This window comes from Ixodes scapularis, unplaced genomic scaffold (genome assembly GCF_016920785.2).
Source record: "Ixodes scapularis isolate PalLabHiFi unplaced genomic scaffold, ASM1692078v2 PGA_scaffold13__105_contigs__length_92229423, whole genome shotgun sequence".
In the NCBI taxonomy this organism is placed as follows: domain Eukaryota; kingdom Metazoa; phylum Arthropoda; class Arachnida; order Ixodida; family Ixodidae; genus Ixodes; species Ixodes scapularis.
This window is the reverse complement of record NW_024609839.1, coordinates 4241190-4385368: the sequence shown is the minus strand read 5'-3', so window position 1 is coordinate 4385368 and position 144179 is coordinate 4241190. Positions and strand designations below refer to the sequence as shown.

At 46.0% G+C, this 144179-nt stretch overlaps 1 protein-coding gene and 1 pseudogene across 1 annotated transcript; one reads left to right on the top strand and one right to left on the bottom strand.

Moving 5' to 3' along the window:
- Nucleotides 1-37590: 37590 nt before the first annotated feature.
- On the bottom strand, nucleotides 37591-90602 carry LOC8037386 (ficolin-1-like). Its single transcript, XM_040211874.1, has 6 exons — nucleotides 90458-90602; nucleotides 68427-68560; nucleotides 58820-58925; nucleotides 39792-39965; nucleotides 38683-38688; nucleotides 37591-37895 (listed from the first exon to the last, which is right to left on the bottom strand). The coding sequence occupies exons 1-6, from the start codon at nucleotides 90600-90602 to the stop codon at nucleotides 37591-37593; spliced, it is 870 nt and encodes a 289-aa protein (XP_040067808.1).
- Nucleotides 90603-117714: 27112 nt separating this feature from the next.
- On the top strand, nucleotides 117715-143859 carry LOC115328856 (annotated as a pseudogene).
- Nucleotides 143860-144179: the final 320 nt, after the last annotated feature.

The following is a 144179-nucleotide window of genomic DNA, read 5'->3' as shown; positions in this document are numbered from 1 at the left end:
ATCGATGCACTCAGTTTCTTTTTTTATGTGTGTGTTTAGCTTGTACCTTGTTTGCCGGCCTGGCAAGCACGTGCCGCTGGACTATTCTTTGTCGTATGCTTCACAGTTACATTTTACAGGCAATTCTGCGATTCAATGGGCGACGGAGTGGAGATGGCATGGTTTCAATTTCGATCGAACAGCCGTTGTCTCCGCTCGCGCGACGAAGCACGCGCAACTGCAAGCCTGCCAAAGTTGCTCTCACGTACATGCGAACATGATTGCACGACAGAGGCACCAGCCGGGACGCTTGCAATCCATTGTTTTACGTTTGCTTACTTTTGACGAAAATCTGGCACCTCGGGAACCAGTAAAACGGTGGCAAATGGCTTTTCGGAATTGCTCGGCGATGTTTACAGCACTGTATACACTAGTGGGATGTCTCAGTAGTAAAAACACATGCAGCGAGTTCCTTGACAACACGTCACATCAGAACACTACACAAACTGTCCCTGTTTGTACTGCACTTAGAACGAATATGTTTATTTTTCTGAGAATATCTGCTCCAAACGCCACTTTTGCTGCTCCGAAACACTGTCTTCGGTGCTCCAAAAGCCTCTTTTGCTGCTCCAAAACATTGTTTTGGTTGCTCCGAAAGGTGCTCCGAAATTGCATAGGCCAATCACATCACTGCACTTGCAGTGATAAGGATACCATGCATCATTTTAGAACAGAGATCTCAAAACCCCGGCGCCCGCGGAGGTGTTCTGGCCGGCTCGCAGATAGCCGCGGTTTTTCCACTGATGCACAACCCGCAGCCCGTTGCTACATACGCCAAAAAAATTAATAAAAAATAAAAGAATAAAATGTTGCGAGGCGCACCAAAAGCTCAAATGAATGAGAACTGCATGAAAACGTGGGTTCTCTCGCCATACTATTTAGTGTACAATGTCATCACCGACAATATTACTCGCAGTTCCCTGCTTCATGTCAGCGCATGCTATGGCAAACTTCCTTTTGCGTTCTCATGTATATCGTGCTTAATGTCTTCCGTCATAACGCTCGCATGAATTGTCGTCATCACAGCTACTATTCTCGTTAGTCTTCTGGCGTGTGTGAATATCCAATTATTTTGTAATCTCAAAATTAGCAACATATTACAATAGAAACGATACTATACATAATCATCTACCATAGTTTGTTTTGATTATTGCATCTTGTCTCAATTTTTGTAGCTAAAAAGTTGTTTAGGCTTATTTATTGGGTATTTCCTCGTTTATATTGTATACGTATATTCCCGCCCTCGAGACTGCGACAGGTACCCAATGCGGCCCGTTAGCCAAGACGTTTAGAGATCCCTGTTCTAGAACAGCACTAAAACTAGCAGTTTGAGAATACCATAAAATAAAGTGGCAAAGCGATACACAGATGTATGTTTTCTTTACAAAAACAAAACAAAAACGCTTTCACATATTTCCCACGAATGTTGTCAAAGAAATGCAAGAATCAGGTATACAAGCACTCGAAATCATGAAGGCATGGGAGGGAATTTGAAATAAAAAGTGTGAGGGGAATCTGAAAAAACAGTGTTTTTGTGCGACAGAACTGCCTCTTTTCATGGGTTCAGAAATTTGCGAGTTGCGATTTCTTTAATTTCATTTCGTTTCATTTATTATCCCTCAAAGGCCCCGCCAGGGGCAATACATAAGGGGGGGGGGGGGGGAATGCAAAGAAGCACACAAGTAGAACTTTTATACAATAAAAACAAAAAACAAAACATAGAAACAAGATGTTTCTGAGCACTGGCCATAGGTAGGAGCATCGCACTGATTACATAATAAATATAGACGATACAGCATGTCTGAAGAGGTCGGGGTCACTGATGAGCACTACATGGTCCGGTAGATTGTTCCACTCTATTATGGCAAGGGGAAGGAATGAGCTGTTAAAGGTGACAGTGGAACCATGGATGCGACGTACCCTAAGGGAGCTAAAAAGTCGTCGGGATGAACGATGCGGTTCTAACAGTAGAGACTGTCTGAGTAGAGGGTGGTAATAAAAAATCTTCTGGAAAAGACAGATGCGTAATAATTTTCGGCGAGAAATGAGAGTGGGGAGGCATAAGGAAGCCTTCGTGGCCGCCACACTGGCAGTGCGTTCATAATTAGAAAGAATCAGGGATGGGCAGTATTTGAAATGCAAGTCTTTGAAATACGTATTTCAAATACTTTGTGTATTTTGGATTTGTATTTAATTACAAATTGGGTAATGTATTTGACGTGTGTATTTAAATACTAAAACGTGGGTATTTCAAATACACTTGTAATTAAATAAAATTTTTTGGGCGAAAATACATCCCTCAAATTTATTGCGACTGTCCAGAGCAGGAAGAAAACTACGTTCTGCACCGAACGCAGTGTCTCTCAATCAAGCACAAGTGTTTAGTGACTTTGTGGTTGCGGCGCTAGTCCAGGCCCGGGCAAAAATAGTGACGGAACCGACGTTGACAGGCAGACTGGTTAAATAAGTGCTTGTGACAACTTATGATGCTTTTCAGCCTGATTTCCATCCATATTTTTGCCTGGAACATTTTAAATGCGCGGGTCGTCCAGATTTACGTAACTGGTGCGAGTTGCAACAATAAAAAATTCTCTAGCTAGGGCTGGGCGTCTTGGTCGTCTCGGTTCTTTGTTGTTCTATACCAAAATGTAATCGACAAAACAAACTGCTTGAAGCTCTGTACTTTTTTCACCTATTGCGTTCAAGCCGATTACATTTTTATTATTATATTTTTTATTACGTTACTAGAGCCTCACACACTAACTCCCGAGTGTGCGATGCAAAATTTAAATGAGATACCCAGAAACCCGTTGCAGGTGCCCTGAAGTCGCTGACGCAAATTGTGACGAATGTATTTGGAAAAGTATTTGGAGGAGACCAAATACATTTGGTTGTATTTGTATCTTGTACATAAATGCTTTTTTGGAAATGTAATTAGATTTGTAATTAAATACATTTTTGACGAAGAATTTTGTATTTGTATTTTGATACATATTTTCATGTATTTTGCCCATCCCTGGAAAAAATGAATCGTGTAGCACGATTTTGAATAGATTCTAAGGAGTTAGTGAGGTAAATCTGGTGTGGGCACCAAATGGCAGCAGCATACTCAATTTTCGGACGCACAAAAGTTTCGTAGGCCAGCTGGCGCAAAGCTGGAGGGGCTGAGTGCAGACAACGTCGAATGTAACCAAGCGTTCTGGAAGCTTCGGCATGTATGGAGTCAATGTGGAGGGTCCAAGACATATGGGAAGAAAAATGAACGCCAAGGTATTTGTACGATTGAACACACTCAATTGTTGATGAGCCTAGAGAATATTTGAAAAGAGATGGGGAATGTTTTCGAGAAAAACAGACAAACTTACATTTAGAGTGGTTTAGTAACATTAGCCATTGATCACACCATTTGGTTATATTGTCGAGGTCTTTCTGAAGAAGAAGGAGATCGGAGGAGCAATTTATTTGGCGATAAATGACACAATCATCAGCAAATAAACGTATGTTAGAGGTGATAGAATTTGGAAGGTCGTTAATAAAGATCAAGAAAAGAAGCGGACCTAGGACACTGCCTTGTGGGACCCCAGACAAAACATCGGTAAGGTTCGATTCTAAAGTGTTGACGACTGTATATTGGACTCTGGATGAGAGAAAGCTGTGAATCCAAGATACGATTAAGGGATCAATATTGAGTCGCGATAGTTTTGCGAGTAGGCGTAGGTGAGGAACCCGATCGAAAGCCTTGGAAAAGTCTATGAAGATGGCATCCGTTTGAGAGAGCGAGTCAAGGTTAGTGTGCAGGTCGTGAGAAAATTAAAAAAAGTTGGGTGACGCAGGAATGACCCTGGCGAAAACCATGCTGGTTTTGGAAAAAAAAGGTTATTACAGGTTAGGTGATTCATAACGTTAGAGAGGATGATATGCTCTAAAAGCTTCGATGCAATGCATGTGAGCGATAGGGGACGATAGTTATCACGAAGGGATCGATCACCGCTTTTGAAGACAGGAATGACCCGGCCAATCCTCCAGTCCGTTGGAACGCAGCCGTCTGACAATGACTGGTTAAAAATTAGCTGAAGAAATAAACAGGAGATGTCTCTCGTGTTCTTCAGTATTTTTGAGCAAATTGTATCAGGTCCCGGGGCAGAAGATACCTTCAGTTTTTCTAAAAAATTAGAAATTCCAGATGCAGTGACAGTGATCGGAGGCATTTGGGAAAACGGAAGTAGAGGGAGGGAGGGAATATTTTCTGGTGGCTCCGTTGTGAAGATGGAAGAAAAGTAATAATTCATTACTGACGGGGTAAGTTCGCCGGGCACAACGACACCGCCCTTGTCAACTAGCTCAACGGACTGCATACTAGGATTGGGTGTAATCGTTTTCCAAAATTTAGTAGGGTTGGTTCGAAGAATGTTGGGCAAGTCCTGATGAAAATACTTCTTCTTGAAAGTTTTAATTAACGCAGTGTACTCTTTTAGGCACTGAAAATACTTATTCCACACAGAAGGAGAACCACTAGCCTTCGCTTTTTGAAAAAGGCGCTTCTTTTTGTTATCAATTGATTTCAGCTTTTTATTGTACCATGGTTGCCCAACATCTCCACGAATCCGCAGCAAGGGAACATGTAAGTTGATCAGGTCAGTAACCTTTTGCTTAAATAACAACCAATTGTCCTCCACGGACCGCGACGAAAAAGAAGATAGAAAGACGTCAAAAAAGACGGTGAGCTTAGCATTAATACCAGCGTAATCAGCTTTATTAAAATCGCGTATGACTTTAGACATGGGCGATTTAACAAGAACAGGCAGTGTGATCAATATATTCATTATGCTATGGTCGCTAAGACCAGGCATGTAAATAGTAGATTGCACAAGATGGGGCGATGATACAAGGACTAACATAGGATATTATCATCACGGATAGGCTTGTCGACCATTTGACTAAGATTGAACAACATGCAAACGTCAAGAAAGTGCTTGGAATCACGTGACGTAGATGTGAGTAACCGCCAGTTGATTTCAGGGAAGTTGAAATCACCGAACAGTAAAAGATTCGCCTTGGGAAATCGTATTGTGATTTCGTTTAGGGCAGTATGTAGTTTATTAACAAAAGAGCACTCAAAACCTGGGGGCCTATAGCACACTGCAAAAAGCGTTTTGCTAAACTGCGATGAAAGACAAACACAACATAGCTTGAGAGCGCAGGATAGTTGAACGTAAAATGAAGGCATTTCTTTTTTTATGGCCACAAGGACGCCACCACCACGCTGCCGAGGCCGATCGCAAAAATATACAGAAAAGCTCATGTTCGAATAAAAAAGCTCATCGTCGTTAACGTCCGGTTTTAACCAAGTTTCCGTAAATATAGCTATGTCGCAGTTGCAGTCGTCGAGAAGACTGCATATTTCATCTTTCTTAGGCAGGAAACTACGAACATTTGTAAAAGTAACAACATGAGACTGCGATTTTTTAGTTTTGATCCGACAGTTGCTTGGTGTCGGGAGGCGTTTTTTTTTATTCCCATTTAGTTATGCTTCAAGCTCCTTTACGCAGTCACTAATCGGATCGTAAATGTAACGCTTGTTATGAATGTGAAGTTTATCAAAGCGGATTTTAAAGGGCACGTTTTGCGGCTCTGCAAACTGGTATAACTTGCCGCGCGCTAGGCGAACTGATGCAGAAAAGTCTTCACGGACGGCGAAAGTAGTATTTTTTAGTTTGTGACCGGCCGCCAATATTGATTCCTTATCTTTAAAACGTAGCAACTTGACAACTATAGGGCGGGATTTGTTTTCCGTGAAGCGTCCTAAGCGATGAGACCTTTCGAGGTTGGAAGGATTCAGCTCGATGCCCAATCTATATAAGCAGAAATAATGACAACTTCTTCGGACTTCGCCCACGTTTCACTCTGGGAATCCTGTTTACCAAAATAAAGTAGGTTTTATCGACGGAGACGGTTCTCGGCGTCGTCGCACCTCGCTTTTAATTAAGAAAGTTTCGATGGGATGGTATTCAGAGGGCTGTTAGGTGTTGTGGCTGAGCTGATGCACTCTTTAATGCCATGATGTCATGCTCAATGTTAGTAATCCTATTGTTAAGAAGTATGGCCCTGTCATCGGCCACTTGCTGATCACGTTGCAAAGATGTAATCGCAGCAAGCATATTTGCTTGGCCTGCTTCAAGACGCGTCAGCGTTTCCAGAATGGCATTGTTTACGGGGGAGTTAGGGCCAGGGTTAGTCTCAATATGTTCCGAGATTAAAAGCAAAAGATGGGAGATCATTGCGCGATATGCGCAATCGAATAAACATATGAATTAAATAAACAATTGAATAAACATAAACAATACACTTAAGTATTTATGCTCAACTCACGATAAGAGTGCATTGTTCATATTTGATTCGCATTCAGATTTTTTATATGCGCCCACCTCTGACGACGAGTTAGGCGACTTGGGTTCAACGTGCGCCTCTGCATCAAACTATTTGCGCTTCGCGGTGCAACGCGACCTGCAGTAACGAGGGTGTGGGATGCACTTCCGGGGCATTCTTCAAACTAATTTTATTTTTTCCAAGGAAAAAAGGGGCCAGCTGGAACGGTCCTTGGTGCAAAAGGCCAACCACAGTCGCTGACAAGGTAAGAACGGCAGGGAGGGGCTTCAGTTGTCCCGCCTCCGGCGCGTGCTTTCCAACTTCATCAACGGACTTTCAGGCACTTCAAGCTCACGCAGGCAGCCGAAGCACAACAGAAGGCGCGCCCTGGCGTTCTTATCCTGTCAGCGACTATGGTCGCCCGACAGAGGCAATGTTCCGAAATTTACTCGATCCTACTCCAGGGTAAGGGTTTGGTACCTTGGCGTTTTAAAACCTACCTGCGTCCCGCGTTTTTCAATCTGTGCTGTCACGTGATACGATCCGCTGGAGTAACTCCGATCCATTTGGGTAAGATTTGGAACACAGCCAGAGGGGCCAGAACTAGCACGTAGGCTTCCGCCACCCGATCGGCTCAGCGGTGACCGGAGCTCGACGATCGACGCAAGCGGGTCAGCCGACGTCCCATTGCTTCGATCTGCGCGTCTGCTATTCCGCCTGTTTGCTTCTTTAAAAGGAGCGGAAAATTGTCTGAACCTTGAATGGCATTTTCAACAGAAAAGTAGAGTATGCCACCGTAGATGTGACAAGAACCTGCGACACTCTAATTCTTGACGCACACTTCAGCACTAAAAATAGCAACAACAAGCAAGAAACTCTGTTCTGGTCAGACAACGTCATAGGGCTGGTCTACGCTCTTGCATTTCAGTTTATTTTTCAAAAGTTATTTATTTCCTCACCGGCCCTCACGGGGATCTCAAACAGGGAACATAGTACAATAATTTGCAAAACAACCAATTTTCACCAAGTGCATTGTACCTGCTTCTGCCAGCTAACAAACTGGCGCAGTGATACTATCCACCTCAAATTCCTGGAACAATTCCATCTGCGTAAAACAAGAGTAGAGGTTTTGCAGTAATTTGGAGATGAAATCTGTGCACTATCTACGAGAGCCGGGGCCCTAATCTACACGGCAAGACCAAAGGACCGGGACCTCGCCCCCTGCTCCGATTGGTCAACGGTGCAGAGCTGGCCAACCACAGCAGGCGGTTATGTCCCGGTCTCTTGGTCCCGCAATGTAGATTAGGGCCCCAGGAATTACTTCCAGCCCCGGTGAATGATTGTCACGTGAATATTTAGAACACATATACGCAAGTCGGAAGCGTTCCAGGCCTGTCTGCGAGAGGGATATTCTGGTCATGTGACCATCTCAGAGGGCAGGAAGTACCTAGCGTTCCAGCCGATTCAACTCGGGACATAGAAGCCTCGTTTGTCAGTTTCTTCCATTCTCGCTTATCGCGACCTTCCCCAGAAATAACTTTACATGCCGTTCTACACAAATGCGGTTCAGTTAACTTATATTTCGAATCTCTCCTCCTTTTTTTTTGCGTGTGGAATTGGTGTCTTGTAATTGAAGTGAGGGCGGAATTACGCCCAGTGTTTTCCTGTCTCGGCATCAACCATTTTGTGCTCCGTAGCTAAGAGAGCTCTAGCTCAGCTTCCTCGGTGCTCTAACGGTGTCAAAGCTGCTTACGCAAGCGCGTCGCTTCGTTTTGCGCCTCCTTCACGCGAGGGTGCGTACAAAGGAGTCGCAAGAGAAAGTCCACCTGCTCTCGCTAGGATGACCACCCGTCCCGCGACTCGAGAGACAGTCCCGCATTGAGGGCTCGTGTCCCGCGTCCCGCGAGAAATTCACGAATCTTCAAAATGTCCCGCATTTCACACTGTCGTAAAATTCACCCTGCAACTCATGGTGCCGCCGAACAACGGGACGCGGGGGAAGCGCAGAGGTTACTGGTAATCGTGTGATTCGCAATGGTACGCCATTTTATATCCAAGAATTGCGGGAAGCGACCGTCGTTGTTCCAGGAGAACCGATGCGTATGCGCCCTTGTGCCTCTCCCCTTGGTGGCGAAATATTGTAAGAGAAAATCGTTCGCCAAAAGTTTAAATACGAATTACTGTAATTATTTTCAGGTGGCTGTGTCAGTGCGAAAGGGTTGCTGTGGAATTTGTTTTGAATGAAGGGAGCCACACAAGAAAAAAAAGCCTGCAACTCACAAAGATCGAAAAGAACACAGCGTTAACAATTTGTGTAGGACCTTGTTGATAAAAGAAGCGCTAACAGGAAACAATAGACAGTTTTAGTGGACCGTACGCTATAGCTTTGGGTACGCAAGGAGATTGCGGGTCGTAAGTGCTCATGCGCAGAACGCAATAGAAGGGCTAGCGTATTACGTACGCACGCAACGCTGGGGATTTTGCGTTGCGGGCCTTGCGGGACGCTCTCGAGAAATCTCGGACCCAACGAGAGCGCCAGTTTCAAGATGGCGGTTGCCTCGACTGGCGCAGCAAGGGCGACGTGGTGTTTTCCAAGTTCTGTGTTACGTGAAACTGCGTGGTGTTCAGCTCGGCGATTCTTTCTGGGACCTACCGCGGTCGAATCAGATCGCCCTGCAGCTGAAGGAGTGCACAGTGGAAATGTTCGCCGCTCGCAGTGTGCGTCGACGCTGCGATCTGCTCAACGCTAAGCCTATTCCCACAGTTCATCGCCGACGGACGAAAGACTCTAAAAGAAATCGCCGAGGTTCTCGCTATGCACTGGACATCAGGGTCCAGCCTCCGTCAGTCGTCGTTCCACTGGACGACTGACGGAGGCTCCGTGATCGAATTTGGCTACGCACTCGTACTCGTAGCCTCTTACCCCGCAGAAAAGCGCTCTTGACGAAGCTGCTGTGGCTTGGTTTAATCTGAAATTAAATGTTTGGACACTTTTTTTTTCAATATTTCTTTCCAGGAGCATGGTTGCGCTATAAGCACGCGGAATCCTACGGCTCTAGCAAATTTAACCATGATTTCGCGCGGTGTTCACTTGAAAACGTAACGCACAACTAAATTCAGTCTGAGCAGGTCATTTTTAGCGTACGCTATACTATTGCGTATTGCGTACGTAAGGTCCAGCAACGCTATACTAAAACTGTTTAATAACCCCACAAAGATTTACTGTTCCTTATTTGCATTTGATGCATCGAGTTCTGCTGCAGTCGATTTTTATGGTTTCAACTTCAACATATTTAATAACACATTTAGCATTAAAAATATGTATCACTGGCAGTGAAAATTATTTGAACTTAATCGCTGCTATACATTTTGCAGGTGTATCAACAGCACATGATATTAAATGTGTTAACAGAGCCTCGGTTAATGGAGTGTGTGTTAATAAATTTCCTCTACTGAACAGCAAAGGATATTAAATGTGTTAACAGAGCCTCGGTTCGTGGTGTGCGTGTAAATAAAATTCCTCTACTGAGCGCCCCCCTCCCCCCCCCCACCCCCCCCCCCCCCTCCCTTGCCGCGCATTTCCCGCATTTCGCTAGCAGGAAGGTGGTCACCTTAGCTCTCGCAGCAGCGCTGATCGGCGTGCAGCACCTGGAATCTATGATGGCCTCCACAACTAACAAAAAATAGTTACTACGGGGATGACTTCAGCTAGTTGGTTATGATACATCAAGCTGAACACTGAAGGAAGGAGAAACAAAAAATTACCGCATCTCCACGTGGTGAATGATGTTTATTGGGGCGAAGCTCGGGTGGTGCTGATGATACTGATTTTGGTCATAGGTAGGGCTCATGGTGGCATTTTCATTCATGTCAGTAGGATAATGTGTGGTTTTCTTCTTTTTCTTTTTGTAAGAAGACAGATGGGATGGCAACTCAGAACCCCGTACTCTTTTTCTTCTTCTTTTTCTTGATACTGATCTTGGTCATAGGTAGGGCTGATGGTGCCGTTTTCATTCATGTTTGTAAAAGAATGTGTGTTTTTTTTTTCTTTTTTGTAAGATTGGAAAATGTCTTTGTTATAATTATGAAAAGGTGATTTTGCGCTAGCCGATCTTGACTTAAGTCATCTTCTTTGAGCGGATGAGTTTATGTTATGATTTGTTTGAGATGAATTATGTAAGTTTGGCTTCCTTCACGTATGTGAGGAGGGAATCGAGGGTTGCCTTGCGATGCTCAGGGGATCCAGTGGGCAGGGGTGCTATGTTGCGCTTTTTGGACTCCCAGAAGACTACGAAGAGGGAAGTGACGTCAACGACACAGCAAACGCAGATTGGATGTTGACAGAAGAAAACGAAATCAACACCCAATCTGCGTTTGCTGTGTCGTTGACGTCACTTCCCTCCAGAGTGTCGAACCGGAACCGAACCGAACCGAAAACCGGAACAGAACCGTTATTTTTAGCCGAACGGGAACTGAACCGAACCGGAATCTTCGCCGCCATCTTGGAACTGAACCGGAACTGAACCGAAAAAAAATATAACGGTAACCGGTTCAAAACGGTTCACGGTAATTTTTTTTTATTACAAAGTGAGTGTTGGAGAAGTAAATATTGGCAGCTGGCATTTCTATGTAGTGATCAAATTGTCATCTACCGAATTGCAATGTATAAGAAATTGCGGGTTTTCGTGGCGCTTTTGTATTGGCACTACGATTAATCGTGTGTCACGTGGTCACGTGACGTCATAATTTCAAGACATGCTGTCAAATAATATCACGTCACGTGGTTCCGTGGCGTGGTCGCATGACTCACCGCGTCAAGTCGACTTAAATTCAGAACGTCAATTACCCCTCTCTTCTCCAACGTTTCGTATGCTTTTTCCTTCCCGGTCTTCCTTTCCCTCGCCCTACCTTCTTGAGTTGCAGAAAAATATAGATGTATTAGCGTTGTTGACACCGTGACGTCACATGCCATCACGACTTCTCACCACGAGTCATGCGACACCGTGACGTACTCGGTAGTCATGAGCCCGAGCCGAGTGCTCCGGTTTTTGACAATCAGCACCGCCAAACATTCGTGTTGTCTCGTGTTCAATCAAAGATAAGACTAGCCGAACTCTAATAATGCCTAAAGCTCAACCCATGCTTTATTCCTTGCCAACCCCAGCACGACTATGATGAACACTGGCGGTATACAATTAGCGTCAGATCACATCGCCGCTTGTTCCAACTGCGAGGTGAGGAAGGGAAAGCTGTTCTTTTCTTTATTTTTTCCGCGTCTGCCATTGAGCACAGAAGGAAACTAATGGGTGTTTCTGCAAGCTATCAACGTCGGAGATTACCTCTTAGCGGCATTTACTGAAAGTGCAAAAATTGTTGCATGAATCATTCTACATGTACACATCATTGAGGCACTCAGACATGTTTTCGTTGTTGCTGAACAATCTCAGAAAGTTGTCCCCGAGAATAGAAGGATTCAAAGGACTAAATATGACTTATTAATCTGACGATAAATAGAACTACAAGTGTGTACGGCAGGGATACTTGAAAAGAAAGATTCTAGTGTCCTTTGAGGGACAGCCGAACGTCAACACTCGCTCAGATTCTCGCAGTTTTGTTTAAACTTCACAGTTTTTGGGTGCAAAATAAAATAAATGGAGAATTACTGCAAACAAATGACAGAAATATAATTGTCGACTTGGCACCCCAAACAAAGGAGGGAGTCTCTTAGAACTAAAAAGTATTCTGTGGAAGAGCACCATCAAATGAAAAACAAAAAGGGGGGGGGGGGGGGGGAGGGGGGGGGTTAAAAACCTACTGTGTTGTACAGATTCCTCTGCTCCGCATCTTCGGCACAGAGCAGACAGCGTGATCCTGCAAACATACTTCGTTTGCGAAATCACTCCTGCCAGAAAGCGCGTTTTCGGGGTGGCAGGCGCTCGCGCCGTTCCTCACGACGCCGCGCCAAGAAAGAAAATTTTTTAATTTCTGAATACATGGGTTGCGCTGAGCGCGAACCTTTTTGCAGCGTGCATTTTGCACCTCGGGATTTGATTTTCTCTACAAAATGCAAACCATGTTAAACAGTCCAGTTTTCTGTTGAAATGTGATGTTCTCAACACAACACTCCGTTTCACTTTAAGTGTAAGTACATCGGAAGCTGAAAAAGCGAGCTCCGGGTTTTCAGAGCCCAAGCATGCGCGTTCCTGCAGTGCAAGTGCTCGGGACCAAAGGCTCGCGCTTGTAGCATAGGCTGCATCTGTACTTGAAGAGGCCATGCAAAGCGTTTTTGGCCTTTTTTTTTTTTTAATTTACATTGCTTTCGTTCGAATTAGTGACTGGGACCCTAGCAACACATTAAATATAAAATAAACAATAAATCTAGCGTATTTGGAACATAATACGTTAAAGAGATTCAGAATTTTGTGCAAATTTTCTTTTGTTGACGACGTCCCTGGTCTGAACCAAGAGAAAACCGAAACGACAAGAGCGTGCCACAACCATACGCGATCTTCCTAAGTGTTGAGAATTAACATCCAGTTATGAAGATGTGAGCGCCAAACCAATTTACGGTTGTCCCAAGCAAATATTTGAGTGAAAGTCACGTGCTTGAAAGGATCAGAAGGGATCTCTTGCGCCTATTCAGCGAGTCCTACCTCTAGAATTCTACGTCATCATTATCCGACGTCCTAGGCCAATGTCGGCACTGAACGTTCGTGTTTGAGACTGATAGTCACGTCGTTCGAAGCATCATTTGGTTTTCTTCGTCCCTTTGCATTGCCCCTTCAAGCTGAAACAAAGTATAGCAAAAGGGGATGTCCAAATTGTAAAGTTGTGCAGCCTAATAAAATGTTAGAGCGCGCATGACTGATAAAGCACGGAGTTGTAAAATTAGGCCCCAAAACAAGTGCACGACTATTTGCACGTCGAGAGCAGCAGCTCCTTTTCTATCTACGGTGTGCCGTTTGCTTCACTTCTTCTTCAAGTGCCCTAGTCCGTTGACACACGCCGAGGGTTATGCGGCTTTTGACCTATTGAGCCCGACCTATTGAAACGTCGGGCCGCTTAATGTTTACGACTTGGTTTGTGAAGGTCTGTATTTCTCAACGTTTTGACCCAACCAGACGTGTTTACGTTCAAAACATGCATTCCTATATATATATATATATATATATATATATATACCGGGTGTTTCTGCGAAGACTTTCAAAAATCCTAAAAATTAAAGCGTCAAAAAAAAAAACTTTCTTCGGGAACAAACTACCAGCCACGGCGGACGTCAGGAATTGCCAAAAACATAGTAATTAGCCAACTAATTAATTAAAATTTCTTAATTAACTTTTTAATTAGTGGAAATAGACATATGGTTCTAATTAGAAAGCTGCTGAGCGTTATTGAAAACTACTAAATCAGTCATTTTCAAAAAGACTTTCGGCGCGTGAGAAGCGTAGTATTGTACTAAAGTTACCACTCGTGGAGCAGGTATAAGGCTGGGGCGAGATAAGAGACGGAAAAATCGCGCGGGCGCCTTATCGCAACCGCTAGCTTTGTACCTGCTCAAAGAGCGGTAACTTTAGTGCGCTACTACGCTTCTCACGCGCTCAAAGTCTTTCTGAAAACGACTCATTTAGTGGTTTTCAATAACGCTCAGCAACTTTCTAATTGGAACCATATATCTCTTTCCCCTAATTGAAAAGTTAATTAACAAATTTTAATTAATTAGCTGGCTAATTAGTATGTTTTTGGCAATCCCTGACGTCCGCCGTGTCTGGTAGTTTGTTCCCGAAGACAGTTTCTTCTTTTTTCAAACGCCCTAATTTTTAGGATTTTTGAAAGTCTTCGCAGAAACACCCGGTATATATATATATATTACAGTAAGGCGTCGTGAATGGCATTATTTAGAAGAATATCCTTTATTATCTCTATTTGTTCCCAATTTGTGTATTTGGCTTCAAATCTATAACGTGAGCACACAGTTCTTTTTGGCATACCCCGCGACCCGGTGTTTCACACTGCCAAGAGTATCGTCCTCCCGCGTCGGTCTCAAGCGGTTATGTGAACTGCATACAGTCAAATTGATTGATGACAATAACAAATATTTATACACTACCTGGAGACTTGACACCATAGATACAGGGCCGATCACCCCAAAGATATACATCATAAGTTAATGCACCCACACATTAACTGAAATAGGCTCTGAAAATCTTTTCCGGCGTTTTTATCCTCGAGGGGCACTTGCATAAGTTATTTTAGAGAAACTTAAGCCTTCTTTTTTTCATTTTGAAGTTGATTTAAATAACATGTGTTCCTAACGAGTATTCAACTTCGCAAACATATAGAAGTACGTTCCTTTTTTTATTTGATGAACAACGATTTTATGTGTCTGTGGACTGGATGAAAACAAAGTACACAGTGGCGCGTGGCGGCACTATGACGATTGCGCACGCCGACCGTCAGAAAGTGACCAATTAAGTAGCTTTAATGTCGAGTAGACTATGAAATACTACTTTGTTTTATTTAACAACAAATCACTAATTAGCATGGGTGATGCTTATTTACGAATTGAATTGACCGGTATCTTGTCAAGAACAATCATCAAATTCCAAGCCATGTCGAAAATATGTACTTCAATGCGCTCTATTTCAGGCCAGATCCGAACTGAATACGAAGGTCACTCTTTTCTGCATGATTATTCGCCTGCATCATGCTGCTGAGTGAAAACAATATTATTCAAGAAAGCAAGCGTTGTGCTTGCCGCTCAGTGTTTCTATAAGAGGTAGACTGAGAGGGTTTGTCCTAAAACTTTCCTGACATTTTGAAAATATTATTGCGTTTAACTTAGTTGTATCGTCATCATATATATTGTAAAACATATTTTATAATCTAGATTTCAGGATATATATGGCAAGAACGGTGCCCATTTCATGATTGTATGCACTGTAATTAACTTTTAATTACAAGTGCACAGTAGGACTCGACTTTTAATATTGCGACGCAAAAGTCTACTGATCACGTGCATTTTAGGCGACACACCAGACTGATAACCTTTAGATTCGGGTAAAATATATGCGACTGAGGTAAACAGAAATAGATGTTCAGTCATATACGTTAATTTAGCTTTTCATTTACTCTTTCATCGAAATGAAACAACACAATTTATTTTTGGTACCTGAAAATAAATGTGGCTTGAACAAATGAAAAAAAAAGCTATATAGTTACTCGTTTCACTCCTGAAAAGTGCCTATAGCCAAAGGAACGCGGAAAATATATTCTCAGTTTAGCGGTTCGAACCGGTTCGAACCGGTTCAAACCGGTTCGAACCGTTATTTTTCGCTCCCCGGAACTGAACCGGAGCTAAACCGAAATTCGTGAACCCGAACCGGAACCGAACCGATAAAAATTTCGGTTCGACATTCTGCTTCCCTCTTCCTAGTCTCCTGGGAGTCCAAAAAGCGCAACATAGCACCCTAGGATCGCTAGGTTGGACATTTGAGAAAAGGTACATGGAAGTGACGTAATGGAAAGGAGGAACGTTTCCTAGCAACACTCACGTGGCGGCTCTGCCCAGTCTGACGCCGCTACGTCATCGCAAACTTGACACCTGTCACCCGTTTGAGCGACGTCCGGAGCCAACCCCCGACGAGCGGAAGGAGCTACGCATTCCCTGAGGCGTCCCTACGCGCGGGATACGGGGTAGGATTTACTACGACGCGGGAAGCAGTTCCTGCATTTAGCGAAGGAACGGCAACCAATTCTGTGCGTCGCTGGTCGTCGCATCTGTTCTATTACAGGTAAAAATATTAAAAAAAACAATCAAAACCTGTTGTGCGTTGTTAAAACAAACCGCTTTTTTGTGTCCTTTTGCAATACATTTAAGAATTAATTGGAGAGAAAGTTGTTCCAATATTATGCGGGATGTGCGCTACGCGCCTTCTTCAAACCAAAATGTCGAACCACGAGGAGCCGGGGGTGCCGGGGGCAGCGGAGGGGTCGGCGGAACCAACGGGGAGCGCGCGAGTGACGGCTGCTTTAGTCAGAAGCAATTTTTTTATCTTTCGAGAACTTGCTATTGCTGTGCTCAAATGAGAATGTTTGGCGCAACATCTGTGATAATTCTTTCAAAGTGGTCCAGTGTTTACATGGTGGTATGCTAGTCAGAGAGTATATATATATTTTTTTTCCTTTCGAAATTTAACTATGGTGCTCAAATAAGACCAGAGTGTTCAACAAGATATCTGTGATATATACTTCAGATTGCCCAATTGTTTACATGGTTCCAGTCGATGCTCAGTTTTACTTCCAAGAATGAAATATTACATTCCATGTTATCACACTTTTATTCATGAAGTCTCAGGTTTTTCTTTAAGAAATAAAGCAATTTTCAAAACAAACTACATGTGCACTGTCTTGAGATAACACAATCACCTAACTTTGATGAAGTACCATAAAAGAGATAATAAAATGGAGCAGAAGGCAAGACACTTTGAAGCATTTGTAAAATGAAACAATGTCCATGACAACAATATCCCTGGTTCAATCAGCAACTAAGAAAGCAGTCTCTGCAAAAGCAAGCATTTCTTTCTAGAGGTAGTCTAAATTAATTCTGAGTTCTTTGCAGGGGCAATCCAGATCACCTGTTGCTCTGGCAACTAAACCTCCGAACCTTTTCTGTCACTGTCGACTGCGTCTCGTGCCTTCTGCTCATAAAAATAAAAAAAAGGCTGTATCGATTTCACCGCGATGCACTCGACAGGTATCCGGAGGCAGCACGCTGGCTGTGCGACGAACTTCACAAGGTGTAGGAGCTGAAGAGAGTATGTAGCTTGTGGACGGCCATGACTGTGGAGCAGGAAGCGAAGTGTGCACTTTACGGCTTCCACGGGAAGGGCTTCACTGAGGGCAAGGATATGACGGGGTCCTTGGTGGTCAGGACCTCAGTCGTAGTGGCGAGAGGTTCCCTGTCGCTGGCGGCGTCCATGCTGGGCACCACCGCGGCGAGGACGCTGTGGGGCTTCCCGACGGTGTCATGGTGGTCGGGACTACCGTCGTGGCGGCGGACCCCTTGCGTGTGGCGCTCCGCACGGGCACGTCTGCGGCGGGTTCCGAACCGGGCGACAAGGCGCTGTCTCAGAGCCTTCCCCCTGTCCGAGAGGCCGACCGGAAGGCCGGCCGGAGGGCCGGCAGGAGCCAGCCTCTCGGGAGCCGACGCTGACCTCTCCGAGCTCGGCTCAGAACCCTCCGAGCTCGGCTCAGACTCCAACTCTGACTCTTCAGGGTCGGAGTCTGACTCCGGTTCTGGCTCGCTCGATGCAAGGCAGATGTTGTGGAGCACTGCACATGCCGAAATAATGGCGGTGGCTGTTGAAGGATGGTAATACAGAGCCCGGTGCCTTTGCAGACACCGGAATCTGTTTTTCAACAGCCCGATGCAGCGCTCCACAACAGACCTGATCGAGGAATGCGCCTTATTAAACCGGCCGCAAGCGGTGGAGGTCGCGTGGTTCCCGGGGACAGGGGTGATGAGCCAAGGCTCCAAGGGGTAGCCGCTGTCACCTGCACATGTAGAGGATGGAACATATTACATTCTTTACTTCTTGAAATGAAAGGCAAGAAAACAGCGAAAACAGCTGTGTGCAACTATGTCAATTATAATGTAACTTAAGTGTGACTTAAAAGTGTGTTAATATTTCTACACTACAGTATCAGTTTACATTATGATTAATTAGCGCCAGCTTGCCTGCAAACTCCCTGTTATTTCATGTAACTATGTGTTTTCCTGGTGGGTCGTATGGGATGTGTGCACGATTCCTTAGGGGTGCTGTGTTGTATGCAAGTGCATTATTAGGCCCTTGCACCCGACAGATAAAAGCTCTGTTGCTTCTGGGAGTGTGGCCGTGACCTTAGGCACGGGCAGAGCAGAACACGCTGGCCTTGTCTTTGGCAAGCAAGGGGATAAGGCGCCAGTTCGACGGACCTCTTTCCTAATCCTCGGTGGAGTTGGAGATGGGGAAAAGAGAGGGGGTGGTTAGATTGGAAAGGAGTCAGGTCCTGCTGGGACACGGAGGGTCTAATAGGAGGAGCTATATAGGCAGACCGAAGAAGAAGGGTCAGGGAAAAGAATCCAGTGTGTGGGACAGAGACGACCCGAGGACAGATTTGGCGAGCCCCAAGTGGCCAAGGAGGAATTGATACCATTCCGTACAAACTGACGACCGTCAAAGCGACCAGGCGAGCCCCCAGGGATCAATGAAAGAGCTCCAACTTCATGCAAAAACCAACCAGCAAAAGGATACAGGCAGACAGTAACAGTGAGTGGGCCGAACCGGACAGCGACTAGCACTGCGGTCGCATGCCTTGCGTAGTCTATCACTGTCGTGAGATTGGTGTAGTGTGGCTTTCGCAGGCTGCAGAGTGTGAGAGTTATGCGAGCATAAACAGAGATTAATGGCCAAACTTTGGGTGTTGTCTCACTTCAATGAGTTCCAGCAACTGTGTCTGTGTGCCTCACAACAAGCACAGTACGTGTGCGTAAGAAATGAATTTAGTATGCTCACCAAGCAGGAACCGGCCGTCGCGCGGCAGCTGCCCTTGCTCGAGTTGGTTTCGGAGCCAGGAAAATTGCCACACGAAGGAGTCGTGCACCGACCCGGGATACCGTGGGTCGATGCACATTATCCGGCAGTCGGCGTCACACACCTGAAAGTGAGAGAGATATTGACATGTAATTACCTGAATCCACAAGTAGTAGATTGTACTTATGGTTCACAAAGCAGTCGCAATTTCAGAACCTTTTAAGTTATTTTGTCTGACACATGCATGTCAACACACCTTCCTGGATGCAAGGTACAACTAACTACCTTGAAACAAAAATAATGTGTTTTTTTTTTACGGAAGCTTGCACGTTTTAACAGACAAGCATTATTTTGGGAGAAGCGTCTCACGGCTCACATGCTACGTAGAGCACACGCTCGCGCAGACGTGAGACCCCACAGCCCGCAGTCATAAAACAGCATACTTAAACCGTATCGGCAATACGTTTTTTTTTCTAGAGATTTGGGGCGCGTTTTGACAACGTAACATGAGTGTACTTACCACCATCACGTTGAGGGCGTAGAAGTACTTGCGGCACCAGTACGCCGCCTTCGTGACGGTGGGGTCGTTCTTGGGCGAGCCGACGATGGAGACCATGGTCCCGTCCACGCAACCGATGACGCCGGGTATTCTGCCGAGCAGCCTGAAGCCCTTCTCCGCGTCGAACCTCTCGCTCGGCGTCTCGGGCAAGTGGATCCAGCCACGCTGGACCCCGAGACGACGCACGATAGCGACGGACACGGCGCGGACCGCAACGCTGACTGTCTTTTGGTCCCGCGCTACGTGTTCGTCGCTCGCCACCATGCCTTGGAAGCTCCCCGTGCCGTAGAAGCGCAGTGCACACAACACTTGAAGCTCCACAGTCATGACCGTCCACGAGGTACGCCTCTCCTCACCTCCGGTTCCTCGCGAAGTTCGTCGCACAACCACCGCACCACGATCTTGGGCAGGCGGTATTGCTTCCGAAAGATCTCCTCCGGGAGCTCGAATGCATCGCGGTGTTCCCGATACAGCCTTTCCGGCGAAAAAAAAAGCTCTATTAAAGAAAAAGTCGAATTGACGAGACGGCGACGCCTCGCAGCCGAAAACATGCTGCCAATGACACCTAGTTCCGAGCAAGTACCTTTTGAAACGTACTCGGTACAAAACGAAACGTCATTTTGTTGACATGTCCGGTAGCCGACTCCGCCCAGTTTTGCCGACTCCGCCCACATTTTTCTAGGGAAATTACGTCACTTTTGCTTCCAACCAATCAGACGTGATGACGTCACTTCCGTGTACTAAAAAAAAGGAACGTGTACAATGTCGAACCTAGCTATCCAGGACCCATTCTTGAAGGCTATTCGGTCGCATATGGTGTGGCAATGCCTCTAGGGCTTTCCGTCTCGTTTCTTGAGTGCGGGGACAGTCCCAGAAGACGTGGGTCTCCGAGGCGGTCTCCTCGCAGTATTCACAAAGGCTCTCGTTCCTGGGTTGGGTCGAGGGTCCTGCTTGTGAGTCCTGAAGTTCTGTATCGTGCTGTTTCGTTGCTAATCTGCTTTTCTTGAAAGTGGCTGTGCGTTTGGGAACCATTGCTGTATCTTTGCGTAATCTTCTAAGGCATATTTTCTCCCAACGTGTGTAGTTATCCGCTAAGAGGGGATGCGGGTCTTCTCGGAGGAGGCTCCCGAGCCGCTCGCGGCGTGCCTGGCGTTCGACAGCCTTGAGTGCCAAGGGGTCGACTTCTTCTTCACCTTCCAGTTGGATTGAAGATCCAGTGTTCAATTTTTGTACGTCATCGAAGTCAGTCCCAAGGCCGTGTAATTGATGAGGAGGGAGGGAGACCCGTGCGGCAGCGTCCGCGGCGTCGTTCCCGGGTATTTCCTGGTGTCCCGGGATCCACCTTATGGTTACGCGTTTTCCTTCGCTTCTGTATATGCGTGCAATTGCTTTGTCGGTTTGCACCGTCTTACTTCTGCTCGAGGGGTTCCGATACTCCTTGAAAGCCTTCTTGGCGTCTGTGTAAATGTAGATTTTCTTGCTTGGGCTAAAAGCTGCGGTTTCGATGGCCAGCTGGATGGCCATTAATTCCGCTTGTTTTACTCCCGTTCTTGGTTTTAGCGTTCTTGTGACCGTGAATTGGTCCCTGAATCTGTGTGCTGCGATGGCGACTTGAGATTGTACTTTTGATGCATCTGTATAGTATATATCTGTCTTAGGGTCTTCAAGTAATTTTTGGAGGTCATAGTTGTGTTTCTTAGCTGCTGTTTTTCTTCTCCCCATTTGCTCTTTGCTTAGGTTTTGTGGTAAAGGTTTCGTGTCCACGACTGTCTTATCCTCCCACGGTGGCGGGGGGATCGAGATCGGTGTGTCCGGGCACTCAATGTCTAATTTCATCAGGATGTTCCTGCCAGCTGTAGTCTTCTGCAGCCTAAGTACTTGGCTTATTTTATCTTCTTGAGCAATATCTCTGAGACAGTTCATTCCGGCGATTGTTTCCAGTTCTTCTATCTTGGTGCATTTCGGTAACCCGGTGACGACTCTCATCGCCATACGGTTAAGTACCTCTAGACCCTTCCGTTGCTCATTGTTGAGGCGAAGGTAATTAATTCCGTGGGTGGTTTTTGATATTAACAGGGCTCTGACTAGTTTTTTTAGTGTGTGTTCTTGCGCTCCCCATGACTTGCTCGTAACAAATTTGATTTTCCCCATGTAGCTTTCCAGTTTTTTTTTCTTCTTTGTCTTTTTTTTTATTTTTTCTTCATCTTTTTTTTTCATTTTTTTTTTTTGCTCTCGCTGCTGAAATCACGAGCAGGAGCTCGTGAGCTCATGCTCGTGAGCTTACGAGCAGGGCCACGCCGGACGGCGGACGGACATACGGACAACGGACAATCGCTGGACTAGAGTGTACTATACTTCGTTTCAGCTTCGGTCCAGACGCAGCCAAAGCTAAAAGCGCGAGCTCCGGGCTTTCTGCATCCCTGCCAAGCACGCGCGCTCGTGCAGTGCAAGCACTGTTCTGGGCCACATGCTCGCGCTTGTAGCATCGGCTGCGTCTCGACGGAAGCTGAAACGAAGTATAGAAGGACCGACTGGGGCCACCGGAGTGCAATTTAGGTACCTCTGCATGTGGGAAAAAAAACTGCTAATCCAAGCCACTTCGCTCGTAGCGCCCTCTCGGCGCTACGAGCGAAGTGGTCTAGATTATCCTTTCTTTTTTTTTTAATGAAAAACGCGTTTTGTTAAAAACCTCTGACAACAAAATCATTAAAATACAATATTGCCCATATGATCTTGACCTGTGTCGTTGCTCGATCGCAGCGAAGGTGGCGCTGCGATCGAAGTGGCTTGGTTCCACCTGATCGCTTTCCACATTTTGAGGTACAACAACACTGTAGTACAACTGAAAGCATGAGTGGAGCCTGTAGCTCGTCCCACTCGGTCCTTCTAGTACACTCTAGCTGGACTACCTAGGGTGCCTCAATGACCTTCTGTTTAGGGTGATGCCACCCTTTGTAGTACCCGATGCCGAAGACGCGTGCAGGGACACGCTCTTTCACGCGCTTCTAAACAAAAAAATAAATGTAAAAGTGGGAACAAAATGGCCATATGTCTCCACCCTAAGCAAAGCGCACATGAAGGCACCCTAGGACTACCAACCATTTTAATAGATCGTCCTCCTCTTCTACTCAATCTTATACGTATCAACTCTTTTTCTCTATACTCGTTTTCACCTTAAAGGGGTCATGAAACAATTTTCCTACTTCTTCCTCCTTAGCCGTAATCCTCAACTCGAATGTGAATTGTGAAATCACGTCGTCGTGACATTCTCCGGCACCGGTGCGATGACTCCTAACTTCCACCGTGCTTTTTATGCACAGCATAGAACTTGTCAATCCCCAGTGACAATAAGTTCCGTCAGGGCACTCATTGGCCACGAACGCGAATCCAAATATTCGTCGACGGATTGATTGTTGACGAGCGCATACGTCCGAGTGACGCAGTTCTCGTGTCCAATGCGTGAGCTGGGCTCTGCCGACGTCAGTTTGGCGCCGGTGACGCGCTTTTGGAACCGCGGATGTATCATAGTGAAAAGGCGGAGAGCTTTCGAAGGCAAGAAGGTACAAAATAGTCCGCTATATTTTCAAATGTTCGAACCGAAAAGCTGGCTTTTGACTTTCTAGCCTCTTTCTGTTGGCCAACTAAGCGATATGCGATTAGTAAAGTCCCAATTTAAAATCATTCATCCCAACCCAAAATTGTTGTTGTTTAGCTTTACATTACTTATTTTGTAGAAAACAACGATGGGTTGCGCGACCATGCAGGCCCGTAGGTCACCGTTGGGGGGGGAGGGGGAGGGGGATAAAAGGATAAAAGAAGAGAAGAAATGAAGAAAACGAAAGAGAGAGTGTGACAGTCATAGTGTCGTCATCGTTGTCGTGTATGGATCAGGCGTATTATGGGCTGCAGTGCAATTGTTCGCCTAGGCGGAGGAAAAGCCGGACTGTCCCTGCGTATGGCGACTAGCACTCGTTAGTGAGGTTCTATGTCCATCTTCCTAGGCGGTTAGACCATCCTGGAACGTCAGCAGTGTCGCTATATTATGTCGCATAGCCGCGTGCGACTCAAGAATTTGGCTAGCGCTGTTAGCATTCTTTCCGCCTTGGCAGCTGTTGCTGTGGGCCTAATCAGCGCTTCCAGGGTGTCACTAGGGCATCCGAGGGCGGAGTAGGTTTGTCTTAGTTCGTCCCGCTCTTGTTTGTACAGGGGGCACACAGATAAAAGATGCTCGTCGTCGGCGGTCACCCTACATTTTCCGCATGCGTCATCTCGGTGGTCCTTCCATTTTGCCAGGTAGGCGGGAGTGAAGGCGCTTCTGGTGCGCAACCTGTGAAGGACGGCCGTCTCGTTTCTCGTCAGGCGTCCGGGAACTTTAGTGGGTAGGGGTACATTCTCGAGCTCCGGATGGCGTGCAGAGATAATTCGCCGCGTCAATAGGCGAGCGTCTGCGAAAGCGGGGACCTCAGAAATGGGGCAGTTTGGCTCGTCGTGGGCCCGGTCCGCGAGGGTGTCAACTGCTTCATTGCCCTCAATCCCGCAGTGAGATGGAAGCCACTGAAAGGCGATCGTCCATCCTCCCTTTTGGAGATTCTGAGCCTTGGCCATTACCTCCCGTGCGAGGGCAGGTGCCCTGTCGGGTTTCTCCAGGAGTCTTAGCGCCGCCCTAGAGTCCGTGAGCAAAACCAGGTTCCCCGGTTGTTTCCCATCTGTCATTGCCAGTCCCAGGCGGAGGGCTGCCAGCTCGGCTGTTGTGGATGACGCATGAAAGCTCAGCTTCTCCATTCTGCTGTGTCCTTCCGAGATCGCCGCAGCCGTAGCTGTTCTTCGTTGTGCTTTCACTGACCCATCTGTGAATGTCCGTGTCCATCCGTGGTAGAATTCTTCGATGTGCTGTGATGTGTGTTGATACGCTATTGTCGCTGGTGTTACTCTCTTCGGACCCATCTGCGCGATATTCATTTCGACCCTCACTGCGGGAGGCTCACTGGGCGGCGGTGGAAGTGTAATGTGGGTGGTTGGACACCCAGCAATTTCTTCAAGGAGATTGACGAGTGTCGCAAGATGTGCACGGCGAGTCGCTATGTTTTTCACGAGTGATACTGTGCTGGGAGTTTCTTGCATTCGTATGAGATGTCGTAGAGCCCGCTCTGTCGCTGCATTTTGCACTGTGTTTGTTCCCGATTCTACTAGTGTGTGACGCGATGATGCCGTCCGTGGGACGCTTAGACATATGCGCAGTGCCACTCTTTGTGCCCTTTCCAAGCTTTCCCACTGCCTGTGGTTGAGGTCCAGGAGTGGGAGTGCGTAGAGCGTTCGTGCTTTGATCAGTCCATGGTAAAGTTGAAGCATCATGCGTTGTGAGGTGCCTCTTCGTGCCCCTCCAAGGATGCGAAGTATGGACGTCGTTTTCTTGTCGTTGTTCAGGACTGTGCTCACAGCAGGTTGCCACGAGACTCTGTCATCTAGTTTCAGGCCCAGGTATGTTGCTTGCTTTACTATTGGTACTGGGGCCCCTGCAATCTGTAGAGACAATGTGAACTTGTACGTCCTGTGTGGCGCATTGAGCAGGGCTACCGATTTTGCCGCGGAGAGGGTGAGGCCCAGTGTCGTCAGAAAATGGTAGATGTTGTCCAGAGCTCTCTGCAGTTCCTTCTGGACGCTTTTCCTACAGCAGCCTCGGTCGGCCGCCCAGATGGCAATATCATCTGCGTAAACCGCCATGTGCACTGGGCGGATCGTCCGCTCGCCTATCCGGGCTGCTTGCGGGGGTGCCGCCAACGCTACACTGAACAACAGCGGGCTCAGTACGCTGCCTTGCGGTACCCCTCGTGTCATACGCCTCACTGTGCTGCAGACACCCGCAGCGCTCACTTGTGCCTCGCGGCCTTCCAGGAACGCGCGGATGAAGGCAAGCATTCGGCCACCGATTCCCAGCCTTTTCAGCTCTGTCACGATGCTGTTGTGTTCAACGGCATCGAAGGCCTTGGAGATATCGAGGAGAACTACACCTGTTGTTCGGTGTCGGGCCTTGCCGTCCTCCAACGCTGTGACCAGGTCAGCGATGGCATCCGCTGTGCATCTGCCGCGTCGAAATCCTGCGTAGCACTCTGGCAGAGCTCCTACCGTCTCGAGATGGTGCACCAGCCTGCAGAGGATTATCCGCTCGAGGAGCTTCCCGACGCACGACGTCAGAGCTATCGGACGGTAGGAGTTGGGCTGGTCTGACGGTTTGCCGGGCTTGAGCAGTGGCACAACGATGGCCTTCTTCCAGTCTTCCGGGAGGCATGCTGTTGTCCATACCTCGTTAAGGTATGCCAGGAGGTCTGGCAATGCGTCCTCTTCGAGGTTTCGAAGCGCTTGATTTGTCACTCCGTCAGGTCCGGGAGCCGACTTCTTTCGAGGCAGCGATGCGAGGGCGCGTTTGAGCTCATGGAGATGAAGGTCCTCCTGTCCTATGGTCATCGCCTGAAATTCCCGCGGTCTCCATCGGATCCAGCCTTTGGGTGGTTTCCTCGGTCCTGCAGGAAGGGACGGGGTACTGAGTAGTGCGTCCGCGATGAGTTCTATCACAGCTTGTGTGGTAATATGCAGCTTGATGGCCATGCCGATGATGGGGTGTCTTGGTCCCGGTCTGCATGTCAAGCTCCTTGCCATTCTCCACGCGCTTGTGCTCCCTCCTCTTCCGTCCAGTGTTTCACACTTTAGCTGCCATTGTTCTCGTGCTAGCCGTTTTCTGTGCCTTTTAAATTTTGCGTCAAGTCTCCTGAACGTGACCTGGTCCTCGGGTAGCCTTGTTCTCTTGGCTCGCCGCTGGGCTTGTCTTCTTTTTGCACGAAGCTCCAGCCACTCTAGGTCTGGATTTGGCCTGTTGTTCGGCACGCTTACCGTGTGAGTCGCCAGTCGAAGTGCGTCGGCCATAGCCTGAGTGGTGAGGGGTTGACCACTAGCACGCAAGCTGGAGTGGTGCCACCGGTACTTAGCCCAGTCGACAACTTTGCAGGTCTTCGAGGGCGGTTTAGGGGGGTTTCCCACTATGATGGGTGTGTGGTCACTTCCCCACCCGTCGGGTTGAGGGATCGCTCGTAGCAGTCTGAGTGTCCCGGCCGTGAATGTCAGGTCTATCACACTTTGCTGCGTGTCCGCCCTAAGGAATGTTGGGGTCCCTGTGCCAATTTCTTCGAAGTCTGTTGTGTCCAGGAGTTTCTGCAGTCTCCGACCTCTGGCTGTTGTCTTCCCGTCTCCCCAGGACTCGTTGTGAGCATTGAAGTCGCCGCCGATCAGCATATCCTTGTCTGTGCCGAGCTCCGCTCTCATCTCGGCCAGAACACGTGGTCGCCACTTGCCCAATGGATGTATGTATGCCGAAACTATCACGATATCTTTTCTGCGTGCGCGCACCTGCACCCCGGCGAAGTCCGCCCTCTCTGAGCAGTACTTGGTGAGGTCCAGCCGATGGTGGTATACACTGTTCCTCACGAGTATCACTGCCCACGGATATTTGCCTGTCTGCTTGGTCGCGTAAGCGGAGTACTGAGGGATCTTGATTTGTTTTTGTTCCATTCGTGGCTCTTGTAGCAGTAGTATATCAAATGGATCTTCCAGTAGCCGTGCTTTGAGGTCCGTGAGTCTTTGTCCTAGACCGTTACAATTCCACTGCAGAATTGTCGGGCATCCGGTGTCTTGGGTTGTTCTGGTCGTTTTATTGTGTGCTGTCATGAATAGGTCGTTCCGGGGACACTAGCCATACACTTCCAGCTACGCCATGAGGCATTTGATGAATGACAAATGATGATTTCGGCGGTGACTAGTCTAATACAGAGACAGTTATTCTACTCACGAGTAAGGAAAGCTTGAAAGACCTTCAGAATGCCATCATAATAATGGGCTCTAGGGAAAGGATTGCCCCGATCACTTGATGAAGCGCTGACGAAGGTGAGAGTGTGTTCAATAGTCTACGAAGCGCAGTGATCGCAAGTGCAATTATGGCTTTAAAAGGAGAACCATGTTCCATTCCACTTGTCTGGTTGGATGTCGGCAAATGCCCCCCAGAAACCGTGTGCGAGGTGATGTCTTTGATGTTCGGCTGTTCCCAAAAGGATGATTTTGGAGGACTGTTTGTGGTGGACTTGTCACTTGCGCCCTCCGGTGTCTTAAGCTGAGGGAACTCTCCAGCAGTCAGCGGAGGTACATTGTTGGTGGTGTTCTTAGATGAGTGCGTGTTTTTAGCAGTCGTTTTCTTGCTAACCTGTCTCTTAGCATGTACGGCTCCTTTCGCTTCGCGAAATGTGGTGTTGTGCTCGAGCTTGTACCTTATAATATCAGTCTCTCTCTCTTTAACCGGGCAATCCGCTGCGTTAGAGGCGTGGTCACCTTCGCAGTTCACGCAGTACGGGGCGCCTTCGCACATGCCGTCATGACTTTTGCCGCACCGATGGCACAGTTGAGACATAGTCGTGCATGCAGCTGCGATGTGGCCAAACTTGTAGCACTTGTAGCATTGCAGAGGGCGTGCTCTGTAGGGAATCACTTCTGTTCTCACGAGGCCCACTTTCACGTGTTGGGGCGCCTGCTCTCCTGCAAATGTTACGCGTACCACGGGCGATGTTTTGCCGAGTCGCTTCACTTCAACTATGCCGATGGATGACTGCAGCTGTGTCTTTATGTCATTTTCGGTATAGTCCGGGTCTATATCCCGGAGGACGCCAAAACTGCCTGAGTGTTCTCTTGGTAAGTAGGCTCTCACCGGCACTGTACAAAGCTTGGTCACCTTGAGGAGCTCGGCTTTCAACGCGGGTCTTTTCACGTCGACTGCAAGGATGTTCCGAGCTTTGTTTACGCGAACAACAGTGACCATGCCTGGCGCAACGTTGTTCAGAAAGTCTGTGAGTCTGAACTTGCTGAGCGAGTCAATTTTCTGGTTGTCAGTGGGGGCATAGAGTACGGTGCATCCGACTTGAAGGTTTGCCCCTTCCTGGAGAGCTGGCGTTTTGCTCGGGCAGGTCTTGCGTCGCTTTTTCCCATGAACGGCCTCATATTCTCCGTCGTCAGAATCCATGGGATCGTTGTCGTAGGTAGACAGGATCGTCGATGAGGAGCTGCTGATTGTACCGGTGAGAGCTTCCTTCAGCGGAATTGTGTACCCATCTTTTACGAGCGTGGCGGAACTTGCTTGTCCTTGGTCCTCTTCGAGGGCCGCCGGTAGGTGCGATGCCGTGGTGGACATTTTTGCAAATATCCTGGCCTCCTCGGAGGAGGCCCCTTGTGCGCTGCGATCGGATCCCTCCCTGGTTGTAGGACACCTCGGAATGTCAGCAAGTAGGATCGTTATACAGTTAGTTATTTAGCTGGAATTAGGAGATACAGACGAAGGTAACCCAAAGTTGTGTCGTCGTCGTCGTCCCCCAACCCAAAATTCGTTTCATGGCCCCTTTAAAGGGGTATTCACACGAGGGAGAAATCCCGGGGATTTCTCCCCGGCACGCGCGCATCACGAGATAAAAACGCGAGGCTTTTGCACATCGCAAAGCCTGACGTTTTCGTCGTGGGAGGCGCGTGCCGGGGAGAAATCCCCGGGATTTCTCCCCGGCACGCGCGCATCACGAGATGAAAACGCGAGGTTTTTGCACATCGCAAAGCCTGACAATTTCGTCGCAGGATGCGCGTGCCGTGGAGAAATCCCCGGGATTTCTCCACGGCACTCCGGCTGGTGGCGGAGTGTTCTGGGTTTCCACCAATGAAATGCCGCGATATCGCGTAGACTTAACCACTCTCCGTCGGGAGGTGGTGGGATCCACAATTGGAGACCGAAACCAAAACGAATTTAGCACTGCAGCATCCTCTAGTGGTAAAAAGCTAGAACATACCTCGTTAAATAGTGTTTGTTTCTGATAAACATGCTTATGCTCTGCACAATTTTGCATCGCTTCTTTAAACTGTCTTCAATAAACATATCTTTGTATATCTAACATTGTTTATACCGTCGGCTTTCTAAAAACACTATGAGAAAAAAAAATCAGTATGTGCCAGTTTTAGCTCATTTACAGTTTTTAACGGCAACCATGGAGCGCTAAAGCAAAAAGATCAGCTGACATCATCGGCATCGCAGCAAACTTGATGTACTAAAATTGATCAGACCTGCTACCAGCCACGAACCCATGTTTGCATAGTTTATTCTGTCCTAATATACCTTAGTTTACGTTATTGCGTTGACGTTCATGTGTATGTATTGAGTGGGCAATCGGTTTCCCTGTGTGTCACGGTGAATTTCAATTTTTATTCTTTAATTCCGTTTTCTTAAGTTCTGTGGTGTGGGGATGGTGGTACAAATCCGGATTATAAGCAGAAACAGCGTGGTTGATGTGAGATACGTTCTTCCAGGATCCCATCGAAGCTTCTGCTTGTTGCCAGAGTGGCCCTGTGTGAGGATGGCGATAAGAATCCCGATTATATGCTGAAACAGCATGGTGGATGAGAGATACGTTTATTGCCAGAGCGACCCTAAGGCATGTGGATGGCCATTTTGTGAGTTTACTTTCCCACAAACCGCCTGGGGAACTGATCACTGCAATAAAGGAGCTATCTCAATGAAAGACTGGGCTAAACATGATGTTTAGACCTCAAAGTCAGGTGTAAGCGACACTGCATATGCATGAGGTGAGCAAGTGAAATGTTAAGCTCAGGGTCACATTTCAGAACAATGGTCGACTTTCGGCATGCCGCCAACACTATATCTTCTTTCTTGAATGAAAACGACCCTTAAAGTGTAATTGTATGCATATATGTTTAGAATGCGAAAGGGCAAAATGGCGCCTGACACCTCTGCTGTAATGGGGAAATTAGCGAGTGCAGTACAACTGCAATTTTTTTTTTGTAGTGTGAATCTTTGTACACAGTGGGATACAGCTGATTTCAAAGACCTCGAGAAGCCATGAACAAGGCTATTACGTAATGAAAGGCAGAATCACGACAACAACATGACACTCGAGGTTAGGCGTGTATGAAGTCGGGAATCCGATTTTGCAGTATGTGAATGGTCCTCAAAAGGGCCGCTCTGTGTTCTGGTGTATGACAAACAGAGTCCAAAGTTCTAGCCACTTTCAGAAGAGAACATGTCCTAGGGGTGTTGTGGATTCCAGAACGCCATTACCGCCCCAGCTGTCGTCCTCCGAAGCACGCGCCGGGTTAAACCCGAGCCGACATCTCCAGCAGCCCGAGCGCGGCGATGGGGGCTGGGGTGAGGGCAAGACGGGAGGAGGAAAGCGCCGGACCAACACCTCCTAGAGAAGAAGGCCAGAGCGCTCTGAGAGGTTACATCACAATGGCGGAGGAAGGAAGTCCATGGCGCAACTACGTGAGAATACGCTATCGACGTGAAAAAAATGTACCTCGGCGCGGTGGTGTTCATGCGCGTTTATCCGGCATTAATATACGTTTTAAAGGCGCAGTCTTGTACCATTTATTATATATATATTATAAACGTATTATATAACGCGCTGCCAAGGTTGAGAGTACCAAAATTATATTTATGAGTATTCCCGTAACCGCGGGACTACGTGCAGTTCCGCAGCACCCCACACTTTTCGAAAGGACCGGCTGCGATGCTGCTGATGCCACATGGCTCCGATTCTGGTAAATTTACGTTGTGTGTGAGCTGCTGACTGTCTGAAAAGGAACGCTGAGACATCTCAGAAGGGAAGCAAACCGAAAAGAAATCCAGCCGTTGTCGCAGGGAGCGCACACCAGCAAGAGATGGGTCGACAACGTTAAGCCTTTCGTCGCCGCTGCTCTCGTGTGTGGTACTTTTGAGACTTGTTTCCCGTCGTATTTCTGTCATCACCGTAGTCTCGGGTAGTTTTTTTTTTTTTTTGTGTTCGCTTGATACTACGGAATTTACGTGCATTTGTGAAACAAGTCCTGCTACGGTTTGAGTGACGTGTGACAACTTGCCAACAAAGACTCTGGTCGATTAATCGATAGACCTATCTCTCGACAGAGAGAGGCTTCTTGGAGTTCGTATTCAAATGTGTTCGTCACGGATATTGCGGTACGTATGGATACGATCGACAGGTGAGAAACAACTTATTTACGGGCTTTCTTGTTCATGTAGGACGCAAGTAAGATGCTGCAATCGTTCTTTTTTAATCGCATGATAAATTGCAATTTTGTTCCTTGTCATTATTCGTATGCAGTTGCGTCGACATTTGTAAATATGCGCGCTAATCTAGTTTTCACTGGAAGATGAAAATCAAGTTTGTGTGATTTTTGAAAGTGAGTTGTTCGTGGTTCTGTGTTTATTTATACTAAAGTTATTTTATTACCTTTTCCGTGTTTATACTAGAATCTTAACTGTATTAAGGTGATAGTATTATTATATACAAAACAAGTTATGTGTTGTTCTAAGGTAGCTCGAGCCCATAGGGAGAAGGAAATTAGTAGACTAAGTAATAAGTTTAGTACCCCTGCCACAGAAAACGTTAATATATTTTCATTCAGTGATATAGGATTTAATCAGCTCGCGGTCTTGAGTGATTATACGAGCGCTGCAAGCGGATTTGTCGACCCTATAATGTCATTCGATCGAAATTACATTAATTTTGCCATGTGGCCGGGGTATGATGCAAGAATTCAGTGACTGCACGCGATAACGTCGCTTACATGATCGTGAGAAACGCTTGTCTTGCCTTGTCCGCGTTGACTATGTCTACCTGATTTTTAACTGTTCTGTTTTGCTGTTTCAAAATCACTGCGTGTCTCGCCATTTTGTCAAAGTATTTCTGTATAAAATATGCATTCCTACAACAATAATTGCATGACTCAATGTTTTCGACTTAAAACAATCACATTTTTTGATAGACGTCTTGTACGCATACCTCGTGCCATTTCGTACCGATTATTTAGCGGTGTAATATTTTGCTCGTGTAATAAAATGTTTTCTAGACCCGTTGCTATCTGCAGCTTTCATTTTAGCTAATATGACACGCGTATGTGACTAAAAACGCGTTACGACGGTCGATCTACGCGCGTTGCCTTCGCTTCGACGCGCGCCCCCGATGGCCTTCCTTTGCGACGTCACGAGAAGAGCACTACGGCCTTGTCTTCTAGGAGGTGTTGGCCGGACGCGCGAAGAGTCGAGACTGGAGAACGAGGGAGAGGAATTCGGAGAAGCGGGAGAGGAGAAAAAGACCGGGAAAGAAGGAGGGGATCTGGACGGGGGGCAGACGCCGACAGAACTGTTAAAACGAACGGACCATTCTTGTTACCATCTTCAATACAGTTGTTTTGTTTTAGCCAAACGTCTTATTTCATTGCCTCACACGCTCAGCATTTGCAACAAAAAATTATGGTGCCGAAACCCGAGACAGAACATCGAACGAGGTGAGCGGATTTGATCTTTGTGACCGCCTCACTGGAACGCTGTGAAAAAGCTGGGTGTGTTCGTGAACGGCAAACGATGGAGCGGCTTAAAACGTGGAGTCAAACGGGAGCAAACCACAAGGCTCATCAGCGAGGCGTCGGCGAAACTGGAGACAGCGGATCTAGCCACGGTGACTGCCTGGCGAGAACGAATCAGCGCATGCAACCGGTTCGGTCTCTAAATGCGGAGATTGAGGACCAAGTGCCACTAGAGGAGCTCGTCGCGGAATACGCGACTGCATCCGAATACGACGACGACGTCACCCGATTTCTAGCGCTGCTGGGCTGCAAGATTGCATCGCTACGACAAAAGTAACTGTCAACACCGGCGCCCTTGAACGAGACCACATCGGCGACAGATTCAGTACCTCCTCCCAACAGGACAAGCGGAGTGAAGCTCCCGAAGTTGCGACTCCTGACATCCAACGGAGATTTTAGCGGTTGGCAGAGCTTTTGGGAACAATTCAGTGGTGCTGTTCACAACAACGACAGCATCACACGATCGGAAAAGTTCCACTACCTTCGCACACTCGTCACCGGACAAGGTGCTGCCGCAATCGCAAGACTACAGGCCACGGAGGCCTGCTACGACGATGCCATCCACATCCTGACGCAGCGGTTCGGCGACAGGCGAAGAATTGAACAAGACCACCTGGCGAAGCTCCGATCTCTGCCGCCGGTGGCGTCCGCGAATGACACAAGGGGACTGAGGAGAATCTGCGACCATGTGCAGAACAACATCCGAGGGCTAAGAGGTCTCGGCGTGGGATCGTCGACTTACTGCACAATGATGTCGGACATTCTTCTCAGGGCCCTGCCGAAGGAGATTGTGCTAGACTACCACAGGCGGCAGTCGGGCAACACCGCTATACAGAGCGTCCGGGACGTCGGAGAGAGATCCAACATCGCCGAATGCAACAGGACAAGACGCCGGCCGCTCGATCGACTCGCTCTGCTCGGCAAGGATCTGTCCCTCGCCGCTGCAATCCGAAGATGCCGAAGGTGAGCTCGCCGAGATTCTTGGGTTTCTTCGTGTCGAGGTAGAGAGCAGGGAGAGAGCCGGAATTGCCGCAGAGACTCGCCACCTGAGGCAGACCCCAGCCCGTGATGGATACATCGAACGGCGGGGACACCCGACGTTGCCAACCGCAACTGTACTGAGCGCAAACGCAGCCGGCTGCTTTTTCTGCCGATCTGCAAAACATCAAACTGAGTCCTGCTCTGGCGACCTCGTACTTGAACAGAAGAAAAGGTGGTTGACAGAAGACATGAGGTGCTTCCGATGCACAACCAGAGGACACCGCGCCAAAAACTGCCGACGGAAGGTGAAGTGTGCGTCATGAGGAGGAAGGCATGCAAGCTCGATGTGTGACCCCAACTGGACCCCACCGAAAAGCGTTAACACCAATCTCAACACCACAAGCGTCGTTAACTCCAACGTTACGATGGACTCGGGGGTGCTTCTGCAGACTTTCCGAGCTTCCGCCGTAGGAGATCGTGCAACCAGTCACTTTCGGGGCGTCATCGACGGAGGAAGCCAGCGGACTCTCATACACACGGACGTCTCATGAAAGCTAAATCTCCGAGTGATCGGTACTACGAACCTTCAGTTGAAAACCTTCGGGGAAACATCGACACGCGCCCAACGACGCAGGCTGATTGAGGTGCGCCTTCGTAGTCAGAATGGCGGAAAAGAGTGTGTCCTCGAGGCTATCGAAGTACCTTTCATTTGCAACAACATCCTGCAGGTGCCGGTGGACCACGACTTCGTGAGAAGCATCGAGGCTGACGGAGGACTCATCGCGGTCATGACACTGACCCAAGGTACGGAGCCCCGACGTGGCATCAGTTTTCTTCTTGGATCGGACCAGCTTTGGAAGGTCACCCGAGGCGAAGTTCGTCGGTTCAGAGAGAATTAGAGCATGGTTGCAATCGACACAATTTTCGGTTGGACCTTCCAGGGTCCGATTTTCTTGCACAGCACCCTGCCGGGTAGTACAAACACGATGGTTTGCGTTCTGAAGATCAGCACGCGGGCGCACGACGAAAATGAGGCGACACTCCGTCGCTTTTGGGAGCTCGATAGCCTCGGAATTACGGACGAGCCGAAAACCGACAGCGAGGAACTGGAGGCTGTAAAAAGCCAGTTTGAACGCACAATCACGAAGGTAGACGGACGTTATGAAGTTGCATTGCCGTGGAAGGAGACTGGACAAGACCTCCAAGACAATCGAGTCATGGCTCACAAACGACTGGAGGGGCTCCTCAAACGACTATCCCGCAACGAGCAGCTTTTTGATAAGTACAACCGATCCATCAGGAACTACATGACGGCAGGGCATGCGGAAAAGGTGCCCGAGCGTGCACCTCAAGCTGACGCTCAACGAGTTTACTACATGCCGCACCAGGCAGAAGTACGCAGCTGCTCCAGCACCGCGAGACTCCGGATCGTGTTCGATGCGTCATCACATAGGCCGGGATGCAGCCCATTGAATGAACATCTGGAAAAGGGCTCCAAGCTTAACGCCGACCTGGTGGGAATCTTGGTGCGATTCAGGCTATTTCAGGTCGCCATCACAGCTGACATTGAGAAGGCGTTCCTGCAGATAGGCGTTCGCACAGAGGATAAAGATGCTCTCCGATTCTTGTGGTTCGAAACGTAGCCAACATCAGGAGCAGCAGCAAACATAAAAGAATGGAGAATGACCAGAGTGCCGTTCGGGACCACCTCAAGCCCCTTTCTATTGACCACAACTCTAATGCACAACCTGGATAACGTGAAGGACCAACACAGGGAGACAGCTGATCGTTTGCGGAATGCCTTTTACATGGACGACTTACTTATCGGAGCCTCCGACGTTGGTGAAGCCAGACAGAATCACGATGAGGCCAACGCAATCATGGCTGAAGCCGGAAAGCGACTCCGCAAGTGGACGTTCAATGCTGCGGAACTACAGTGTGGATTTGATGAGACCGAGGAACCACAAGCATCCCAAGAATCAAGGAAGGTTCTCGGACTCGTGTGGCAGCACAACCAAGACAAATTGCTGATTCCCATGGAAGGAGTATTGCATTTCGTCAGCACTGCAGCAAACACCAAGCGTTTTGTGCTACAGGCATCGGCTCGAGTTTTCGACCTCTGGGCCTTATCGCTCCGTACATGATTCGGGTCAAGATCATATTCCAGCAGCTGTGGGAACGTGAAATCGGCTGAGATGCGGAGCTGCCTGACGACCTTTCCGAGCTGTGGCAGCGGTGGTGCATGGAACTGCCACTCTTGAAGGCTCTGGTCGTCGGCCGCTGCACCATGCGGTGCCCAGCAGAAGGCGCCAGGTCGGTTCAACTTCACGTGGTTTGCGACGCAAGCTTACTCGCCTACGGGTCGTGCGCCTACCTTCGAGTAGAGGGCGAAGACGGAGACACGTCTGCATGCCTCGTGCTCGCGAAGTCACGAGTGGCACCGCTCAAGCGACTGACAATCCCTCGTCTAGAACTAATGGGAACGGTGATTGGGACACGTCTTGCCCGCTATCTGAACGACACAATGAACCTCCAGATGAGGACGTTCTATTGGACAGATTCGACGATTGCACTACACTGGATTAGAGGCCAAGCCTCGAAGTGGAAGCCGTTTGTAGGAAACAGGGTGAATGACATTCAGTCCGCAAGCGACCCCGCAAGTTGGAACCACTGTCCTGGAGGTCAGAACCCAGCGGACATGCTGACGAGGGGAATTAGCGTCGAGACTTTGATCGAAAGCGAACAGTGGTGGCAAGGGCCTGAGTGGCTTTCAACGGTACCTTGCAACTGGCCTAAGGGTCAGGCATTCTACGACAGCATCCCAGAGGTGCAAGAGGAACGAAAGAAAGAACATCACGTGCTGCACACAGCGGAGGAGAAGGGGTCGGAGCTCCTAAATCTGGGCAGTTACAGTCGCATAATGAGACCCCTCAGGGTTACCGCTTGGATGTTTCGCTTCATCAAGAATTGTTGAAACAGGCAAGAACGGGCCGGGGGTCCACTTACTGCAGAGGAGCTCGAGCAGGCCGAGAATTACTGGATCGTGAAGGCTCAAGAAGCATACAGAGCGGAAATGGGCACCGCGGGTGGAACCCGAAGCACGAACAGTGAAACCGCGTTACTGAAGCCTTTTGTGGATGCGGATGGACGAGTGAGGGTCGGTGGGAGGCTTCAGAATGCACAGACCGATGTGACAGTCAGACATCCGCTGTTATTACCGCCATCTCACCCCCTCACTGAACTTATTGTGAACGACGAGGACCGAAGGACGATGCATGGTGGTGTCCAAGATACCTTAAACAAAGTACGTGAACGCTACTGGGTACCACGTGTGCGTCAGCTCGCCAGGAAAGTAATAAACCGTTGCAACGCCTGCCGGCGAGCAAGACTGAGGCCAGCCTCCGCAGGAGTGGTACCGCTGCTTTAGAGTTAGACCCAAACGATAGCCTGGAGAGCGACGACAAGTAAGCTGTGTTCTCTAGCGGTGATACTTTATTTCCAAAGTTTGCAGAAAGAAGTCAAAAAGAGAGAAATTCACAGAGCATGTAGTAAATGACAACTTCCGCGCCATTCAGTGTTTTTTTTTTTATTTTTGTTTTGCACCGAAGCAAATACTAGAAATTAGGTGAGTTGGGATTTTAGAGCGCCCGTGCAGAAACCAAAGTCGTTGTCCCTGATCTTCATCTCCACCTTCTCGTAGATGTACTCGTAGGACTCTTCTTTGTCTTTGATGTGCCAAGTAATACCGAGGGCCTTCGTTTGCGAAGTGTAGGTGAATTTACGTCCATTAAGATTTGCCTCGTTGCATTCCTTGAACCACCAGCCACCACTTAGTCTATCGGAGCACTTGTCTTTGTCGGGTGTCCGTGTCATGCTCTTCTTGATGGTGAACTTCTCTCCGTTGTGGTAGGACAACGCGTCGTAACCTGTGCATGCCAAAAACCGGCGTGAATCAAGCAAAGTTATTGACCGCTGTCGCACTACAATATGCTCACAAGCGGCAAATATAAAATATGTTCTCTTAAAGGCAAACATGTATAAACGTTTTACTGCGCCAGTGGATGCAAAATGCTTTCCTTCGCTTCCAAAGTGGCAAAGCTTCCAATTTTGCCTCAATATTGGTTCAACACATTAATTGACGCGACCGAACTAGTAGTCTAAATTACGAGTCTCATTAATTGTTTGTAGAGGTTTTGAAAGTTTAAAATTTGGTCTGAAAGGCTCTATAGCAACACTGACAACACTTAAACCGTGACGTGAAAATTATGACGCTAGTTGCAGCAGGCTACCGCCCGTTGCAAAGGTATACGACCGTTACCATCCATCCATTCATCCATTGCTATTATATGGGGCAGCACAGTTTGTTCCCGTTCGGTAATGTTGAATGAATTCTGCAAAAACTCACGCCGGCAAACGAAAAAAATAAAAAAAATAAAACGCTTAAAGCAGTGTGTCGTTTTAGACTGTCTGCTCGACTTCAAAGTTATATGTGACATCGCATTGCTGGAAAAAGCGTGAAAATTTTAATGTTGGCTTTTGCACAACCGTCATTTTCTGGTCTTTCAATAGCCAATCTAAATTGAGAGATAATAAATAGCGTGCTGAGAAGACTAAACTCTGGATATTCCGAAAAGGCGTTTAGTCTGGCTAGGTCAAAAACCACTTAAAGTGTCAATAATTTACGTCCAGAATCGAACTGGGGCTTCACTGTACCAGTCACTATGGATGTCTGTAGTTGAATTGAATGGCAAACAAAATCTGGAAGGAATCAACAGCCAAGACTTAACATTATAGCAAAGGAGTGCCCAAACTGCGGCTCGTGAGCCGGCTCTACGCGGGTCCAAGTGCGGCTCGCGGCTCCCTGGTAAGCCTGGTGCCTCCCCCCCCCTTTTCTCCTCATGTGTCCCCGCATTAAAACAAAAAAAAAAAAGTTCTACAATTAAAAAACAAAAAAAAGAAAACCTCATTGACCTACATACAGTTGGACTGCCTTTTGACACACATATATGTCCAGCGACCCTGTTTTTTTTTTTTATTGTTCTAGAAAAAAAATTTGAATGCGAACAACGGGCGTCGGGGGCAGCGGCTGGTTGCTTTAGCAACCGTAAAGCAAAAATGACTGCATGGTTCAATATTGCTTAGGGGTTGAAGAAAGGTACTGCTGCCTGGTGTTATTGGTTGTAGTCGACTATTATAATTGGCCCCTTTAGAAAGAACTGTTTCCTCGATATCATCTTCTATTAAAAGTAGCCCCCGTTTCTTTTTTTTTTTTGTTTTGTTTCCAGCTCTCTGAACTTTTGCAGTGTTGTCTGCATCTCTATCCCCATGTCACTCTGGCCACCTGTGTCATAGCACATTTTTTTTTACGATTTCATAAAAGGTAGAATATGCCTGCGTGTTTCACGGAACAACGGCGAAATTGTTCATGCGAAACTACGTGTCACACAGAAGATTTTGATGACGTACTAGTCTCTTTAAAGGGTGCACCCAAAATAATTATTAACGTCTGTGATAACCAGGTTCCTAATTATTTTTAGGTAATTAAATTTCAAACTATCAAATTTTAAACATTGCTTCAATTAGAGAATTGCTAAGCATCGTCTGAAATCACAAAATCAGCCCGCTTAAAGAGCTAGATAGCACGCGCAGATTTTACCGCCCTTCAAAAACACACAGTTTGGACTCGTTTTCAGTTTTCGGTTTCCTGTCGGCAGAGCCGAAGAAGTCCTGCTCACAGCGGACAAAGCGCGCACTAACAAATGGAATCACACATCCTTAGCATGATATGTTGAAAGAGGCAAGCCGGCAAAACCGATACCTACCGTCAGGACCCTCGTATTCGTCGATGGTCAGCTTGTACTTCTCCTCTTTGGAGCCAACATGAAATTTGTGATAGAGCACAACTGTCGGTTTTTCTTCTCCTGTTCTAGTCAGTTCGATTCTGAGGGATTGTTGGTTGTTCGGAAAACTCGTAAGTGCATGAAGATTTTCGTTGCCTTTAGCGGAAGGTAAAAATGCGTTTAGAATTAAAACATGAACGCCACCTCCAAAGTTAAGACTGAGTCATAAACTCTCCATGACGTGAGGCCTCACTCCTAACATGAGCTGCAGGAATGAGCATTGCGCTGACTAAAAGCATAGGTCAAAGCAACCTAACGATAGTAAATTCAGAACATGAAATACATAGAAGAGATAGCGATCCACATTTTTCGTTTCGCAATACTATCGAATCATATGGTTTAATAACATAGGGTAATGTATTTTATTATTATAATTGTATTCAGGAGCAAGCTGAAATGCTGGCAAAATACCATTACTTGTGAGAGCTTGTTTTGAATGGTGAGTATCAGTGCTAATCGCAAAGCAAATAAATACATATAGGCTACGTCACCTGAGGCTTTCTTTATTGACTGGTTTTATTTTACGGGTGGACCAAAATTAATATTCTTACTACAGGTGTTTTTTGTTTAACGGGAAAATGTGTTTTTTGTGTGTCTTTTCTTTTTTTGGTTTGAGGAAGATTTTAAAAGGAGATTTAACCTCACTCGCAGATGTGCGTGTCGCACTGTACATGCAGACCCACTAAAGTTTCCGGGAAGTTTACCATGTGACGTGACGTTGCCACGTGACGTGATGCCAAGGTGTCACGTGACACGAGCGACGCCAGCTGTTTATAGGTGGTGCCATTCGTTTATCGAAATAGCGGGTATAGTGAGAGTCGGAGATACGTGATGGGTGTGGTGTACCAGTTGCTGGGCCTGTCTCGTGGTGTGCTGGCTTCGCTGAGCGACACGAATTATTCCCGCTTCTACGTGGAAGCTGGAGTAGTACGCAGGCAGGTCGCATTTTTCTCCCAAAACAACAAATATGTTTAGCGTAATGTTGACTCCTTGATTCAGTTTTTTTTAAAGTCAGGAGCAAAGCAGAAATTAAATTTATAAAGCAGTCGAGCTCGTTAAGGTTACACTTGACTCTAAACCGGAGACGAACGGACGACAAAGGGCAAACACACACGTTTCAAAGCTCATCACTTTGCTTCAGTCAGGAAGATTGAGACGTGTGTGTTTGTCTCTTTTTCCGTTTGTCTTCGGTTTAGTATCGTGTGTACCAAAACTAACTTCTGTTTTGGAGTCAACGCCTCGGTAAAGACGTTAATGTCGGTTTCACTCCTACCGAAAAATGTGTCTTAAAACGTAGTTAGAAAGTTAAATAAAAATTTCAGGCGCGAAAAGATGTGGTTTTGAGAGCCATGTTCCATTAGATGGGTTAAACGGGTAGATTATTCTTGAAATTAAATGCTCGTACGTTACTTAGTAGACACATCAAGTTTCGCAATTTTTAGAGCTCTAATTCTACTAAAAACCCAGTTTGACGTTTCGCTATTTGGATTATGAAAGTGCAAATCTATCTCGATTCTATCTGGATTTCATGCTTTCAAAAATTATTCATTTGGCATCACGCTGCTGACACTTCACGTATTTATGGTCATCTTTCGGGCACAGCAACCACGCCGCCGACGCCGCTTGCTTTTCAAGCATTGTGACAGGTGAGGCCGTCCTAGAGGGATAGGACGGCTTCTAGGATGACTGCAACGACGACGCCAAGGTAATGGCACAAGCAGGGTCGCCCGTTGAGCGGCGCAAGCCACTCAACTGTATGTTATTTATTCTAAAAAATCAAGTGATTACTTTCTCGTACAGCTGCCGAGCCCGCAGTGTTGTGTCTCTTGCCATTGAGTGTGTTGAAGTCATGCATTCCTTGTTAGTGGTGTTGTTGTCTGGTGACGTAGAGACCAACCCGGGACCTACGGAAGCTATAGTTGCTGATTTAAAAAAAAAAAAAAAAAAACTGTCTGTCGGGCAGGCTCAGATAATTTCCCAGGTACAAGACCTCAAAGCCCAACTGCAAACTACGGACAGAAATACAGCCAACCTGAATGAGCGAATGGCTGAACTAGGGGTTCATTACAAAAAAAAATTGACACCTTGCAATCTAACCTCGAGACGGCACGCGCTTCTACTGCTCAAACATTCCATATGGTTTTAGAGATGAACGCCCGAATGGACAATGCTGAAAACCGCTCACGAAGAAACAATTTAATATTTTACGGCGTTCCCGACCCCGTCCCACATGAGACTTCTGTCCAGTCCGAAGAAAGAATAAATGAGTTATGCTCTGATCACCTCCACGTGACGCTTGAACCTACAGATATAGAGCGAGCTCACCGTCTCGGCCATCACACAAACGGACGCTGTCGCCCATTAATCGTAAAACTAACTTTTTTTTTTTTTTAACCAAGGAGGCCATTCTTTTGAACGGCCGTAAGTTAAAGGGCACCGTGTTTAGCATTGGCGAAGAATTCTCGCGCCCCGTCCAAAACGCCCGGAAGCAGTTAGTTACATTTGCTAAAAACAAGGCAGTCCCATTCTCGCTACGCTACAAAACATTATTCATTGGCAAACAACGTTATATGTTTGACGAGTTGTCACAAACTGTAAAAAAAATTGCATAACAATCACCAATCTATCAACGACCAATAAACCGCCCTCAATCCACCCCTCGTGTAAATACTTCCTCATCTGTTATCTTCACCAACATACGGAGCTTCCTTTCAAAGCGGGATCTTGTATCTAATCTCGTGTCGTAAACCAGCAGCAATATATTACTACTAACTGAAACATGGTTAACTGCCGACGTCACTGACGCAGAAGTCCTTGCTCACTTGCCAAATTTTCAAATCTTTCGAAATGATCGGAAAGGCGCACGAGGTGGAGGTGTACTCATTGCCGTTAGCCAACAGTTGTCCTGTTCTCTCATTACATTTCCCTTTGATATTGAAGCATTGTGGCTCATCTTTCGGGCTTCTCCGCAAACAGTTGTACTGGGCATCTGCTACAGACCACCAAATTATAGTACCGAATTTTCCCGTAAACTAAACGACCTACTATGTAAACTTTCTGCAGAGTACCCAAATGCACGAATTCTTTTTGGTGACTTTAATTTCCCAAATATTAATTGGATTGACCCATCACCCTTAACTGTAAGCAACTCAGAAGAAAAAGAATTAATTGAGGTTTGTCTCAATTTTAATCTCACCCAGCTGGTAACAGAACCGACGCGCGTCGCTCGCGAATCTGCAAATATTTTAGATCTCATAATAACCAATCAAATTGACAGTCTATCATTCATAAACTACCTTCGAGAGATTAGTGACCACAAAGTTATTCATGCTGTCTTTGAGCTTACTCCTGCAAAGCGTCATACCGAAAAGAAAACAATTCGCCTGTACGATAAAGGAAATTATGAAACTATAAATAACGAGCTGAACACCTTTTTTCCAGTTTTTGAAGCAACATTTCACAACCAGTCAATTCATGAAAATTGGTTGATTTTTAAAAATTAGTTAAACGAACTAGCAAATAATTTCATCTTCTTGTTCGGTTTCCACGCAGATCAACATAGACCGTTGTTAACTAAAAGCCTCAAAAAATTAAAAAAAAAAACAAAAAAAAAACGTCTTTTCCGCTAAGCCAAGCTGTCGGCTGGCCCTAGTGCATGGGAAAAATACTACGCGGCTGAGGATGCATATTTAACCGCCATCCGAAACGCCAAGTACTCTTTTTTCCACATGGACCTACCAAATATGTTGATTAAAAACGCCCGAAAATTCTGGCAAGTGATAAACCCTCAGCAAACGCATACTGTTGCCATTATCAAATAATTGGGCGAACCTGAGAAATGATGCTGAATGTGCGAACGTTTTCGTTTTCATCGGGTTTCACTGCAGAATCTGATGTGTCATTTACAATGCTCCCTGCAAACACCGAGTATCCAATGTCTCCCGTCAGTTTTTTTGCTGATGGTATTGCGTCAGTAATCGATAACATGAAACTGTCATCATCAGCCGGCGTAGACGAAATTAATTCAAAATTTCTAAAAAATACTAAGCACATCTCTGCAGCATATTTGTCCTTGTTAGTTTTTCAGTCACTTTCTACAGGTAACATTCCGGAAGACTGGAAGGTGGGAAAGGTCGTTCCCGTCTACAAATCAGGTAATAAAGAATCCCCATTAAACTACCGCCCTATCTCTAACGAGCGTGCCTTGTAAAATCATGGAACACGTAATTTTTTCTCAAATCATGCATTTTCTGGACTCGATTGATTTCTTCCATTCTTCGCAGCACGGCTTTCGTAAAGGAATCTCCTGCGAAACTCAGTTAGCCCTCTTTCTTCATGATCTGCACATCAACCTCGACTCTAACATAGAAACTGACGCCATATTTTTAGATTTTTCAAAAGCATTTAACAAAGTACATCATCAGCGCTTGTTACTAAAACTTGCTCAGTTGAACTTAGACCATAATATCTTACGATGGATCAAATAATTTCTTAACAACCGCTCCCAATCTGTCCTAGTTAACAATCAGTCTTCTAATCTCATCCCAGTCACATCGGGCGTCCCCCAAGGGTCCGTTGTTGGTCCGCTTTTATTTTTAATCTACATTAATAATTTACCGCAACATTTATCCTGTAATATTCGCATGTTTGCAGATGACTGCGTAATCTACCATTCTATCACTAACGTATCGGACCAATCTGCCCTCCACGTGTGCAATGGTGCGACCGTTGGTTAATGTCACTTAACTCTACTAAATGTAAAGTTATGTCCTTTCACCGCCGCCGCAATCCCCTTTCCTTTCCCTATACCATTACTACCACGCCCGTGGAATTAACCGAATCATATAAATACCTTGGTGTCACCCTCTGCAGCGATTTATCTTGGCGTACGCATATTACTAACATTACCTCATCTGCTAACAAAACCCTGGGATTCCTTAAACGTCAACTACGCCACGCCCCTCAGGAAGTAAGACTACTCGCCTACAAATCACTAATAAGATCAAAGCTTGAATATGCATCCGCCGTCTGGGACCCTCACCAAGTATACTTCATCAACGCATTCGAAGCAGTCCAAAATCGCCGCAACTAGATTCATTCATTCTTCATACTCGTACCATACCAGCGTATCACCCCTGAAAGCTGAATCAGGTTTACTTAGTCTCGCTTGTCGTCGCCGCATCGCCACCCTCTGTTTGCTTCACAAGTTATTTAATTCCCCCCTTTGTATCTCACCTTACATCGTACCTCCCACACGCATATCTCACCGCACCAGTCATCCTCTCCAGGTTGCTCGCCCACGCGCTCGCACTGTCACTTTTTCCGCGTCATTCTTCCCCCGGTCAGCTCCAGACTGGAACGGCCTTCCCCACCACATTGCTGCCATCACCTGCCCATCAATCTTCTTCGAAAATGTTGCCAATCATCTCTTATCCTGAAGACTAGCACCTATGTTTGATTATTTTTGTAACACCACCCCTTCTGTAATACCCCCTACAAGGGTTTTTTTAAGGTAATAAAATGAAATGAAAATGAAAAATTTATTTTATTGGTTTATACGATGCTTTTTCGCTCAATGGATCAAGTAAGGTTTTCGCCTTAAAGCATGCTTTACGAATGCCGTTATTAAATATTCTAAAAATGTCGTTTACAAAGCTTCCAAATTTCAATTTCTGTGCTATTGGAAAATTGCGACCATAGCTCTATGCAAGACACTTTGAAGTGGTCTCCGACCACCACTCTTTGTTCTGGCTCTCTTCCCTCAAGGACCTAACCGGACGGCTTGGACAATGGGCGCTAAACCTTTAGAAGTATGATTTTAATATCGTCTATAAAGGTGGTCATAAACATCAAGACGCTGGTGGCCTCTCTCGATGTCCACTTCTCCTTAACACTACTACAGTTGCTCCTTACAGAGACGCCAGATTTTCAATAGCTCCTATTTCCCGTGAGGCTTTACCTTCCGAGCAGCGTGCAAATCCGTGGATAAATCAGATAACAGCTTCGACTTGAGTGGCAGCAATCCGTCCGAAAATGAACGTTTTATCATACAACTCAACAGTTTTCTAGTATTGATAGGATGTTGTTTGGTCGAACTTAATATCCACAAGGCAAGCGTTGGTACGTTTCTTGTCATATCTCAACATTTCCGACAATAAATATTACAACGCATGCAAGACGACCCCACTGCCGGCCATCAGATACTTCCCGATATCCATTTCTCAGAACTGGATAATCGCACCTATCGACATATCTAACTTGTTACGTAGAAACAGCGGTCCTTCCCAAAACCACAGCTTCCTAATTTGCTGTGTTGCTGCTGAACCAGGTGAATCTCTGCCCCGGAGCTCCACGTACTCCCGTAAGTGATCGCGGACGGTCCTTTTTGTCGACCACAATGGAGGCGCTACTTAGTTACTTACCACCGAATTTCTTTCTCGTGTCAAGAACCAGTTGAGATGAACACGAGCATGATGCAGTGACGTTAATTGCAAGTCATGTATATCGTAAACTCGGCCGAACTCGCGTATCATTGCCTTTTGAGCATGGCGACGCCTTTGACATTCACTGTTGTTACGGGATCATTATCGACGCTCTCTTTTGCTCACGCAACGAATGTGAAAAAGAGTAAGGCGTTTCGACACGGGTTTCTGGCCGGTGCCATTTTCAGCGTTCGTTCGTGTGGCATGCACGTGATGTGCTCGTCTACAGAAGCGTGAACATAGGCCTCCTGGGCTGTGGAGATCGCACGCTGGGCTGTAGATTTTTAAACATTGGAATGTTGCATAGATTGAGCTCTAACTCTACTGCTGATATATGCCGCAGCACACGACGACCAAGAAGATGACCAAGATCTGGAGTGGGTTATACAAGCCAACGAAGCCAAACAAGCGCTGAGAGCTGAAGGCTCTGGACAAGATTCACGCCCGACGTTTACAAGTACGGAAAATCACTGTTGTGCGAATGTTCGAGACACGTGCCACGAAAGATTTGCGCTGCCATTGGCTTCCAAGAAGCTCCTGAGGCACAGACATTGTTCACTAGTGCATTTGACACCGCTTGCAACGCAAACACAAGCAAACCAAGGGGCTTTACTGAAAGCGTATGCTTTTTCGACTTGGCCTCGGGGCTCGAGGAGCACAGTGTAGCGTGCATGTTCTTATCACTGTATTCGTTGGCATGACTGATGGCATCGCCCACGGTTTTTTTGAAATTAAAGACTATCGGCGTGGTGTCAAACAATGCAATTTGGAAATTGCCATGGAATCACTACATAATACATACGTTGCCCCTCATTGATCCCATTTATTGTGCGTCGCAGCCGACATGCATCACATGACGGGGATATCTCGCCGATGGGCTAAACCGATCTTAGCAGTAAACGTGTGCCGCGAGCCGCCTTCCGAGCAAGCTCGAGAGGAAAAAAACAACAACTACAAATGCTCTTGCTTGGGACACTTGTACAGCCCCTCCATGTTTTAAGCGTAGCGCAAGCATGCGTCGATGCAAGAGGCAAGTGCAACGTGCAGCCCCTGGGAAGATCATGGCGACAGAGCGCAGCACTAAGCTAGATTTCCAACGCCATGTTCTTTCCAGAAGTGGTGCGCGGCACGTGTCTCGAGCATTTCCACAACAATGAATAGCGTCACTTTTCTGGGTCGCTAAACTCGTGAAACAAAACATGCTTTGCTTTCTGACGTGGCAGAGGAGTGACCAAAAGAACGCCGCAAAATTTTCTCCTGCTTGCGTACACTCAACTTTGCAACTTTTGACCTTTGAGATTCAAAAAATCCCCGCAATTCCTAGGCGGTGCACGAGAGCGCGAGAAATCGCAGGGAGGCGAGCGTTCACGCCACTCGCCGTGCGTTGTCTTTGGGTTCTGTTGAGCTGTTGGGTTAAAATTCGATCCCGTCATACCCCGCTCAGACGAGGAGCAAGAGCAGACGACGGAAGTTCGTCTGCTACGATGAGGCATTTGCTCAGCGGAACCAAAAGAAAAAGTAGATTTTCTGCTCGAAATCGCTTTTCGCGGGCCGCAAACGCAAGCTGGAATTGCAAGCGTCTCGTATTTCACGAAGGGAGGAATCGACGACTCGTGCTTTATTTGCAAAATTTGAGTCGCTATGTTGTCGTACAGATGCTGAGACCTACCAGAGTGTAATGAAAGGCTCAGGACAAACACAGAGGCCTCGAGATCTCACATAATCCCTGTGCGGATGAAAAGTCGAACATTTTTCGACAAAGCTCCCACAGCAGAAACCTGTGACGCATTCAATCAGCGTCCGGGAAAGCTAAACATGGAGACGTTGCCCGAGTCTTGAGCAAAATGATATTTGAACGTCAGCTATCTTTCCCCGCCATATTTTGTTTGAGAATTCCCGTACGAAAATGTCAGATACAGGCCGGAATGCAAGATGGCGGTTCCGCCTAGACCCAAAATTTGGGCACCAGTTTGTATCCAGCCTGGAACCGCGCAATTTTAGACGGGATACAAACGGGTGCGCCAATTTTAGATCCAGGAGGAACCGGCTGGTTCCAGTGGTTCTGCAGAGCCACTGGTACTGCGAGGTACCAAGCGGTGCCTCAATTTCAGACCCAGGTGTTGGCCGCTGGAATTCCCGCTGCGCTCGCCACTGGACTCTACGAAAGTATTTCGCGCGATGCCCTTAGCCGTTACAAGCGAGATTGTCGCGATTTCAGTCCCAGGCTTTTCCGCCTGGGTCTGAAATCGCGACGATATCGCTTGCAACGGCTGAGGGCATCGCACGAAATACTTTTGTAGAGTCCCGTGGTGAGCGCAGCTGGAATTCCGGAGGCGCACACGGTCGTCCAGGCGTCGTCCCCAAACACGGTGCACGGAACACACTAACAGCACGCACAATCCAGTGTTGAGTGCACAGGAAAGTTCCGGGGGCAAGCGGTATTCGAGTTGTCCAAGTATTGTCACCCAGCACACAAGCGCCAAGCGCATCCAGACGCCGAACCAAAGTACAATGGGTCGGCAGCTTCGCATTATATGAAGTTTCAAAGATGAGGTATGTATCCATTCAGGGAAACGATGGGCGCGTCAGTATCCGTGCGCCCGTAGCGCGAACGTCACCACCGGGCGAGCGCCGACCGACAGTCCGACGAGAGCGAAGAACCTACACTCGCAGAGCGCTGCCGCCGACTGCAACAGACAAAGCGAGGCGCGCGCGCGCGGAGAACGCCCGCTCGCAGCGCCTACATAGCGGATGCGCCTGTCCCTAACACGTGACCTGCAAGAGACCGCGGGAGTTCCCCGTCCGGGGGGGGGGGGGGGGAAGCAAAAAGGGAACGCGTCGCAACGCGGAGGCGGCCATATTAAAACCGCTTACATTGCCAGCAAAGGTTTTGCAGCGAGGAAGTTGCTGCCATATACGCCGGACTGAGTTTGACTTTTTTTTTTCGTTTTGGACAGAAAATGTATTGTTGTGTTACATAAGTCCTCTTGCATACAGACAACGAAGATTTAAATATATTTCTCTTGTTTACTTGGTTTCTAACCCTAAAAATGTGTGCTTGACAGCTTATTGCTTCCATCATTTTGGAGTACGCAAGGCTGTTATCTCGCTGCTCTGGTTTGGGTTACAAAAGCAAGGCAAAAACGCTCGTAGTTCCCGCCCTCAGTACACGTTGGACATCTTCCACACTTTGACATCGGATAACAGGATGAACAAGGATTTACATTTACTTCAGGGGTCACTCTCGCCGCTTCCTCACCGCCGATCAGCCGGATCAGCTGGCGGCAAGCCGCGGATGAATGGCTTGAGCATCAACAGCCCAAGTGCACTCGGTGCCGATGCGGGCGACGCGGGCTTCTATCAGCCGGTAGCCCAGCACAAACCGTGAACGTTCCAGCTCTTAGTCATGGCACGGTGTAGCAGAGAGCAGGGTAAATTACAACTACACGGACCACCGAAGCAAACGCTCTGTTATCGTAAATCTTGGCTTGTGATTGCGCCTTTGTAGATCATCTTATTGGTTTTGCTGGAGAGACGCAAACGACGGGCATAACAAATTCGGTTGCATATTCCACATACCTTGAAAAAGCACTTCCCCAGTCACCTTGCGAAAAGCGCGAAACACTGAGTCCGCACTGTCCTGACTTACCAGTCTTTTACCCGCTTTAGAACAGTTCTACCTGCTAGTAGGTATGTCTACTGCAACTGAAACTTGAGGGCAGTTCCAGAGAGAAAAGAGGCAAAGTTGGGAAAGGTTGCTCGCTCTTCTTAATTTCTCAACTCTCCAATGATTGCACCATAATAAATTCACCAATACCTCTTCCCAAAATAAAGAAAAAGCACTATGTTCACTACGTAAAAATGGTCTCAGTTCATGCATCTGTGGGCAGGCAAGAAATGTTGCCCTCATTTATTTACACCGCATGATGAGCGCGACAAACTAACACGATATTTACAGGAAAATATCGGTGGTGTCTTACCTTTCCCTGAAATTCTGTATAACCGGTCGTTTGCAGGACCGAATCATCTACTCGAGCGGTGTGCGTGGCTGTGCAAACACGTCGCTGTGCAAACGCAGTCCAACATCACGAAGCATAAAAACGGCAGAGTTAGCACAACCATCGCAGTCCATTGTTAAAATAAAACGTCGTAATTTGGTTAAAAACGTCCGCAGCGTTTCACTCACGGTATACATCGGGAATCTTCCATATTTGAAACGGAATGAAGGAAGATTTACTTTTAAAAACGCTCGCTGCGTCCTCCAGGACCAGCTCGACCAGATCAGCTGACGACGACGGGACTGAACCCGTTGAACCTCAACCCCACAATAACCAATTTGCTATTCGTGTTAGTATGGGCTTCTACCTCCAACCACCGCACCACACACCACGAACGTTTCAGCTCTTTGTTGCTTTGCCATGTTGCACCAAACAGAACGAGATCGCCCAAGTCAACGCAGCGCGCTGTCGTGAACGATGGCTTGTGGTTGCGCACTCGTTGATTCCCTTCGCTTTCAAAGCACACACGACGATTTCGAATGATACTTTTCGTCTTCCGGGAACATCACAGGGGCACCTCTCCGGTCACGTCTTGGCTACATGTGCTCGCTAACCGTGGAGCTTCCGAGTCGCGCCCTGTCAAACCAAAACAATACCGGCGCCATGTTGAACGTGCGTTGTTGCTAGATTTTCTCCGACCAAACGAAAACAACGAAAGAAAACCGGCTCTAGCTTCCAGCGTACATCGGCTCTGCGCCGTGGCGAGATTTCCTCCGTCAGCTTTAACTTAAAGATGACCTACAGATGCAGCAACACTGGTATCAATTTTTAATATGGTGGCCCCCTTCGGAGCGCCGTAAATTCCGAGGAGGGTGCATGGAAAGCGACGGCACCTTACCCTCTCCCCCCTCCCCCCCTCCTCGAGTCACGCATGTGCGCGCCCGCTGGCTGGGAGCAGGGCCTACTTGAACCAAGGGGAACGGATATGATTCACCCATCACCGTGCGGTTCCAGTCAGTTGCGTCTCACTGGGTCCTCCTGGTTACACCCAGAACTGCGCGGTACCAGATCGGATTCGCGCGGATCTGAACTGTCCACAAGTTTAGAACCGCGCTGCTCCGCGCGGATTCAAACTGGAACCACTCCGATCCGACATTTTCGTTCGGGAAAGCTCTCGTTCTCAACGCCCTCAGCAAGGAAATAAAAAAAAAAAAAAAAAAAAAAATTACGAAACGTATTGCTACATATTACAACGAACTCGATTTCAGCCGTGTCCTTTCAGTGGTCCACTCATAATGTCATGCTTAAGACGAGGAAAGCTCTTGCGTGTACAGTGTCATCAATTTTCTTTTGTGTATGCTGTATGCGACCGAGACCACCAAAACGCGGGGACGCCTTTCAAGGCGTCCCCGCGTCTCGGTGGTCTCGGTGGCAATGACGGCGGTGGCGGAAGATAAGCTCGGCCGCAACGCACGGCACCGCCATGTAGTAAAAAGATTAACTTCGATTCGATCCAAAACGAAGATTTTGGGCTCAAACCACGGCTCTCGCAAAGTTCTGAAACGTCACGTTGACGTCAGCGACAACTTCGACAAACGAAGTTTCTAATTACTTCTTTTTTTACACCAACTTTGGACGGATTTGGAGTGTCAACAGGTCGCCTAGGGACAATCTAGAAAGTAATAAGTTTAGCTTGGCGTAGGGATGTAGGGACAAACGGGCCCTACGTCATTGGCGCAGCCGTTCAATCAGCGCGCCTCGATAAGTTTGCTACATTCTGCCGATCTCGAAGAAAAGAGCGTTGTAATGATTGAGACCTTGCTCGGTGCGACGTCAGCGTCGCGAGAGTCCAATTAGCGCATTCGGCAAACTTCGGGCCCCACTTTCTGTTCGACGAGTTTAGAGACCCCGGAGATCAGAAGTTAAAGTTGACGTTTAGTTTTTATGCAACGTGAGGTCGGTCTGCCAGGATGGGGCGACACTGGTCTATACTGTAAATGAGCAATTTTGCCAGCGCAGTACGGCTGCTAACCTGAGGTCTTTAACATGCTCACGCAGTAGTGATACACGACCAGACGCCGGTGCGATGCTCATCCAGATTGGAACGGGCAGGGGTGGGGCTCGAACCCAGGTTCCCTGGGTTCTGCAGCGCGAGCTTTCGCTCCACGCGCATCGAGTTGGGTGTGCGCTTTAGCCCACTTGGCCTTTACTGGAGAGAGAAGGGCTTTAGGCACTTGATGCTGTTGTCGCCATCTCGTCGAACTTATTGAAAATAAGTCTGGCCTGTCAAGTTTATTTACACAAATACGCAAATGCTAAACTGTTAGCAAGTACCGTGTATTTAACGAATATTTGGGGTGAAAAACACGCTAGTTACACAAATTACCATAAATTTACGCGTTGAGTGACGGATAATTCGTTCAAAAATCATGCGAGGTTGTAAAAAAACGCGTTTTGGTTCGGTCATAAACGCATAGCCGTGAAGCCGACCTCGAAAACACGCATCACCCCCGACGACGACCGCAGCACTGCCGGCTATCCAAGCACCGGAATGCTTGGGGACACACCTAGAAAGGAGCGTTGAGACAAATGCCGCGGAAAGAAACATGTCTCGGAGACAGATATGCACCGGAAACAATTACGCCATATCGCGGGACGTGGCGAACCCCGCGCTTACCGCGCCCGCTGCCACCCTGCCATTGATTCTTGTCGATGGCAATGCGGCTTCCCTCTGTCGCCCATGTTCGTATTTATTTTAGGGGTCTTGATAATAGTTTCTTACGCACCACAAATAACGTTATGGGCCTAATTACTTGTTCTAAACAGTTAAAATGGATATAAAAAGCGTGCCCTCGATCTGAACACGTGATATTGCAGTTGCTTTCGTTTTGGCTTCAACCCTTCAACTGCAAGCGAAGGTGACACCGCTTCTTATGCACCCTCCTCAGAATTCACGGCGCTCCGTGGTGGCCGCCGTATTAAAAATTTATACGAGTTGCTGCATCTGTAGGTCATCTTTAAGTTAAAGCTGACAGAGAACATCTGGCCACGGCGCAACGCCGATGTACGCTGGAAGCTAGAGCCGGTTTGCTTTCGTTACTTTTGTTTGGTCGGTAAAAATCTGGCAACAACGCACGTTTAGCTTGACTCCGGTATTGTTTTGTTTCGTCAGGACGCTAGAAGCTGGTATGTTTGCAAGCACATGTTGCGAAGACGTGACCGGAGAAGTGCTCTTGTGATGTTCCCAGAAGACGGAAAGTATCAATCGTAATCGTCGTGTGTGCTTTGAAAGCGAAGGGAGCCACAGGGCACACGAGTGCGCAACCACAAGCCAAGGTTCACGACAGCGCAGCGTTGACTTCGGCGATCTCGTTCTGTTTGGTGCAACATGGCGATGCGAAAAAGAGCTGAAACGTCCGTTGTGTGTGGTGTGGTGCTTGGAGGTAGAAATGCACACTGACACGGAGCGCAAATTGGTTGTTGCGAGGTGGAGGTGCAACGGGTTCAGTCCCGTCGTCGTCAGCTGATCCGGTCCAGCTGGTTCGGGAGGACGCAACGAGCGTTTTTAAAAGTTAATCTTCCTTCGTTCCGTTTCAAACTGTGGAAGTATCCCGACACATACCGTGAGTAAGAAGCAGCGGGCGTTTTCAACAAAATTACGTCGTTTTCACTGAATAATGCAACCCGGATTGTTGTCTTAAATCTGACGTTTTTATGCTTCGTGTTGGACTGCGTTTGCACAGCGAAGTACACCGCTCGAGTAGATGATTCGGTCCTGCAACGAGTTTGTTGCGCCCATCATGCGGCGTGAATAAATTAGGGCAAGGTTTCCTACCCGCCCACAGATGCATGTACTGAGACCATTTTTTATGTAGTGAACGTTGTGCTTTTTCTTTATTTTGGGAAGAGGCACTTGAGAGTTGAGAAATTGGAGAGCGAGCAAGCTTTCCCAACTTTGTCTCTTTCTCTCTGGCACTGCCCTGTTTCAGTTTCAGTAGGCATATCTACTAGCAAGTACAAACTGCTCTAAAGCAGGTAAAAAACGGGAAGCTTAGGACGGTGCGGGCTCCGTGTTTCGCACTTTTCGCAAGGTGTCGGAGTCAATGCTTTTGTGAGATATGCGGAATATGCAAGCGATTTTGTTATGCCCGTCGTTTGTCTCTCTGCAGCAAAACGAATAAGATGATCTACAAAGGCGCAATCACAAGCCAAGATTTACGATAGCAGTGTGCTTGCTTCGGTGATCCGTGTAGTTGTATTTTACCCTGCTCTCTGCAACACCGTGTCATGACGAAGAGCTGGAACGGTCACGGTTTGTGCTGGCCTCCGGGTTAAACAGAAACCCGCGTCGCCCGCATCGGCACCTAGTGCGCTTGGGCTGTTGATGCTCAAGCCTTTCATCCGCGGCTTGTCGCCAGCTGATCCTGCTGCTCAACGGTACGGAAGCGGCGAGAGTAACCTCTGAAATGAATGTAATCCTCGTTCCTTCAGTTATCCGGTGTCAAAGTGTGGAAGATGTCCAACGTGTCCTGAGGGCGGGAACTGCGAGCGTTTTGCCTTGCTTTTATAACCGAAACCAGACCAACGAGATAACTGCCTTGCGAACTTTAAAATGACGGAAGCAATAAGTTTCAACAGGTCGAGTACGTCACCTGGGATGTAGGCAAGACGGTACACACTGTTGAAACGCTTGCAGTATCCACGAGTGGTACCAGGAAAGCGACGTCAACAGAGAAGGAGCTCGCAATTCAGCATAATGCAGTGCTACGGGCCCGTGTATCTTCAAGGTTTGGGGTGGTGGCAGTATAAAAAAAAACGACGCATCAGCGCCCCACACCAGTGTTCACGAATAACACGGGTCACAAACTCCTGAGCCCCACCGCTCTTCTCGACACCGACACGACATACGACAACAAACTGCATCAAAACGCCCCAAAAGTAAAGGCGTCTGCTCCCGTACTGCAACTAGCGGAAGTGAAGTGTTGGGCACAAAAATATATAAAAAATGATTTGCGCAAGGATCATTTTCGTTTATTATTGTATACGTAATGACAAAATCCCAATAATTCGTTTTCCTATCTGATTCAAGCTAGTCGGAGTGCTCATAACACTGGTTAAGCAAAAAAATAAAAAAAAAATTCATGACCGGTTTAACGGACTAACATTATAGATTTTGCCTCCATACTTTTTAAATGCAAACAGTTCTAACACACGGCTGTCCGTTTCGCCGTGTTTTGTGTCTTCTTTATAAATCTGTAATTGTCAGCGACCAAAGAGCTCACCCGCACATGTCAAGCTTATATGCGCCGCGGGGAGAAATGAATATTGAGTAGAAAGTGTCGGGCGTAGTGTCGGTTGTTGTGTTTGTGTTCATGTCGGTGCTCTGCAGTACGTGGTACTGGTGTTGCTTGCGTTGTATGTAGGGTTATTGTCTGGTCGTGGTCGTTCGCAGTGTGTTAACAGACTCGTCTTTTTTTTTTTTAATATAGACTGCTAGAAATGTCGATAGGTGGCGCAAGTTACCGCCCGATTCTAAATAGTATGCTCAAGTTATTTATCTATGTAAGTTCGGCACTCGTTTCTTTTTTTTTTTTTGTCTAGCGGTTTTGTTCAAGCTACCGACGCCGCCGACGACGCACGTACGTACTTATCTTTGCACGTAGCTACGTCCGCCGCTTGGAGACTTTACTTTGTATAAAAGACATCGAACGAAAACTAACGCGCCCTGTGTGCTTTCCATTCGGCTGAAAGGCGCGCGGCTCCCTGGGCTCGTCTCTCGCCTGTTCTCGGCCGCTGGCCGCCATGTTTTATAAGGAACACGCTCGAAACGTGTTTTCTGGAAGGCAGACACGGTGTAGAGTGTTAAGTTTACACAGCACCTCATGTATAGACGAATAACGCAGATGGCTCCGTGTAAAACGTACACGTTTCGACGCGTCCGCTATGGGACAACGGTTTACACGTCTGGGCGTGTTATTTTTGCTAACAGTGTACAGTATATAGTCTTCTCACCATGGTCTTAAAACTAAGGTTGGAGAAACCTCTAGTATATACAACCATATGTTTTGTCAGTATCTTCTTCTAAGTAATGTTGATTTAAAACTGCCTAAAAATGCGCTCAAAAAGGTGAAAACGGCGATATTTCGGAAATCTCTTAAAAATCCACAGCGCTTTCACAGGAAAATCTAAGGGCCGTAAGACCTTCATTACGTCTTCGTAATGAACCTCCGAAAGAATCAACAGTCTCGTGCATTCCTGGAACTCAGGTTTGTGTAGCGAAATTCGCCCATTTAGTGACGAGCGGGTGATCCTACTTAAGGGTGAACGGAGTATAGCGTGATCGCTAGAGCGCTTCGCGTTCCTACCTCGAGAGGGCGAGCAAGGAGCTGGAGTAACGAGTCCAAATGCCCGCATGAGCGTTTACACCTGCGACTTCCAGTCGCGCGACCAACTAGTGACACGTGACAAGCGAGAACCGACGTTCACACGGCAGGCGATCGGCGAGCCGCTTCCGTGAGTTGCTCCTCGGGAACTCTCGGGAGCCGCCGTCGATACCGCCCTGTCCACTACAACTCCCCTATCCGCAACTTCCTATGACAGTGCGCCCTGGAGCCTGTGAAAATGGCCGTCATTTGGATGATCATCGTAGAACAGCAGCACATCAGCAGTCTGCGACGTCTAAGTAAGTCTAGTTTTGCTATATACGAGCAGTATTAGAGGCTCCCTAGTGAAAAAGCCATTTGTATGAGAAATTCCTTGTGTCCAATAACATATAAGAACCATATGAATCATATGTAGAATATATAAGAACCATATAGGAACTGTATAAGATATATAAGTACTATAAAAGAACCATGTAAGAAGCTTCTCAGAAGTTTCTTTAACGGATCTTATATTATTAATATTATCATTATTGTTATTACTATTATCATTATTTATTCTTATATATCTCATATAGTTCTTGTATGTTCTCTTATAATCTTATTTGATCCTAGACGTTTAATGGACATAGAAATCTTTTACATATAATATTTTTTTTTACTAGGGGTATAATATTATTATTAAGGGATCCTGTCCAAATGTCAGGTCATGTTATTGATACGGGATCTTGATAAGGCACATGGAACCCATAACCACACAGGGGAGCCTGTATAAGTATACCCGTTCCTTAACCACCTAAAGGATCTTGTATAGGTATACAGGGCCCATATACCTCGTAAAGGATCCTGCAGAGGCATACGGGGCCCATAACAGCAATAGCCGTCATGGGCTCTTCCCCCCAGTGGAAATGACATCCGTCGTTGATGTATCAGTTGTCGGTGCTGATGTTGCAGTTGGCGGTGTAAGGCGTCCGTCGTCCATGTTGCCAAATCATTGAAAGGAATCGTCCGCCACAGCGTTAATAACCCGCTCTGTACTTAGAACTTGTTAGTGCCGGGTGCCCACTCAAAACGAAATGAATTGGAGCTTTGTATGTATATATGTGAAAATAGGCTAGGGCTTATTTTATAGAGGCTAAGATTGTGCTTCTAATGGCTGTTACAAGAACTACCATTCAGTACCAGTTTGAATGCCCGTAAGAAGCCATACAGGAATTAGCTACCCATTTCGGATTCCTACACGCAAGTGTATAGAAAATACTTTCCTGTAAGGCTTCCTGTATAAAAAGCAAACAGGGAGTTCCTTCCTGTAAGACGTCCTGTATAAAAATTTACAGAAAATGAGTTCCTGTGTGACTTCCCACAAAAGGGTATACAGGAAATGCCTTTTTGTAAAATTTTCTGTATGAATGTAAATGAAAATTTCCAATGGGGTCGGGTTCCTGTTTCGCGGCTTTCTAAATTTTGTTGTCGCACACCTCCTCGTGCGTAATTCTTGTCCAAGAGAAAAAAAAAAAATGGAGGTATTTGCCTGAGTCTTTCGGAATTAAGCGTACAATGAAAGAACAATCGCTACATTGGGGCTCACTCACTCGAGATTTTGCGATACAATATACGTACCTGCGAAGTCGAAAGTCACGGATTTGCTATCAAACCGGGTTCATTTTGGGCGCTCGTTCAGACAGGAATTCTGCTTTGTATAGAAGAATGAATACAATCTAATAGCGTCGATCAGATCCACCGTAGAGACTTCCGTGGCTCTTTCGCTAGCCCTCTGCCGCGAACCGACTCTGTTTATAGCAGATCTAGTAAGGGTGCCGCGAATGGACGGGCATGTTTGTTGCAACACCCACAGAAGTGCCAGATGTCCCAGGCGCCGCTCACTAGTTCAGCCGCCAGGTGACTCTGCGACCAATCCGAAATATTGTCTGAAAACGACTGCCCCGAACCGTTCGCTTGTGTGACAAAAAGCTGTCGCGCGGCCGTTCAAATTTGCAAGAGCGCCATTTAAATGCACTTGTTTTGTGCTCCAGATGCGGGTTGCCTTCTCTGAGAGGCAAATACACTAGGATGCATATACTTGTACTTGCCTATCCAGTAACTGCTCCCGCTTGCTCCAAATCCAAGCTCATAATCTCGTTCGTTTTTCTCGAAGTTGTTGTCGTTGGCTTCATATTTGGTTCGTTGTTGAATCACCTGTAAGTCGATAGATGAGTCAGCGCGAAGGAGGTGAGAATGTACCCGCTTTTGTCCCGCCGGTTTTGGGTATCAGCTATTCTCCGTTTCACTAAAATCGTGCAGTACATGGAGAGAGTGTATCCCGACCTGGCCAAGAGGGGAGAAAGGATGGACGGAGGAATCCCAGCTCTCCTCTACCGCTCCTCCTTTCCCTTCTCTTGAACAGAATGGCATACGCTCCCTTCCGTTTAGCCGTGGCTGTACTGCACGGTTTTAGTGAGACAGAGTATACACACGTTTTACGGTAACTTGGCAGACGAAGAAGACTACGGTCCCGGTGAGCCAATTAACGTGTAAGAGAGAGACACGTGACTGAGCTCTATCCCCTTAGACTCGCAGTAACACCAAAAAGAAAGAAAAAACGGAAGTTTTGCACATTGTTCACACGTCGCGCAAAGTTTTTAAAAGATTTGATTGTTAGAGGCAGAAGCGACGCTTTTGGTGCTTGAAACGTTCACGTCTGGATAAGATAATATACATATATTCTTAAAGGCGTCTCCATATATCGTAACTCTCCACAATAGGGGCAAATGCAGAATGTTCCGGGAGGAGCTGGAATTTTTGTTTTGTTTTACTACGGGGTGTTTTTAAGTCAGATAGTACAATGATGGTCTGGGTCATATTTGTTACGTTTGCGAAAAAAGAAATAAATTATATATATATATATATATATATATATATATATATATATATATATATATATATATATATGAAAGCCATATGTTCTTGGTAAGCGCATTCAGATTTGAGCGACCACCGTAGCTAATTTTCTTCCGGAGATACAGAATTCCGAAGCTCGAGGTATGGGGAAGGTTTCGCTACGATATATTGCACAGCCGTCAACTTCACACCGAAGCATGCACGTAGTTATAATTCTTTCAATTTATTTTATGAAAGGTTTACGATGTGTGCACTGAGTAGTAAAAGTTACAATAAAAGTGAACCACAAAAAAAAAAAAACTTACGAAACACATTTAATAAACAGGTTTCAGAGACACGTCCTCAAATTATTTACAAACGAAGTACTACGGGTAAAATGACGCACAATATAACAAAGTGATTACCTTTAAATGCATGTCACGAGTATATAAGAAAAATATGGTTAGCAGTCATTTTAGTTTTGTTATTAATACATAAACTCTGCTAATTTCACTAGATGTGGCACAATTGCACTTCAATAATAAAAAAAAGACTCCAGTTTGTACTTTTTTAAACTCAGATTGCAATGACTTGGACTCACTAGTGATGGCAAAACGTTTAAAGAGTAACTGCAAAAAAAAAAAAATAAACAGCCTAATTGGGAAAAGCATGTAACAAAACAAATGTTTCTCAAAAAAATAAATTTCTTTGGCAATATTTACGCCACAGGACGTAAATTAGTCGGAGTCAGAACCTCAGCACATTTGAAACTCCCGCTCTTTCAACCCGCGCGGAGGAGTAGTACGCCCCGCCCCTCACTCTTGGATTTGCTCTTGAATTGACTTGGCTGCGGAGTTGAACGAAGCAGCGTCTCGACTTCGGGTAGGATCTGGCAGCAACGCACGTTAAACATGGCTCCGGTATTGTTTTGGTTCGACGGGACGCGAGAAGCTCTGCGGTTTCCGAGCACATGCAGCGAAGACTTTACCGGAGAAGTGAACCTCTGATGTTCCCGTAAGACAGAAAGTATCATTCGTAATCGTCGTGTGTCCTTTGAAAGCGAAGGGTCCACGAGTGCGCAACCACAAGCCAACGTTCACGACGGCGCTGCGTCGACTTCGGCGATCTCGTCCTGTTTGGTGCAACACATCGATGCGACGAAGAACCGAAATGTTCGTGGTGTGTGGTGCGGTGCCCTTGGAGGTAGAAACCCACACTAACACGGAGCGCAAATTGGTTGTTGTGGGGTTGAGGTTCAACGGGTTCAATCTCGTCGTCGTTAGCTGACCCAGTCAAGCTGGTCCGGGAGGACGCAGCGAGCGTTTTTAAAAGTAAATCTTCGTTCGTTCCGTTTCAAAATGTGGAAGATTCGTGACGTTTACCCCGAGTAAAAAGCTGCGGACATTTTCAACAAAATTACGTCGTTTTAATTGAATAATGCTCTCCAAATTGTTGTCGTAAATCTGCCCTTTTTATGCTTCGTGTTGTTGGACTGAGTTTGCACAGCTACGTGTTTGCACAGGGACGCACACCACTGGAGTAGATGATTCCGTTCTGCAAACGACCAGTTATACCGAATCTCAGGGAAACACCACCGGTATTTTCCTGGAAATCTCGTGCGAGTTTGTTGCGCTCATTATGCGGTGTGAATAAATTTGGGAAATATTCCCTACCTGCCCACATATGCATGAACTGAGACAATTTTTTTACGCAGTGCTTTTTATTTTGAGAAAAGGCGTTGGTGCATTTATTAAAGTACAATTACTTGAAAGAAAAGAAATTGGGGGGGGGGGGGGGGGGGCGAGCAAGCTTTCCCAACTTTGTCTCTTTGCTCTCCGGCACTGCCCCTAGTTTCAAGTTGCAGTTTCAGTAGGCATACCTACTAGCAGGTACAAACTGCTCTAGGGCAGGTAAAATACTGGGAAGTCGGGACGGTGCGGACTCCGTGTTTCGCGCTTTTCGCAAGGTGACTGGGGAAGTGCTTTTGCAAGGTATGTGGAATATGCAACCGAATTTGTTATGCCCTTCGTTGGCACCTCTCCAGCAAAACGAATAAGGTAATCTACAAAGCCGCAATAACAAGGCAAGATTTACGATAACAGTTCAGATTCATTCAAACAACTTTACGTAAGATGGTTCGGAAGCCGAGAAGAAAAAAAAAAAATTCTGTCGGCATATCAGAATCCGGATGTCCGAAGGCGTCTGCGGACAGCTTTTACGAATTAAACTGACTGTGCCAGGTTTTTTACGTAATGGTAGTGCCTCAGTCGCGGACGTTCGGTGCACCCGGTGCGAATTTGAAAGGCCTCCGGAGCAAAATGGCGAAAACAGGTTTGTCGCGACGTGAACGCCTGATTGCCTCCAGCCAAATAGCATTTCCTTTCGGGGCGACATGGTTGCTGGAAGGCTCGGTGTCGCGATCACTAATCTGGCAGCAGTTTACAGAACAACGGCGCCGCTTTACAGGAGGTGACATCTCCAAAAAGTCAGCATTTGCACGCGCAAGCAAAGAAAAAAATCCCTTCTCGTGCGGGGCAGAGTACATCGGACAGACGGGCCGCTGCCTCAACGACCGCCTGCGCGAGCATGAGAAAACTCTCCCCCTCCTCCCAAGATCAGCTGCGCCAAGAGGCATGCGGCCCCCTTTGTTCCCTGCGCGGTCGGACGGGTGTGTTGTCCCGCCCCCTGTTTTTACGTATATGACTCTTTCTAAACCTATTCAGTGCCCTTCTCGTGCGGGGCAGAGTACATTGGACAGACGGGCCGCTGCCTCAACGACCGCCTGCGCGAACATGAGAGAGAAATAGAGAAAAACGACGAAGACTCCCAACACCCCATGGTCCACCACCTCAAGGTTTGCGCTCCATGCGCCCCCCGAGTTCCCGTCCGCGCGTGTCCTGGGGGCCAACAAGAACCGCTACGGGCGCGAGATCGTGGAGGCGTTCGCCATAAAAGAGGCGCCGAAGACCATTTCCTCAGCCTCGTTGTCGCTGTCCGAGAGAGAGGTGACATTCCTGAGACCGGAGTTGACGGCCTTGGCGGGCCGGGCGAGCGCCCCTTGCTCCTGAGAGGGAAATCGGGGTGCTTCCTTCCTTCCTCTCCTTTCCGCTGTCTCTGCGCTTTACTTTCCCCCCCTGTATTCTCCCGGGTCCTTGTCTTGCCCCCCCCCCCCCCCCCCCCCCCCGCTCTCCTCCCCCTTCCCCCTCCTTTTAACTTCCCCCTCTCCTATAGTGGAGCTCCGAAGGCGAAGCGTCCGGCAATATATTCATTTGTTTGTTGAAAGTTGAAAGATGTGTTGTCCCGTCCCCTGTTTTTACGTATATAACTCTTTCTAAACCTACATCATTACCAACGCGCTCACTAAGAAGTTTACGCTAAGAAAGCAAAGAGAAACACGGAAGTAACAGACCGCGCTAAAAAAGTCAAAACCCCGCGTCGCTTCCTATCACTAACACCTGAAACAGTGGCTAAACACATGCTACTTCACTCCAGAAAGTCTCACTCAAGCACCTGGGTCGAAACGAAACACTGATCACTTCGGCGAAACGACTAGTCGAGGTAGGCGAGACAGGCGGGAGCAGAGACGTTGGCGGCCATGAAAGAATGGCGAAGCTTTTGTTTGTTATGGTATGAATCCAAACGGAAGTGCCCGTCTTGTAAACCTTTTGTAAGGAATAATAACTCTCATCACATGGGTTATTCCTTAAACGTAGAAATATTCCGCTGAAAAGGAAATTACAACATATAACAAAAGTTTAACAACCAAGAACTAGGCTGTCAATCAAACTCTTAGCCAATGAGAAGTATCGCAGCCAATTGTTGCTAAACGTCCCGGAACACCAACTTTGTGGCGCGCGATATAAAACGGACGAAATAACCGCAAACTCAAATCAGTCTCACGCAATAATAATTTCTGTAATTTTTTTTCTCGCTGGAAATGTTTTTTTTTTTGGACATGCTTGTCCAAATTAGCTTGTTTAAAAACATTTTATTTTTCTTTACAGTTGCCCTTAAGGAAAAAAACGACACGTTCACTCAAATTGAGGTATTTGTCTTCGTTAAAGAGGCTTTGTCGCAAGACGTCGGCTCCAATGACACATTTTCTAGAACCGACAGAGGCTGTACAGCGGCTGTGCTCTATCGTACGCCGTAAGGCCCGTTCACACTCTTGCAACCGAGTACGACCGAGAGAGACCAGACCGGTTTTTAAGCCTTTTGCGACCTCTTAGGACCAGCTCCGCTGTAGCGCATCCGGTTCTAAGAGATCGCAAGAGGCTTAAAAACCGGTCTGGTCTTTCTCGGTCGTACTCGGTTGCAAGAGTGTGAACGGGCCTTTATGGTGACCCTAGTTTATATTTTTATTTTTGTTTCCTTGCGTTGCCTTGTAAGACCTTCCCTCCTTTTCAGAAGACGGCCAAGTTGCGTGGTTTTCATGGAGCGCCGTAAAAAGCTGTGCATGCCTTATCTCTATTATTTAAGTGGATTTAATATATTTTGATCAATAATGCTCACTATGTTTCTAATTAAAATATCTTTCAATTTATAAATTATAAGGTAAGTTATAAAAAGTACACATTAACATAATAATATCCAACGCTTATACCCCCCCCCCCCCCCCCCCCCCTAAATTTGCTCTTTGGCAGGAACCAATATTACATCAATCCTTTTTCTGTGCAATGAGTACTTTTCACAGAAACGAGTTGGCACGCGTTTCGTGAAACATCTTATATGTATAGCTGAGTGCTTTTGCCAAGCACCTGACTTTCATATAGTATATATTTTACAGAAATATACAAGATATGATCCGGACCATCGTATTTCAACTGACATGGAAACACCCAAGAACAACGCCCTGGTGGTTATTGATTTCTATTGCATTTAGTTGTACGGTACGGATGGTCACTTAGGAATGGTAAGCTGGTTTGTTTGTCGTCACGCAATCTTGAACACGACTCTCCAGATACTACTTCCCTTTTCTTGTTTTCGCGGCGATAGACCTTCCTGAGAGTTTGGACTTCACGGTAATGTGCTGTGCACACAGTTCTCAACTGCCGGCAGCAGTGGCTTCCGCCAACAGTTCTTCGTGAGCAAATGATCCGGGGAAAAGGAGGGCAGAGGGAAACTTAGAAGGCAACGCAACACAAACACATAACTAACTGAAGAACATGACTTTTCTAACCCTACACGACAGACCAGCACCGGTGTGCAGCCTTTGTCTGTTGTAAAAAATGGCTCCTCGGAACCAACTTCGTGCGGCACGAGGACAAGCTAGGTCAGTTCGTTGTCGTTTTTATCTTAAGGAGTCATATGTTACTTAATGTTTTTCCATTGCAAGTTAGTTCAAGTCACTCTAGACAGCTAAGGAGAAGGAAAACAAAAAGAGGATTAGTAAGAGGTGAGAAGGCAGGCTGGTTGGCTCGGAAACGACATGCTTGTAAGCCCCGAGATGAGGAAAATAATAATAATAAAAAGACGGACGAATACGACGTTTCGGCCGGAGGCCGGCCTTCATAAGGAAAGCTGACGCTGACCGGACACCGGCCGAGACGTCGAAAAAATGAACCGTCCGTCGTTGCTGCTTTTACCAGGGGTTTATATATATATAATATATGGGTGATTCAATCTCAAATCGCGTAGGGAGAAATGATGGCTCCTAAAAGATTCTGGAAAAATTAATGTTCTTTGAATATATGTTACTAGAACAACACTGCAAATTAGAACTGCAGAATTTGTTCTTTGTTCAGATTTTGATTTTGAAAGGGCAGAAGGTAAGTCTTGCGGTTTTATGTTTTCACTAGTGACATATTTTAGACTCTCGCAACGTTTGGATTATCTTTTTCGCAACACTGGTAACTTTTTTTACAGCTTTAATACTTTATATATATGGGTTAAAGTACACTAGAAGTGTTTTTTTTTTTGTTTTATTTTATAAAATAAGGATTCCTGAATCATGCATCTTTGACAATAATGGACCAAGTTTGAATCGAGCTAGCTTTCGATGTACAATTATTTAGACACAAAAACATATCCATTGGAAGGTTCTATCCAAAAGCGCTGTTAGGGCGCAGACGTTTCACGTCAGGCGAATCTGGTTCCTGCGCACGCGCTGTGCCCACGCCTCGTGAGGGCTTGTTTGTAAACAACGCGTTGACCGATAGAGCCTATCAATCATATAAACAATATCATCCATAACAACCATATGGACCATACAAACCAAATCAGCCGTACCAACCGTACGACCCGTCTCAACCATATGACCTCTACGACCCGTACCAACCGTATGACCCATACCAACCACATGACGCGTACCCCATATTGCTATATGAAAATTCGCACGAAAAATGTAGGGACGCTTTACACATGCGACATATTAGAACCGCCATTGCTGGCCTTCCCTTATCTTATCGAGATACCAAGCCACTAAAACGGGCTTTGACGAGCCTCCCCAAAGGTCAATGCTGGCAAGAAGGACACAGTCGAATCTAAAATTGCAATAACTTGCCCTGCGGTGGTAATGATGGAGCAAATTGATCAAAATAAGACGAAACACAAAATGAAGGTCGGTTATGGCGGCACCCATGAACAGCTGCTGCAAAGCGTCTATACGCTGTTTTCCTCTTTTAAATAGGGACTATTTAGAAACTGTAATATTCTTAATTTAAGTATAGTTTGAAAGACACAACACTGTAAACATGAAAAGAAAAGCTAAAACTACAACATTGAACGTCATTTTAAGAAAATACGGTTTTTCATATATGAGAAGCTTTTTATGTGTTTTTATAAATGCAATAAAATTTATTTGAGATATATTGTCATATTAAGCAGTGCGTTTGAAAAGACATATTTGCACCTGCAATCTACGACGCTTACCTCCGTCATTTCGTTTTTCACTTAAGTATTAGTTATTTTTGTAACATGATCATAGTTTTTATTGATTCTCGAGTCCACACACAGTTCGCCGAAACTTATGCATCGATAGTATTCATAGTATAATACGGTAAGGGGTTCTTCCGCACAGTCAGTTGGTTTACTTAGTAATCTACGGAACTCTAAATCATATATAGGACGTTTAAAAAGTTTTCCGTTAACTAAAGGCCCCCGAAAGGAAACAAAAATCCAAACAATCTGGTTAAGACACGCCTGTCAAACGATACATTTGACGCGATAAAGAAATTTAGAGCAATATTGACCGCGAGAGGTTTATTTGAAATTCTGCGTGCCAAGTCCATGACGTCACTGGTCCTTCCGGAATGGCCATCTCGGTCGTGAAGGCGAATCCGCTCCGCCGCTCTTCCCCGCGCCCGGAATGCCGAGAGAGAAAAAAAAGTGGAAAGGAGGTGACTGCCGACTAAATCGCGTCTCGCGCCGTCAATATTGCTGTCATATTTTTTTTTCGCTTAAAATTAATTTTTTTGATACGCGTGTCTCAGGACGGACTCTTTAAAAAAACATTCTGTTTTCAGGGAAAGGGGGGGGGGGGAGAGGGTGAGGGCCCTTTAGTGTGCGGCAGCTTCACGAGAGCGCGCGCTCGGCCGCCGCTGTCGTGTCAGGCGTTGCCGAGGGGGGGTGGGGCTGCGGCCCCTTCCGCTCCTCCCGGCACCGAGGAACATGGCGGCGCCTGAGGCATCTATTTCGCCAGCGACCGCAACCTCGGCAGTTGCGAAACGTGGCCGACCACGCCAGTACTCTGCATACGAACTGAGGGAACGGAAGATAACATTTATGCTTTCGCATTCCCAACTCATAAGAAAGCTGAGGTGTACTCGGAATTATATTTCTTCTCTCTCTACCTTTTTCACAGGCTTCTTCTTCATTCCGAAGGTTTTCTTCCTTATTCTGAGGGATTTTGGGTTCAGGGAAAAAAACGGCTGAGGCATTGAAAGTGGCTTCGGTGGCATCATTAAATGTCGGTTGCTAGTTGAAAGAACTCTACTGCAGTGAACTATAGGTCACTATAACTGCACTGTCTGTCCTCGTGCCCACATGTTTTATTGTTTCGTGCTTTTCAAATCAGCTTTACCAACCCGCTCAAAGTTAATTTTCGTTCTCTGGTGGTCTGGAGGTTTCCGCGCCGGATTCAAACACTTTCAAAGCTCCGGTTTGGTAGTGTTCGAACAACACAATCTGTCGGCCTCGAAGATGTTTGCGGCCGGCAGTCAACTTCTGACGAGGAGAGGTGTAAACACGCGCTTTTATGGGTTCGTTACGAAAGCAGAAAAAAGGGGATGGTTTTGTTGACGTCGGGTTTACGATAGCACGACAGGGCTCCCCTATCAAGAGTGATGGAAATAAAGCTATTATTATTATTATTATTAAGCTCCATTTAGTGAATATTGATGGCGAAGAAAGGTTTTTGGCACATTTACTCAAATTCAAGCTTTAAACGCAGCAGATAATTGCGAAACGTGCTCATTCGTCGCAACGACGTTTCAGCAGTATTTGGTTAGTCTGCTAGAGTATGGCAAAATTGTTGCACGCCGTAGATGAGAAATGTTTCCAGTGGAGTACGAATGCTAACCTGCGGCTTTTAGGGTGAGCCACGCAGTGCATAGGAATACACGAACTCGTAAAGATATATGATGATGATCCAGATTGAACGGGCTGACGTGGAGACTGAATCAAGGATCCCGGGGTTCTGCAGCTGGAGCCTCCAATTCACGTGCTCTTAGTTGTGGTGCATTAACACAATCGACTACTGACACCCCTTAAAATTGTTGCACTGCCCCTTTTGAACGATCTTGCCTGTTCATCAAAATAAAAAGGGCAAATATATCTTTAAAAGTGCAATTTGTATTCTCTTCTCTATGAGGAGATACTTACTGTCCATCCGCCGCCATCGGACTCCATGTCACACCTAACATTTACTGGGTCGTTGCGAGGATAAATTACATATTCACCGCTCCGGCTGCGTTCCCTCATTTTTATCTGGGAACAGCTTATTGTTCTATTTCCAGCTGAAAAAGAAAGGTGCGTAAAGCAGACATTACTTATCAAAGTTTCAAGGAGAGGGACTTCGCAAAAATCCGCCGGTGGTTCGGCCAGCGGTGCGGTACATCGGTTGTTAATTTGTCACAAAAGGTCAGACATGCGAAGTAAGCGACGCAGGAGAACTTTGCTAAAATTGCAAACATAAAAAACGCGGGTCTTGTATATTATTTCGCATCGGAAACAAGCGCGCGCGTACACACAGACTAAACCCTTGAAACAAAGTTGTACAAAATACGCAGTAACAGTATTTAAGTTACCAAATACCTGCTTCATAAAGTATTTAAACTGCTACTGAAGTTACGTACACTGTAAAGTATATGGAGTAGAGTACAAACACTTGAAGATACATCCGCGTTGCGTAATTTTTATCGACGTGTATGACAAACACAATTATACAGTTGCGAAAATCTTGTTTACCAGAATGATTTATTTGCACGCGACAGCACAAAACGACAAAACAAAATCGTAGGGCTATTCTATGCAGTCCAGCTATAAGGAGCAGGAAATCACTGATACAAGTTACACAACATTTATGGGACAAAAAAAAAGGTCGCTTTAGCTATAGTGGCATTGCTGAATATCACTTCTTGTGGCGCCATTAGACCCATCTTTTGAGGGGACACTACCAGTCCCCAACGTTTTTTAATAGTTTGCCAGGGGATTAATATAGTGTCAGAAAACTACAGAATCAATATTTTTCTACAGCGTCACATATATTTTTAATGAAGTCAAAATACGCAACTGCTCAAAACCAAAACCGAAACTGGATTGGGAGGAAGAAGAAATATAGAGGAGAAAGTTACCGAAAGGCACGTGGATGTGCAACTTTTTTTTTTCAATCAACTTGTTTACAGTCTTTTAGAAGCTACAAAAAAAAAAAAAAATGGGCGTCATATTTTTGTCAACTCTTTGTATTGAGTGAGTGCCTTGAATGAGCCATAAATTTGATTATCTTTGGTTGTTGTGTCTAAACCATAGAAAACGGCACGTGTCCACGAAGAAGAGAGTGAGCGGGAATCAAATTGGCCACTTCTCGGTCGGCGGCTTTCGGGTGGAAAGATAATTACTTTTGAGCCGCAAATTGTGTTTTGTGTAATTGAGGTTTTATATGTCATGCAAAAATAACAAATAAAAACCTTCGCCACCTTAAATACCCTGTCAGTGTTCCTTTAACTACAATTCTAATCCCTAAATGGGGAGTTCACTATAAACGAACACGTGATACTGAAACGAGTGAATGAAAAACAAAGAGAGCCCACATATAATAGCTATGGCACTGGTCACACCTTCTTCAAGTCGGTTGCGTTCAGACAGAAAGGCACTCAACGTTAGGGTATGCATTGATGGCATTTTAAGAGGTCACCCTGCTCGCGGTTCGTTTCCTCCTGTTTTCTGCTTATCAATGTTCGCTCAGAGACTGTTCGCGAGAGCAATGGGTGCAAGTCTGACGGCAAAAAGAAAATAAATAACAAATAAAAAACATTGACGCTTTTCTGTAGCGGGGTCAAATATACAAAAAAACAGTGTCTTCTTTTTGTCTCCGTAGTATAAAAGAGTTACAGTGTAAAAAAGTACTGTACATCAATACGTTATTTTTTTTTTGCATTAGGCAATAGAGGGCAGCATCTGCAATCAGCGAAACATGGAAAAATATGTCACACCTTCTGTTATTTAAACAATAAAGATTAAATCTAGCACTTTCACCGTCACATAATTAAGAATCAATAGCAAGAAAACGGCAAGGGATTGAACTCCATTGGCATGGGGTGGGAAGTTATTATATTATAGGTAGCAAAATATAACGACACCGAAAACCAGCAGGCTGTTTTGACGCTGTGCTAATTTGGCAAGTGCTGTTCTGTCACTGTGCTGTTTGAACGCCGTTTTGTTCTGACGCCGTGCTGTTGAGACGCGTACTGTTTTGACGCGTCCTGTTCTGTCGCTGCGCACTTTTGATGCCGCACTGTTTTGACCTTGCTGTTTGCTGTTTTGTCGCGTGCTATTTTGTCGTGTGCTGTTCTGTCGCTTTCCCGATTTTTCGGGAAACTTGGACGTCAGCGCACACGTTTTACAGCGGCGAGGCCCCGAAACATGGTTTTCAAACCCGGCAAGAAAAGAAGCGGCAGCTCGAGGAAAGCGAGGAGCACGAGCGGACATTCCATCGCTCGGGAGAAGTGTGTTTGGGCGTCTCGCCGCAGCGAGGTGCCTGTCACGTGGCTTTCCTCTCATCCGCTGTCTGCTGCCCTACCTTTTTAATTTCCGCGGCCGCTTCTCGTGGCTATCTGCCAGGCTTTGTCAGTATAGAGAAGGATATGCTTTTAGACATGGACTTCTAGCGCGAGAGCTCTATCTGCAGAAGAGCGCTTCAAAGCAGCGACCTTGAGCTCTCGTGCTTTTACCATTGGCCGCAGTAAAAGCTTAAGGGTGAACGGATCGTAGGGAGTATTCATTGGCGGCCATAGTTGTATGCGCGACTGCTGAGCGCGTGCTGACGGTGAGCTTCCGCAGTTCTTTTGCAACTTGAATTCTGCATCATCAAGACTGCCGTTCTTAGCAGCCTATTATTGTGAGCTCGTTCTCAGCATGCCCTCCTAACATGGCACTCAAATATGTCGTCCAGCGAAGTCAGTCAGCACCGCAGAGAAGAGCTCATGTTGACTCGCGTCGTGATTCTTTCTTTCCGGTTATTATCGGCCACTGCCGCAATATAGCTTTCCAGGGGAACCCAGGAGACCTTGCAACGAAGAGAATTCTGGGGCTGTTCGGACGTACGCCCGTGCCAGACTCGAACGCTTTGCATATCCTGGTGGCGGCACTATTCATTCTTTCCTCTCATTAAAAGCTCACAACACACACAGAAAAAAATAAAGCGAAGGGAAAAGAATGTTATCACTTATTCTGTCTTGCTTTGATAAGAAGAAAAAGCAGCCGACGAGAACGGACGTATTTTTGGCGTTCCCGATATGCTCGGCCCCAAGGAACGTTTATGACTGCCTAATCCAGTTCTAAACTCAACGTGGATTGTCGGGGGGGGGGGGGGGGGGGGGGGGGGGGAGGAGGCAACCCCGGAGAACCCAAATGAGGTGAGCGGCACTTCCAGCGTTTTTTAGACAAACCCATGGCAATATAAAGAGATGGACATGAACGCCGTTTGTCAAGATGGGCTCACCGCCACTGCCGCGGAGATTCCGACGAGTCAAACGGTGGGTATGGCCACCATTCTCAAGCCCCCGACGTTTCAAGTACCAGAATACTTTGTTTTTAGTGAGTCAACACAACCATCTCTAAACCAGCCAGGCTCCGATGAGCAAGTTTTAAAGGCCGATCCTCTCGAGTATATCAAAATAACATCTCATTGAAATTCTGAAAAACATCCTCGGTGACTCGCATAATTCCGTGCCCCCCCTCCCCCCCCCCCCCCCAAAAAAAAAAAAAAAAAAAAAAAAAGAAAAGCGGGCCGAGCCGCGTAAAAGGCACTTCAAAAAGAAATCGAAGCCAAGATGTTGACAGATCTCCCGGAACGTCCCGGAAAAGCACAGAGAAACGAAGTGCGATTCTAGCGCCGCCGTGGTGGCTGCGGAAAGCAGAACGTCACTCTTCAAGAACGCAGAGTCGGGGAGTGGCCCTCTGGCGAACCCTACCGAAGAGAAAGAAGACGAGTGGAAGACAATCATGAGCAAGAGGAAAAGGAAGTGTCTCCACCGAGGTTCAGCTCAGCTTCAAGCACCTCCGCGACCCAAAACTCCGAAGAAGTGGCAGTACGAGTACAAGATCCGCCTGGCGCGATCTAGAGTCTCAGTCAAGACGCTCCTACCAAAACTGGAGATACATCTGCAAGGCACAGAAATAGCCACTGCATTCTCTATGCACCTCATCGAAAAGGCCAACACGATCTCGGTCCGCGTGGACTCGAAAGAATCGACCGAATGACTTGAAAAGTTTAGGGTGGTCACCATCAAGGAACAGAAAATCCCGTCCAGGTGTTTAGAACCTATGGCCCTACCTACAGCAAGGGTGTTATCTATGATGTCTACCCCCTCCAAGAAGACCATCAAGATGACACGCTGAATATCGAGATTGAATTCGAGAAGATTCACGTAGTTGCGGCTCGCCGGCTCGGAAAATGATATACTGCAATCCTAACCTTTGACGGTGGGAAGCTATTATGATGCGTGGTCTACGGGAAGAGGTTCATGCGACTGTCCCCCTTCAAGCCAAAAGCGGTTACATCCAGCAACTGCCACCGCACCGGCCACAAGGCCGAGATCTGCCCCAACGATTCTGTGTGCCCGCGCTGCGGAACTCAAAACCCAGCCCCGACCAGCCCTACGCAGGAACCTGCGTGCCGACATTACCCCTTTCTGCCAAAGGTGCAAGAAGAAGGGCCATCTTTGGACGAACCGCCAATGTCCGACGGGGCAAGGAATCAACAAGAAGATGAGAGAGGAAGTTTATAGCTACCGAGAGCAGCGCATGCTCCAGGAACAACAGCAACTGCTTCAACAGCGGCAGCACCAGAAGCAGCCCCAGCAACAACAAGCCGAAGCCGAAGTCAGGGCAAACAGAGTCCCGATCTCCCCAAGCGGCTCCTTGTGGATCAACAAAGCGATGCAAGGCACAATGCCCTCACCGCCATCCAACTTGACGGCCAAAATTCAAGAACTACGCAGCAAGTTCAACTTCCCGAAGGCTGAGCTGGACAACGTCCACGCGGCGCTCAAGGCACAGCAAGAGGAAGACAAGAAGCACTAGTCGATCTGGACTCAGGCCAGATCACTCTGCAGCCTGTCCCCACAATAGCATGATAAGGGTTCTCAAGTGGAACTGCCGGAGTCTCGGCCAGCGAGCAGCTGAGCTACGACTAAAACTACTGGACGTACCCGACAAGCACCCTGACGTTCTTTTACTTCAAGAAGCTCACTCCATACAATTCAAAGTTTGGCAGTATTTATGCTACCCACGCCCTACGATCACCCCAGTGACAAGACAGACAGACCTGTCATCCCCCTCCAAACCAAGTTATGCAGTGGCCTACATGCGCAGCGTTTGGCCTCAGCACCGAATTGAACCCAGGCAGTTTTGCACTGAAAATCAAGAAGTCATCGCGGTGCGAACCTCGGTCCATAAGCACCACAACATCATATTCGTATCGGTCTACTACAGGCCGGGCATCAAGAAGGTCGACCACGGGTGGATCGCTCACCTACACCATTTGTACCCGAGAGACCAGAAGCTGTACGGCGGAGATTTTAATCTTCAACACACTGCTTGGGGCTACAATTACCAGACGCAAAGAGGGACGATCTGCTGGGCGGAATGCAGACATTTCGACTTCATCTCGTTAATAAGCAAGGCGCGAAGACCAGGATGGCAGCGAGAGCCGGGCAAAAGGACACCTCGCCCGACATGACTTTAACTTCGAACACGTTCACGCATCATCGCAAATGGAAATGCCTCCCGGACAACTTGTGTAATGGCCACTTCACGATAGCAATCAAGTTCCCGCCAAGTCGTTAATTAAAGGACGGCACGATAAAGATGATAAATATCGTGCACTGGGATAAATTCAGAAAAATTCGTACAGGAGATGACTTCGTAGACTCCGGCTTTGAAGATCTCCTGCACAGCGTGCTCCAGGGAGCCATTATAGAATGCAGCGTGGAAGAAGACGCCCCTGGACCCGACCTTAATCTTCGCAAGATCTGGGCTAAGCGGCTTCAGTCGGTACAAAAGTACCGCAACGGTCGGAAGATCCCTGCAGCTCGCCATGATATCACGAGGGCTATGGTGGAGGCTAAAGGAAATTCCTCCGTAATTCATATTCCCAAACCAGGAAATGCCAAGGGAAATATCGGCAATTACAGACCCATGTCGATGACTTCCTGCGTTTGCCAAACCATGGAAAGGATGGTACTCACTTGCATGAAATGGTTTCTGGAGTCTACCAGCGCCTTCCACCCTGCACAGAAGGGCTTTCGCCCCAGCCTAGGCACACAGAAAAGCCTGATTCTCATTTCGGCCGGCATCATCCGAAGCAAAGAAAGCAAGCTCAAACACTCAGACGCAATCGTTGCTCGACATCAAAAGCATTCGACTCTTTACCCCATGAATCGATCAATTGAGAAGCAAGGACACCGGACTAACAAGCATAACCTTGAATTTCATCAAAAGTTTCTTAGAAGGGAGAACATACACAATGGTTTTTGGCCTTTTCGAGAGGGTTAACACGCGAGTGAACCGGATCGGAGTCCCCAAGGTTCTGCACTCTCGCCGACCTTATTCAACATAGTCATGGCCACCCTGCGGCACGAACTCGTCAAGATAAAAGATTTAGGATTCACGGTGTATGCCGACGACGTTACCATCCTGTCGAAGAATCACATGAGCATAGCTGCGCAGCAAGAATCTTTACAAAACGTACTGGACGTGATTGAAGCTCATCTGGCCCGGGTCGGGGATAAATGCTTCACCAGAAAAGACCAACTACATCGTCATAGCATCGAAAGCACTTCAAGACAATAAGATCGCTGAGCAGATGAACCTCATACTTGCGCGGAAAAAAATCCAGCCATCTCCCTCGATCAATATATTGGGAATCACGATCGAGGAGAACGCATCTGCCTACGCTTAACTAGAATACACCATCAAACACTGCAGCTCGGCACTTTATGTCATTAGGCGAATATGCAGTGCCCGAGGAGGTGCAACAGTAGCCATTGCCGAAGGGATGTACACGGCCCTTGTAGTATCGCGAGTGTGCTATGGCGCCAGGCACTTCTGGCTCAGGAAGGGACAGTGGCAAAGACTGGAAACCCTTAACAACCAGCCAAGACGGGAGATCACGGGTCTGCCGAAGTTTACCCCCCGGGGTGAGCTCTGGACTTAGCCGGCATCAATGATCTGTACGACGTTGTCAAGGCTCGCATGGATGACCAGGACGAAAGGCTTGAGTTCACAACCCAAGGCAGGGCCATCGTTGAACTTCTAAGAAAGACTACTAATTACCTTCCAAACTCTCCGCTAGTCTTCCTTCTCGGGAAGACCTGACGGAGGTCACCTACAGCAAGCCCTTACCCCGCGAGGGAGACGCCGAGCAAGTAGCAAGACGAGCCAAGGCGCACATCAAGCTAGTTGAAAGCTAGGACCGGAACCACACTGTTGCTGCCTAAACGGACATGGCAAGCGTCGAGAGACCGATACCCTGAAAGTCGGTCGCAGTCGATTTCCCTGCTTTAAACAGAAATCATCACCAAAATATCCCAGCCAAGTCATCTACAAAGCAAGAAGAACTACATGCTACTTCGTGCTGTTCACTTGGCGCCTGTAAATGCATCATTAACTCTGAAAGCATACCAGGAAATCTTTGGATATTCTCGGATTCACAGGATGCCGTCAAGGAGTGCAGAACCCGAAACAGTCCTTGCAGACTTATCCGCCATATTGTCTCGCAACTTGCAAATAGAGGTGTACAAGCAAGAACTGGATGGGCCCATGCCGGAATCCCAGGAAATGAAGGAGCAGATCGAATTCCCCGTCCCGTGTTTTTTAAATCCGGGCAAGTAGAGCTGCTTCCAGTACCACACGACCACGGGTAATTCACGGCTTGCGACCCAGTACCGACCCCATTCGACTACGCGGCGAGTACGATCCCAGAGAAGCCAGGATTCGAATAAGGGAAAAATACAGAACAAAACTAAAATCCCTGCAGACCCTGATCCCCTTCCCAGGAAGGATTTCGGTCGAAGGGCGAGAGTACTTCTACTAAGAATAAGGGCTAAAGCGACAATAGACCCGGCCAGAATTGCGACCTGGGGAAAAAGGTAGAAATCCGACCATTGCAAGAGGTGCGACACGGGCCTGAAGCACGACATGGCCCACATACTGTGGGACCGCCCTGCACTCGAGGAAGCAAGGAATAAACATCGATACCAAGACATCGCTACACTTAAAGGTTGGGTCACCCTCCCGGACAGGAACAAGACAAAAGACGGGTGTTACGAAGCCTCCCAGACATTGTTTTCGAGGCCAAGCAGGACATCCACATATACTTGCCTAACTCCTTAATCCTCATGCCAGCGCCCAGCCCTCGGAGTCACCGGCGCACTCTTTCTTACCCCAACCCTCTATTTGGTATTAAACGCTTTCCAAACCAAACCATGTCTTGCTTTCCGTCTGCCTTCTCTGCGTTCTGCAATCACGAACTGTTTAACCAACGTAAACTTTGTCTTCGCTTCTTGGATAATTTTACGTGCCGTACATCCGAGGGTCACAACGCGTACAGCAGATGCTGGGGGAATTATATATCTCCGGAATGTTCTCTTACATTGACTCTTGGGCGATAACAGATGTTCGGGACTCTTCCGTCACACCCTGCATCCAAGCAGTCAATATAGTAAACTGGTCTGCGTGGGACCAGTACATTACGGTGACTGCTTAAACGCTAAAACAAGATTAGAGCTCACAGACCCAGGTTGGACTGGGCACCCCGCTATATTACTACGGTGCCTGATGTGTTTCGCGTCCTATCCTGCCCATACATCGAAAATGGACCTGAAATGGCAATACATGGCGCCAGAGAAGCGGGAGTGCTATGCTGTCGGAGGTCGCGATCCTTGCGGTTGGCCTTCTAAATGCTGGCGAAAAGTACAAGCATACGCGAGTGTCACTGTCTTCGCGGCGTCCCAACTCGTGGCTGCCGGAGCTTCCGTGGTCTGTCACCAGCAGCAGAACAGGCGTCTGCCACATACACCCCCGCTGCTGAGACGCCGTCAGGATCACGACCGGCAACAGCATGACACTTAAATGACGTCATCAGGGATAAACCAAGGGACCACTTTTTTTACGCGAAAACCAACTCCCGCCCAGCTTTTTTTTAGTCTGTGTTGTCACGTGACATGACCCGCCGTAGTAATTCGGATCCATTTGGGTGAGACTTGGAACAGAGTCAGGAGGTGACAGTGGGTGACAGTTAAACGAGTGCTGTCGTCACCATTGACCTATTAGCCTAGGTGAACATATACTCATGGTGGAAGTTAGCTAATGAACTAAACTATGTTAATTAACCTTTTATTTTTTGCTATTACGGGTCAGGTTGTAACTGCATTATTGACATCAATTAATATTAGAGGGCAATCCAACAAAAAGCTGAAAAAAGTAATGCTTTCCACTATGATAATCAATAAAGTTTCACGTGCTCTAATACGATTTAAAACGTGCGCGCCAAAAGCGCTCGGCAAGCCCTGCCCACAACGGCGCTTGAAAGAGTGACGCGGTCGTTTCAATGATGTCGCCATGATATCGGCGGCATGTCCTTAGTGGGTGCGCAGACGACAAAAGCGACGATGTGTCTAAAATGACTGCGGGATTTTTTTTTATTGTGCGAAATTTGCACACAATTTTTAAATCAGCGTAAAAACGTAAACATGAATTAAATAATATTGAAACTGCATTAACGTTTTGGCATTTTTTTAAATTGGTTTCACCTCTAATTGTATTCTCGTCCATACAGCAATCGCAACATGACCAAACCAATAACACAAATATATAACTAACATATTTGAGCTATTCACTTAGGGGTCGCGTGACCTTGGGGTGACCTTGGGGGGTCACGTGGCTTTGGGGTGACCTTAGTTACGCCGACGGCGACGGCGACACCGCTCAAGCCGGACACGGGCGCCTAAGAGCTGCACTCTAAAAATGAAAGCCGTTTACAACTTAACTCCCTGTAACGCCGAATTAGAGTGCAGCTCTTGAGGGGGGAGGAGGAAAGGGTACTGAAGGTCCCCTGTTCTCGGGGGGGGGGTCACGTGTGGGGTCACGTGACCTCGGGGTAGGGGGTTCCACGTGGGGGGTCACGTGACCCCCCCCCCCCCCCCGAGGGCCCGTGACCCCCCCACGTGACCTCGGGGAGGGGGGTCACGCGACCTCGGGGGGGGGGGGGGGGGGGGTCACGTTACCTGGGGGTCACGTGACCCCCAGAGAAATTTTCCCGCTAGATTTAGCGGGGAAATTTTTCCGCTAGATTTAGCAGGGAAATTTTTCCGCTAGATTTTGCGGGGAAGTTTTTCCGCTAGATTTAGCGGGGAAATTTTTCCGCTAGCTTTAGCGGGAAAATCTTTCCGTTAGATTTAGCGGGGAAATTTACGCATAATGCACCGCGCGGTTACGCCGACGGCGACGCCGCTCAAGCCGGAAACGGGCGCATAAGAGCTGCGCTCTACAAAATTTAAGAGTACATTTGGTGTTATGATTTTGTTAAGCCTATGGTGTTTGTGTGTGTGCGTGTTTAACGCAGGCTGAGTAGGTTGTTGAGGTCTCGAGCTCGGTCACGACATGTTATTGTTGAATGGGTAAAGGCTCTTTCACACACTCGCCTTTGAGTGTGCTGGACCGCGTTGAGTTCCCATGTAACGAGATAACACAGAGCCTGTAGTACAGAGAGGGTTTCACTGCGCGACGGGGGTCACGTGGTTTTTTGGGTCGTTTTTTTGGTCAATGCCCCGCATGCGCACTTGAGACCGATCTCCGCGAGAGACGTCCGCCATGAAATTTCGAGCTCTTCCCTTGGTCTGAGATGACACCCCCCTTTCCCAGTGGAGGGGTGGGGTTGGGGGGTGCAGGGGGGGACAGGGGTGCGGAGGGGACTGTGATGTCTTGAGTTGGTATGCGGAGGGGGAGAAAGGGAGTCAAGATGCATGTGTAATTATAAAGTCGGCTGGTTTCCGGGTTGAGGGGGAAAGGGTCTCAAACGCAATAAACCTCCCCTCTGGCTACGCCCCCCCCCCCCCCCCCCCCCCCCCCCGTTATCTTTCGAATTGTTCCGACGCCTCTGAGGGCATCTTGGGAAAACATTCTTGGTCGCACTGGAGTGTTCGTTGGCAGGTGTGGAATCATTCCCGTGGAGCAGCGGATCAGCATTACCGACCTCGACGAGCTCTGACTTCAGAATCCCAAAGATCGGAGGATTGAAATGTTCGAGGCGTGTCTAGTCACTCTCTAACAAATTCATTGTGCAGAGGGAACCCGAAGATGCATCAATCAGTCCGTCTTTTTCTTTGTATTCTTGTGTTTCTTAAAAAAAATGTTTTTAGCTGGGAGGGCTAATCTAGTGCGCTCAGTGGCGTCACTGAAGGGGGGGGGGGGGGGGGGGGGGGGGAGACGAGCAGCCCCTTGTGCAGCGGTCAGGGGGTGCAGGTGGGCAGTAAATGGGGTGGGGGGGGGGGGGTGTCACGGTGGCCCAGCGCCGCGACGCCCCCTGACAGCGGAATGTTGTCGCTGATTCTAGCGACCCCGCGCTATGCTCTCGTTTGTTTTAGAAGAAAGCACAATTACATGGATGTACAAGGAAAATAGCGAGCATGAAATATATCTAAAAAGGATATGGAACATTATATAGTATGTACCGGGTGTTTGTGAAAAACACGCACCCAGATTTCCGCTTGTGAGACATGCCAGCTGAATGAAGGAAGGAACATACAAGACAGAGAGAGAGACACAAGGTGCATACACATGCACTCCTCTGGACGCAACCATTTATTGAATAACGACTTTTCTTTCGCTGACTTTCATTTAATGGATAACTTCTTTTCCTTTGTCGACTTTGATTATTGCCTAAATGAAATATTCATTATATTCATCACTTCAGTTTAGAAAAACCTTGCTTCCCCAGAGGTAACGTCTTCTGTGGGCTCATTCAGGCTATTTTACACAGGGGGCGCTTCCTGCAAATACTTCTTTTCTTTTGTATGTAGTACAATGAAGGCAGTGCTTACGCACTCGTCCTCCTCGATGGCTATACTATGTTTCACCTTATGTTGTACCCGAGGGGTGGGGGATCGGTGGCCGAGTGGTCTAGCACACACCAGCTCAGAGCACGTGGAGCGAAAGCTCGCGCTGCAGAACCGAGAGGTCCTGGGCTCAATCCCCACCTCTGCCCGTTTCGATCCGGATAAGCATCGTACCGGGGTGCGGTCGTGTATCACTACTGCGTGGCGCACGTTAAAGACCCCTGGCAAGCAGTCGTACTGCACTGGTTAAATTGCTTATCTACAGTGGGTAACAACGTCGCCATGTTCCGGCAGACTAAACTCCTGCTGTATAAACAACTAACAACTAATGTGTTTGTTTGTTTTGTACCCCAGGAAAGGCTGTAAGCGCGAGCTCCTTGCTCTGGGGCGGATCTCGGCGGCACAAGCTCTCGTGCAGTAAGGGCAGCTGTCGACGCTATGAGCTCGCGCTTTCAGCCTTCGCTGTGGTACAAGATAAGGTGAAACGGAGTATAGAATTTCCCTTGCGATCTGGTTTTTGTGTCTAGCCATGATGGTGATGTTTGAGAAAACGGGAGCACCTTGGCATTGGCGACAATGCGCCAGAAAATGGCCCGCTGCTGCTGTATTGTGCGTACGGAGGCGGCATGTTCTCTGGTGCGGTCATTGACACAGCGCCCAGTTTGTCCGGTTTAACATTCCCCACATGACAGCGGAATGTTGGGGGCGGAACAACAGCGCTTTCACATGGGCAACACCTCTAGTGGTGTTGCCCTACTCCACGGGGTTGCAAATCGCCTGAAAAAGATCGCTGGCCAGCATGGAATACAAGTCATTTTCTCAGCTCCCAACAAGTCATATGCCATGTGCCGGAAGGTTATCAGTGAGGCCTACAACAACAAAAAGACCACGTGCGGCACCGCTCACAGGACTCAACACGCCCCATGTGAAAGCGCTGTTGTTTACAACATTCCGCTGTCATGTGGGAAATGTTACATCGGACAAACTGGGCGCTGTGTCAGTGACCCCACCAGAGAACACGCCGCCTCCGTGCGCACATTTGCAGCAGCGGGCCATCTTCCAGCGCATTGTCGTCAATGCCAATGTGCTCCCTTTTTCTGAAACATCACCATCATGGCTAGATACAAAAAAAAAATCGCAAGGAAAATTCAAGTGTCCCTAGCTATCGAGGAGAAGAAGGGCGAGTGTGCAAGCACTGCCTCCACAAAAGAAAAGAAGTATTTGCAGGAAACGTCCCGTGTGTAATTCCATACAGTTGTGTTTTTAATTTCCTCACTGATATCGGCCTCCTACACCGACTGTGATTTTACTTTCTATCCTAAATTCATTGTCATATTGTTTACATTTATACACACTCATGTTCATGGTTTTATCATATATTTCGCTACTATAGTTCTTTCCTCTTCTTAAACCCGAATTACATTAGTCTAAGCTTGGCGCAATATAGCCTTAGTTGCTGATGCGCCATCAACCCCCAATCAATCAATCAAGTCCCGTGTGTAAAATAGCCTGAATGAGCCCACAGAAGGCGTTACCTCTGGGGAAGCAAGGTTTTTTAAACTGAAGCGATGAATACGATGGAGATTATTTCATCCAGGCAATAATTAAAGTCGACGAAAAAAAAGTTATCCGTTAAATGAAAGTCGACGAAGGGGACGTTATTCAGTAAATGGTTGTTAGTCCAGCGGAGTGCATGTGTATGTTCCTTGCGTCTCTCTCCTGTCTTGTATATTTCTTCCTTCGTTCAGCTGGCATATCTCATAAGCATGAATAACCAACCTGCTCAGCTTCAGGCAATCACAACGAATTTCCGCACCGCAAAAATAAACTAGACTTTGCGGAGAGCTCAACCTCCTTCCGAACGTAGCCGTAGCCGTTCGAGCAAGATGCCAAAGTTTCAGCATCAACTCTTATATTATTCATAAATTATAAGCGATTTTATGAAAATTTCACTAGAAAAATGGCGACCCACGGAGCTCTCGAATACATGGAGCTCTACGGCGCCAGAAACCGAAAGTGGGCGAAAATGGGCCCATCTTTTCATCGAAATTTGGAAACATCACTTGTAACTTTTAAATGAGATAACGGTTGGTGCTGAAACTTTGGCATGTTGCTCCAACGGCTGGGGCTACATTCTGAATGAGTTTGAGCTCCCCGAGATGTCTAGTTTATTTTTGCGGTGCGAAAAGTTGGGTTCGGATCTCTCGCAAACACCCGTTATATCAAGGCACAATGCGCGTAGCACTAAAAGCAATCCCCGTTTTTTTTCTCCCACTTCTCTTAAAATCTAGAGGCTGTAATAAAAAACTGCTGGGATGGCGGAAAGTGCTCACTTTGGAATGTAACCTAGCCCGTTAAATTTCGAGCTCGACAGTAACCTTTAGAAATACAACTAAAGAAAATTAATTGTAGATTTCGCGTTCGCGCTAACACTAGGGAGTTTTCGTGGATCGTTTCCGCTGGCCCGCAAAGTTCCCCGACACCCGCTACGAGGTCCCGGACTCTGAAAGGAAAGGATCGCTCCGCGCATGCGCTGTAGTGGCGTCTCCGTTCGGGAGAGTGTAGCGGAGGTACTGAAACGGTCTACGAAAACTCCATGGTGTTGCCCCGTGTACAGTGGCCCAATGTTTTAATAATAGAGGGTTTTAGTAGATCGTTTCTAGTTTCCGCTCCGCTCAGAGGGTGTCAAACTGCGCATGCGCGGCCTGCTTCGGCGAAATTGAAAGGGGAGGTCTTAAAACGCGTTTTAGTGGACCGTTTTTTTTCAGCGTAAAAACGTTTCGAGAGCGTTAAAAAAATTCGCTTGCGTAGCCCCACAAGTTGACGTTCTTGTAACACAGAAACAACAAAATATTAACACCAAGAGAGTGAGAGGGAGCGTACTTGTAGAGGTAGTAAAAACGAAGGCGAAAATTCGCATCTTTCACGACCTATAGGGGGCGCACTGGTGTCTGTCAAAATGGCTGTCATCTGGATGATTGTCATAGAACAGCGGGACAAGGCTGGGTCTGCGACGCTTATGTAATTCTTGTTTTGCTATAGACGAGCAGAATTATAGCCTTACGTTATTGTTTTACGCCAGGAAGGTGTACGCAAGTCTATTTTATATGAGGCCAATCATCCAGGAGCTAGGGAGCGCGATTCTCACACCGCGGTACCACCATCGCTAAAAGTTGCTAATAATAAACACAAAAGAGTAGGCACACACCCGAAGAATAATGAGCTATAAAATATAAATATAATAGTTCCACCTTGTGTGCGAGTGAACCCGAAGGTATAAGCATGAGCATGTTTAGGGTGCCTCAATGTCCTTCTATTAAGGGTGATGCTACCCTTTGTAGTACTTGATGCCGACAGCACGCGCTCACGGGTAACATACAAAGAAATCGACGAAAACAAAATGTTTCCACAGCACAGTCAGCGCCAAAAACGCGTTCAGGGACACGCTCTTTCCCGCGCTTCTGAACAAAAAATAAAAATAAAAGTGTGGGACAATGGCCAGATGTCTCCACCCTAAACAAAGCGCGCATATGAAGGCACCCTTAGCATGCTGCTCTACACGGTACTTGCACTGCACGAGCGCGCGTGCTGGTCAAGGACGCTGAAAGGCCGGCACTCGCTCTCGTAGCTTCTGCTACACTCTAATTAAAAATGAAACGGACTTACGTATTCGAAATAGAAAAAGGAAGGAACAGGACGAAGTTTGCGCATTGCGAGTACGAGTTATACAGTGTTCCACAAGGCTAGCAAGGCACCTGCACGATGAATCCCCTGCTGTCCTCATGAAGGGAGACTTCTACTAACGAAATTAAGCTGGCGAGACATCGAGTCTGTGATTTGTAATACTCATACCAAGAAGTGCCGAAGCTTCCCTTCCGAACGCGGTCTGCTGGACATTGCCAACGTAGAAGGAAAATCATTTAGGAAGCAATCCCGCTTCCAGAAGGACCTGGCTACTCTGCAAGTGGGCCTCCAAATCCCAGCGCCCGACAGATCAGCGCAGGGTTTTGCCGATCTCGCAAGAGCTTTGCATGGTTCTTTGTCGAATGGCCTATTTCAACCGTCTGTTCTAACTTGAATGAGCGTTTGGACGGAACTCGTCGGTGTTCTCCAGTATTGTGAACCTCACCGTGGGTCCCATCAACGAGAGCTTCGGCCACCTGCTCGCTGACATGAACAAACATAAGTGGTTGGCCCTCGCAAAACTGGAGCTGTTCTCACAGGAGAGACCCTGCATAATTTGAGTAAATTTCGCGTTTCCATTGTTTATAGCACAGCTGAACTGTCTGGTAAAAAGTCACTCTTTTTGATACGCCATTAATTTACGTCTTTACTTTTGTTTCGGCACGAAGAAACAACAATGTATTCATGGGCAGTGTCAGGACAAGTCACGACATCGCGCGTTTGTAATTGGTGAGTTTTAGTAGGCCACTTTTATGAGCCCTCTATGCTCTACTTTCCGCTCTGCAAGAAGCATCGTCCGCACCGCCCATGCGTGGCCCGCTCTGAGTTGGAGCGATTAGTTAGCGGAGTGAGCGTGCGCTCCGCTTCACAAGTTGCAGAGCGGACTGCCCTCAGCGTCCTTAGCGTGATCGCTTAGATCTCAAGATGGCTGTTACTCAAAACGCGTCGATGTTTTTCACCATGACCTTAGCCTGAACGAGGCCGAATCAACAAGTAAAGCGTAGGCTTTAGTGGCGCGCGGCACGTGCCTCGAGTATTTCTACAACAATGAATGGCGCCACTTTTCCCAGGATAGAGGGGCTATAACTTTTTGTTGTAGAAATGCTAGAGGAACGTGCCGCGCGCCACTTCCAGGAAGTTAATGGTGTCTGAAATCTAGCTCAGTCTCGCGCTGTACCGCCATGATCTCCCCAAGGGCTGCACGTTGCACGTCCCTCGAGCATGGACGGACATTGCACTACTTTTGAAACATGAAGGGGCTTTGGGTAAAGTCGTCGCGTTTTTGTGATCCTTCTATGGCTATGCAGTCAGATGTACGGGAACGCGTGCTTGAACGCCAATTACACCTGTGCACGCGCCCTCCTGTCGAAAATGCCACTGAAAGTTACCCACAAGCATAGCGCTCGCAAGCCGCACCAAACAAACCGTTCCTCTCAAGTTTATTTATTCACATTTGCACCAAATGTTTAAATTGTTTAACTTGCGTCTGAAAATGTTCGCCTTGGATTTCCTTGGTAAGTTTAGAAAATAATGGACTTGAATACAGCCTTTCTAAAAGTGCTGCCACTATTCTTCGAGGACGCCTTCTTTTGGCCAAGCGTCAAGGGAGCAAGAGAGCTGCGTCATTGTTTGTCACGGATGCGAGTCTAAATGTATTAGTCGCAAATGCTGCGTCGATGCTGGATGTGAACTTGGTTCTAGTCATGCGTCTCGCACTAAAAGCGATGCCCAAATAATGGCGGCCGAATATGTTACCCGGCGGTGTTTTGAAAAAAGTTACCAAGAACGGTTGAAAAAATATTCCACGTCAAGATTTTGTCTGATGAAAACCAGACAGGCATAAACAATGCAAGCATTAGCAAACACGACGCTGGACTTCACAGCAGTAACAGTAGATTAAAAGGCTTTTCAGAAGTTTCGTTTCGAAGTCCGGCGTAGCGGACCTCGCATGCACAGTTTGACAGCTTAGCGGAATTAAAGAACAACTAAATTTTTTTTTTTTTTAAATTTACGATACACATTTTTTACAACCCTACCATGGAAATAGCTTTATCTTATATGAGTAAAGTCTCATATCACATGTTTTGGTAGTGTTTAAATGCTGCCGTGTTGTAAGAGTGCCTTTTTGTTCTTTTTATTAGGCCGTCAAAGACGAGGGAGAACCCCTGGACAACGGTTGAGGTTTCGTTGACCGCACAGCACGCCCATATGCCATCCATCAAAGAATCAGAAGCCATACTTTTCTGGTCACATTAGGGTGCTCGTCGTGAAGTACCAGACAGTGAGTCGGCATAATTTGTCAGCTGGACAAACCCTACGAAGACCATGGGCGTGATGCAGATGGTCTAACATATTTCTTTTTTTTTTCTTGGGGGGGGGGGGGGGGTCAATATCGGAATGCATAAAATGATCCCAGTGAATGACATCAAATATTTTGTGCTTAGCGAAATACTTGTCCAACTATAGGCTTAAAGGCATCTAGAAATATTTGCATAAAAGAACATTTACTAATATCTGCCATTTTACTTCTCAGGTGTGAATGTGAATATTGAATGTAATCAAATTACAATGTTACTGTTGGCTTCAGTAGTGTAAATGTAGACCTGCATTGGGGGGCGTAGCCTTCTATTGCACCTCTAGAAAACAAAGTAGCACAAGTGAGGCTGAAACTAGGCAGGAGTTCGAGCCGAAAAATGTACTTTCAAAAAACAATTGAAAAAAAAAAGACGAAAAAGAAGCAAAGTGGTTTTGTGTCATTTCCCAAGGCACATACGTACACTGCGCTCCACTCTTAATACGAACACGACAAAATCGCTTTTATTTGCAGTTTATTTCTTTAACAGTTATTGAGCGAGCTAAAAGTTATTTGCTCAGATTAGTGCCCCTAACGAGCGCTTTATTCGACACCCATAGGTGATGCCAACCCCTCGAATTTAAGGTGAAAAATAAGAACAGGATATTTTGGTTGTTTCCGCTAACGGTGTTCCGCAGTCCACATAAACACCAAGGTACCCGTTCGCAAACCGAAGAAAACGAAGAAGAAAAAACTAATTTCATTGGGACAACAGAAGAGTAGGGATATAAATGGAGCAATCACTTTAGCTAATTTGCACTGTCTTGCTGCCTAAAATAACCTAACAAAATATCTGCTCGTTTGCCGACTGCTCGGATTAAACAAGTCGAGCCCGCTAACTTAGACAAGGCAGCATCTGTTTCCACCGGTCAGGGTCCGTAAAAAGATTGTGACCAGCGGTTTCCCGAAGCAGCCAGAGGCTCTCGAACACCAGTCAGTCAGTCAGAGTTTTGAGAGCAATCAAATCAAAGGAAGTGTTGCTGAGCCGGAGGCTCTGTATGTCACCTTTTCTCGAACACCGTGAAACGTTTTGTAGCGTGAGCTACACTGTCCGACGTTGAGCACTTTCGCGTGGCTCGCATAATGAGCCGTGCTCCGTGCTGCGCATGCGCGAGCAGCAGTGACGTCACACGACGCACAGCTGGCGCGCCGGAGCCGCCGCCGCTGCGCGCTCCGCTGCCACCGCGTGCCTGGCCGGTCTGCACATTCCAGAGGAGTGGCTTCGTAGCCGCGGCAGACGCACTGGCGGCGCCGCGTGCCCAGCTGTGAGCCTCCGTTGCGCAGTAGCCAAGTCTGACGCTGCACCGGAGCCGCTTGGTAGCACCTCTCATTTTGTGCGCATAAGCTCACGCTACGAATCCTGGCATAGCCGAACTAAGCCACCGGAATTTTTTTTCTTGAGGACGCCGTTTCAAACAAAGTCTGCGCAGCCATCTTAGTGCAGCGAGGTTCATAACGGTCGTGCGCGCTCCCAAGCATGCTTTCAAGTGGCGAGCTTTACTGAGAGTGGAACGCGCTTACTAAAATGGCGAGGAAAGCGGAGCTGACGCTTCACGCTCAAATCCCAGACCAGGTCACGCGTGCGCGATGGCGACCCCGCTTTCCATAGAGCGGAGCGAGAAAGCGAAAACGGTCGACTAAAACTCTCTAATATCAAGCGAGCGTCAACCGCCAGCCGACCAGTGCCGTGTCGCGGAGGCTTGCGGCTATGCGGGAGAAATTAAGCGCGTTCGCACGAAGCCCTTTCGAGTGCGAGCGTGGTCTGCTAGGCTATTCCGTTGATCGCACTCAGCCCCCGCTCCGTAGCAAGGGAGAGCAGGGCGCTCGCAATGTCGAAGTGCATCGCCGATGAACGCCTTCCTCTTGAAATGCGTTCAAAATCCTATTGACGTTACCCTGTGTAACCCGGACTGTTATTGCGATACCCCTTTGCGTCATGCTGCCCATCGACACTCTCACAACACGTTCCCGTGTTTCTATAGGCACTCGAGGTGCCATAAAAAAGTGCGCACGCCCGCTGGTCAAAAAAAAAGTGTGACTACCCGGCTACATAGGCTAGATGACGAGAGCAACAACGCAGTTGATAATACCGAACATGAAGCGAAAACCCTGTCTATACTCCGTTTTACGTTGCGTTGTACAGCAGCCGTCGCTACGAGTTATCTTGGCCAGTCCATCGTTAACTCGTGGCCTTCCCGTTGGGTACAACTGCGCGTGGAAGCAGAATGTCACACGGCAGGGTGAAATCACTGGATTGGTTTTGATGGCTTGTAGCATTGGCTGCGGTATATAGTTTGATGGTCCCCACGTCCAGGGCCCCGCAGAGTACTACTATTTTTCTGGCCCGAGCGATCAGCTCTCGCTGTTGCTCAGGGCCCGAGCCGAGTAGGGCAGTCTCCCAGGAGGATGTGGAAGGATTTGGTAGGGGTTGAATCTCTTCTCCGAGTGGAGTCGGACAAGGCCAGGTAGAGTGATAGAGTGTGGGGGTCGGGGAATTGCAGCCCGGGCATGTGCCTCGATAGCTGCCAGGAAAGAAGAGATGAATATGGTGTAGATTTGGAAAAGTCTGTGTTTGTATGCGCCTCCATTCGGTAGCTTCGCGTCTGCTTAAGCCTTTGTGTGGAGGTGGATATGTCCTTCGCCCAGATCGGTAATATTCTGTAACCTGATTAGAGGTTTCGAGTTGCGGACTTTGTGTGGGGCGTTCTTCGGTTTCGTCGTCTGACTGCTGACGGTTGCAGACGGGTCTAGTCGAGTTGCTCTCGACCAACTCCTCTTCCCCATGCCGGGCTGCTCGGAAGGTCAGTGCTTGAGCGAGAGAGTTTGCACTCTCATTACCCTGAAGAAGAGTGTGGCCGGGTGTCCACAGTATGTGAATCAAAGGGAGTTCTTCGTGGGTTAGGTGGGCTAGGATTCTTCTACTCCATTCAGAAACGAGTCCTCCTGCCCATGCCCTGCAATCAGCCTGAGAGTCGGTGAGTATGGTAACCATTTCGTTTGGATCGCATCTCCTTGTGTGTTGGGTGCTAGTTATAGCTAAGGCCATTGCCGCTTCCTCCGCTTCTGCGACGGACAGTGATCCGAGCAAAGAGGCAGCTGTTCGCCTCTCACCGTTCGGGCGGCACACCGCGATGCACCTGCCCGAGATGGGAGTAGAGTACGAGGCCGCGTCCGTATAGAGCACGTCCGGGTCTTCCTGACAGCGTCTGCAAAAGTCCTGACTCCGGCCAGTCTCCTTCCTGCTTGTTCTGCTTGCGAGTTGAGGGGGTGAACCGGTGCTCGTTTTTCTTTAATTTCTTTTTCTGGAACTTGCATTGTGTGGGGTGATAAACGGTCATTATTATCAGGGATCCGTTTTAAGCGGTATTTGCGCAAAGTACAAAAATTGTTGCATCGCCCCTTTAACTATGCCAGCAGATAATCAACAGGGTCTGTGTGTGGTCAAAGAACAGCCTAGCAGACGACGCTCGTACAGGAAAGAGCTTTGTGCGCACGCGCATAATCTCTCGCGTGTCGCCGCATCCCACCGCGGCACAGCGCTGGCCGTCCCGGCGGTCGACGCTCGCGTCATATTGTCACGGGTGGTGACCAAAAGAAAACAGAAAATGAACAAGAAGAAATAAACGTTTAATGTGGCGAACTAGTGCCAAAAATAAAAGGGTACAAAAGAAAACAGCAGAGCGTCGCGGGCGTCGATGTTGGCGAAACCGCAGGATCGAGCGCAGAGGCGAGACTGACTCGACAAGGTCGCGGGCGGCCTCTTATCTAGAATGAGTCACTATCTCGAAGATTCGGCGGGGAACGTTCGAGCGTAGCGCGCTTGGGGTGAGAATGAACACGCACTTTCTAGAACAACAAAAACGATAGAAGTTATGTTCGCAGCAAGAACAAACGAGAACCCTCTGCAAGTCTGCGCGCGGCAATATTATTAAAAAATTGGCCCACTGTACATTGCACCCGATATGTCGCTATTAACGAACATAATGATATCCCCGAAACATTGTTTGGTCTACGTGGATAGATGGAAAAAGTGGTCTCACGTTTGTTCGTGTTGCAGGGGTCAAATATCATGTAGGTTTTCGTCGGCGTGTGCTGTCTTTCGGTTATTTCCGGAACACGCCGAATACTGCTTTCCATAAAGACGTTCCCAGCCACAAGAGGTATGAAGAGGGATACTACGAACATCTTGAGATCTTTGTCGATGGTAAAAATATTCTCATAAGTCGTAACAAATGCTCCTCTCTCTTTATCTCTCCTCCTATTTATAGCATAAGGACATCACGTGGATGATTCGAATGAGCACCTGCAACAAAAACTAAAGTTGCGCTATGATTTTTTTTGTTGATGTAGGCTGAGGGGAAGAGATTGACCGGGGAGCTTTCGTTTTTAGGAAAACAATTGTATTTCAGTTGAATTACCTTTTAAAAACATCTTCTGTGGAACTTTTCTTACTTTTTGTTATTTTTCTCTGCACAAGTAATTGACCCTATTCAAAAGTCAAAGACATTATAGAATAGAATAGTTTAGTTCAGGCACAGATGTGTTACACATGTGTTACACATGTGTCTGGGTGGCTGCAGCAACAGAAGGCAAAAAGCCTTCTGATGTGTCTCCCCCCCCTCCCCCGCCCCAATAATTAAGGAACAAAATTAAAATAAACCTAGACATCTGTGAACTATTAAGATCAATATTATTCATATAAACAAATGAACATAAGCAATGTGCCACAATAAAAACCAAAAAATTGAAACAAACAAAACAAGCAAATTATAAAACAAAGACAAGATGAAACTGCATTTATTTACATTGACATGGTCGTTATCCACAATATCATCCAACACCCGTCTGGCATCAACATATCATAACACTTCCTAACACCATGGGAAAAAAAAAGACATACTGAAGACATTTTATTTGCCATATGCAAACGTAAAATTTACTTTTTATAACAATAATCTAAGGTAAGCGATTAGCTTCAAGGAAAACATGTTTTACTTTTTTCCTGAACTTGTGGCTTTTTTCTACACTGCTGTGCTTTTCGTACAATGTTTGGGTGTTTATTTACTAGGTTAGGAAATCGGTAATCTGGTTTTTGAGTTCCACAGTTAGTTCTAACGTTTGGTTTTCTAAAAGCGGTGCGCCTGAAATTATATTCCGCAGGTTTATTAAGATAAGTATCAAAGAACTATGTCACATCGTGCTTTATCTGATCAAAAACGAGGATCGGCAATTTGTGTGAGAGGACATATTTTATTTGTAATAACCTTCATTTTTGAATGAGGGTGCTTTTTTCGATGTACCCTAAATTTTTAATAATTCTTGCAGCCTTCTTTTGTAAAAGGAATATTTTTTCCAGTGCGTGTTTTTGTGGTTCTGCCCCACACTGATAGAGAATATTGTAAGCGAGGATTGACAAGAGCGTAGTACAACTGTAGCTTGAGCCAGTTTGGTAGTAATCCCCTTAGTTTGCGCAGCATTTCAATTGAACGTGAGATGTTACATCTTAGGTTATTTACATGCTTTGTCTAACTTAAAAATTCCTCAAACCATACTCCAAGAATCTGTGTGCCGTAGTAAACTCTATTGTCTAATTTGGAAATTGAATATGGGGTTTTTACTCCAGCGGTTTGTTCTTTGATCTGAATATAACATATTTTTTTCGTTGTGCTTAACACTAGCTGAGTAGACTCTAACCATACATATAGTTTTACAAACGAGCTCTTTGCAGTTACTTGAAGCTCTTGTAGATGATCTCATGAAAAGAACACGTTAGTATCATGAGCATACAATATCGTAGGCTCATGATACAAGCGGCCCGTTAACGATATCGTTTATATATATTAGGAATCGAAAGGCAATCTAATCAGCTCCAATACTACAGCTCTAACAGTGCATTCACTCTGGCGCTCGAATCGCAACCGCGAATTGGATCCGCTCACTTTCATCATGGAACAAACGTGCAATTGTATTGCATCGTTGAGCAAGCGCGTTCGCAGCCTCTTTGCGAACGCGGTTCAACCGCCAGTGTGAATACGGCGTAATGGTCGCGAAAAGAAAGCAACCTCTAGTATATCGTGCACCCTCGATTTCATGAATTCGAAGGCGGCGTCAACCACAAACTTGCTAATATAGACCCATCTTACTAAGCGTTCGGTGCATGCATGACGCCGCCACAACATTATTTGACAGGAGGCATGACGGCCGTGCATGCGAGGGCTCGTACCGTCTCGTTACAGTGTACTAGAATACTTGGGTAGTGTTGAGACCGGAGCGGCTCGGCAACGGGAGCTCGTGAGGGTGCTTGTATTGACAGTTCGTGGCGCCGCTGTATCAAGTTATCCAGAAAAACTCGCGCAGCCCACCTTTTTTTTTTTTTCTTTACTTTGAGCGGTGCACGTGTCGGTACCGCATTTTATACACACCGTTTCACCTTATATAGCACCGCAGCGAAGGCTAGAAGCGCGAGCTCATAGCGTTGGGAGCTGCTCTTACCGCACGAGAGCTTGTGCCGCCGAGATGTGCCCCAGAGCAAGGAGCTCGCGCTTGTAGCCTTTCCTGCGGTACAACACAAGGTAAAACAGAGTAATAAAAAAACAAAAACAAAAAAAAAAACGGTATTTTAATTTCTTCTTTTTTTGCGGTAGGCAAAGGGTTAATGAACGGCTTAATGGGCCATGTTGCAATTGCAGCTTTGAAGGGAGCCATTATTAAAGGCCAACTCAATTTAGAAAGTTCGCGAACAAACAACGAGCTTTGAGCGAAAGCAAGAAGGCGCTCGTTTTTGTTGTGTTTGTCCGTCCCTTCCCGTTTTCCTCCTCAAGCTTAATTATCTCTACCAACCCGATCGTCCTGTCCTGAGATATTCATCGCTAAAATTTTGCCTTTCTTTGCTTAATTAAAAAACCGCGCGCTGAAAGCGCGAATATGTTGTTCTGATATTGATGTGTAGGAGAATGACACAGTTGTCTCCGTCCCCTCGTCACTAACTCGAAAACGTGTCTTCTGTGGACTCGCCGGCGCCACAGATCAAGACGACTATGTTGCTATACTACGTAATATTTTCATAACGCGGTTTGTGAATCAAGCGAAGAAAGGCAAACTTTTTTGATAAATATCGCGAACCTCGTTGCCTTTTCGCGAATTGCCGAAATTGTGTTTGCCTTTAATAATAACTCCTTTTAAAACTGCAATTGCACCATGGCCAATTAAGCCGATAATAAACAAGTTAACTCACCGATTTTGGTTAATTATTAAAGATTGCAACGGTTATTCACACATTTATTGTCCACCGAGCCCTACAGATATAACGAAAGACGGGATCCACATATCTGAAAAAAATCCTTTTTTTTTTTTTTGTAAAATAAGTAAAGTTATGTAAAGAATAAAACAAAAACACCCTGTGTGTCTGCGTGAACCAGATACGCCCCCTGTGAAACCATGGGTCTTTCCCTTCGAATACCCAGCTCAGGCGAGACTTACCTGGTTGTTAGAAAGCAGCTGTCGGTTAAATATATTGTTGTGAGCGTGTAGGTTTCAGATGGTTTACACTCAAAAAGATAATGCGCTGCATATTGTAACCTTGGATGGGCTGCACATTGTAACCATTATTTCAATGCCGTGCTGTGAACTATTACAACTCTTTTCTTGCCTGATCTACGTGTGCTCATGTATTCTGCTCAAAATGATGTGAAATAGTTGCCTGTTTTCTTTGAATCTTATGAAGCATTACTTGTTCAGCCCACGTTGTCTCAGTTTTTGGACTTACGTTCAATGTTAAAACGTGTGATAAAAATTGTCACGGCTTATAAGCCATTTCATACAACTTAACGTCGTGTGGTCCTCGGATGGTCGTGGCAGCCATGAAGAAATAAAAAATGCTCACCCCTTTGCGACCATCGCTTGGGTGGTTCGACGTATAAATAAACACAAGAATAAGTGAGAAGTGGGGCGAGCTGATTAAGGTCAAGAAAAAGAAGATGGGCAGAAAAGAAGACAGAGAAGTTAACCTGGGATATTAAAAACATACTAAAACAATCTAGGACTTTAGTACGTTCCGTTTCGTTCCATTATAAGTAAGATAGGAAACAAAAAACTGCTTCCAAGTTTTAGATATCCCTTTCAAATATCTAATGTTCGGGCTTTGCGACCAAGGAAATGGGCATTTCTTTTAAAATGCTCACCATCCGACAAACCGAAAGTCGCAGCTAATTCTACGCTGAAACAACTTGCAATCCGCTTCTTTAAGGTCGCAAATGTTTTTATGTAAAGAAAGGGTAATGTAGCTTGTACCGTCCAATACATTGAAGCGTCATGTTGCTAACGATCGTGCCGCAGCGTAATTGATGCCGCGGTATGACCGCTGGCAGGTCGTAGCTCAATCAGAAATCCTATGTGCACTCCACCAAAGGGGCAAAAAAGATTAATATTTTCGCGCGTGCAGCCGCGCACGCGCACACCTTCTGGATAACGCGCCGGTGTCGACACCTTTCGCGATCAATACCACGCGCTTCAGGCGAGCCCCTCCGGTCCCAACACGACCCAAGTATTCTAGTACACTGTAGTCTCGTGCTCCACACGCGCAGAGCTCCAGCGGGTCTTTCGCACGTGCAGAAAGCCTAAAGCTCCCTCGTTGCATTGCGGTAGCGGTAGTGAAGACAAACTGCCTGGTGAAATCGGTCAATTAATTTCTCGCTTTCAGCTCTTTGCTTTTAGAAAACGTTCGCATTTTCCAGTGTGGAGAAGCTGTGTAGATGCCGCCATTAGAGCGTCTGGTTTGACTACTACAACCCAAAAGACAAGGCCTGCCTATGACGTCATCGTGAGTGGATCCCCGACCCGCCCCATGCGGCAAACACGCTAAAGTTCGACGATAATTTGCCGGCAGGCGTATCCGTCTTGCGGTAAAATTTTTTTAGGTAGAATCGGTTCGACTTTAGACAGGGAGGTAGGCTGGTTCTTGAAAAGGGTCTCCTGAATTCTAAAGAGAGTCCACCCCCTCACGTTGCGTGACAAGATATTATCAAGCTTGTGGACTGTGAAAACGGATAGATGTTTCATGTGTCTTGCATTCATAAAAAAGATGTCATCGTGACGCTTTGCCCAGATTAAAGACAAAACCATCGAGGTGCGCCATCATCTGGTAATTCTCAGTCTTTTCCTGGTCCTTTAATGTGGTCCACTGTAAGACTCTTAAAAGTTAGATTAGCTGTGGAGAATGCGGGCCTTGAAGACTGGGGCTAACCGGATGAAGAAATTCATGATTTTTGCAATGCTTCAAGCTAAAACGATCACCCTAGCAACAAATCAAGTCGTATAGGTAGCACCAGCAGCCTCTGCTATAGTCCTGCATGAAGTCCTCTTGATATGAAGAACGATGCCACAGCAGGATGCCATGGGCAGCACAGTCAGGAAAAATGTCGAGGTGGTCGCGAACACCGAAGAGTCTCGATAATGCCAAGAGCAGCTCGAGGACATGAAGATGGAGATGGTCACGTACTGCGAAAACCTGTTCATTTTGCAAGCTTTATAATTACTGTTTATTTTAACCCAGAAGTATGACTGCTCTTCCGATCGTTTTCTCTTTTCACGCGAGCTAGTCTTGGCGCAAGGTGGAATACTTTTAAAAGTAAATAGCGCTATTAACGATGCTTAGTCACAGAGAGAGACCGGTGAAAAAGCATGAAAATGTTTTGTTATTTTCTCTTCTTTTTGTAATTCTAGGATATTTTAAGACCCGATTATCACTTCGGCTAGGATAGTATTACTTATGGGGTTTTATATCTCTCTAGAAATGGTTGGCGGTGGTTCTGAGATAATCAATTCGATGGATTTTAAAATGCTAGTTTATTTTCCTATTGAGTGAGGTAGGTCTTCGCAGTGACGCGGAAATCGTGTTTAGAAGACCGTGATTTTCCAATGCAGAGTTTGATAACAGCTTCAGTAATGAAGACTAGCTGTTGATTTGATTAAACATGAGAAATCTACAAAAGGGGGGTTGGGGGGGGGGGGCGAGAGGCGGGAAGATGTGGGGATTTGGACATGTATGGATAACTTTGTCAAAGATGCAACGGGCGTGCAGGATGGGATCGCGGTGCAAGGCACGGGGCACGAGGCGCGTGAAGAAACACGACAGTTCAGCCATGGCAGTGCACTCCGTCGAAGTCCAGGCTCGAAATGTCAAGTCTCAACCATAACTTGGCCCCTTTCTCCTGACAAGCGGTGAGCGAAAATTCCACAAACTTAGGTCATGTTTTTGTTGTTTGTGAAGAACTATGGCCGCTTTCCACACGCGCCAAATTCCAGCGGCCATTTGCTGACCTTCAATTATCTTTCCCAGATGCGAAGCAACTAAAGCGGGCGTTGACCAGCCTCCGCAAAGGTCAGTGCTGCGGAAAACGACACAGCAGAACCTGAAATGGCAATAACCTGCCCTGCTGTGCTAATGATGAGGTGAAGTAAATGTAATAAGAGGAAAGAAAAAAAACTGATGGTCGGTTACGGCGGCACCCATGCACAGCTGCTGCAAAGCGTCTATAGCGTAACCAATAAGGAGTATTCACTGGGCGCCATATTTGTGGGTGCTGTTTAGAGCGCATGCTCAGAACGAGCCCCCATTTATTGGCTGCTAACACCGGCCATTTTGACGGTGTGAAATGCACGTTGCAAACGAACCCTGGAAGCTAGCCATCAGCACTCGCTCAGCAGTCGCGCACACAGCTATGGCCGCCAGTGAATACTTCCTATAGGGAGGCTCAAACTCTCGTTTAATCGGCTGCTTTCCAATTTCTGAAAATGCTTATAAAGCTAAAAGTATTTTGATTATGGTGTCTTGTTGAAAATATATGTAATAGCAAAAGTGCTCGAGGGCTTTTTTTATGTATGTTCTTTCTTTTCTTTTTCTTCTTTTTGAATGTTCTTCTTGTACAGCTCCTTAAATGGTAACCTTATGTCACAAATGTTTAGCCCGAATATTTTCCTGATTATACTATTCGATTGTATTAATGAATTAAGCCTGCAGTTATTGGAATTGTTTATATTAATGAAAATGTTCAAAAGCAGGCGTGTTGTTGGTTAAATACTCTGCTCCAAACATAGCAATATTTTATGTTCTAGACAAAAGATGGGAGTTCTAAGATTGCTTAACAGGTAATTAAACTACAGTAAAATATTCGGTAAGGTGTTAATCACGAAGACACGCAAAAATATACATAAATACTTTTGGCAACGTATTCATCTAAAGTGGACTTGCCGCTTTAGATTGATACTTTAGCAGCCTATCAGACCTTATTGTTTTAGACGCATCTGCTCTATGAAAGTATAGAATTATTGGCACCTAATAAATCGGTTTGTAATAAACAGGCTTGCATTAAGACTCGCTCACACAGTTGTGTTTGATTACGTCAAGAATGCTTGCATCGAGCTGTTGCTATGGCGACCCTTACGACGAGCCAATGGGAAGGCTTTGTGCCGGACGACGCAACGCAGCGCAACGCAGTCGACGCAACTGCGTGAACGACCCTTAGCAAAAAGAGGCCGTACTTCAAACGAAGTTGAAATATATTTAGTACGAATATTCATTTTGTATTTATTCTGTATTATTTTGGCCGCATTCGAAATACGCGCGTAAGGTATTCAAAATACATTTTAAGTATGAATCAAAAATAAATATACCAAAAATATTATCCCTTCACACTCAAGATGCCATTTGTTCATTAAAAACCGGTTACACATTTTTTTTTTATTTTCGATTTTGTCAGCAAACGGTGTCCCTGTAATATTTGAAGGCACTGCTAAATACATCTCACAAAGCTACATTAGAAACGAACACAAACACAAACACCATGACGCACTGAACAGCTCATTCACAGTCCCGTTGACTGCTCTAGAGCCTTATATAGCCTACATATTGAAGGTAATCATTTTTTCGGTGACCACCTCTGCGCTTATTAAGGTTCCAAGTATTCGATCTTCTCCTCGGGAGTCTATCAAAGGGGAAACAGTGTTTTGAAGCTCGTGTACGATATCTCTTAGTAAAAGGCATTGGTACAACTAATAACAATTCGGCGCAGTCCTTAAAACAATATCCACACAAACGGCTCATAAAATACATGTTATTGCTTGTCTGCGTAGCACCACTCAGGACGAAGCGAATTAAGGCAGTATCTTTACTTTAAAATACTGTAAACGACTTCATTTTCGTGAGGACCTAATTCTCGCAAAGTTCGCGAATCGCCTACAATTCCGAAAAATAGGTCCCGTGAACAATTCCGGCAAAATTTGCGAATTATTGCAAAACTCCAACTTTGACCTAAATCGCGAAATATTGAGCCCGCAAAAAAAAAAAAAAAAAAAATTACAGTAGTTGTTTTGCCTTTCTATTTTAGTAGTTGACTATTTAATATGGTAGTTAATATCACTATATTAAAGTCACTATTCGCATCACGTACAATGGTGGGTATACGCGTTCAGTGAACTAACATTGTGCTAACAAAACCACGCCAAACGTATCTGTTCACTGCACCTGCTGAAGCTTTCCAGCATCAGCAAATGTTGTGGTTGTAGTTCCCGAACCCCGTTTGTGATTGGTGTGCAAGGAACTGATCAGGTGTGTTCTTGATAGAAAAAAGGAAACAATAACATAAACTGGGCTGATTTATCAGTGCGATGCTCCGCAATTCAGTTGACAAACTAATCAAATGTTGTATTTAGGCGCTTCAGTGTACTCCATATCTGCTTGAAGCGAACTTCTAGAAGGGACCTTTTCAATATTTATGTAGTTTAAGTCAAACTACCAAAGCATTGCAGTCAAAAGGTACTTAGAGTATAACACAACAGTATTTACGATTTTCAGGTATTTTAAGAGTATTCTGCACGTATTTTTGATTGCTCCATTTTTTTAAGGTTGGAGTATATTTTGCATGAATTAAATAAATATTTCAAGAAATATATGTGAAAGGTATTTTGTGCCTATTAATTTAGTATTTACATATTTCAAAACGCATGAAGGGAAATTCAAATGTAGATTAAGTAAAGGTATTTTAAAATGATTTTTCGAAGTATATTTTAGTACTAAGTAAAAAAAAAAAAGAAGTTTATATTTTCGGTCTATTTTTCGTGTACTTAAAATTATGAACTGTATTTCAAATACACTCAAATTAGAATGTGGTATATTTCAAACGTATTAGTTTTCGCTAAGGGTCGAGCCTTTACTCTATATTAAACTTCCTTTGTGTTTGGCACCCCATTTATTCAATTCTATAGGGACTTGATAATCTTAAAAAAATGTTTTGATGCATTGTTGCGCTAGCTGGTGGGAGACCGACAAACTACCGATTCCTTACGTTCAACAAATCGTCGGGAGCGGCGCTGAAGCCTCTATCATCATCATTGTAATTTGTTGCCTTCTTTAGCTCGGCAAGCACGAAATGTCCGCACGGTTTACTGATAACTGATTGCTTCATGTACTGAGTCTGATCGATAAATTTGATATATGTGTATGAGTATTTATTGCTGTTAGTAATCATAGTCCCTGTAAAATGGACACAACACATCGTGTTTTAGTTCCCTAACCCTACTTTGATCACGATAACGGTTACAAGCTACAAGTTTCGAGGAGTCATGTAGCTTCATCAGCTTCATTTGTTTGGATTAGCAGTGCACCTTAAATTTGTCTAACCACCAAGTCCTCAGACAACTAACCGAATGTGCTTTCGTAACTTAGGTTTATTATGATGGGCAAGAAGGGGAGGTGAGGAGGCCTCTTGCTTTCCTAGTGGCTGAGGGCGGTCACGCGCTTCATGCCTCATATGTCACTATTACCATACGGTGCAATCGATAAGATGGCAGAAGCACCCTAGCGGCAAAGACCGGGTAATTAATCGGAAATTTAGTTCTAAATAAAATAAAGCGGGCAAAAATATTCAAACATTGAAACCGGTCATGTTTTCCTTTACGGCTAAACAATACCTCTACAGAGAGGAACGCTCAATCTGCCGATACTCGATAGCATTTTCTTCTATTCTAGCCTTGCAATGCAAGGTTACGCTGCTTCCAGCAGGCCACTTTTGCTGGTCTTTGTGGGCAACTGAACGACAAACCTGCCTTTTCCCCCCTCTCCAATCGTCCATAAACAAAATTAAGCTCAGAAATATTTACGGTGCGGGGTTTCAATATGAGACTGGGTTTCATACCTGCTTGTAACTACGACAGTGATAAAAACTTCTGATGATTCTTTCATTTTCAACAAGATCCCAAATAGCGAAAGAACTGGATGGAAACATCAGGTATAGGTCTGTTACGGAGCTCGTTTTATCAAGTACTGAGGCCTCGTCTTTACATTCATAACTTCTTTAAACGCCTGCTGACCTGCACCTCAACAATGATACACACCGCGTCGTCGTCGTAACTTTTATCAGCATTACGTTTCACCCTTCTCGCCCCTACGGGCAGGCGTTCGCGTGCTTGCGCACCTGAAGGGTTGATCAATGCTGTACATGGGCGGTGATAGCTTCTGAAATCTCACGGAAGCATGATCCCGAGAAAAGAGGTTTAATCGTTCATCACCAAACTATTTCAAAACGACTGCCGGCTCCATAAGAAAGAACCACTGATCCCACGATGCCATTGTACCATCTGCTATCAAGGCCAAACCGGCTGTAAAGGTTTATTACAAACTTTGACGGGCTCCATATGACACTAAGATATTTAGATATTGAGAAGATATAATGATTACAAAGATTATTCACCGTATTTTCAGACAAGTTCTAACCTGCCGTCGAGCACCCGTGAATTTGTGCATAACAACAGCCCAAGCAATGGGTTGTTTCGAGCACGGAACCATGTTGTGACGTCATCATTTACGGGATAAATTTGTTTTGCGACTGTCAGGGCGTGGAAAAAAAAACGAAAGCGTGTTTCATAGGTTAAGAATGTCAAGGAATAATTCTAAGTGGTATTTACTGAAAGTAAAATAAATTGTTGCATCGCCCCTTGAACTTTGCCGTACGGCAGGAGTGTGAAGTTTGGGGCGAAACAGTCGATGAAAAGCGCATTTTATTTTAGCGTGTGGCAACTGCATCTATTGTTCTGTAGCACACGGAAACATTTATTGAACTTAGCCGGAAATGTGTTTCACTAAAAACTGACCTCTCGGTAGGAGATTGTCTTGACACACGGCAAACTTTAATGCCAATTCTATTGAAGCACATTTCAACTACGAATGATGTGAAGAGAGACCCTTCGTAGATCGTTCACCTTCGCTAGCGGGAGCTCGTGCGGCCACTTCGAGCGCAGATTGAGTACGTGACTTCACTGCTCTAAATTCTTTGCATACCGATCTGCGAAAAGTCCCTAAGCTTGCACTCTGCGTAACCCTACCACACTCATTATTTTTATGGCCTTTAACTTCACTGTATTTGGCTAATTCACAAGAGTAAACTACTTGGGGTCCGCATAAAGAAAAGGGAACGCGTTTTAAAAGTTGACAATGTTTCCAACATAATCAAATGTAACTGTCCACAGGTTTTACTGTTAAAGGTACCAGTACTACTTCAGCATTACAAAGTTAAAGGGGCGATGCAACGATAATAATTTGGAATATCTGTTCCCCTCACTAGTGGTACCCGAGTATGCTCGCACGTAAAGCCGCTGACCAAGAAACTTCTTTGCTGCGGTGTAATTTCAAAGATAAAAGCGAGCGTTTTCTTTCAATCCCTCTTTCGCAAAGCTTTATGAGGTAGCTTGGAGATCGCACTCTTAGCAGCAAGGTTTGTTGGCCATTTCCCAAATGACAATATTTGAATGCGGCTCATAGGTTAGACCCAAACATATCGTGAGGATTAGATTTGTGTTCTTGAAAATCAAGCTCCGCAAACATTGGGGTACTCCAGGGGCGGATTTATGGGTGAGCCTTAGGGTGGCTTGGGTCTGCATATTAAGTACTTTCATAGGCAAGAACTGGTGCAGCAGGCTTTCGCTTCGTCTCACCCCACTTAAATCAGAAACTATGAGTGTTTTTACGCACGCCACTGTGCACTATTTTCAGATCGACCGTTAGAGGGCGTAAATTTTTGAGATTTTATTACAGTTTCCAGATGATTACTTTGTTAAACCTTTCCGAACTCACTTATTGCCTACAGCTTGGATACTCAAACCAAACAACAACAACAAATAACTTGATGTTGCCTATCAAATTTTTGTCCAATCCCCTTTGTAAGTGGCAAAAACACACTCAGAATAACAACGATCTTTTCTTCTTTTAAAGTTTACGTTTAAAGCCCAATTACTGGACCCTGGGACCAGATATCCTGCGTGGATATTAAGAATTCGGACATCTGCAAGCGGCGGCACGTGGCTGCGTCCAAGTTATGTCGACTGAAAAGAGCGGGAACACCATTATTAGCTGGACAACGACCGGCATACTCTTCAGCGCAGGAGCCTTAAATGCTCTATGGTCGGCCTGTTTAGTCAGACGCCTTGAAAGCCCTCGCGCCGCTAAAAAGGCTAAAAAGGCCTGACGTGGCACCGGTCTCTTACAGTCCAGATATAATAATAACATGGAAGGGCATTCAATCTGACAAAATAATAAACGTGATAAAACTTTTACAGAACTGAGACACATATACTTAACACATATGCAACAATAAGGACCATATATATAATGATCGAAAAAGCATTGTGAATGTAAAAAACGAGAAGACATACTGTAATAAACATACAATATAAAAACAAGTCATCTAAGGAACACAAATAACAAGCATCGTTATCGCTGACTTTGCAGAAACTGAACAGAATATACCAAACTATAACAAGGCTATTGAATACAAACAGCTCATCTCTCTTACTACTATGGCTTCCGTTCTGGTTTGTCAACTTAGGATATCCTTCTTCGTCTCAAAGAAACTGTCATGGAAACCGCTTTCCCACACTCCAGGATCGTGGTGGGAGTGGATATCGGAAGAGCCTTTGACGGTGTTCCTCATGACGCGGTCCTAGCCAAAGCTCGCGATCTCGGACAGAAAGGAAAGATCGACAACTTCACTGTTGTCTTTCTAAAGAATATATCATTTTAAGTCCAAATCGGGCAAAAAACCAGCAACACTCACCATAACGGAGTCTGGATCCCCCAGAGATCTGTGATAGCCACCCCGTTGTTTAACATATCAATGTCCCAAATACCGGAAGGGATTCCGAACATCGAACACACCATATACAAATACGATGTCTCCGTGTGGACCCACACGGGATGCTTAGGCAAACAAGAAAAAGCCCTCCAAGCGGCGCTTGATACCATACATGCACACTTAATCGAAGTGGGTTCGGCTACGACACCGGACACAACGGAGTCCTTCGTGGTTCATGAAAGCAGAGATACCGAAGCCAAGGAAGCCGACAAAGAAAGCATCATCTTATCAAGCGGAGAGCAGCCCACCGCTCTCTAGGACTCCATGCGACCGCTCGGGATGCTCATCGACGAAAACGGCACAGCAAACTCCTGGTACAACCGTAGTGCCGCAACCACTAAACACATTTTACACGTCCTGCGTAGAATTTCAAACCGTACCGGGGAGGGGGGGGGGGGGGGGGGGGTAGGGTAGAAGACCGGGAACTTCGCCAGTTTGTCTCGTCCTTTATTTACGCTAGAGTATTTATCGTTTCCCATAACACCCGTCACCTGGACGCATCTTCAGGCCCTAGAGCGTCTCAACCACGAGGCAAGGCGAATAATCATTGGGATCTCTCGTTACACACCACTAGCAGCTCTGAAAATTTGCAGTGGAATTAATGACCTCACAAAGCTCCTTGAGAGAGACATTTACACAGAAGAGGTCTGCCTTGGATTCAGCCACGCGGGAAGGCACACACTAGGAATGCGTGGACATTAAATTACCAAGCTTCCAGCCCTCGCACAACTATCGCCGCCCTGACAGCCCATCATGTTCACCGATCCTACACCGCCGCCGCAGTATATGCCCCCGAGCAAGTATAAACAAGACGAACATTCGTCAAGAAACATATCAAGTGGACCAAACCGCCTGCCTGGAGACTATATCCGCATCGTTTACACGGACGCAGCTGTCTGCAAGAGAGAAGAGATTTTGCCACGGCTTGGGTTGACACCACTACATGAACTCAGGGGCGACTCCTTCCCGCCACAATGGAACCCGTCCACATAACACAAGCAGGAATGCACTCTAGTATTGATTAAGTTCGACATACCAACGATTCCTCCAACAACAGCAACGCCAAGACGGATTTCCACCTTTTTACAGATTCTCAAGCTGCACATCGGGCTTGTGCGGATGTTAGGCAGTTCTCCAGTTCAAACTCGCCGTGCAAAGCTTACGGGCTTTCGGGCGCGACCTCACAATACACTGCGTACTCGGACATTCCGGAATACCGAGGATCGAGAAAGCTCACCTCTTTGCACGCGCGCTTTTACTATCCTTGCAGGCCAGAGCAAGGTTCCAAGATACAATCTGCCTTCCTTGCGAATAATTAGAGTCCCGCGCACTACCACCCGATCCAGGGGAACACATATAGAAGGCACGGCACTATCGCAGAGCCTACCTTTTGGCTACCGCCAATAGCCTCCTTGCACCTTTGTCTCCCTCTCTCCTCTTTTCTCGCCGGCAGCTTGTCACACCCCGCCATATTCAGACCGGGACCATTCTCGTCCCTTATCTGCTACAGCGGCTCCGTTAACACAGCAGCAGCCACCACGAAAGGGAGAGTGGTGCTGCTACCACGCCCTTTTTGGTACATGCGGATTGTGCGAGAAAAACGCTGATCTGAAGCAGCAGCTCTGGGATTGCCCGCTATACTCGGAGCAACGGACCCGCACCCTAGCTACCATCCAGCAGGGTTTCAGTCCTACCTCACTGCATGCCTGGGCCTGCCTGGACCCTTCATCCCCCAAAGTGACTGCTATCGAGCTCTGGCGATCGCTGTTCGAGTACCTCCTTGACCATGCAGCTCCCCCTGTCGGTACGTGGCTTCAAGGCCCTCAGCTCTCCATCACCAAGCCCAGACACAAGACGAAGCCTGAAACTACCGCACATTTATCCTCTGACGCCGTTGCAGCAAATAAGAATGAAGGCCCCTTTCCCCCGCTACCATAACCTAAACCCTTTCATCGCAGTTTTTTATAAGTCAAAAAAGTGAAATAGTCTTTCTTATTACTACTAGCTAAAGAGACAGACGCTGAATGTCTGTCGCCGACATTGAAATCCGCCAAACGCAGAGGAGATAATGTGGCGACGTCGCATGCCTCCCGAAATAAATCAGAGTGGGTGATTCGAACTTCTTCAAAAGCGAACTCGATAGGAATTTATGCAGTAGCGAAGTCGGCCTTGGAAGTGCAGAATGCATTAAAAAAAGTTAGAAGTCCAACCACCTCTCATCAGCAATCGGCACACTGACGCCTCATATAAACTCCGTTTAAGCTTTTTAGTTATTGTTCCTCCTGTCACACTTCCAGACATTATGTGCTGCTCCTGCCGACAAAAGGTGTGCTTGTGATATTGACTGTCTCCAGTAGTAAAGAAATAGCTGAGATTTTATAAGCCATAGGAGATTTCAAACAAGAAGTGCAAGCGAAAATACGATCCCCTCGTTCAAGTGTCGACGCCTGTGTAACTGCTAGGTGACTTTAAGGCGGCACTTCACGAAATAAAACACCTACGTACAGATGTTAACAGCCTTCAAGATGTCGTGGCGAGCTAGCAAATTAAAAACACTGGCTAAGGGAGTAGCTATTCAACACTTAGAAAGAAGTCCAAAAACCTTGATCGGCACAGCAGAAGGACCAACGCAGAGATAAAGGGGATTTCCAAAGGAAACAGCGCGTATGCGTTTCAGATCATCTTGGCTTAAAACAGCGCGAAAATACAAAGACAAAAGTAAAGACGAGACAGACGACAGTGCTATCAACTGAAAGTTTATTTCCACCGCTCCCTGTATATATACACAAGACCAACAGCCAAATAAACAGTGTGAAAAAAAAGGCACAAAAAGACACGCACTCACAGCACCTTATAACTTAGGATATACACCTTTGCAAGTGGAATCCCGGCTTAACCTCGAACCGTTCGCCGAGGTAAGCCGGAACCGCTCTCCGGCCAGGACGTTCGCTGCTTGTCGTACAATGTTGCCATGCGTCTCTTGCTGGAGCGTACAACACTTGGCGCAGAAAGAAAGAAAAAAATAGTTATAAAACATACAGGAGGTTGTCTTCGACCGCCAAAGAGAATAAACGATTAAATAAAATACCTCTCAAAGCGCTCATCAGAATGCGGCAGAAGCCGCAAGGCCATTGCTTTAACGATTGTACAAGGATCGTGTGACGGGCTAGTTGGTTATACATTACGAAATTAAAAGTAGCGCTAAAGACGAGGGCAAGTACGGACAGGCGCTGTCCGTGTCTGCTGCAATTGCGGCAGCTCTGGTTTCCACGACGTGCTGGAACAGAAGTTGGGATCGTTATGAAGTCAGCTACAACTCTTAAAGGGGCACGAAACGAATTGGCTTGAGCCCGCGACCTTGCTACTCCTCGCTTCAAAGTGGGCCTGCGAGAAGCGCAGTGCGTATCGCGCTCGAGACGCAATAGTTCTCGCACGGCCGCTTGGTGGCGTCAACGCGAGAAAATCTCGCCTAATGATAATATCCGAGGACTGTACGCCCTATGGCCTGTACATTGCTTGCCCGTAACATCATTTGCGGCCACGCCAGTATTTTATGTGCCACGAGCATTCGCTTCGCCGTGTTAATTTCACACCGCAGAGGTTGTGACTCGTGGGAACAAATAAGTAAAAATATCTGTCAGTACGCAGCAATGGCGTATAGTTGTCCTCAGAGTCACTAAATGAGCTGCGCTTAGAGCATCGCCGCTCTGTTCCCCGACAATGGTGTGGGCGCCGCCATTTTGGTGCTTGTGCAAAGCATCTTGGGTTGCCAAAAGCATGGTAGCGCTTTTTAGACGAGGACAAAAGAAAGAAAGACAAGACAGACACGAGCTCGTGTCTGTCTGTTCTTTTTTCTGTTCGTGTCTGTCTTGTTTTTCTTTCTTTTGTCCTCGTCTAAAAAGCGCTACCACGCCTTTGGCTACCCAAGACCAATACCAACTAGCCCAGCATTCAGCATTGATATATGTGCAAAGCAGACGCAACTGCCGATCGTCATGATTCAAAAATGCGAATTCCTCAGCATTAGTTTCGGTGTTAGGAAGCTCATGTAATATAGTTTTGCTTTGTCGCGAACTGTTTAAACATTTGTGGTGGGCGGCAAAGTGTTTCCTGTGATTTCAGATAAAGCTCCAGATAACTGACAACCTTGAGTTTAAGCCAAAATATGTGCAAGTGTCGTTCAGCTTATTTAGTATCGCTAGTTGAACTGACAGAGGTCCCCGCATCCTCAGATCAAGCTCCTACCTAACGTCTGCAGAGAACGGCGATCTCGACGGTGTGGAATGCACGTTGCAGAAGCACCAGGGAGCTGAGACTGCAGCCAATGCCACAACCACGAGAACTTCAGGTCGCTGCTTTGAAGCTTTGTTCCACCCAGAACGATCGAGCGCTTCCCCTAGGAATCCATGTCTCAAAGCCAGGAGGGCGTGCTTGCTCGCGCTTGTGGTTTGGGTTGCAGTCTCAGCTTACGAGTGTTCTCCGCCAAGTCACATTCAGTACTAAGTAACTCCACGAGAAAGTTATAATTCCTCTAACTGCCGCTGCTTCTTAGGGACTCATGACGTGACGGCATTACGGCGGTGCTTCACAGACCACCACCAGACGCAATTTTGAAATCTGTTGATTCGTTTTAAATTAGTTTTATTGACTTCTCTGCGTGCAGTCCAGAACCACTCGACCAGGTTAGTGTTTTCGGGTGGACGGAAAACAAGAACCGCATCTAGACAAAGAAATAAAGTGTCAAACATTTCATTTCCACGCCCCTTTAAAGGGGGACTCCGGCGATTTTTTCATGGTCGCTGATTTGCCTCAAAATGAGCTCAACGCACCGATAAACACGGCTCTACGAGTTCCCCGAGTATTGTGTGAAAAGAAAAAAAGAATTCGCGAAGTTATTGAATTTTCGAATTTCGTTTTCATCGTGTTTCTCAATCCGGGAGCCTCTACTGGCAACATTGAAGTGTGACGACACAAAATGGTACAAAGTGGGCTGTAAGCCATGTCCGCAACTGATTACAAGACGTTTGATGGTGGGAAAAGACTGTTTGGTAACTGATTCACTGAGAAGCACGCAAAAAACACTCGACATACTCTGTTTAAGACTACATGCACGACCTGAAAGTCTGTACCATGTGTGACGTCACACCACTGAAGAGCGCGCGAAAATTTGAATGCTGGTTTCGGCATCATCTTAATTTACGGTTTTCTCAATTGCTGTTTTGAATTTCGAGAAAATAAATAGCATACCATGACGACTGAAGTCCGGGTAGTCAGAAAATGCAATTTGTTTAGGTAGCTCAACAAACGGCCGGAGTACCCCTTCAAATATTTTCCGTTCTACGATTATGCGGTAATACCTCCTCTTGCGTTCCGAGACAGTAAGTGTGTCGCTAACGTTGGCCGTCGGCGATACACCAGACACCGCCATCTTCTCATCGCGTACCCAAAAGGCGTGCCCCTGACGCACTGCAACATGGTGGAAACGCTACGCGGCGCTAGCATCGCTCAAAATGGCAGCACGCAGGAGTCTTTCCTACAAACGTGTGTATACGGTCCTGTGTCATAATCGATCCCTACCTTGCACCAGTCAGGAAACAAATTTCTTTATCAGACAGACAGAAGGCAGTGCATGATGACACATTCTTCTTTGAGTGTTTGTTTTGTAAGCTTCTATTATATCCCGAGTTTGTAACCGTTCACTTTTTAGTATTTTCCTTTTTTGGTGCTCGAGAGTACATCCACAGTAACGACAATGAATTCCCAGATGACTGGAGATTTGTTTTATCATATTATACTGACGTTCCTTTAATCGGTCCTTAATACACCGTCCAGTCTGTCCGATGCAGAACCTGACACACGACAGAGGAATAAAATACACTGCATACTCGACAGTTAACAAAAAGCAGACGGTGCTTTTTTGTGCACTGTTTCCTCTTTTCACCGATTTTATTCACTTTCCTTCACAAGACAGAGAAAAGCTCTGGAGCAGAAAAAACAACTTTAAGTTCTGCTCTTTTTTCTATTCTTTTTAAATTGTGGAAAATCTTGTGCAACAACACAATGACAGACACTTTTTTTGCTACGGGTTCTGGGGCATTCGTTACTTGGACGTTTTTTTTTCAAGTTTCTTCGAAATTTTTCGGCCACTGAAGTTAAAAGCTTCTGTGGATAGCCGGCATTCGCAAGTCTGTCTATTTGTTTTAAGAAGCTGTGCGACCTGCGGTGGTGACACGATTTACAATATGCGAAATGAAAGCATGAATTCACAATTCCTCTTTTCATAATTTTTTAATGCGCACAGCTGAGCAAGAGGCTCGGCTTGTTACTTCTGGGATCAAAGGCCCAGCATGCATGTCCGGCTGACAAATACAGACCTACAGTCCGTTCCAACTCATGAAGGTATGGCGTGGGTAAGACGGGCCGGGGAAGAGGAAGCAGACGCAACGGAAGGAGGTTTCCCTCTTTCCTTCTTGAGTTGCAGCGGACTATAGGTCTAAAAATATTTTGAAATTGTCGACAATCAATTCGTGGGTCAGTTGCAAGGATGCAAGTCAGTCTTTAGAAATGGCCAAAGTGCGAGTGAATTCGGATCCAACTTATAATTTCTCGCACTATTTGAACACTTAAAATTCATCTACAAATCTAAAAACATTTTACTAGTTTGGTGTCTTGTAGACAATCCGCACTTAGCCAGGCAACATTGGCTAAAAAAATGTCACTCGCCATTGGGGTGATGCAGGAGCCAATGCATACTCTTTGTCTTTGAATAAAAATGTCGTTCTCCCAATCCGCGAAAATCGAGTTGAGATAGACATGAAGTAATTCTAAAACGCTCTCTGTAGGGATACAGCTTTCGTTTTTTAACGCTACCGTCCCTCTTTTTTCAGTGCCTTCATTAACGCTGTGCATTTGTTCGTTCTCGGGAATAGAATAGTACGGAACTTTTATGACGACGTAAAATGCTTAAAGGCCCCTATTTGAATTTTCACTTAAAACTTTTATGACATCTTTCGAGTGCCTGACCATAAACGGGTCGTCATTGTTGAGTAAGTTCATGTTTTCTTGTAAAAACACTGCGCTAGGGCCTTCTGCTAGTTAAGTTTCATTTTCGGACCCTATTACCCGTTACGGGCAAACTAATTTATATGTTTTTGCCGAAAAGAACATATCTAAACACAGGTATTTTTATTCTGCATCCATCGCTCCCAATATCTGTTACGGATGCAAGCTTTAACATAGCCCTTTAATATCCTTTCTAACACTGACCAAAGGCAAGTCGCCACAGCTTTCCAAGGACAGAATGATTAGACTCAGAAACTTTCCACACTACAAATCCGCCTTTTTTGTCTGCTGGCAACAATGTAAATGAACTCTCTCTCTCTCTCTCTCTTAGGTACTCTACTGTGCGTTTAGGGGTTTGTCTCGTCTTTACCTTGTCCTTGTCGTGCAGTTTTAAACCACGATGCTCATCAACCAACTAGCCCATACATAGCGTTTAGCAAGCTCCTGAGATCGCCAGAAGTATATTGGCGCTCTTGTGCACGTCCCGCTCGAAGATGCCCACATCGACGTCCTTAGAGCTGTTCCTTCTTGCGAAAACAATAACATAATATTGCCACGCGCGTCGGCGAGCAACCGCTTGCGTGGCCGTGTGGTTACCGCGCTGAACTTTCGCCCGGTAGGTGTAGGTTCGATTCCAGTCAGCGGACTGTCATTTTATTCATTCTTTCAATTTGGCCTTCTCGTAAGTTCGAGAACATTCTCGTCTGATCTAGTTCCGAATATTCTACGCACCGAAATTCCTACGCCGAATTATCCAGAAACGGAGGAGTGTACATAAGGGACTCCGCAAGGCGAGCGGGGTCAGTTTCGCGCCAGCGCTCGATCCTGCGGTTTCGCCGACATCGACGCCCGCGATGCTCTGCAGTTATCATTTGTTTCCTTTGTTTTTTTTTTATTTTTGGGCACAAGTTCGCCTCAACTGAACGTTTAATGGGGCGAGATTGTGCACAAAAATAAAAAAAGGAAACACCTCGTCCCATGTCTTGTGCTCCACGTCGACGTACATGGATACTATGTAGGCGATAATCTTGTTCAGTCTTTCCGTCAGCCCGTTGGTCTGCGGGTGGTACGCCGTGGTGCGACGATGGCTGGTGTGGCTGAGACGAAGGACTTCCTGTGTCAGCTGGGCCATGAACGAGGATCCACGGTCTGAGATCAAGACTTCGGGGGCGCCGTGCCGGAGGACAATGGACTCGGTAAAAAAACTTGGCGACTTCAACAGCCGTTACTGATGGAAGCGCTTTTGTCTTGGCGTACCGTGTGAGATAATCGGTTGCGACGATTATCCATCAGTTCCCTTGCGTCGATGGTGGAAATGGGCCAAGTAAGTCCATTCCGATTTGCTGGAATGGGGTGGATGGTGGCGCAATAGGCTGAAGACGTCCTGACGGTCTCGTTGGTGGTTTTTTCCGTCGCTGACACTCGTGGCAATATTGCAGATGGGTTCAAGACACAAAAGTGTTGCTTGCTGCGTCGCCAAGCCGAGAATAAGCACCAGAGCGATTGGATTCTCAGGCGCTGAAATCAAACTGGTATTCGTGAACTATCATCCAATATAAACTAAAAAGCACTTGTTTTGCGCAGATGTTATTCGAGAGTTATGCCTATTATGCCTATTATGCCTATTATGCCTGAACTCGCACATGTTCATCATCCTGACAAGATATAATTCACAATATTGACAACAAGCTCTTCACAATTGGTTTGTCTTTTGATCATCATAAAGACTTAGATTCCATCAAACATGGAATACTTTTTTCAAAAATTAGAGCATATGGTGTATGAGGAACTTCACATAAACTTTTAACAACTTATCTTACATCTAGCATGCAATACACAGTCTATAATGGCAAAAATCATTTGCCGTTTTTATAAAATATGGCGTTCCTCAAGGTTCAATACTGGAACCTTTGCTGTTCTTATTTATAGTAATGACATACCTAATATCAGGCTGGAGAATAAAACTCAAGCTGGTTTATATCAGGCCAGTTTAACTACGATGATTTAAAATGACACTGACACTGCAAAATATTTTTGGTTGGGCGATTTAATATGGTGTTGGAGGACTACCCAATCAATATTTTGCTACAGCGTCAGTTCTATCTTTAATAAAGTTAAAAAAAAAGAAAACTGCGCGAAACCATAACCGAAAGTGAACTAGAGAGAAAACAGAAATGCAGGTACAAATACCTGAAAGGTTGAAATTGTTGCTTAGTGAAAAAAAGTCCTGCTTCAAGTCCCTGTCCTCGATGTTTAATCATTTCAAGTATTCTTACCTATTCACCAACACGCTCGTTTTCAATTATTATGAAATGTAAAGAGGGCATATTTGCCGGAAGTCATGTGAATGCACACGACCGCGTATTTTTTTCTACCCTTTTTTCCTCCTTTTTTGGTTTTTCTGTCGGTGCAAAGCAGGCGAGAGAAAAAAACGCACGTCGCACGAAAAACTTAAAAGTCAAGCAAGTCGCCCTTGACGTTTGCGCGTGTTTTAAACTCTTACTAATTTGTGCTTGTAAGACCAGCGTTTCCCTCAGCCAGAAGAAGGGGCGACGACTCCACGATGTCTTTGTGCGAATCAGCTTGGTGGTCGGGAATGTCGTCGCTTGAAATAAATCCTATTCGTTTCGATCGGTAAGCGATTTCTCTTTCAAAGCCAGACAGACTCGCCAGTACCGCGAACAACAGTTCTGAAGTTGAGGTCGCGAGCCCGTCCCCCGCCGCCATCGCTTAGTCCACCTCGTTCAGCCGTCCACACCGTGACCCCCGCATTACGACTAGGGATGCCGCGAACTTTTTTCGAATCGAAGTTTCGATGATCGAATCAAGCGGTTCGAAAGGTTCGAAAGATTTCGATTTTTCGAATTGTCTATATCGTAAAATTCGCCGGAGGTCGAATTTTCGAACTTGTTAACCTAAGAAGTTCGACGCTTTTCGAACCGTCGAACTCATTACGCAAAAAAATTCGATCTTTTTCGAACTTTCGATTTTATTGCGCTGCAAGGTTCGATGCTTGTCGAACTTTCGAACTTGACTAACCAAAATATTCGATGAATCTCGAACTTTCGAACTTATTTATCAAGAGAATTCGAAAAGTTTCGAACTTTCGAATTCTGAAAAGTCAGAAGTTCGACGAACTTCGAACTAATAGGGTTAAAGTTCGACGTTCGTCGAACTTCGAAAGACCGGCGGACGGTTTCATTTGATTTCAAGTAGTGGGGTACATTCGTAATTTTTTTTCTCGAACTTTTACACACGGTGCTGCGTTCCTTACGAAAGACAATGTCGTTTATTTCAATGTTCTGGCATGTTTAGGTTTAAAGAAATAAATCCCCGAAGGGGCGAGGAAGGACGACGGGTTTTTGACGATTATCGTTTGTGGCAGATTTGAAGCACGCTGCAGCCGGAGCTATTCATGGTAGATAAGTTATAGTTTTTTAAGAATGATCTATGTATAGCCTAGGTAAGTGCCGTCTTAAGATGTGATTATTGTTATTCAACGTGAGTTTCGAAGAAATGTCCAAACATGTATCTGCATGCAATTATGACCTAAACTTGATATTTATTTTCGTCTAAGTTGTTCGAGGTATCGCATTTAAATTAACACCACAGACAGTACATATCATTGCCATCTGCAGAATACAAAATAATATTTTTATTGTTTTTTCACGTTAAGGAATAAATTAACTCATGGGAGAGGATTTCAAGTTGTGTTCAAGTTCAGCACGTCATTAAAAGAAAACTTTTTTTTTTTTTTTCGCTTCACGTTCCTGGGACGTGTTTCTTTTAGCCTGTACACATTTTGGTAAAAGAAACTTGTTTCGAAGTTCTGAACCTCTGAATATGCAAGAATAGAACACTTCCGACGAATTCTTGATCGTTTTTTTTTCTCCTGCTTTTTACTCCCGGATTTATTCTTTTTTTTTTTCTTTTGTTACTATCGGCACAGGTGTTTAGGTCGAAAAGACAGCTTTGAACTTCCGAACCACTAAGCATGTGACGAGCAGTGCCTTCTGACAACGAGTTTCTAACAATGACCATCTACGCAGCCTTTTATGCAGTGAAGAGCGACATTAGCTATACATAGGCATAAATAATTTCAGATTAAAATTAGCTCGACCACGCCCTCTTTCCCCGTATTGTTTTCTTTAACAGTCCGAAATACCTGCAAGGGGGAGAAGGAGACTGAAGCCCCCCCCCCCCCCCGCTACCCTCTTTCCCCCCGTTTTCCCTCTTCCGACGCCACTTGTGTGCTAGAACGCTCCTCGACCTCGAGTTGTTTCGGCTTTTGTGCCTTTTGCGAGGCGATTCCTCCGTCCCAGAAAATAAACCTCCAGGACAATTATAAACTTCACCGGATCGGATTACTACCAGCGTGCAAGGGGTGGCGAGCTAGTTTGCCAGGTCGCTTCAAGGTTTTTCTGAGCCTCAACCTCCTGCTCGCCCCTGGCCGTTTCGAACTGGAAGAGTCTCGTAAAACAGTGTGTTCATGCAATCACTACTGCGTGATGCAGGTTAAAGGCCCCCCCCCCCCCCCCCCCCCCCCCCAGGCTGGCGGTCACAATTCTGCACTGGCAAATATTCTAGCACGTCCGGGACACTCGTCGTCTCATTTAATTGCCTGACCAACTTCGCAGAATCTAGATATCACACCCTAACTTTTCTAAACTTGATTTTTTAAAAACCAGTGAGTCGTGAAAACGTTATTTGAAACTGAAACTGTAGAAAAACTTGAAAATCGGACTTCGAACTTTGAAAACTTGGATTAAAAAAAAAATTTAAAATCTTCGAAGTTTTTTTTGTTTTTTTTTTTAATTTAGCGTTAAAAGAGAATCGAAACCTTCGAACTTTTCAAACTTTATGCAAAAAGAAATTCGAAATCTTCGAATTGTTCGAACTTCATGTCTATAAAAATTCGAAGCGTTCGAAGTTTTCGAAATTTTTTTACGAAGAATTTCGAAATCTTCGAATTTATCGAACCTGAAGTAAAAAAACAATCGCAATATTCGAATTCGAAATTTTAGAAACCGTGAAAGCTTCGAACTTTTCGAATTCGAAACTCCGCTGTGGACAAAAGTTGCGAATTTATCGAAATCGAACCTCGGTCGGTACGAAAATATCGAAATTTTTCGAAATCGAACCTCAGTTCGCTTCGCAAATATCGAAACCTTTCGAAATCTAACCTAGGGTGGTTCGCGACATCCCTAATTACGACACCATGTTGAGAATTACGGAGAGAATGCACAGAGTGCTTCGGCCAAGAAGCGCTTGTCCAGGAAGTTCGACCAGCAGGCATGGCCTGCAGAGTCCTGGAATGAGGACATCATCCCCTCGACCGCAAGAGTGATGACCTCGAGTTTTCAAATAAATGCTTCTCTTCTCTCTCCCTCTCCCTCTCTGGTTTTCTGTGCAAATGTTTTGTTTCAATCAACGTATTTCCAAGGTTTCTAGAAGTCACAAAAAATTGGTATCATTTTTTTTTAAATATTGAAGTATGTTTTTGATGACCCACTACTTTGATTGTATTTGGTGTGTGTGTCTAAACCACAAATTACGGCACGTGACCATGGAGAAGAGAGTGAGCGCGACTCAAATTAGTCATTTCCTAATCGGCGGTTTTCGGGCGAAAAGCAAAAAAATTTCGAGCTGTAAGTTGTGTTCTGCGCAATTGGGTTCTCACATGTCATGTGCGAATAAAAACCTTGGCAAGCATATTTACCCTGTCACCGTCGCTTCAAATGAAACCTTCCCGCAAAAATAATTCCGATTTTTTTTTCTTATTTGCCGTCTCTCTACCATTTGAGGCTTCCTATATGTATGTGTTTTTTTTTTTTTTTCTGAAATAAAGAAAATCGCAAGCAAGATAGATTGGCATCTGGCTGAATACAAGCAAAAGTCACTGCTCTCATGAGCAAATCGGATCATGAGTTTCCTTTCCACTTTCACTTGTTTCGTCAGTTACGCAACGTCCTGCAGGGTGTTTTCACGTGATGCCAATCCGCTATTTCGTTGTTAGGTGTCCGCACTATAAAATTCATAGGCCGTCTGCATTACCCACTCGATGGTGTCGAATGCGTCTTTGGAATGCTTGCCTCGGGCACGCCGCGCCAGACGGCTTACATCAACAAAAACGGTGTACATCATGACGTCAATACAAACACCCTATTGCAACCAAATTGTAACGGGAAAGAAACAAAAACTGGAAAAAGTAAGGTCTGATCGCAAGGAAATCAAAGCGAGAACAAAAACTAACAAAAAAATCAAGTTGTTTTTGCTCCAGAGCTCTTTCTGGGCGGCACCATTTTGTTCGACAGCAGCGCCCTCTCCATACATCCGGGAAATTCAGCGGGTTCGGCGGGGCAAAACGAGAGAGACAGCACGCGCCCGACTCCGTTAGCAGACGACAAACCGGGAGGTTGCCATTTTCCATCTTTAGGCTGTACCGGCGGGCTGTACGGAACATCGAACTCTCGCTCGTAGCTGCCGTTGTGAAGTGGTTCGCGTTTTTAGAATAGTTATGGCTACTCTAAAATCAACCTGTAGCTCTCTTTTTGTTCTATTTCGGTAAATGATCAACTAGCATATCTTTTTTTTTCCGTTACTTAAATAGCAGTTAAGTCAGCCGGCATTACTACCCTCAACTATTGCGTGCATTGCGGCAGGAGAGCACGTTTTTATTTATTATTTCAGACTACCACTCATGGTCGCTAAAGGCCTACACCAGCGCAAACTTTGCATAGTAAAAAATGTACAGCAACCGGATTTACTTTTCGCCGAAGAGACCGGCCAATCTGACGCAGTTTTCCCTATTTCGTTTTTTTATTTGCACGCAGGTAACAGCGCAATAGGACCCTGTTAGTCTTTTTATCTAGCATAGTATTACACGATAACTGCCATACCAAAATCTGCGCATCTGCGCTTGAAATTTTCAAAATGACGCGATTTTAAACAGAGTTTGTGCGCCAGCCGGATGCTAAGTACAGCCCACTCGGCGGAGCAGACCACATTCGGGTGAGAAGGGGGGGCATTTTTTTCTCTCTATTACCCTCTCTGCTATGACCCTAATGGAACGGTCTATCGCCATAGAAGGTAGGTAATTAAACCGTTGTTTAAATTTGCAATATTTCTTTCTTCTGCAATGCTATCAGTGGTCGGATTGATGGATCAATCTGACATGTTTAAAAATATACATAGTAATAAAGAGCCGCTATTTTCTAGCTATAATAAATTAAATAAAATAATCTGTCTGTCTGTCTGAAAAACTTTATTAAAGGTATATCATGAGGGATTTAGTATTTGGATCCAGTTTTTTCGATATATATCAAATCAATCTAATTTAAATTATTTTTTTATTTATAATTGTTTTTACCTGGCTATTATTCTATACGTACTGAACATTGGTATTTTATGTATACGACACAAGTGCATGCAATCTTAGTTAGAAATTCCTGTGAATAAATAGTTATTTCCAATCTTATCCTGGCTCTCAGAAAATGGGTTATCTGTAAATTTGAAAAAAAAAGAATTCCGTTTTTATTCAGTAAAGTGTTTTATTCCAACAAGAATCGCACTCAAATTTGAAAGGGTCTGCAGTTTATGGTTTAATTAAGCACAAGCTTGTCGGAATGAGGTTTAAACAATTAGAGGACGATGGGAGGCGTGATGGAGTTTAGAGAGCGGCAGCTGCGCTGCTCAATCGACGATATGACGATGACGATCATCATATCGTCGCTAAATACTGCAGCTAAATTTAGCAGGGAAACGTACCTGGTGCATATCTCAAGTTACGTCAATTTTTCCGCTAAATTAAGAGGGGAACCTGAATTTGTCTGGAGGTCCCGTGGTGTCAAGTTACGTGACTTCAATTTTTCCGCCGAATTTTGCGGGGAAACCGAACTGGTACATAGGTCACGTGACGTCAATTTTTCCGTTGAATACAGCGGGTAAGCTGAATTTTTGCATAGGACACATGACGTCAATTTGTCCGCTAAATTTAGTGGGGAAACGGAATTGGTGCAGAGGCTTTTCCGCCAAATTTACCAGGGAGCTTTTCGTTTACGCTCACGTCCTCGCGAAACCGGAGGGGATGGGCACGTAACGACTACAGAAACAGTATAGGCTCTGCTTGCAGAGACCGAGTATCGCGTTCCTTTTCTTTGCACCGCCAACTCCGTATTGCCGAAGAAGCGGTCACGAGCGCCGAACTAAATCTAACCATAGCCTCCTCTATACTCAAAAAGTCGGGCAGTTCGATGACGAAGCTACTGGGTGCCCGGTCGCAGATTTAGACCGCGAGGATCTGGTAGCACAGAGCATTCCTCGGGAGTCCGGTATTCAGCGCACAGCCTTTGCAGCGGCGAGGACCCGAAACATGGTTTTCAAACCCGAGGAGAAAAGAAGCGGCAACGCAAGGAACGCGAGGAGCACGAGCGGATATTCCATCGCTCGGGACCAGTGTGTTTCTGCGTCTCGCCGCAGCGGGGCGCCCGTTACATGACTCTTGTCTGCCGCTCTACCGTTTCACTTTCGGCGGCCGCGTCACGTGACGATCTGCCAGGCTCTGTCAGTATAGAAGAGGCTATGGTTCTACCGATGGTTGAGAGAAAAAAAACGGGAGACAAATGACGAGATGACGGCGGAAGCGCGGCGTGTCGCCGCACTATAGCCTCTCTGCTCCGCACGCCCCCAGCACGCCGCCTCACAGCCACGCCATCCGCGCCTCCGAATCTCCTGAAGAAGCGACGGTCGCTACCCGCAGTGCGGCCTTGGATCCAACATGGCCGCCCTGGGAGCACCATTGTGATTGTGTTTAAAGCATTTATGGGCTTAAACAATAGTAAAACGTGTGATATTGATGGCCTCTAATATAAACCGATTAAATATATTCTTGATATTATTACGCCATATCTTGTACACATCTTCAATCTATGCTTGTCATGCGGAGATCTCCCTAGGAAAACGAAACGTGCAAAAGCGTCAGTACTGTATAATGGTGGTAAAAATAATTATAAATCTAATTATAGACCTATATCGGTCCTGCCTATTCTTTCCAAAGTGCTCGAAAAGATTATTTTGTGTCGTTGATATAGTTTTTTTTTTTTTTTTTTTTTTTTTTTTTTGTAAAGCACTCAGTACTTTCTGAGACTCAGTTCGGTTTTAGAGAGGGAAAGTCGACGGAGTCTGCACTCCTCTTACAAAAGGAAATTATTTTACATAATATTGAAAACAACCTTTTGACATTAGGAATATTTATAGATTTTAGCAAAGCTTTCGATTGTATTAATCACAAAATACTTGTTGACAACTTATGTCACTACGGAATTCGTGGTTCCTCGTTTTCACTTTTGAGTTCATATCTAGAAGGTGGTATGCAGTGTGTGTGCACTGATGGACATTTATAATATTTGAAGCCGATCAGATATGGTGTCCCACAAGGTGGCCATATTGGGGCCCTTACTCTTTAATATTTATATAAATGCTTTTCAGATTCGCTGTGTGGTCAAAGTCAAAAGGGCTAAATATTAATGAAACAAAAACCCAAGCAATATTATTTAGGTCAACCAATAAACATGCAGCTCTGAACAAAACTCTCCATTTTAATTCTAAGCCAGTTGAACTAGTGAAAAGTCATAAAACATTGGGTGTTACATTTTCAGATAATTTGTCTTGGGATGAACATACAAACCCTATTACCTGCAAATTATGCAATATCGTCGGTAATAATGCCCGGTGTCGTTTCATTATTCCCGAAAATATAAAATTACAGATATAGCACGCGTTATTTAAATCTCAAATAACGTATTGTGATCTTATTTAGAGTACGACGACAAAATCAAATCTAAATAAAATACTATTGCTTCAAAATAGAGTGTTACGCTTTCTTGGCAACGTTCAGTGTTTACTCCACACTGAATCATTATTTCAAAAATGCAAAATTGTCAATATATCTCAATTTTATGAATACCTCCCGAGTAGGTCATTTTGTTTTTAATCACCAGAACCGATTCTTTTTTAGTCATAAATTCAATTTCACCAGAAATGTAAACACCATCCGCAGCGGCTGTTGGGAGGAAATGGAGGGTGTCGCATTATTCAACAATTATGGCTTACAGTCACTTTATTATAACCTACCCACATTACTCAATAAATACTCCATGAATAATCGTGAAATTGATTGTTTCGATTGTAAATCACTATATCTACTTTATGTATAATATGTATTAAGTTATGTTAACCATTTAGCTAACGTATTTCCTGCATGTCTGTAACTCAGATATTTTTTCGGGCATTTCTTTCACCATCAGCCAAGCACTCGTGGCCCGGACCTCGTCAAGCCAGCAAAGATTGGCTTTTTGTCCGTAGCTCCGGCAACTCTCCTTGCAGATGCGAAGAAATGATTTGATTTCATTTGATACTCTGCTCCGCAGGTGGCGCCTACGCAGTTACTCTAGTGACAGCTGCCGCTGCAAAACAGATAAACTAGACGCACCGTGTGAGCACAATACAAACAGAAATTTCTATATCCGTAGGCATGCCTTACTCTGTAGAACCTTTATTACCGGGACTAAAGTATCAAGTTTACGATTATCTCGTATACACCGAGGTATATTATTGCCTTTTTGCCTGGGATCAGATAGCGAAAGCAAGTTTATCATGGCTACACCCACTGCAAAAAAGAAAGCTCTTCGTCTGAGAAACAATTTCGACTATAACGCTAATACATCTCCCCTTTTCGAGCAACATAAAAGTTCGAGCTTTCAAGAAGTATGAACATATAAACTTTCGATCTACGTTTACCACGACAGAAAACTTCTCGCACAAAGTTACCTATCATCCTGAATTAAACCTGAACATCATTATAACACTCGTCAAGATAAGTGTATGTACTCCCTACAAACGGGACAAATATGGACACAATCATATTAACACCTGTAGGCCCGCTGCTATATGAAGAGGTGAGGGAGAGAAGGAAACTGGAAACCGGTTTTCTGCCCTGCAGAAAACAATTACGTACGTCGGCCTTTAAGTGTGAGCTCTCTCTGAGTACGCACCAACTCAACTCTGCTAAGTTACACCGCGGCGTAGCGTGTCGGGCGCACTTCCGCTCTGGGGCTGTCGACGGAAGCTACCATGCGGGATGAACATTCCTGTGTGGTATTGGAAGCAACCATACTAAAATTTGCATTCTCGTCAAAACCTTGCGACTGGGGCTGTACCAAAAAAGTCGGTAAAGGTTTGAAGACTATTTTCCACGCGTTTTCTGTATGCTCGGCTATCCCGAAAGCGTGGATAGGTGCTGTGAAAAGGGAAACCAGACACCGTCGGAACACGATTGCTCGAACGCGAAGCACTTTGGGATGAATCCACGGTTATTTGTGGTCGTTAGATCTATTTGTTTTGTTCTAACATGAACCCGAGAAAAAAAAAAACAAAAAAAAAAAAACACGTTAAGTTGACCGGACCACTCGCAGACCACGTTCAGTGCGACTTCACGGTTAAACGACCGTGGTATTGTTCAAACTGTCGTATTCTCTTTCAAACTCGTTCAAACTGTCGCCTGCTCGTTCAAACCACAGGCGACAGTAGTGCAAACGTCGCGATAAGAAGTCATGCCTCAAATTACTTTTAAGCTTGAAGGTTGTTTCGGATAAGTAGGCTCGGCCTAAACAGAAGATACGGTGAGATGTTGATCAATTTTACCAGTTTCAACCAACGACTTGTTATGCCTGATTCACTGAAATCGATTCTGCTTGCGTTCTTTAGTATCGACGTCGAGCATCGCAGTTACCGTACACACTTTCGCAGCCCGAGTGACGTCGCGGCTGAAAATTGCGAGCAGAATCTTAGTTTGTAAATATTGCTTTAACGTACATTCTGCGGCGTTCACGCTGAATGAATCGACGCACGTCACGTTATTTAGACAAAATTTTTGCGGTGTAATGAGCCTGGTTAATTTAGTTCTGGCTACTAGAGTGGTAAGACAGTGCTGGGAAGACGTAGAATCAGCACTTCCAACGCGAAAACGTGCACGAAGACTGACGCCGACGCCGACGACATCAGATTTGAATTATTTGTTGATGAGGGTCGTGGCGTTTTTGCTCACACCCCATCGCGCATGCACGGCGTTAGTGCCGTACCGCTGGGGGCGCTCTGGTTGGTTTGTAAACGTCAGCGGATGAATAAGGCACGCCCAGGCACTCAAATGTGGCATCCGGTGAATGCCCCCTGTTGAACCTCGTCCTTTCGAAAACAAAGCTCGAACCTTCTCCTGAAAATAAAACTTTATTGACGTCAATTTTTTTTTTTTTTTGAGCGCAACCGCATTTTTTTTAGTGCTGTTTTTGTATAAAAGATAGTGACTGAAAAGCATTTACGCAAAAGGAAGGGGGCACGTGTTAATTCCTCGGCTCATTGGGGAGGTAACATGTCTCAAAGTTTTCAGTTTTCTCTCCTCCTTCTCCTCTTTCTGGTGAGTGTGAAATTGCGTGAAATTTATATGCCAATTACTAAGATAATTATGGATATACTAGAGTCACTAGTTAAGGCATCTTACTGCATAAAATCCTTGTTGCCACTTAACTCGTACTCTATTAAAAAATTAAAAAAAAATACCTTTTCGTTCATTAGAACATATTAGAGCGATGACCTTGTGTGTTCGCAGAAATATTTAAAGAAGGAAGAAGTAGCATTTATTTTTACAAATTTGGTAAGTTAAGAAATATTGTCACATCCGTGTGTTTCACACAGATGTGACAATGTCACTCAACTCGCCTGTCTTGAGGTGCTCTAGTGAGAAGCAAACACATTTCTCTGTGTTTGCTCGAAATGCACGCGATGTCCAAGCCACGCAATCGATTATTAATTTGAGCATTTTTTCTTCTCTGCAGTATACCGTTCAGCAAAGTAAGTACGCTCCTTCAGGCACTTCTCACATATTATATTGTTTGTTACTGTTATGCCATTTGTTTCTGTTTCGCCCAGTCAATATCACCTAGAAGACAAGGCCTGCATCTTCCTCCGCAGACGTAATCAAAAGTGGCCCCACGCTTAGCTTGCTTAGCGTCACCGTCAGCGCGTCTCACTGCGTCTCACAACGAGCGCAACGCTAGAACGCGGCGACGCCAAGATGGACGCGTCTGCCACTTTGCGTCGACTCTCGTAAAGCTTCAGCGTGTTGCACGCTTCAGGTGGGTTGGGGATCCACTCATGATGACGTCACGAGCAGGCCTTTTCTTTTAGGCGGAATTGACTGAATCGAGTACCAGGTGAGTGGACGAATTTTCGCTTCCAGGCACGGTGTCGCGGTGTCCCTGGGCTATGGAGAAATATTGTGCTGAATCAATTGGTTGGAGTTAAGGGCCTCACCTCCGACAGCGAGGGAACGGGGCCCATTTATTCTAACGTACCTAATATACGAGACCTCATATAATGAGATTTGGATCGCCACGTATGGAGCTGTTATTACTGCTGCAAGTTTCGGGACGAGTGCATATCGTGTAAAGGCCAATCTTTTTTTCAAAGTTAAGCGGAAACATTTTTGTTCACGAAAGGACGAAAGTGAGGAACGCTTTACGCGCTAAAGGCTGTTAGCGATGAAGCATTTGAGCTGCACTTGTATATCTGTTCGAACTCCGGGGTTTGATGTGCGCTCCCTTTTTTTATTCTGAACTGCCAGACTTTCTTCACCACGCTCTACCTTTCTGATTAAAATAGTGGAAAAGAAAACGTCCATCTACATGAAAACAGCGTCGAACACCGACACTCTGTCGCGATATTGCTGGACCACACTAATTTTCGACGCCATTTACGCATATATTTCTTTTTAGAATAACTGGGAGGGGGCAGGTGCTTACCATTTCAGAGCCTCTACATTTCTTGATCCGTCCCCGGGGAAAGTTTTGGTGTTAGGCATGGTGCTCAAATTGTATGGGAGGAGCCTAGTAGCGACTCCACGATATGTGGTTGAGGGGTTCTCAATCGCGGCAGCTCAAGAAGCGAGAGGAGACAGTGTTGTGTCTTAAATCCCTGTATAGTTATTGACTATGAACACGGCAATCTCAAATGTTCTCCTTTTTGTTTACGTGGCAGTTACAGTGCTCATGCATCATACACAAATTACAGGAAGTCTCTTTAGCTTCGCCTTTAAGAGTGGAACCCGATGGCCAAATATAAATCCCGCTCGTTCTCAAGCCGTTCAAGTGTTTCTGCGTGTCCCGGAGAGCGAAGAAGACGCAGTTTCGAATGACTGCATTTCTTATGTTTTCCACCCAAGAAAACAAATCGGCCTCTGGCCTAAATATTACATACACTGCTGCTGCTACTACCGTCTCCCTGATGGATGACTACCGAGCGCTGATGCGACGTTCCCCTACTGGTAACCTCGTTTCTTTATTCAGTATTCTTCCATGGAGATCTCGCTGCTCGACCCTACCGAGCTCAGGTTTTTCGATTGCCCTCAGTGGCTTAATGAACCGAAAGGACATTAACGCCATAAGAGAGTACTAAATGCCGGATGTTTGAATGGTCGTATGTTCGACTTCTCTCGCAAAAAGCAATCTCGGCCCGCGAAGAGCTAAAGGTAAAACTCACACTTCTGTAGCTACTTCCGCACATCGAAAACCGGGAAGTTGTTGAAGCAGAGGAACCCTTCGGTACCGTGCGCTCTATCGCACAAGAGAAGTGGAAATGCGAAAGAATGGAGGATATGGATACCCTCAACAGAAAGGTAGAACTGACACTCCGAGCCAACATAAGCGTGAGCAAGATTCTTCACCTACTGACTATTCATGAGTGTCAGATCTCGGTACTGATCCCTGGCCGACCTCCCTCGTGCCGGCGATGCAACCGCGTGGGCCACATCTGCCGCCACTGTAGGACTCCGAGGTGCGCGAAGTGCCATAGGCACGTACACGATCTTGCTGACTGCGTCCTCACCTACGCCTACAGGCTTAGAATCGGAGCAGGAGAGAACTCAACCACAAAACACCTGATGGATGCAAGCGAGGTTCTTGCATCGAGAGGGGACATCCCCATGATGACTGAGCCACTAGGTCCATCGTTTCAGACACCCCCGACCGAACCCTCTCTTCCTTCCCTCTCCTGATGTGAGTGCAGATCAACGCGCTGGCACTCTTACCATCCAAGAAATAGCACTGACAACTTCTCATATGACAGAACACGGACAAACGTTCACAGGAAATCAACAAAACACAGCAACCACCGAGATGGAGGAGCAAGGTCACTCAACGCAAGGAATGGACGATGCACATGGCTCCATTCTTGGAATTGAGGCACCTACGAATGCGACACTGAGTGATGGCCTCTTGACTAGATCAAAACTGTCCGACGGAAGACAGGCTGGAACATTGCACAAGCCGTATTTGAAGCCATCTTCTGGCACTCAATTTGTCGAAGACAAGCCACTGAGCGATAGCGCTCGAACATAAACGATCGCATATCCTGCGCCTCTCAGCTCCGTATAGCTACCTTAAACGTGAGAGCAAAGCGATAGAAGTGCCAGCTTCTTCAGCTTATATCCCTGCAACAAGTACATGTATTGGCTGCATAAGAAACAAAATTGTCCGGCGAGGAAGAAACTAAAGTCGCGTTGAAATCTTTTATAATTGATTTTGATGCATGTGTCACTCATGGAACGGGCATGTCGGCGGGTTGGTTTTTGTTACTGAAAAGGAGAGCGGGTCCCACTGCTAATGCTCTTACCACCGATCGGGACGGGCGCTTCATTGTATGCGATCTTACTTATGGCAATGACGAATGTTCCATAAAGTGTGTGTGTGTACGCTCCCAATGATGTGAATGCACAGAATGACTTCCTTTTACTCATAGAACCATGTATTCGAACTGATAGAAAATGACTTAAACTTCTAATTTCCAACTGTGTGATAAATATGAAAGGCCGTTCAAATTTACGACCAAAGTGGACTCTACTGTAGCTTTACTGCAGTCTTTCATTACCGCAACGAACGTAGCGGACATTGGAGAACAGAAAGGGAGCAGAGTGCGTTAAACACATTTCGATCGCTCTTCTCACGCATGACTGGATCGAATATACGTTTCTGGGAAACTTTACAAGGCTATTTCAGACTACACGGTTCAACCGGTATTTTTTTCAGGCTACGGTCTTGTGTCAGGTACCATTGGCGAAAAGAGAAGGCATTTATTACGCCCTAAATGAAGCCTATGGAAACTGAGCACAGCCATTCACGCTGACGAAATATTTGCCGATCGTATCCCCGAAATGTTTTTACACGTGCAACATGTGCCTTGACTACACGTATTTTGAATATGGGACATGTTCAAAAAGAGATTACAGATTGGAAATCGAACGCCCGGGCACTATCATGTTCGAAAAAAGGTGACAACTGAAGACTCTTTTGAATACGTTATAAACGCTTTACGAACTTGAAAGTAACAATCCCGGTGCATTCACAGAATAAATAAACATGGCTAAAACACAACTCGAGCGATACGATGCCGAGAAACATCGAGGCGCAGTGATTTGATCGCGCTATCAAACATTTCTACACTGAGAGACACCCGGGCGGAGATCCCTGAAAGATGTGCGAAGGTATGCTTTAAATGAAGGAATATTTGAAATTGAACAAAATGATATTATCCGAATAGATACGTCAAACATTTCAGCAGCCTTTGTTGATTATTACACTGACATTTTGGGGAAAGACATACCAATATAAAAATAAACAAAAAATACAGTTATAGAACAGCTTGCAAACCTCTTGCCATTGTTATCAAATGACAAAAAAGAAATAGTCGAGGGCCTTCTGACCTTTCAAGAAATTTAAAATGTCAGAGAACTTCTTCCTTCAAACAAGATACCTGAACCTAATGTCCTAAGCGCTGAATTCTACAAAATATTTTTTGATCTGTTGAGTCTATTACTACTTGAGGTCCTAAAAGCCGCAACAAGAGACACTACCGACAATTTTTTATAGTGGCCACACTGTATTAATTCTTAAAACAGAAGACACAATAGCTTCAAAAAGGTTGAAGCTTATCGATCTATATCACTCTGTAATGTGGACTATAAGATATTCGCATAAGTTTTAAAGGAACGCTTACACCTCGTAACACATCATCTAATCGGAGAACACCACGCTTGCGGTACACAAGAGATAAACATTCAAACTTACACATAGCAAGATCTATGATAGACTGTATCCGATGAGCAAGGTCAAGTGGCGATAGTTTAACTTGACTTGTCCAAAGCCTTTGAATGTGAAAACCATTCTTTCTTATTCATCATACTTTTTCGTCCAAACATAGGAGCCATGCTATTCGAACGCATTCATCTCTTCTAAAAAACAGCAGCACAATGCTAATTTTAAACAACTTCCTTTCTGTATCTATTTTTATAAAATCCTTAGTAAGGCAAGGTTGTTCGCTATCACTACAACCCCGCAGGGGGCACCTGTGAAAGCAGGTGTTTGGAGAGTGGCGTCTCCACAGACCCCGAGCCGTGCGGGTTCGCCTGCCCACGTCTGGCTGCGCGTGGCTTTCCCGTGTCCGGGGAAAAGGGCATCCTGGTGGTTGAGCCGAGTCCGGGGTAGGTTCGGACCCTTCGTGGTCCCCCGGGCGATGCAATACACCACTTCGGCCCCGCTTCCCGTAGACGGGAGTTCTGGCTTGGTCTGACCAGGATGATTCAGACAGTCGCCACTTCTACTATCCCCTCCCTTCTTTCGCCCTTATCTTCTCATACTTTTCACTCTCCTCATTTCTCTTCTTTCCTTTTTCAACTCCTTTGGCGGCAAGGGCTAATCTTGGGTGGCGACAGACCCCTTGTCCAAAACCACACTTGGTTATAGTACCTGGGCAGTGCTAATAGTGTAACGGCTCCAGCAAAGCCCTTTTTGTTATGGTCCGTTAACTATTCCCTTGTTGGGCTCCGTGGTGGGCGGCACACCACAGGTTCTGAACACTTTCCGCCTCTTATGACTGACCCTCCTCCTAAACCCAGCTCACGACAGCCCTGGAAAAGGCGCTGCCTTGAGCACAAAACCATCGAAAAAGACCCTCCTGTGGAAAACTTTACCAAGCTCTCTGTTGTTCATTCTTTAGATGAACAAAAACCGGTTGCAAAGATATCCCCTTTTATTGTGTCGAAGGTTCTGGAACACCTTATCGGGTTCCCGTATAAGGCCAAGAAACTGCACTCTGGAGACCTCCTTGTTGAGGTGGATACAAAACTTCACAGCGAAGCATTATATAAGCTCACAAACATTGTAGATGTGAAAGTGTCGGTGAGTCCTCACCGCACACTCAACACCATCCGTAAAGTTCTTTCCGAGGACAACCTTCTGGAAACAAGAGAAGAAGAACTCCTTGAAGGACTTAAAGGCGCCGGTGTTGTCGCTGTAAAACGCATAATGTTCCGAAAAGATGGCAGAGAAACCCCATCAAGACACGTCATCCTGACCTTCGAGAAACATGCTCTTCCCGCAACAATCAAAGCAGGATACCTGAACTGCCGCATTCGTGCCTACATCCCCAACCTGCAACGATGTTTCCGCTGCCAACGATTTGGCCACAGTTCACGGAGCTGCAGAGGAAAAGAGACTTGTGCGAAGTGCGGAGGGCAGGACCACGTCGCTGACATCTGCGACGCAGTGGCCCGCTGCAGTAACTGCAGTGGACCACATCCAGCCTACTCCCGCACCTGTCCTCTGTGGAAACAAGAAAAAGAAATTCTTTCACTAAAAGCCAAGGAAAATATCACATACCCAGAGGCTAAGAAAAGGTTGTCGATCCTCTCAAATGGAGGCTATGCCGAGGTGGTACGCAGGGGCCCTGCACCACGCTCGGAGTCGAGGGCCACCCAGGTCTCGCCAGAGATGCTGGCAGTGGCCCTCAAGCCCCCAACTCCTGAACGCAGGGAGCTGCACCCTCAGAAGCCTCGAGGGAGCACGCAAGCTGCCCTCTCACAGAGTGGGACGGCGGCAGCCATGCCCACTGTCCCTCCTGGACCCTCCCTGAGAGAGAAGGAGCGAAGCCCTCGCTCCAACTCGCTTGGGAGGGGCTCTTCTTCTGGGGAGCGGCGCGACTCTCGCACCGCCCCTGGCTCTAATGGAGTGGAACCGATGGAGCAGGACAATTTTCCCAGCTCCTCCTCCACTCCTCCCTGTGGATCGGGCCGAGAGCGGCAACCGCCCTCTCGAGCACCCGATCACCCGAAGCCTGCAGGCAAGCCTGCCTGCAAAACTTGGGAGATGGAAGTAGCAGCTGAGGCTGCTGATCCATCCACAAACCTGTCTGACTTCGAAGACACGGATTGACAGACCCCAAAACCCAAAACCCAAGAACAAAGCAAAAACGCCTCTTAAGCCTCCGAAATGAACCCTCTACCCAAGGCGTTTAATTTCACTCCATGCATTTTTCTTCATGTATATACTCCATATATTTTAATTCTGGAGCTCTCGAATTTCACATTGTCTACTTTCTTATATGTATTGCATTGTGATACATATTTTGAGATCAGAATAACCTTGCTTTTTAATATTAATTTTAATATTCATTTTTAGCGATTTTAAAATTTGGTCCACATTCCTAATGCCCCTTTTAGCTGAACACATTTTTATGGCAGGAGGCTTTTTACAGTGGAATTGCAGAGGACTTTTTCACAACCTGGATGATGTTTACTCCTTGCTTCAGGAGTACACACCCTCTGCAGTATGTCTCCAGGAGACATATTTGGGACCGTCGAATAGTAATTTCCTGCGATCATTACAAGTCTTTCGCAAAGATCGCATAACAACGTCTGGCAGTTCCGTAGGAGTTGCCATTGTTGTGGGCGGAACGGTACCAGCTGTTGAAATTTTTTTGAACACTTCTCTGGAGGCTGTCGCTGTACGGTTGATGTTAGATCGCCTTATTAGCACATGCTCCCTCTACGTACCCCCTTCATCTTCCCTGAGGCTGACCGATCTTGAACGCCATGCAGACCAGCTTCCAGAACCCTATGTTCTCCTAGGAGATTTTAATGCCCACAATCCGCTCTGGGGAAGTCAACGGGTCGACAGCCGAGGATCTGTTATAGAAAGGTTTCTCTCCCGAAGAGCTGCCAGTCTCCTAAATACTGGTGAGGCCACATATTTCAGCTCGACTCACCACTCCTTTTCCTGCATTGACCTATCCATTGTTTCTTCATCCATGTTCACAAATTTTACCTGGACTGTCCTAAACAATCCACGTGGCAGTGACCACTTCTTTATCCGTCTCATCGCCACAGAGCCCCCACCTATTCTCCCCTGTTGCCCTCCTCGATGGAATTTTCTATAGCAAACTGGGAACTTTTCCAGGAATGTGTAACGTCTTCTGTCCTGCCTGTAGCACACTCTATTGAAGAAGAAAATGAAATCATCACAGCTGCCATTGTTGATGCAGCTCTTGCTGCTATTCCACAAACCTCGGGTAAGCTACCCAAGCGCCCAAAGCCTTGGTGGGATAGGGAGTGCCGAAAGTCTAGAAATCGCCAGAATTGCGCTTGGGCTAAGTTTCGGCGGTATCCCACCCCCACCAACCTTCTCGCATTCAAGCACCTGCGAACAGAAGCCCGACGCGTCAGGAGACAAGCGAAACGCCGTTCCTTTCACTCGTATACTTCCTCCATTAATAGTTTTGCTCCAGCCAAAATTGTATGGGACAGGGTAAGGCGAATGGATGGTGATTACGCCCACTTTTCAATCCCTCTGCTATCAGCCGACGATGGAGAGGCGTTTTCACCTTTGCAGGAACAGGCTGATGCACTGGGTAGACATTTTGCGCAGGTCTCCAGCTCTAAGAATTATACGGAAAAGGTTTTGCGCTTTAAAACCAAAGCTGAGAAGGTCCCAATGCGCCGATCTGATAGCTGTGCCGAAGAATATGACCGGCCTTTTACTCTTACTGAGCTGCGTCGAGTCATTGCCACAGCAAAAGCAACATCTCCCGGGGTTGACGACATTCATTACACTATGATTTCCCATCTGCCTGAAGCATTCCTCGTCATTCTCCTCCAGTTTTTCAATAGAGTGTGGGCAGAGGGGAAGCTGCCGAGCGTGTGGAAAAAAGCTATTGTCATCCCTATCTTCAAACCGGGAAAAGACAGAAGTAAAGCCTCAGCTACAGGCCTATAGCCCTGACTAGCTGCCTGGGAAAGACATTCGAGCGGCTGGTTAACAATAGGCTTATCTTCATTCTTGAACGGAACTCGCTTTTAAGCAATTTACAGTGTGACTTTCGTGCCGCCAGGTCCACTGCCGACCACCTCGTACGATTGAAAACGGCCATCCGAGAGGCCTTTATAAACAAGCAGTTTTGCCTTTCAGTATTTTTTTACCTTTAAAAGGCTTACGATACCACTTGGCGGTACGGTATCCTTTAAGACCTTATCAAGATGAATATTGGCGGGAATATGTTTAATTGCATCGCAGACTTTTTGCGGGATCGCACCTTTCAGATGCGATTGGGAACAACTCTTTCGTCATGTTTCATCCAGGAGAATGGAGTCCCACAAGGACGTGTTCTGAGCGTTAGCCTCTTTTTTATTAAAATCGACTCTCTGTCCCGAGCAATACCACCTTCGGTCTCCTACTCGCTTTATGTTGATGACGTCCAGGTCTGCTTTTCGTCATGTAATTTAGCTATCTGTGAGCGCCAAATCCAAGTAACCATTAATAAAATGAGTAAATGGGCTGATGAGAATGGTTTCAAGTTTTCTGCTGAGAAGACCGAGGCGGTTTGCTTCTCCCGGAGAAAGGGAATGTTTCCCGAACCATCGCTTCACATAAATGGCACACCCCTTCCCGTCCGACCGGAACACAGGTTCCTCGGTGTGACGTTTGACAGCAAGCTTACTTTCGGCCCCCATATCAAGGCACTGAAACTGAAATGCCAGCAGAAACTAAACATTTTAAAAGTTCTTTCACATCGCACCTGGGGCGCGGACAGGGTATGTCTTTTACGAATTTACAGGGCTGTAGTGCGCTCTACCCTGGATTATGGAAGCCTTGTTTACGGATCTGCGAAACCATCCACCCACAAGATGCTTGATCCCATTCACCACCAGGGGATCCGTTTAGCAACGGGGGCATTCCGTACGTCGCCGGTACTTAGCCTGTACGCTGAATCGCATGAGTGCTCGCTGGAGAGACGTAGACTTTTTCTCGCTGTTCAGTAATTTCTAAGACTCCGTTCTTTTCCGCAAAATCCTGCTTATGAAATAATTAAGAACATAAACCATGAGCGCTTATTTCAGCACAAACCATCTGTAACCCCTCCCTTTGCACTACGTGTAAGAATTGCTGCAGAATAATACAATTTTGATGCTCCCTCTCCTGTCCTTGAAATTCAACAAAGAAATGCACCCTGGAAAGTTGCCAATACTTGTTGTAATCTTTCTTTGACCAAGCACAAAAAAGATACAGTTGGCCCTAGTGTCCTCAGACAAGAATTCCTAGAGCTGTGTACCTCGTACAATGGCTACAAGCACTTCTTTACTGATGGATCAAAAACCACAGACTACGTTGGCTGTGCTGCTATCGGCGAAGGCTACAGATCTGTAAAAAGGTTAAACGGAAATGCCTCAATTTTTACTGCCGAGCTTTATGGTCTGATAACTGCAGTTGACCAGATTGTCAGACATCGATATAGAAAGTCTGTCATTTTCTCCAACTTTCTGAGCTCACTGAAAGCACTCAACTCTCCAACATCTTGGAAGCACCCTCTGCTTGTGCAGCTTTGTAATACACTAACACAAGCACTGGCAAAGAAAATACAGATAGAATTCTGCTGGGTACCTGGCCATATTGGCATTGAAGGCAACGAGCTAGCTGACCGTGGAGCTTCTGCGTGTGTAGATAGGACAGTTGACCATTACAGCATCCCTGCTACTGATTACCGAGTACCACTAAAAAGGTAAATAAAATATGCCTGGCAGAGGGAATGGGATTCCCAGCTGCAAAACAAACTCTATATGATTAAGCTCATCCTGAGCGAGTGGCGCAGTGCCAGACACCGAGAGCGTTTTTATGAGATAGTTTTATGCCGATTGAGAATAGGACATACTCACCTTACCCATAGCTACCTCTTGCGTAGGGAGAGTGAACCGACCTGTGACTTTTGTTCTGAACCATTAAGTACACTTCACATTTTGATAGTTTGTCCACACTTTGAAGAGAACCGTCGAACCTGTGTTTCTATATTCTATCGGGAACATGTACCATTTCACTTGGCTCTTTTTCTGGGTGACGAGCCTCTTGTCCCAGTCTCACAACTTTTCAATTTTTCGGAAGAAACTAATATTCTGCGGAAATTATAAGTCAAGTTCCTAGTAAGGTCCGCTTTGAGGCTTTAGTCAGTCCGAAAAGAATGTAGGCCTCCTTTACACAATGTTTCTGGCGCACTATGGCCCCGATGCTGCTGCGCCAAAAAAACCCAAAACCAAAACCAACCTCTATCACTACTAATTCTTGTCTTCGAACTTGAACCTCCCTGCTTCGCATTATTACGAATGATAATATCCGAGGTTATACCCTTTGCTTCGCAGAGGTGAAGTTACTAACGTGTGCTGATGAGGTGCCGCTTTTCTGTTCGAATGAGAAGAGGGTAGAAAAAGGCCTTCAAATAAAAGGAGAACTGCGACCCAACTGGAGGGAGAATGAACACAGGAAAATCTAATGGCTTCTTCATAGGCGCTTGCGCAACCGTGCCAGGACAGTTTGCTGAGTTATCATGGAAGCGCTGTCCCTTCATGTATTTCGGCGTTGCTCTAGATCAGGGGTCTCCCGCCGGCCCGCGGCTTGCCACGGTACTTCCAGGGACGCCCTCCCGAGGCCCGCTTCCGGCAAACTTGCTGCTACCGACGCAAAAATAAGCTCGCTTTAATTAAACGCCGCCACGACGCGCAGCAAACGCGCACATGAAGATAGCAGAAAGGACGAGAACTAATAGTTTTCTATACTTTAAATTTTCATACTTATATTCCGTCCCTCGAAACTGCGACCGACATCCCAATACGGCCGCTTAGCCGAAACGTCTAGAGATCAAACAAGATTCGATAATCTATATTTAAATTCCGTTGTAACTGAGATTAAGCAAAAAATCATTAGTATGGAGGGCACTATATATTTCAATCTTCGCAAATGCAGTGGTGTGCAACATTTTTTAAAACTATCTAAACTACTGTGTGTCTCAAAAGGTATGACACCGTTACCGTCCAAAGGTACAAGCTTTCCATAGAACATTTGGGACCTATATTTGGAGCTCAACTTGGGAACGGATGAAACGCGATTACTTATTCATTTCGTTGCAAGCTGGTGGCTTAGGTCTGGCACATTTATTAGTTCGCCAAATCGTTTTGCGACTTTTTTTTAAAAATTTATCCGATCCTTTCCTGCTTAGGATCGTTAAAACAAAAGCTGACACATCACTTGCCCTCCTTGGTTAGTTCGACAACGAATTCTGCTCCAGGACAACGCTGAGGCTTTTGGAAAGAGGTAGTGAATACCTTTATGTTTTTAAAATTCCGCTTTTCATTAGAATACCTATTTGAAGTATCAAGAAAACGGCTATCACAATTTCTGATTAAAATTTTCTTTCGTATTCCACTATCAATGGACACGGTTTAGTGACTGTAAACGACAACATGTATTAAAACGAGCAAAGCGAATGTGTATATTTCAGAGCGCTTAAAAACGTTTTTCTTTCAGTTAAAGACATCAACGCTTCTATAACATCGTGGATCCAAGAGTGGGGTATTTTGTACCATGGTCAATTGATTGTCGATTGTGTCACCCACCGGAAACATTAGAGCACTGCTTCATCTACTGTACAAATACCGTTTTCGTCTCGAATGTCTTCCAACAACCTCTTAAAAAAGATACAGACTTTATAAAGACCATAGTATTCGTTTTTTACACATACCTAGTGAGGCAAACATTTCCTTTAATTTATTTATGCCGATAGGCCTCCACAGCATCTGGAAATGCCCGAAAATTGATAGGAACGCTGACATATTACGCACCAGAAAATCTATTTTTGTATCAGATATTTCGAAAGTATGAAGTGTTTACGAAGCTCAACCACCAATACCTGAATGGTTTGTACTGTTCGATGCGTGTTTAAGACTTCCTGACTTTTCAGGTTACAGTCTGCTTAGGACTGTGGCGTTTGTTTGTGAAAGAGCGCTATAGGACTGCCGTTTAGGCAGACATTCCGCTCAACTTTTCACCCCATATCTAACACTCTGTACATAATCATCTTTTCACCTTTTAATCTTGTAGCCTTAATTTGTAACCTAACTTTCCATGTAATAAAGACAATAAAAAAAGTGTCTGCGTGGCATAGTGGGTATCGAGTCTGGTTTGTATAGGAAAGGTCGTGGGTTCAATCCCGATCCGACTAATATGCTTCGAGGTTTTTTTTCTTTAAGGCAAAGTAATTGTTTATCGAGCAATCAGAATTTTCCCGTTCCACTGACGCCGACGTCGACACCGACGCCGAATTCTCTGCGTCCCGCGCTCCTAAACGCTATCGCGTTAACAAAAACAAAAGGCGCGATGCTCTGTTTTGAGGCGCACATTGTTGTGATGTGTAAGCAGTGCGACCATGAGTTAGGCGAAATGGCGGCTCCTATCAAATTTGAACCCAGATCTCCCTATCATACTTTTTTTCCCCAATATAAAAGTTCCCGGGTATTCAGCATTTTTGCAATCCTTGGGAGGTATAAGTCTAGCGGTTTAATATATACATATACATACTTTCTTCTTTTAGGCAGCCGCACCCTATTTGACCTCGAAGATGTTATTTACCAAATCCTCCTGCGAAGTTGCTCTTACAATGAAAGGCTGGCAACTTTTGATGTCACTGGAGATAACAAAACCCGAGGTCCCATTGAAAACCTCGTCAAGTACGTTATGCTACTATTAATTCCGAAAAAAATAAATTACAGAACAAACTAAGGTTGATTTAAATTGAAATCAGTGATGTTAACAAGTTTCAACGCCAAACTACAGATCGCTATTTGTGACTACTAAAAATGTGTTTCAAATATTCCTGTGCGCGAATTTGTTTGTACCGTGTCATCTGCTTATCCTTGCTAGTAGCGCCGAAAAGCAGTAAGTGAATTCAACAAAAAAAAACTGCTTTTATCATTTGCGTTTGTCAGTAGACATGTTGTCAATTAACTAAGGTGCATAACAGTGAAAAACGCTCACCGCTGGTGACATCGTTGATGTTAGAAAAGCAACGCAAGTAACACAACGTGGAAACCCCGAGAGAAGCCACAACTGCCAAAAATTCTTAAGGTTCGCTTCGTTTCTTCGTCATTTCTTCAGCAAACCGGTAAATTTTTGGTGTCTTACGCTTCTTTATAGAAAATGCTAAATTTTTTAACAACTGAATCTTACAATATCCGAGACCATTCAATAAATATACGTTGCGCTTATTAATTATTGTATAGTTTGAATTAAATCCTATCTTAAAATGTACCTCTGTACTCTACAAAGATCTAATCGTAAAATAACAGTTCGGCGTTCTTTGGCTGGTTCATATTTAGTGCCCTAAGAAGTTATTTAAAAGACGCCCTAAAAGAGTTATTCGTGAAAAATCTATAACGGGTTCTTAAGCTCCTCTCTTGTTGCGAAAGAGTTCTTCGTCGCCCAGTTGACATTCTAGCACGTCAGAGTGCGAGAGTATTTGAGGCGGAACTTTCTTGACGACTTGAAAGAGGTCTTGAGGCGTCGAAGGTCCTTTGAAAAACCGATTTTGTTTGTAGAGTGTATTGCATAGATTATCCAAGGAAGCTCTCGGATCATTTGGACGGTCCTTGCAACATGTGCGAATCAACACGGTATAATTCACAGACTAAAGCCGGGGTCACACTGCTCATACATCCTTCAAAGACAGTTTGCAAACACGAGTCATCGCTATAACCTTGGCTCGAATGCCGCCTTCCAAGTTTTACCCTTGAACTCATTGCCATGCGGCATTCGAGGCACGGATTCGCGGTGACGAGCGTTGGAATCTGTATGCACGCTGTCTTTTGTATGAAGTATCAGCTGCGTGACCGCGGCTCAAAGAATAACTCTGGTCGAAAACGAAAGCAGAATAAATGACTGGTGTCACTTTAGTAGCATGAATGTGATAACAGCCGAAATATTACCTCAAAGGGGCGATGCAAAAATTGTTTGTACTTTGCGCAAATGAGGCTTAGAACGGATCCCTGACGTTAATGACCTATGATACACGCGTTCGTTTATAACCCCGCGCAATAGAAGTCCAAGAAAAAAAATTAAAGAAAAACGAGCAGCGTTCACCTCCTCAATTCGCAGCCAGAACAAGCGGCCGCGTGATCTGGAGCCGATTATATGCCACCAGTGTTGATCATAGTCACGCGCTGGGGTTGGCAAAGCACAGGACACGCGCTGAGTTCCAGACATTGTCATGGCCCGGCTATTGTCGTCGCTGCAGCGATTGGACACGGGTCACTACCGAATGCTCCTCGAGCTAGAAATTATCACGGGCCCAAATCGAGTGCCCACGCAATGCTCGGGTCCAATCTATGGGCCGCATTTAAATATCGTCATTGGGGTGCATTGCGATCCCCGCGTTACGTCATCAAATTTTGAAAAAAAGAGAGATTAAATGAAAGTGATCGCTTTTGTACTTGAAACTACACCGCAACAGAGGACTTTCTGGGCCAGTGGCGTAGCCTGCGAGTATCCTCGAGTCGCACTAGTGCCAATAAGTTTGTGCAAAGCAAAAAACATTCTAAGCGAATATCGTTGCACCGCTCCTTTAAAGTGAAACCGCGTACCCCACAAAACCCTACTTTAAAGATGCGACCAGCTGCTCTTCAGCTGGCGGCAAGCGCGTTACCTTTTAGTTAAGGAGCACTGGCGCAGCACATTTGTGACGTCATGTCGCAGTAGAGCTGCGGTCGCTTGGTTGTACCCAACGTTACTAGATTATCTCAGTTGTGAAACTCCCCCGGAAGGGGGTACCCCCCCCTCACTCACTTCAATCCGCATGCCGTCGTTCGAAGCGCCATCTAAAGTTTCGTCTCACAACTGTGCGTTCCATAGAGCAGAGCTGAAACACCATCTAGACGCCGTGCTTCGAAACGTACGTATCGCATAGAATGCACTGCAGTTACCAAAGCAGCCGTCCGGCGCGTCAAGCGACGGCAGGCGAGTCGGGGTGAGTGAGGGGGGGGGGGGGGGGGTGGCACTGCTCGTGGCTTGCAGCATCTATGAGCAGGTCCGTAACTTAGCTAATCTAGTAACGTTGGTTGTACCCGTTGTACCACGTACCACAACCCCCTTCTGACATCACGTCGCAGCCGGGTGGATGGATAAACGTTAAAGAGGCCCTCCGGAGCGTTCTCCGATGGTCTATTTACGGCGGTTACTCAGTCTACAGGCCCTAAGGATCCTAAAAATCATAAAATTACGGTCATGCGCGGCGGATTTCCCTATTAAAATTGCTATCAAAGTCCCCGGCACGCCCCCCTTTCTGAGATGACCCCGGAAAACGGGAGGGTCATCTCTTTACGCGTCAGCCGATAAGCGAAGGATTCCGGCGTCACTGTGCGTCACCAACGCGGCCGACCGCCGACCCGCGGAGGGATCTCTCCGGACTTTGTGCTCGGCAGTCGTCGTTCGTCGCACCGCACCGTCGCGCTGCTATTGCAACACGCAGTCGCATTCCACAGATGACAAGGAAAGGTTTGATTCGTTGACATGGAGGGCTCGCAAAGCTGGCTCCGGAGTCGGGATCCACGAGAAGAAGGAACACGTGTCCCGCAAACGCACGCCTGCAGACGCCCCGGGAGGCAGACGAGCCGACGCGCCGACGCATCACCCCTTAGCAACAAGCTTGCGGGGAGAAAACGTAGTTCGCTTGTTTTGGAGCGATAATTGCGGACTATGTTTCCCGCACCACAATCAGTTTACGTTTTTCTCAAACTCTACTTTACAACAAGCTTAAAAAGTGTTGCAATAATAACGTGCACGCTCTTTAAACGGACCACCAAATTCGGTTTCCTAACTTATTTCGCTGGCATTTAGTGCAGAAGGTGCCTGAAGTTGGTGGAAGCTTTCACCGAAATTGTGAGAAGATTGGGTCACCTGAGTGAATCAAGAAAAATCAAAACCTATGTTTTCCTTATACTTTGCATATACAGTAAAACTATTATATGTTACTCTTCCGTTTATTTAGGCTAAATTACGTGAAGAATAGGTAAGCAAATTCTATTTTGTTTACATTTCAAAATGTTTTCATTAATAGTATACGTCAGAATATCCCACAACGATTTTCTGATGATTTTGAGATAAAAAGGCTCAGCCATAATTTTTCCGTAGACAAAACAAGTTTTTCTTTTGTGTTTGTTTCACTGCGGAGGTTTTATGTATTTATACTTTCATTTGTTGAATACACCAGCTTCGAGCACCTCTGTAGTAAATTCAAGCGCGATAAGATAAGAAACCGGTTTATGCGGTCAGTTTAAAGTGCGTTCAATTCATTTCACCCACGCGGTAATTATGAATGTAATTATTTACTACTAATTAAGGTTTCCATCTGTGAAATAAAGTATCATCTGACGAACGGTATTACAGTAACTGATAAAAACTATCGCTTATGCTAGCTTTAATAGCGTCGGCGGTACTACGGAGATTAATCTTATCAACGGCGAGGGGCAGCAGTAGCCATGCCTTGAAGTGTTATCGCGATGCAGATTAAAGCTACAGCTTTAATCTGCATAGCTCTAGCTTTAATCTGCTCGATTAAAGCTAAAGCTACAGAGGGCGCTGTGGTCGCTGCAAACATGGTGAAAGAATTATCTGCGGGATCTTTTCAAGCATACTCGAAGAATGTCTGCTTTGCACATATGCAAAACATGTCTGACAACAGTTTGTTTAGGGCCCGTGTCACAGTACCGCCATTCAAAAAAGAGGCCTTAGACTGTGTCTCGAGATATAGTTTTATAGGCGGCGTGAGCGCAGCTTAACGATACAGTTTTTCGATGCAGGTACACACCAGTCAAGATCAAAGTCGGCCCAGTGGTCTACCTCGCCGCCAAAGTACAGTCTCTAAAGCTGTCTGCTGTATACGTGCAGATATTTCACAACAACCAGTCTGGCGAGGAGGGTAAGGCGTACATATCGGAGCAAGTAGAACACGAAGACGAGAATACGTGGTCCGTCACCAAGGGGGCTGATCTCACCGTTAAAGCCAAGTTCAGTATAAACGTGCCACTAATTTATCAGTTCTCGACAGAATTTTCGACAACACTCAAGACAAGCTCTGGATCCACCAGGGTGGAAACACGTACTACGCGACAACTGATTAAACAAGATATAAAAATACCCCCCGGAGCCACTATCGAAGCCAAGTGGTAGGTCAACGAAGCACAAGTGGTGCGTACGAGTCGGTATTTTTTGTTGATATTTCGCTTAAAGGTTGGTCAAATATCACACTGTGTCTATAAATACACCGGGTTTTTTTTTAGCCTCCTTTGTGGGGAGTGACGGTGATAAGGTCAGAACAAATCTGTGAACGCGCAATAAAAGAATTATAATTGCTTGCACATCGAGACGCCACGTGGAACCAACTTTTCGCAAATATTCTCCTATTTTATGTTAATGAGCGGCAAAACCTTTTCTTTCTATGGGGAATTATTATCAAAGACAGAGACAATCAGAACCGAAATGTTTATTCTACATACAAACAACTTTAGAAGGATTGTCCAGTGAAAGCCGGAAGTTACTCAGTTTTCGGGCTGGTCACGTAGAGAGGGCCTAAGCATAGTAAAATGTGATATTTATTTAATTAAAAACCCATATTTGTTAAATAAATTATTAACATCAATATGAAACGTGACGCCAAATTTCGCAAGTGTGCATGGCTTCTCGTCTCATGACTTGACATCAGGCATGGTAATGTCAAAGCCGCCGACGTAGACTTACTTCTGGTTTTGATCAACATGGTGGATTATGCGTACAAAGATCGTTGTCAGAAAATATTGGTCTTCCCTCCATACCGTAAATATTGTCTTTCTTAGGAGTACGTTATTTTACTGAGACAGCAGTCAAGAGCTGCCGTGGCTCTCTCGCCGTGATTTTACGTCAGAGCTTCCGCATTCGCCAACAAAAAACGGTGTGCGTTTCGCGGGTGCAATCTGAGCATTTGGGTGCTGTATAAAATTGAACTACTTGTGCGGCAAAGTATGAAAAATTCGGATATTGTGACCATGATATTCCTATAAGCAATGACAATATAAACATTGGACCGGAAAATCCCTCGAAGTAAATTTTTATGGAGATAGTTCAACCTTTCTGGCTACCTAAAATAAACCATCACGTTGCTCTCAGCGTAAAAGAAAACGGCCCCAGTCTAACACTAGCCTCATAAAAAAAAGTCAACTGAATGCACACCCGCAGTAAGAAGGCTTGTAACCAGGATAATATGTAGGTTTTCTTCGCGTCGGTAATGTTTCCCGGCACTATAACGGATTGTCCAGGACAGAAAGACCACCGCCAGGTTTAGCTATGAGGCTGCTTATAGCGGTGCACAGCTGGTGGTTTCATAATCGCCTTTGAGATTTCTGGAGTTTGACTTTCCAGAGAACGCTACTTTTTTTTCGTAGCTCTTGTGATCTCGCAGAAAATGTGTTTTCTTCAGTTACTTTTTTGCCCTCGCATTCTTGGCGTATTTTGATCTGAACTACCCAAAAGAGTTTAGGTAGAATAGACGAATATATGCGTGGGTTCTCGAAGACTTGCTTTGGATGTGTAAAGCCTGGGTCCCACTGCTGATACAAAAGACAATCTGCAAATACGAGTCACTGTGACATCCGGGGTTCGAATGCCACGTGCAAAGCTTCCTCCTTGAAATCGTTGCCATTCGGAATTCAATGCACGGATCTCGCGGCGACTCGCGTTGGAATCTCTCTGCAGACTCTCTTTTGTCTGATGTATGATCAGTGCGAGTCTGACTTAACACATCATTCAAAGGACAGTGTGCAGGCACTGTCTGAGGCTTATGAGGGACACATTGGGCGCACAAAACCTGCCTGGACATGTACGAAGCAAATATGCTCCCTACATGATTCAGGTGTACCTTCAGGTAATCGTGTCATCATGTGGCAGCGAACAGTCTTTATTTTGTGATATGTACGACCATGTCTTAACGAGGCTCGACGTATTTGCCGCATGACCGGAGGCTCGCCTGCGGAGTCCAGTTTTCATGTAGAAAGTAAGTCATTGTGGGGTGCGCAAGGGTCGTTTAGGCCGGGGCAGCGCAAAGGCACGTAGGAATCCCCGTCTGTGTGGAAAAGTGCATTTTGCGCATATTTATTTGTTTTGCTGGCTCGATTCCTTCCCCATCATTCATATCACGCCACTCGAACTTCTGGTAACCCGCCGCGAACAAAGCGCCCGCAATACAACATCTAACGTCACATTTACAGTGTTGCCATTAAAGTCTTCTAAGCCGGGATCACACTGCTTATACATGGTACAAAAAAAACTGTCTGCACACAGATTCGAACGCGAGTCACCGCGAGAACCGTGCTTTGAATGCCGTATGGCTATAAGTTCAGGGAGGAACCTGAGGACGTGGCATTCGAACCAGGGATATTGCGATGACTCGTGTTTGCAGAATGTATTTTGTACGTGCAGTGTGACCCCGACTTTATCCTCTTGGAACAAACTTAAAATATACAATAAATTAACAAAACAAAAATTATTGCGACTCGTAATTCGTATTACTTGTTTAGATCTGTATATTAACGTGTTGCATTGATTTTGAGGAAAATCAGCGACAATCAATATTTTGCCTTACTTCGCTGACGATTTAATCGAAACTTGGGTGACACCATATGTCTGTGTCTTCAATATGTTGCATCTTTACAGGTGGTGCCATGGGTAGCCGACATCTTGATGGAGGGATACGTTGCAGCATTATTTGAAACGCCCGACAAGAAACTAACATGGGGGTACTTAAACGTGCAAGAGTTCGAACACGACCACCTAACAAAATACGAGGAAGGCGTCACGTTTCAGGCATTGGGGCTGTTCCAAGCGAACGTAGCACAGAGCTACCACCTCTCTACCACCGAGAGAAAAATAGCGCAGCGCACCACAAGCATGGCCAAATATACTTTTGAGCAAGAAACCTCATGAACCACGACCGAGCGGATGGAAACAAGTTTTCGAAATAATAATAAAAAAAACCAATGAAAGCCGTTCTAATCTTCACTTTTTTGCGAGTAAGCGGGAAAAGAAACTTTGAAAAAGTTTTGTTGATCCCTTGAAGGTTATTCCGGTCTTTAAGTCTGGAGACGTATTGCTTGCTAATAACTACCGTCCAATTTCTCTAACAAGCATACCCTGCAAACTTCTGGAACATGTGATCTACACCCACCTCGCTAATTACCTTTTAGATACTAACTTCTTTTTCCCGAACCAGCACGGTATCCGAAAGGAACGATCTTACGAAACTC

What these genes read in the sequence shown, in the direction of transcription:
- LOC8037386 (XM_040211874.1), bottom strand. Translation starts at nt 90,602, where the DNA reads ATGTTCGTAGTATCCCTCTTCATACCTCTTGTGGCTGGGAACGTCTTT. An exon ending in CCGATGGCGGCGGATGGACA is followed by an intron (nt 58,926 to 68,426) that starts GTAAGTATCTCC and finishes ATCGACTTACAG; the next exon opens with GTGATTCAACAACGAACCAA. An exon ending in CGGGAGCAGTTACTGGATAG is followed by an intron (nt 39,966 to 58,819) that starts GCAAGTACAAGT and finishes CTTCCGCTAAAG; the next exon opens with GCAACGAAAATCTTCATGCA.